The sequence below is a fragment of the Amphibalanus amphitrite genome, unplaced genomic scaffold, assembly GCF_019059575.1.
Source record: "Amphibalanus amphitrite isolate SeventyFive unplaced genomic scaffold, NRLGWU_Aamphi_draft 001425F_arrow, whole genome shotgun sequence".
In the NCBI taxonomy this organism is placed as follows: Eukaryota; Metazoa; Arthropoda; class Thecostraca; order Balanomorpha; family Balanidae; genus Amphibalanus; species Amphibalanus amphitrite.
The window spans coordinates 1-141,717 of NW_024882918.1; the positions used below are offsets into that span (position 1 = coordinate 1).

Genomic DNA, 141,717 nt, shown 5'->3' on the forward strand with positions numbered 1-141,717 from the left:
GAAAAGCGCAAAGTTAAGAAAATTCGAGGAATACGTCAAAACAATGGCACAGTTTTCTCTAAACAACGTTTGCCTGACGACATTCAAGGCCAGAAGTATTTCTCGGTGTTTGGTACCTGTTTGGGCGTGGCCAGTATGATTCTGGCCAGTCTCTGTCGCTCCTCGTCGTCTCCGAGCGTGACCAGCTCCTCCCAGGGCTCTCCGTCCTGTACCGGCTGGCCGAGCAGCGAGCCGGGCTGGCGACGCATCAGCCGGAACGCCACCGTGTCTCCGAGCCGGGCCGGCGGGCGCGGCACCAGCCGCACCGGCGCACTGGTCCGGGTGCACCGTCTCCTCGCAGATGGGACACTTGCGGGCGGCCTGGTCGCTGAGCGCCAGGTAGTGCAGGGGCAGGCACAGCAGTAGGTGTGGCCGCAGCGGTGACGCGCGCCGCCACGGCGGTACAGACAGATCGGACACGTGGTCGGCTCGTCCTCCTGCAGCCAGACCTGCTCGACGATTGTCCAGTCGACCAGCCGGTCAGCGTCACCCAAACAGGCCGCGTAGTCGCCGTCGTCGCGCACCACCAGCTGACACCTGGACCGAGGACGACATAGACCGGTCAAACACTAGGGCAAGGAAGATACCACCGACTGACAACTAGCGTTGGTAAGACACCGACGTGACCAGACGTAAATACGAGCCAGACAATGGCGCAGCTGAGACCGGGCAGGGCCTACTAATGGCCGCCACCTTGAGACGGACAGCGTGGTTAGACTAATTCTCTGATGGTAGTTGGAGGGATATCGGTATATCGGCCACACCAGTTACTAAGAAATATCAACCACGTTGTTGCGTGTCGATGCCAAGTACAAACTAATTTCTTAACCCGCGCACCGACGGGGGGGGCGGATATCCGCCCCCTCCCCTGAGGTTTTTCGCGAATAGCGGGAAACCGCGGCGCGTAGCGCCGCGAAATTTGGTATGACTATAACCTCATCAATTTTACACATGATGTGCAAGTTTGAACCTCCTACCTTTTAAGGTCAGGTCACCAGGTCACTTTGAATGACCCAACCTCAAGTCACTTTTTGCAACTTTGTCACCGTGCCAGAGCTACAGTAGATGTCGGAGGCATTTGAAAGTCGCAGGATATTATTAGGTCATTAGTAGCTACAATTTGTATATCTCGGAATTTTGATATCGGTGACCTAAGGTCAGGTCAATTTCGCGACCTCCCCATTAAAGGGACTGTCCCACCTTAACATTAGAATTGAGTTGAGATAGCCATCTTGATGGGCGTTCTTTGAAAATCAGAGTCGTGAAAACCGTTTCTCCAGCAATTACTTCATCGCAAATAAATTCGTGTTTGATTTTGACATCTGTGCAAATAAGTGCCACAATGTATTGGTATTGGCACTTAAAACCTGTGACGTTTCCGCCTTTTCAGAGGGCTGTTCACGGACCTGTGTGCGGTCGGACCGCACACAGCCTCCAAGCTCCGCCCACTGCGTCCCTACGTCAGCCTTGCGTCACCGCACACAGCGACCGCTGTGGCCGGTCGGGACTGGCCACAGCGGACCGTCCACCGCACGCAGCCGTGACGTCAGGCCGCCTACCCATCCCCTACCCCCACGCCTGCTGGACGTACCGCACACACCGCACGCAGCAGTGTGCGGTGCCCGTGACACCCTCCGAAGTTTCTGTATCTGTCGACTTGTTTTTTATTGAAACCTTGAAAAATAACAACGCCTCTTGGAACAGCGCCCGCGGCGCCACGAGGGGAGAATTAAATTGATATGCCAAAATAATTCTAATAGTCTTCTAATTCTAGCAGTATTTTATTTTTGTATTTAAATATTTAAGAGGCCGTCCTACATGTGACTGAAGAATGCAAGAGCCATGAACTTATCAATGGCAGGTGTCAAGTTCAAGTGTGCAACTCACTGAAATTAATCATAGTATCAAAATCATAAATGATTTGCTCACTGCTGTTTCAACTCCATAATCAAGACATGCTCTGAGGAGTCCACAATCTATTGATGGTGACAAATAAGGAAGAGACAATGAATGTTCACCTTTTTATTTCTGAACATCCAAGACGACTAACCTTGAGCCGTTAAACATTGATAATACCCTGTTTGCTGAAGTGTGGGTGGCCTGAGGTCGACCATGTCTAGTAAAGAACTGTTGTTTGTGTAAACACCATGCAGAGGTATTTTGAAATAAATTTTAGTGATGTAATGCATCATTCTTTGAACTGAGTTGCTGATGGCGGATGAAAGCGGAAGTGCTGCACGTTGAATCAGAAATGCTCTGTTGCGCTTTTAAGCTTATGTTAGATTTTATAGATGGCTTAGTTTTCCTGCAGATTTCATCTTAAAGCTGTCAATAGTGTTTTACCTTTGTTTCCTGGGAGCAGATCCAGCTACTAACATGAGCATGGGACCAGGACTGGGCCTTGTATTGTATTGTATTGTATTACCTTCATGGACAATCCACGCGGGGCGTGGCGATTACAGTCCAGAGTCTGAGTCGGGCACAAAAAAAACATGCGGGGACAAGAAACACAGGCATACAGATTCAATCGCTGGACATTCGCTCTCTCTATATACAAACGGACGATTCAAGACAGCACACCGCACACGGATGTCGCACCTCCTTCCTCTGACACGGGTCATCGTCGGGCGGTCGCCATCGCCGGACAGACTGCAGCCTTGGCCGCACGGGCGAATGGGGCGGGGCGCTGTTCGATGACACCGGGAGGCAGACTGTTTAGTAGCGCCGCGGCCCGGTAGCCGAATCGTCGCTTGCCAGTCTCGAGCCGCGAGCGTGGAAGGTGGAAAAGGTGGTCCTGTCGAGTGGACCTCTCTCGCGCGTCACTGTTATTCATGAAGATGGCAGCTAGTGCTTCGGGCTCGCCGTTGCTTATTATTTTCTGCGCAGTTACCATGGTTTTAACATCGGCCATAGCTTTCGGAGGCATCCATCCGAGTGAATCGCGGTCGTGAATCCTTTGTACCACAGTCGCTGTGTGCTTGTCAAAACCTAGGTAATGTGCTTTGTTAGGCCATGCTGTGCATTTTTTAAACCTTTAGAGTACTTTGTGATCATTGACACATATTGAACCTGACAAACAGCAGCAAAATCACACCCCATCCTTACCTCTGTGCAGTGTCACCCAACAGACAACAGGGCTTCAAAACAGGCAGGTTCCGCATTCAAGTCGCTTCTTGCAACTATGTGACTAATGTTAGGACAATAGACGTGCTGCAAAGGGAAGGTGTGTTCTTTGTAGCTCTTGAAAAATGAAGTCATGCCTAAAATTCAGTTTAGAATATTACAATTACAAATAACTTGGATAAAAGTTGCAAAACATGAACTCTGACTGGTCAGTTGAAATATCTTGAGTCAGTGAACCACGCCTGGGCTGGAGGTGGTCAGTTCCCTGACTTGCGCAACCTCTGGCACCTCGGGCAGGAGCTGTGGGACTTGTACATGGACAAATTGAATAGACGCTAGCCTAGATTATGTCGTGGCTGCAGTCCAAGACGTGTTCACCAGTTGCCGTTGCTGCTGCTGCCTGCTGCTGCCCTGCGTGCCGGCTGGCAGCTCACTGCTGGACTGTTTGCGCGCCAGGCATCCTACTGGACGAGTGGGGTAGGTCGCAGATCTTTGAGAGTGAAATGTTTGGTCTAAATATAGCTTGAAACTCTTACAAATAATTTAATTAAAAGGCAAAATTTCAGAGGACTCCATTGGTGTCTCAGTGGTGACAATCAGAACTTGATCAGAACTGTTATCATGCTGAATGCTGAAACTGAGGATAGGGCTGAGCTGGTAGGCTAGAATTTAATATGCAGGCTTACAAGGTCCCCAGTTAATCCACAAATTTGTCAGACTTGCCTGTAGAAAATTCATGCAGATGAAATGTTTCTGGCAGATAGCCCTGAGGCAAAATGCTATTCAAGCTTGTTCCGCAGCTCGTTGCGTTCCACATGAGCCACTACATCAGAGTCACACAACTCTGCCAAATGTGCTGAAAGGCCACGATTTTTCCAATAAGTAGGTTATTTATTATTTTTCACAGACACAACAAAAATACAAATGCAGGTCACTACAATTCATTCTGCTTCAATTACAATTGCTGGAATGTGTTTTGCAGACTTATTATATTGAATCTTGAACAGACTATATTATTACTTTGCTCATGGGCCCAGGCCAGTACTGCAGAGTATGGCTCGCAGGTCGCCAAGGAGCACTGGCCTAAGTTCAAAATTTACACAAACCCTGCAAACTGAGCCAGAAAATTCACACCAAAGGGGGCTGAGAGAACACTTCGCACCCCGCTACACTAAATCTGCACCACACCAAACCAAATCCACACCGCACCACACTTAAATCCGCACCAGACGAAGGAGTCTGCACTGACAACATCTGGACAAAATTGCCATACTTTGCAGTCTGGCTCATGGCTATATCCATTGTGATTCTTAGGTCTGATTATTGAAGTTGAGCTCACTTCCACATCCATGTGCCCAAGACATTGTGGGCAATCAATATCTTGCTTTTGCTTATTAGGGAGCATTCTATAATCTTTTAAAAATGATAAGTAAGGCCTTGTTGATATTCTTTGCAGTTTGCGACCTTCTTCTTGACAAAGTTCAAGCTTCAATTTTCCAATTTTCATTTCAATCCTTTCCATGAACATTGAACATGTTTGTGTTACTTTGCATGTTACTAAAATCTAACCCCGCGTTCGATGTCTCTCAGACGACGAAGATTCTACGTCGTCCGGCCAATCACGTTCCATAGCCGCAGCCGAGCCCCCACTGACCTTGAACGGCCCCCACTTACCAAAAACTTTGCCCGATAAAAAAACAATCATATGACGTAATCGATCCAAAAGCTTTAAATTGGAATTTTTAAACAATTAGCCAACTATGGGCCGAAGTTTGCCAATTTCGTGTACAGGGGCCCCTAATCTATGTCTTGCAACACAAGAACAGTATATCAAAGCAATTTTTTGAAGGTGGGACAGTCCCTTTAAGTCAATGGGGGAAAAATCATTAATCAACTCCCTGTTTTTACCACTAAAACGGGTCGGAATGGCCCCATATACCATACATGACTTCATAAACGATCAACCTTCACTACCTTGAGGTCTGTTTTGCTGTTGGGCAGCTGTGAGGTCATGTGACGTCATCAAAGGTCACCAAAGGTTTTTGGCCAATAACTCCGTACAGGAACAAGATACAGACGCGTGGATGGTCTCATTGTGTTCAGCTCGTCAAGACGCATCGAATGACATACACGATGACCTCGAGGTCACGTGACCTGAGGTCAACCTTGACCTTGACCTTTCGAGGTCAACATATATATCATCGATGCGGATTGACGAGAGGATCACGATACGATGATGCCCTTAGTTGTTCCTATCTTGACTAATTCGAAAGTTATTCGAGAAAAACTCTCTCCATATCTAGCGCCGCCATTTTGACTTTTTCGACCCCTGTGACGTCATCTTTGACCTGACCTGAAAATGACCTTAGTAAAAATTGTAGATCTTGGCCGTGCGTATCCGATGCCGTTTACCGCTTGTCGCTATCTTGCTTCGTTCTCGAGATCTCAGGGGGGGGGGCGGTCATCCGCCCCCCCCCGTCGGTGCGAAGTTGGCGCAGACCCCCGTCGGTGCGCGGGTTAATGCGATGAGCCCTTTCAACATGAAGGAATGTGTGTGCGCTTTTAGAAGAAACTGCTGACGACCTCACTGTTCAGTTCATTGTTCGAAAGCGGCAATTGACACTATCACGTTATCGATCGATAGTCGGTGCTGCGCGAGCGTTTTTTTTTACGTAAGACTAGTACAAGGTCAAGTCTAGCCGAGAAATGTTTGTGGTGATATTATTTACTGCGATGTGAATCGTGGATGTTCGATCAGAGAAGAGCCGCGCTGTCCTATCTTTCAGTAGCCTTGGAAAGTCTTATGACCGAATCATCATTCTATTCGGATTTTCATTCTTTCATAACCAGGAACATTCTACTATAATAACCATTCTGAAAAAAAAACACTGAAAAACGATAATAAATCAGCATATCTACTAAACACCTTCCAACAACAGCGACAACACCACACTACGCCTCCAGTCTCTCCTCTCCCGAGCTCTTCCTCTCCCGTCTCACCTGGCCTGCAGGTACTGTTCCTTGACGTGTTTGGGTCGGAACACGCGGCTGGCGGCCCATTGCGGGCGCGGCTCGTGGTGCTGGTAGCCCCCGTAGCGCTGCTGGTGCCACTGGGAGCCGGAGTACCGCTCCGCGTGCGCGTCGCGCGCAGACTCACAACGGAAGTTGACCAAGTAGCTGACGTCCTGGAAGCCTTTCTTGCTGCCTCGGTTGATCGCAGAATTGGACTCCCGGGCGTCAGCTACCTGAACACACAGACGAAACCAAGCGTTAGACGTAACATCGGTAGCTAACTAGGTAGCAGGGAGTGGGAGGGGAGAGACTTGGACGACTAAGCCAAAATCAACCATTTACTGATTTTTATAGATATTTTGTCTGAATGAATGGTTGACTTCAGGACCTGGTGCCATGCTACGCGGTACTTAATGCGAATGACACCACGGACCCACGTCCCACACCCGACCTTGCCCGAGATTGGTTCACCGGAATAATTTATTTGAAAGTGAAACGTATCGCAGGTAGATGACGACACGGTCCTCCCGGGCCTAGCGTGACATTCTCTCGCCAGTTACCAGCTGGCTGAATCGTTAAGGAAGCGCGGACCAACGGCGTGGAGCGCTCCGGCCGCAACTCACTGCGACCGATTTATTAGATGGACGCCTTATCCACTAGACCATATAGGGGGTAAACAGGAGCACTATATCGCATTACTGGAATAATAATAAGAGCGTGCCGCACCTGTTCTCGATGACCGTATTCAGCGCCCGCAGCGGGCTGGGCGCGCTCCCGCGGCCGCTTGTCGGCCACCTGTCGGGAGCGCTGCGGCTGCGGCCTCCGTCCGACCGCCGCGCCGCCCGCCGCTCCTCCTCCGAAACCCGCCGGACGCCGACCGCCTCGACAGCCGCCGCCTCGACCATTGCCATTGTATTCTGCCGGCACAGCGGGACAGGTGATCATCATGTGGATGTTCAGGTTTGTCACCCCAGGGGTCATCTGGCCTGGGGTGACAAAATTAGCAAACATGTACCTACTGAATACTGATTGCACTACCAATACAAATAGGTAATCAGCTATGTGGTTTAAGAATCTAAAGTTAATTAGGGAGGACAGAACTCATACCTTGAAACCGTTCTCCTAAATGATCAAGTGTAGTACTAAAATAGGAAATTTGAAGTTGATTTCAGGAATCCCTAAATACTCTCCTCCTCTGAGAACCCTACCAGGTGAGAATACCAGGTTAGAATAAAGCTTTCCAGCAGACAGATAGGCCGGTATAGAAAAATGTTAAAAACAGAAGATGCAAAGTTCTTTTAAGTTAATTCTTCACCACCAAAATGCCAATTATGCCAGAGATAAAGTTCATGTCAGCAATCAGGTCAAAGATCAAAATTACAAGTTTGAGCATTATAAGCCTTTGCAAAAAACTATTTGCCAAAGTTCAGCCCAAACATATTTATAGACCAGCAACACAAAATATGATAGATCTGGAATCTCAAGGTCAAGGTCCGTGCAGGTAAATGTCAAGGTCATCCCAGACCAACCAACATCATCACACACTGCCTGCCTGCTGAATAGGATAGAAGGAATAACAAACTTTGCGATGATCAATTCAACATCAGAAATCAATGGTGAGCTACACATTGGTGATTCAGACCAAAAATATATTAGACTTAGGCAGGGCTAAGGTCATGACTAAGACTAGGTCAAATAGCCTCAAATTATTGGGAAAGTCTAAACATTGGGTGTTCAGAGTCAATTTTCCTGGTGAATTCTATTGAGCTACTTCTTTTTTAGAAAATAAAGGTAGCAAACAACTTACAGAAGACTAACCAAAGAATATTATGCAGTTTTTAGTCATATCTTATCTCAAACTGATAAGGTTGATGCTTGGCATATAATGCCTCAGCTTCTAAGGGCAGTTTTGTGAAAAGTGGTATATACCCAAACTCAAACTCCAAATAATTGCTTGCTCTGCTAAAACCTAAGCTGTAAAGTGACACCTCACATTTCACATTTATCTGGAATCATGCATGCACATTGAGGAATCGGTTTAGCTGTGGAGGGCTCAAACTCCCAAAAATCCTTACCCAGACTCTGCTTAGATTTCGGATCAGGATTACATTTTGTCAGCACAGATGCTTTGCTGACATTCTTTTTCTCCATGTTTGAGTCTTCTATTGGCATCAATGAACAGAAGATAGAATGAAGCGTTGCACACGCATGCAGGCGCGTCGTTTCCTCTCTGAGTTAGCTTCATTTTAGCAAGCCATATTTGCGACGATCGGTATAAAAAAGGATGAGCAATGCTCTTCGAACGATGACTGACTAATATCAGTGCTTGACGGGCGAATACAAGTACAACTCTTGGGGGAGTTATCCACCCAAGAGTAATTTACTTTGGGATGTAGTAACCAAGGCTTGCGTGGCGATGCCACGCCAAAAAAATACAATTTTCCCCGAATGTCTTCACTCAGCACCCAGCCGAAATTAATGGCTGCCGCTTCATATTATACCAAATTGTTGCGCATTAATCATTCTAGAAACACAACTAAACGGGGAAACTTTTTTCCAAAATGATTTATTTTCTCCCTAATAGTTATCAAATTTGTTATTGTAAATAATAACTTTCTAAAAGTGATTGTGAATACTTCATATAAGATGCACAGAGGCACTAAATAAAAGCAAATTTACACAAATCTAGAAGTAGAAAATAATAAAACTAGGAAAACTAGTTTCTTTTCCCAGTACTTTTGTAAACGTTTTACGTAAAACAGAAAATAAATGTATTTCGCATGCTTCCTTTGGTTTATTGACAAATTATTTAATTGAAAAATTTTCAGGTATAATTCCCAGAAAATTGTGGCTTTAAAGTAGATTGTGATCAAAAAGATATTTCGTACCTTGAATGTTTCAAATGCTGCGCGGGATTGTTATTATCTGGCGGCGGCGGCGCTCCGAAGAATTTGAATCCACAAAATGCTACTAGAACTAGACGAAAGTCAGCATATAACTTTTCTTTGGGTGCCAAGTCATTGTGGCATCGCAGGGAATGAGCTGGCAGACACCCTCGCTAAGGAAGGAGCAATGAGAGCAGACCCTAGTGGGGTGCCTCTCTCGATCGGGGACGTCTGCCACAAACTCCGAACAAAATTTAATACTTACCTACAAAACAAATGGAATCAAACCCACTCTCCTCATTTATATGCGATCAAGCAAAATCTTACATCCTGGACAACTTGCAACCAGCCAAATAGGATTCGCGAGGTTACACTGGCAAGGCTACGATGCGGACATACTCGTTTCACCCACTGTCATCTTTTCGAAAGGACGGACCCACCAATGTGCCAAACATGCAACACACGCATTACGGTTGAACACATTCTAATCGGATGCACAGTCCTCCGCAACGAACGAAAACATATCAACAACTACCTTACAAAATATCGCCTCAGAAACGATCTTCCGACTCTTCTCGGAGATGATCCAGCACTAACTGATCTAGTACTTGATTTTGTCTTAAACTCACCTTATTCCGACAAACTGTAAAGTAAGCACCATTACTTGGCCTTAGGCATACCGCATTACAAAGAATATATAGTCGCCGAACGAATGCGAAAAGCGTTTTTTTTTTCATCCTTCTCGCTATCATCGCAAGGAACTGTCCACATACTCTGGGGTTGTCCCTTCACCCACTGCACAACGACGAGCAGCGGCCAAGGATTCTTCAGTCACGGACCCGGCCGCTGAACAGCGGCAGCGGCCGGGTTTGGGCGACCACAGGCCCGGGTACAACAATCGGCCCTCAACAGCGGCAGCGACATATCCTCCACTCTTCAAACCTTTCCTATCATCCAACTTTTATCGTAACATCGTAACCCTACCAATTACCATTCACAAACTTCCTCCTTCCCTCCCCTCACAAACATCAATTTAACGGTAAGTCTCACTGTCATTTATGTATCTTAACGTAAATTCATGGGTTTTTCCCCATATTCATGGCATAGTACATGGATATGGGTTTTCCCATGTTGTCTTGCAGTAAAAGTGGCCACCGGTCTTAGTTAGGACGGCCGGTTTCTTTTGCGCGGCGTAGTTAGGTCGCCGCCCTCCTCGCGAGGCCAGTAACGTAAGTTAGGGCCACTAAAAAAAAAAAAAAAAAAAAAAAAAAAAAAGAAAATCGGATGTAAAGTATAGGTGCATTTGTAATTTCCGCGATAATATCAATCGTGTAATTCAAGCTGACGGTGCGAGGTGAGTTTCACTTTAATGATTACTCGTCTTAGTCGTTACGTGCTGCCTTAACTCAACCTCAACTTCTGTCGGATCCAGTAAGCTTCACTTCAGGCAGTCTGCTCTGCTCCGCTGCGCTCGATTTTTCCATTTCAAGTTCAATTTTAAGAATTAACGTGCTTTTATATGTATATATATATATATATATATATATATATATATATATATATATATATATATATGTTTAGAAGACATTTCGGGTGAAAAGTAGACTGCGGACTGTGAGCAGTCTTTGACATTGACAATGACTACTACATAATAACAGGCTCGACTCAGGTGTCGCTTGAAAATGAACTGGATATTTGGACATTTCAATTTATGCCAAAACAGGGCCCTTTTCAAGTGTGTGCGGGCGCAGCAGCTCCTGATATAAAAAAGCGAGGCTTAGCTGGAGGTCAATCAGGCGACACACAGATGGCAAGAACTGCTGTCTGTTTGTGGCCTGATCAGTAGGCGGAACTATGGTCAAGCGTACCCATTTTCGGGAACGCATTTTCGTTCCCATGTTTGGGAACGATAAACCCAAATATGGGAACGCCATGTAGGCATTATTTAAAACAAGAAAAAGAACCGTTAAATGACGTCCAAAAAATATAAAACGATCGTGAACCGCCTGATATTTGTCTCAATATTGTTGGGAAAGAGTTTGATATTGTAAGGCCCATCGTAGTTTCGAATCGTTCCCCTATTTGTAAAGCAGTCCATCATCCGGGCCGCGAGCCCAAATTTGGGAACGCTCTCGTACACTGGCGCTGCAAGCGTTCCTTATTATGGGAACGGCGTACCCAAAATTGGGAACGATTTCACCGACGCCTTTCAGGGGCTCTTTTCATTAACAAGCATCACGTCCAACGCCGCAAATTATTATTAACGCAACAATCATCAGATGACCTTTCCGGCAAGACCGTCGCATGTTTCGCCCGGTCTTCTGCGCTTTTATTCCCGTCGATCTCGCAGCGGGCACGCCCCCCTCTGCTGGATTACGTAATTCACAACGCTCAGCGATGTTCAACAAGGTCTTCCATACCTATATCCACCGTCCGCGCTGAGGGTGGAGACGTGTCAAGCACCTGTCTGTTTATCACCGATAGTTGACGAGTACAAGGAAGTATCCAAAAATGGGAACGCTGAATATGTTACACCCTCAAAACACCTAGTCCCAATGAAAATCTAGTTTTTTCCTTTCTTGATGAGTGTAAGTGGCAAAAGGCCTGGTAGGATGGGCACGAGGAATTATCGAAATCAGCATAAAAATTATAAATAAACCACACAGAGCGAGCTATATAAGAGAAATTCCCCCAAAACGATCACGCTTAGAAACACGGAAGACAAAAACCACGCTCATGACGCTCCTTATAAAACAACTCTAAACAGCTAGCATCCAAATAAAATATGTCTTTCCGGGATGATAAAATACAGCTGGATAATTTTCAACCGCTTAAACTGAGTTTACAACAGTAGCTCGGTAAATTCACTCACGTTCCACGCGGTCGTCCGCCCCGACACAAAAGTCAACAATATTACCTCGGGACCGTCCGCGTCTTCGCTTGCATTTGTCAGCATCTGGTGTCGATAGTATGAAAGTTCATAACCAGGCGAAAATTATTATACTTTACCTCAAACTAAAAAATGCTTCATTTTCCTTAAAATTGCATGCTAAATGTCGTATAACCCATATTTCCACCATTCTGTCATTTTCAAAAAATCATTAAAAATATCATTCCACGGTCAATTTCCTTGTTCCACGGTCAGATTAAAGATAACTTTACGGAGATTTAGTAGATACTTAAATCAGCGTGCACTTTTTTGAGACTTGATGCACTTTTGAGTTTTAGTGGGAGAACGGCCGAAAAATTGCCTTCCGTTCTCATAAATGGGAACGCCCGTTCCCATATTTGGGAACTCCGTTCCCAAAAATGGGAACGTTCCTATATTTGGGTACTCATGACCATAGTTCCGCCTACTGTGATGGGCTGCCAGCTAAGTTAATTCTTCATTGTTTCTTCTTCATAAATTAAATCTTCATTTGAAGCCCCCGGCCCTGCCTTTTTACTGCGGGAACTGCAGCGGCCATGGACACTTGAACAGGGTCCAGGCTTGTCCTAGAGTATGTTTAGGATTTTTAAGTCACTGGGTCTAGTATTCTCATTATCATCCAGTAACATGTCCAATTGAGAATGCAACATTGGGTGCTACCACAGTGGCAGCATCCAAGTGTGTTAACTGGCTATTGGCCACAGAATAACCACTGCAGTCAATGAGCCAGTAAGCCCTCATAAACCTTACCTTACCTTACCTTACTGTTGGCGGGGCTTTGGGAGGCCAGAGGCCAAAACATGAAACAAATGAACAATAAAACAGGCTAGGTTAAGGAGCAAGGATGACTTTGAACAGGAGGATATTTATCATCTATTACTATTACTTGTATGCAGAAATGGTATTTTCTAATGCTCGATTGTGTCTGCTCTGTGTTCAACTACCACTGGTTCAGTCTTTTGGTCCTTATGCTCTTTGCCCTCTTGTCCAGAGTTAGACAAAGAAGTCTCTGGGCTGTGCATCATTTTCAGTTAGAGTATGGCAAAACATGTACCCACATCTCTGGCTGTGTTGAAGTCTGTAGTGCAGTCAGCATAAATCCAGATCAACATGCCCTCGACATAACGGACAGCTCAAATTTCACAACATAATGTCTCTGCCAAGTGCCAAGGCCTTAACATTACCTATTGTGCTTACTGCTTTGCTGAGCATTCACCAGTAGAAGCAGACGAATGAGTCTTGGTCGGTACGTTCTCGTTGCTGAACCCACCCATCTTTCTAGGGTCCATTATTGAAGGAGGACCGGTACAGCCTGTGACAAGGTCGGGGCAGGGCGAGACCCGCTTGATCACTGGGCCTTGAGTAACATATCCCACAAAGCTCAGTCGTCTGGAGCTCCCGACCTTTGATTGCCGTTGTCGTCGGCCAGGGTGCAAAGTGTATTGGCTATCGCAATTGTACTAGATATCGTAATATATCCTAGATTCCTGTCGTTTTCCAGTGCAGTCTAATATCACCATTATCTATAAACTTAGTGCCGGTTTCATCGGCTAAATCAAACATGCTTATAATCAAATTGCAAAGGAAATAAAAACGTAAGGAAACCCACTCATTCAAAAATATCAGGGATATTATTGTATTTGTTGTGTTCTTTTTGTTGTCATGCAATGATCATCACATGGTGGAAGTGTTAACATTTGTTGATAATGAACTATGTTCAGTTCAACTTTTTTAAGTTCATGAATCGTTAGTTTGTTTGATTCAATCAACCCTGATTCCCAATTCGTTTGATTCAATCATGGCTTGTGAATCGAACAATCCTGATGGTGAATCAAATCTTTTTGATCCAACAAATTTTGTTTGATTCAATCCAATCGATTCAATCACGGTTGAATCAAACACCAGTCTGATACGGATGGATGGATACGTACTCGTATACCGAACCTATCAGTCATCGACCACAGCACCAAGCACGTTTTTGTGTGTGACTTTGTTATCATTGTTCATCAATATCCAAATTTTTGCATTACCTTAGTACCCATTAATTTTTTCATCGTAATCGTTATTTGTTGCACTGAGGAAATCGGTTTTGAATTTTACCTGTCCTTGGGCGTCACTCATTCATTCCATTTTGTCGTCCCGTGGCTCCTGGCTCCCTATTCCCGTGCCCCCTGGCTCCCATGGCTCCTTGATGGTACAATAGCTCCTGGCTCACGCGACTCCCGTCCCCCGAGCTCCGACTCCGACTCCCATGGCTCCTGGATACCATGGCTCGCTCCGGGCTCACATGGGTCTCGTCCCCCGAGCTCCGACTCCGACTCCCATGGCTCCTGACTACCATTGCTCTGGTTCCTTTCTCTCATGACCCCGGATCCCATGGCTCCCGTACCCCCCCCCCCCCCCCGACCCCCTTTCGTCGTTGCTTCCACCCCTACCCCGTCGTCTGGCCCGTGAGACCAGCCACCTGTGTCGGGGAGAGGGAGGTGGTGCGCCGTGACCGCCGCCGCTGCCGCCGCCACCCGTATTGATCCTGACTCGGCGGCTGAGGAGGTGACCGGGTCTGTCTGTCTGCGCCCGGGGCGATGGCCCGGACCTCCCTCCTGACCAGTCGTGGTTCGTTACGCTATGGTGTGTGATAGTGTAGTCGAGGCTAGTGAGAGGAACATGCTATACTAGCCAAGTGTATCAGGCTACTCGTGATAGCGGCAGTGCGTTCGGTGCGTGCGCGAGTGATCAGCTGATCAATGAGCCACGCACTGTTTACATCAACATCGGATCAGCTGGGCGACGGTACCGGGTGCGTGTATGATGCGTGTGCGCCGGTTAGTGGTGAGCGTGTGCGTATTGGGAGCTATGATGTGCACTTTGCACTGTGCAGGAATGAGTGACTGTGTAAAAGCTTTTTTGGTGTAATGGGTAAATTTAAGGAGTTTTTCAGTAAAAGCGCTGCACGTAACCAAATTTTACTTGATGATTCAGCGAAACATATTGCTCCTCCACCTCCTGCCTCGACGACATCGCTTTCTGATGGGTTTTTATGCTAGCATTCCCACATTTCTTTGCCTGGCTTCCCTCCCTCTCTCCCGCCTGGATCTGGTCCAGCCTCCGTCGGAGAGGAGTCGGTGCAGTCCGTGACCGTGACTGACCTTCGTGAGGCCCCGGCTCCGCGGCGCTCGATACACCAGCCAGGGGCAGGCGATGGCAGTCGGTCTGCCGTGGTGGGCCAGACGGGTCGAGCGGACGGGAGATACGCTGGTTAGGGACGGTGCTGACAGCTGACCTTACCTTACTCAGCTAAACCCTAAAATAATCATAAGTCTGACATTGGACCCAATTATGCAATGTGACATTTATTTTCTGGCTTGTGCTGACCCGACCTGGCCTGACCTGATGTCGTGATATGTTTAGCAGAACTGGTTTTATTTTTTACTACTTTCATTTAATCGTTTTTCTTGTTTCCTGTTGCCTCTTAAGTCTTACCTCATCTGACCTGACCTCACCTGACCTGACGGCTGACCCGCTGCCGGCAGATGTGGGATGAGAACCGTCCGCTGTCTTCTGACCGGCGCGCGGCAGAGCTGAAGCCCGCCGAGCGTTTTGAGCTGGCCACCGCGCGGCCGGCGCTCAAGGAGCTCAACAGGCCGGTCCAGCCTCGGCCAGACGCGCCAGAGATGAAGGGCGATCCCCAGCCGGCGCCGGCGGCCAAGGTGGGTGCCTGGGAGAGGGCGGACGGTAGTGAAAGGGGGAGGGAAGGATATTGTGGAGGAGGCCGTGCTTCAGTGAGATAGCGGACGACTTGCCCGGTTTGATGCGATATTTATGTAATGATGAATTGTGAACGGTCGAGTTAAACTGGTTTTGATTGTGCTCGGTGGTGTGACTTGTGATTTCGCACACTGTGCTGAGCTTTGTCCAAGAAAATGGGCACCTTCCAAATATGTAAGTACAATCAATTGTGACAATGTATGTATCACGGTGCATCCTGACATTCAACACTGAAGCCATAGGTGAAATGCATTGAAGGTGTAAGGCTTACATTCCATCGTGCTTCTCAGTGTTAGTCAACTTTTTCGCTGTGATGAGCGCCTCGTTTTGGAAGGCAACGTTTGGACTCTCATTCATCTTGCCGTGTCACGCCATTCTCCTTCCAATGGCTCGTATTAAATCATACCACTTCTCGCCATGCTGTTTGGCATCCCGCGTTCAGGATCTTAATTCCAACCAGTCGTTTTTTTTTTTTTTGACAGACTCGTTAATGTTTGTCCATCCTTTTTCATCGATTATTTCTGAAATTTGTCGCCATGTTAATGTTAAATTGAAACGGCCGGCTCAGATTTGCGACACATGATTCCTGTTAACACCAAAAGTGATAATATGACACACGTTTTCTCACCGTCGACATATGGTTATCAAGGTGGGAAAATGCCAGGTGTTGGTGTTTATGTCCACTTTCCCGACCGCGGCCGGTGGCTAAATGGCGTCATATGTCTCGTCATTGTGACGCTTGTTCCTGTTTCGGGTGGCCTCACTTGCATAATTTTGGGGATGATTAGGGAGTACTTTATTGTTCTTTGCATGATAAGGATAGGTTGCACCAAACTCTTTACAACATCTTGTTATTTTCCTTCCGTGTTGTCAAGGAAGTGATGGCTTTGTCTCTGTTGGCTGCTATTTTACACATAATTTGTATGACAAGTCATCCGTCTCTCAACTATCTTGACGGTATTTGACAGCCGGTCTCCTCTGCAATATCGAGAACACGGCTCTCCGTGTCAGACGCTCGTATCGGTTTAGATGTGCTATTCCCGGTACAGCAGCGCTCTCTGCTGTCCGCCGGTACGGCTAGCGGTGCCCTGCACCGTAATACAGCGAGGCGACGGACGGCCGGGTGGCGTGCATACGGGATTAGGCGCCTCCTCTGACCGGTCACCGGACCATGTGGCGAGTCTTGGAGCTCTGCCCAGCCGCCGCAGATGTGATCTGAGCGGGGTGGATGTAGGCAGCGCAGCCAGAGTGCGCAGGAGCCCTGTCGTCCGCTGAGAGTCGCTTGGTCGGCTGTGGCGACTTCTGCCCCTCCACAGTCTCTTCTCTCTATCCAGCCGGGCTCTGCGGTGAGCCGCTGACCCACCAGGCTCTATGACCTCTGACCACTGGGCATCCGCGGAGCTGCTGACCGGCCGGACCTTCCGCTGGTCTCACGCTCATCCGCTGACCGACTCTTCTGGCTGACCCTGCGCTGAGGCGCTGACCGACCGGGTTCTCCGCTGACCCTGCGCTGAGCCGCTGACCCTGCGCTGAGCCGCTGACCCGGCCGCCCCGCGCCGTTATCCGGTCGGCCGCCGCCGCCGCCGCCCTTTGTGCCGCGAGTTGGCGGCCGCCGGTGCTGCCGCCGCAGTGTGGTGGTGCGCTCAGCTGACAAACGACCGCCCGAACCGCCGCGCGGCGGCCCAGCGGCGGCCGTTGGCCCGCGCCAGCCGAGCGCACCGGCGCGGCAGCTGAGCGCTCCGCGGCGGCCGGCGACAGCTGAATCTGTTGACATCGTGCCGCGTGGAGACTGGTGTGTGGTGGCTGTGCCGGTGCGGGCAGCGAGAGTGTGACGGCTGTGTGCGTGATCAGCTGAGAGAGATTCGCAGTGGACTGTCAACTTTGGACGAAGTGACTGCGTGCGGCAGTCGGTACCCTGTCGCGTGGTGTGAGCAGTACGGCGTGGGTCTGCCGCGGTAAAAAGGCGGCTCCGGCCGGCGGGCGGGGGCGGCCGGCTGCCGCCGCGCGGCCCGGCACCAGTGGCCGGCTGACCGTGGTACGCGAGGGGTGAGCCGCGCGGGCAGAGTAGAGGAGTTGTGCGGTGTGCGTGGAGAGAGGACGAGAGGCGTGGTGTTGCCGAGTGGATAACGCCGTGTGACGCTGGAGCGCGGATAACGCAGATTTGGATTGACCCGAGGTGAGTCCTGCCGTTGGCTCCTGCCCGTAGTTGGGATGAGGGATGAGATTGAGGCCGAACATCATTATCATTTATCAGGCTGGAGCATACGCCATCTCACGCCTTAATTTATGTCCGTATACTAATACGTTTCATGTTGGTTTGATAAACACTATTTTCAATGTTAACGATATTAGTAGGTCAATGTGCAAGGGCATTGCTCTACATGAACACTGGACCTTGGAAGGATGTGGTATTCGCCCCAGTCTGAACTTGCATCTGGCTGTGGCTGTGATTCTCCTCTCTGTCTCTGTGTCTCTGTTGGCCGCTGTCTCTGTCTCTGCCGAACCCCGGCGTTTCTCTGTGAGCCCGTCTGTGTGTTTTGTGAGTCAGCTCCGCGGAGTGCTGACTAGCCACCGGGCTGTGGCAGGCAGCCGGATGTTCCTGGAGGGACGATACGAGCCGCGACCGGCCGCTATCTATTGGTAACAGGCGGGCGGATGGTGACCAGGGTCGTCCGCCCCTACCCTGGCCCGCAGCCCCGCCGTGCCGGTCGGGCGCTACTCTGTGATGAGAAACGGTTAGTGATTGTCTGCACTGGGACGTCGATGCGGGCTGATCTCTGCACTAGGCCGTACTGTTTGTGTTCGGCTCGCACCGACCATGCGCTGGACGGCGCTGGGCTACTGCGCAGCGAGCTGTCCCGATCTGGAGCGGAAGCGCATTGCGTGCCGCCGCCCGCCGAGCTCTCCGCCGCGGCCGGCACCGCTGGCAGAGAGAAATCGGCCGTCTCCGTCGCCTCTCTCCGCAGCGTGAGGGACGGACCGGCGGCCGTCAGACTGCCGATGGGTGGCGGCTGCTGCCCGCTGCACGGCAGATCGACGCCCGAGTGGTCAGAAACCGACCGGCCGGCGGTCGCGGAACCGGCCGCCGCCGCCCACACTGACACGCGTCCCATACTGGGCCGCGGCCGGCCGGCTGCCGCGGAGGGCGGTGTCAGACGAACCAGCCGGTGTATAGTGTCGATGTTTTGTCCGCTGACTACTACCAGTGATTGCTGTCGTCCCAACCCAGCCCGATCTGTGTAGGCATGTGCCATGCCCGGGCCCAGAGACGGCGTTGAACCCGTGGTGGGCTCGCCTTCTCGCCGCCGCCCATTGTTGGTCTGTGGTGAACCATGACGGCGCTTGATTGCTGGCGGTGCGTCGACCTGGCCGGGTCAGAGGTCACAGGTCAGAGGTGCCCCGCGCCGCGCCGCCGTCGGTCGACCGGGTCACCGCGCCGACCGACTGAATCCCATCGGCAGTCAGAGGTCACCAAACCGGTGGCGCTCAAACCGGCCCAGTTCGCGGCGCTGGACGGTGCCGGCTGGGGCTGTCGTGCGGGCTCGGGACGGATACAATTACAGTTATCTACACACAGGATACAGATGTGTAGCCGCAACAGGTGGCATTCGTCATCGCTTGTGCTGCTGCTGTCGTGGCGACACATGGTTTTCGGCGTTTGTAGCGGCAGAGCCGTTAGCCGGGAAGGAATTAAATCGTGATGGTAACCTGTGAGTTGTGTTGATTAGGACATGTTTTGCTCGCTGTTTATACAATTTCATGGCTGAAAATGAAAATTACGTAATCCAGCTTAGTCTGTAGCTACTTCATTTTACCGCCTTGAAGGCTACCAGGAGTTCTAAACGGTGCGCCAAAATTTACCAGAAAGTCAGGAGTGGTAACTGGTTTTTGGTATTACAAGACCGTTTACAATGTTTATCAATGTTCATCTAGCATTACCTCACTTCCGCAATAATTCCGCTCCAAGTGTCGTCGTGAGTCATGAAAAGGAGACGTGACTCATGCATTGCTTTTGTCTTCTGCTGCAAAGCTCCAACGGTTTATGCTGAGCCGTGGTGTACAGAAATCAAAGGCCTTGCAGGGCCAGATGCAAATGAAATGGATGGCATCCGTGCTGGATCTCTCTCTCTCTCTCTCTCTCTCTCTCTCTCTCTCTCTCTCTCTCTCTCTCTCTGCTCTGCTCTGCTCTGCTCCTGCTGCTCCTGCTGCTCCTGCTGCTCCTGCTGCTCCTGCTGCTCCTGCTGCTCCTGCTGCTCCTGCTGCTCCTGCTGCTCCTGCTGCTCCTGCTGCTCCTGCTGCTCCTGCTGCTCCTGCTGCTCCTGCTGCTCCTGCTCCTGCTCCTGCTCCTGCTCCTGCTCCTGCTCTGCTCTGCTCTGCTCTGCTCTGCTCTGCTCTGCTCATCTGTTTTGCTCTGCCCTGCACTGTTCTATAATGCTCTGCAACTCTTCTCTGCTTGCTCTGCTCTTTTTTGCTCTGCTCTGCTCTATTCTGTTTTGCTCTCTCTCTTACCAGCCCGAAAGTCATGAAGTCCTGTATACGCTGCCCGTTCCATCGCCGTGTTGACGGTCACTACTGACCCATACCGCACGCTGCCCTCCCCCGGCCGACCGGACGAGTGTCACAGACCGACAACAGTACGCGGAGGGGTGTGGTCAGCCGTGCAGCCGGGCTGCACACCCGGGTGGGGATGCGACGAGGGACGCTTGGTCAGAGGTGTGATACGAGTGTTCGCTATGAACCCTGCTGGGCGATGTGTCTTGGTGTTCTTATTTGGGAGCGAAACTTGCAGCCGGAAGGAACAAGAACGATTCACTGTGTGGCTGTTATAAATCGCCGCGATTCTTTCCACGGAGATCAGATACCACATTTTATTTCGGTGGGATGTGAGAATTGGTTGAGGAAAGCTGTTTAATATTCAGACTGCGGTCGTGTGTTCTGCTCCGGGGTGACGGCAATGCCACCTGCCGGCCAGGTACCGAGTTCATAGTCGGGAAGTAAGTCCAGCGGTGGCGGACCGACCGCCGACAGAACCGTCGCTCGGTGGTGGCTGGGGAGCGACAACAGTGATAATCGCCTGTTCGTGTCATTGCAGCTCGCTCACAGATTAAAATTTGCAACTACGGCTTCTCACTATCTGGGATGAGGCCATAGTCAGCCATAGCCATAGCCAATAGCCATAGCATAGGATATAGGCCCAGATAGCTTTGTATGGAGTCTTGACTTGACTCGCCCTTCATCCATGGACTGCAATAGCTTTGGACGAAACACTGTTCTCTCTTTACAGGTCGACTTTTTAGGTTCCTGATCCCCTTTTCCCCAGGTTAACATCCCCCCGGAAAGATCAGAGCCTAGTCACCGACCTCTGCCCGGCACGTGCGGCGGCTGAGTCTCGCGTTCTCCGCCGCCGGCTGGGGCAACCGCTGCGCTGCTACCTCCGCCGCCGCTGTGGCCCAGATGTTACAGGCTACAGCCCGCAGCCGATCTCCGGGTCGGCAGAGGCGGCGGGAGGCCACCAGTTCAGCCGATAGGGTCTTAGTGCGGCGCTGCAGTCAGAAGGCAGTGCTGCAGCATTGCTCCAGGCCAGTGATGATTCCACCACTGCAACTTAGACTGCTGCTGTATGTGATAGCAATACGGTGGAGTTTTTGAGACAATTGGTGGCATGAACTGCAATTGTAGGTACCCTATTTCATCTGCCCCGTCGTGTACGAGCCGGCCTATCTTCGGCAATCGCACCCACCGGACGTGACAAACTACCACCCACGCGCTATCACGGTGTGTGGCGGTGCCCCGTGTCGGTCCCCGCGTCACTTCCCAGTCTGTCGTGACACGCCACGCCGTAACCGTCACGATTCTCTGACGCCGGCGACAGAGGTGACCCAGGAAAGTCGAGCACCCGACCGGACCGGCGGTACTGAGCTCCGCCTGCCTGTCCCGGCTGTCTCAGACCCGCTTCAGTGCCGCTCGGACGGCGCTACGACGTGCTGCAGCGCCGAGCTCCGTGCCGTGCTCGTGTTCCGTGCTCGGCGCTGTGTTCCTACTCAGCTCGTGGGCTCCGGTGCGCTCACGTGCGCGCATTGCTTGCCCGGCACGTGCGCGTCGCGCCGCTCCACAGGAGGCCGAGCGTGTTTGTTGGCGGCCCCGCTGCCAAATCTCCGTCATTGGCGGCGGCCGTGCCGAAATATCGCGCACCACGCTCCGCTGCCGGCAGCGGCGGCGACAGCTGGGGCACCTGCCCGGCGCCTGCGCGGCTGACGCCTCTGTCCGACCGCCGAGCGGGCCGGGTTGCAGGCGGGGCGGTCAGAGCGGCGGCCGGCGGTTCCCGGAGCGCACCGAGATCGGATCTGCTCCGAGACGGTCACGGCGCGGCTGGTGACAGCCGGTGACCCTGAGAGGCGTGTGACCGACCGACAGCGACAGCGCTCTCCGCCGGCGGAGCGGCCGAGCGGGCTAGTCGGCGACCGAGCGCCGCCGCCGCCCCAGCCGCGGGGCTTCCGCGGTCGGCGGCCGCCGCGCATACCCGGCCGCCATTAGCGAGTGCGTGCCGCCGGAGCTGAGAGCCCGGAGCAGTCGGCCGACGGGCGCCGCCCGCTCGGAGAGGAGGTGATCGCCAGCCGGCGCGGTGTGGGCGCAGGTGTCGGACGGAGCGTGACAGTGGTGGGCCGGCGCTCAGACAGCTCCGCCGGAGCCGGAGCCGGAGCCGGAGCCGGAGCCGGAGCCGCAGCTCCAGTGCTGCCAGGGGAGCGGAGGTGAACGGAGCCAGTCGCCATGGGAGCTGAGCAGAGCGCGGCCGCCGGCCACCAGCAGGCTGCAGCGTCAGCGGCCGCCGCCACTCAGGTGTCTCAACAGACGGCTGTGAAGGAAACACCGCCGGCGAAGGTAGGAGCGGCTGTGGGACAGATACAGACCGATGTATCTGCGTACCATGGTTCCCGTCCATCGGATGGGACATTCGCTGCTTGGCTTGCATTATGGCTATTGCATCAGTTTTCAATCTAAATTATTGTTTACGTTCCGCCCTTGCCACTTGTTTCAGCAGATTTCGTTTTTTTTTTACACTGTGTTAATAATTCTGTCACATTTTGTATCAGACGGCTCAAAAATGTACGCCCTCCCCCCGACATCGTTTTTATGCTACTGTTAGGTCACCTCGGAGTGAGTCATCTCCGAGGTTAATAGTGGCTTGCATTATTATCTACCTGGAATCAGAAGAACGTTTTCTTTTGCCAATGGTTTCACGTGGCATTCACCAATAAGTCTTACGGCTCCATCTTGGTCAAGGTGACGAGGTCTGTAAACGATGAACGTCGTCGAGCATTAGGCTCAAACGATCACCGAATGGGACCGCTAGGATGCTCCTTTTCACGTTCCCGTTGGGAATGATTGAGGCAAGATGGTACAGCTAAAACTTCCACTTTGGTCTCATCCCTCTACTTTGAACCGTTGTTTGTGAAGGCCATTTTATCTCCTCCTCTGTTCCGTCTTTGCACCATGCACCGCTCAATCTCACCCCGGTGCTACGGCCCGACCCGCGTCTGGCTACCGTGACCTCACGATCCCGCCTGGCACTGGGCCCGCCGACCCCGATCCCCTGCGCTGTTGGCCAGGCACCACCCGCCGTCCGGCTCGCAGGGAGGCCGCCGGTGAGCGAACACAATCACCTCTGCGGCAGGCCACCGGGCACGGAGCTGTACTTTGCAGGGTAGCCGACACAGCTTGAAGGGGTGCAGGGCTCCACGTCAGGGTGAATCACGTGACCTGCAGACTAGCAGGGGACACAAGTGTGCGCCCGAGGGCCGGGAGGAATGGTTGCAAAATGTGTGACCTGACGTGTGGAGTTGACATACGGCCGATATTTTCCCGTGTTATGACGGCAGAACAGCTGTGTGTCGACACGGCGATCAGGGCGGGCTGTGCTCGGTGGCATTGCTCCACTTCGCTGCGAGTGAATGTAATGCACTGCAGGCGTGAACGGTGAAGCAGCCTTGTGTGGAATTTGCTAATACTGCGCAATCCTTCACTTATAATATATGAGTCAGTTTTCCGTAAATAGCATCAAACGGGTGCCAATGACCTCTGCATCTCGGGCGCTCTGACACCCAAATCATCATCATTACCAAATTACAGCGCCACATCTCATTTGACCTTCATCGTCAATCGCCGGCGACACGCCCGTCTGTCGTCCTTTTACCATCTCCCCACACCGGCTGTCATTCTGATCCCGTCTGTGATTGCCGTGTCGCGTGACGGCTGGTGCTCCGGAGAGGGCGGACCGGCCGGGCACGGCACGGGTTTTGTCCAGGGCGGGGCTCGCGTCAGGTCGCTACTGGCCCTGTTACTCCTCCCAGTCTGTCGCTCGTTCCATGAATGGTTTCATGGTCCACCAGGCACTGACCACCAGCCCGTTTTTACGGTTTGCTGGTCTGTGGCTGACCCCAGCAGCGTCACGGTCATAGGCGGGTCTTTCTCTCAGGCCAGGTCTATCTCGTGGGCCCTCCATCCCCTCCCCTGCAGGACGGTGTTTTTGGTGGCCCACTGCCAAAGGTCGCCGCTGGCGTTGTCCTGACTTCTTCCAGGGCTGTGCCAACTGGTGGACGTCAGGGTCGCTCGGGGGCACCGGCCCCCGCGGCTGGCGGCCGGGCCAACAGCTCGGACCGCGGCCAACCACGTGACTGACTGCAGAGAGGGGAGGGGTGGGAGCTGCTCTGCCGTCAGGGTCGGAGGTCGCTTGGCTGGCTGTCAGTGATCAGGGAATGGTCAAACAAAGTGTGGTTTTGCGAAAAATATTGTGGCGTGCGCTGTCTCAAGAATGGTTCAAAGTTCGTAATGTCTGATGCATAGATGCGGATTGTGGTATCTGCTGTTTACTTGGACGCTTCTAAGGCCGAAGACTAAAAGGAAGAACATTTGTTCCTTGTTGCCTAGCTAGTTATTATTAATGTTGCAAGGTCCTTCACAGGAAAATGATAAACATCGGGACTAGTTTTGTCGTTATCGTCATCACGAGACCGCAGTTTCTACCTGGTTTTCGCTGCCCGATCGCTCAGCCCATGCTCTTTTACCGTGACTTTGAAATCATCCTGCAGTGAAAACACGACACTGAAAGTAGATAGATTTCCTTATCGGCTTACTTATCATCACATTTGTTTATGTACGTCTGGTAGTTTCCCTCAGTCATTCATTCCTCTTGAATCGTTTTTATGGAGTATTTTCTGCTGCCTTTCTTTCTAAAGATCATTGACCTTGATAAGTGTCTGTTCCCTATCCAGCCGTCTGAGCCGCCTTTAGAAGAGCTCTGCTGTTCATCAGACGTGATGTGGGCCATCTGTGGCTCTCAGATGATCGCTGATCTTCAGATACACTGATCGTCAGATACACTGCCCTTCATCGCAGATGGATGTCCCAGGTGTGACGAATGGCGAACATTGTCTGAAGTGGTACTTCGGCACCGACAGTTGCTGCTCTCACCGCTGCTCTCACCGAATGGTCTTCTGTTGTAAAAATCCATCGTTTGAAACTTTCCATCACCTGGTTTCTATCACAGACCGTAACTGGCGTCTGAATGATGTCGGCTTTCAGCCGACAGAGATGGCGCTCACTATCTGTCAGAACCATTCGCTGATCTGACTGCGTTTGTCGACGGCCGTCAGAACTTACAGTGCTGCTGGCACAGGTGTCTTCGCGTCAAGCATCGCTTTTTTGCAGCGTTTTGACCTGCAAGTCGGTGGTATGGTGTCTGAGAAACAAGAAGTCCAGAAGCCATACAAGGGCGGTCCGTTGCGTGAAGACGCAGGGGTGGTAGAGGTCCCTGGCCGGCAACCTAGCGTGTGTGGCATTTGAAGGGCTTCTGTGTGGCGAGTTCGGCCGAGTTTCCTTCAAAGGTGGGTGGGTCAGGTCAGTGGCTGACCTGCCTGTCCTGCTGTTCTCCCAACAAGTGGACTGAGGTGTATGGTCCGCCATGCACTGACAACTGACAAGTCACCGAAGTACGACTCGACCTGTCACATGACTGCATGCATGTCTAGAGAAGATCCTCTCCGGCACGCCACACTGCCACAGGTCCTCCCGATCTGCCAAAGTTCCTCCCCGGTCCCCAACAGTGTGACAGGTCCATTCCGATCCGCCACAGTGTGACAGACCGCAGCGGACCGAGCCCGGCCGGCGCTCTCTGGCAGGACGCCCGGTGTCTGCGTGTCGGTCTGCTCGGCCGCCGCCTCGGGCTAGGCCGGTAGTTGGCGGTGTGGTGTCCGAGTGATCAGTGCCGTCCCCTCCTGTGGACTTCCCGCGTGGCCTTCCGGTGCTGTATGGCCACCAGCTGTGGGGCGTTATCGAGACTGTCCACTGTCCGGTGACCGGCCGTGTCCCGTTCGTTCCATATAGAGACTGTACGGTTCCCTTCTGCTGTTCCATTTTCCTGTCTGAGGAATTTATAGCATCCGTGTGACAACACCAAAACGGAACCCTTTCTTTGACCCCCAACCCAGTGCCTTTTCTGCACTACCTCCAGCCTTTTCCTACCTCACCGTGTTTCCCTCTCCTTACGTAAACCCTCTCCCTTGTGTCGATAGGCGTTATCACAAGTGTATTCGCGGCCATTGGGGCGACGTAAGAAAAGAAGAAAACAACTGGCCCCAAGAACTTTAAATTATCAAATAGCATGCACCTTTTCCTTGATATGTAGAGAATTTACCATTAATTGTTAGAGAAAATTGCATTTAAAATCTTCCATTTATGCTTTTTTCATCGTTTGCACAGTATGTTCTTTTACTAAGCTAGAAACACTAATTAGAAATAGTTCCCGCATCATCAAGAACAATAGGGAAGGCTTGAAGTGAATACAATAACCTAAACGGTTTTGTAATCCATGTGAAGACACTTCTAAAATTGCCTGTAGAAATATTAAAGGCAAAAGTTCAACTTTTTCACAAGACGGATGGCTATAAACCTATTCAACGTGTGACAACTCAGCCGGTATATCGTCGCCTACAGCCCAGCTTTCCCTAGTGACCGATAGAGGCGCTGCTATCGATGTCCGCCCGTGCCGCCTAACGGTTGTGTCCTGCGGAAGGCGGCTGTCGCCGGTCCCCGGTTTATTTTGGCCCGACGGCGGCCGGCGGCGGGGGCAGACCGGTCCGCTGGCCGGTGCTTTGTGCCGCACGATGGGTCGACGCCGGCGCCGGCCCGCCCGCCACTCGGTGAGTTGGGTCCGCCTGGGACAGACGGGGCGTGGAGAGTGTGAAGTGGATGTCAGTGGATAGTGCTGGATGTCAGTGGATAGCGGTGGATGTCAGAGTGTGGCAGAGAGTGGATTAGGAGGTCAAAAGATGCCGGAATCGGTGAGTGACCGCAGTGTCGTGGAAGGTGGTATTGGCGACTGCTGTGGCAGTGGACAGCAGCGCTTATATACTGTGTTCATGGACGTATTGACAGCCGATGCGTTTAGATCTAATGAGCTCGTTTATGAGTGAAGCTAAATGGGACCCGTGATCTCATGAATCTCGTCCTCCCATCCTGCCCTCGTCTCGGCGCATGTGTCCGCGGCGTGCTCGGACACGTGCTGTCCGGACTTGTTGTCCGCCGACGTGTGACCGTGTTGTCGCCGCGTGTCGGGCAGCTGCCATCCCATATGGTGTCGCCTCTCCCCTCGCGCCTGGCGCGCTGCCGTCATTCCGCTATCTCCCGAGGGACCACCGGCTGTCGTCAGCGGGCGATGGGCGTCTCTCTGTGCTGTGTCGGTGGCAATGACATCCCGCGCCGCCCCGAGGCATGTTTTGTGTCGTGTCATCGCTCTATGACACGGCTGCATGCCGGGATGCTGTGACGCTATTGTGACGTGATGAGACACCATTGTGGTAAATCTGCGTGTCTGTGACGCGTTGTGACGCTGCCGCTGTAATGAGGCGGCGCGGCTGGGCGGCTCATCGTCACAGGTGCAGCAAGCCCGCCAGCTCTCCCGATCTTTTTATCTTTCCCTGATGTAGCGTCTGACCTGCATCTTGCCTCACTGCCGGGCCGGCCGGTCTCGATGGCGCCTCCCCTCACCTCACCTCACCTCCCCGGCCGGGCTGAGCAGCACTGACCGGCTGGTCGGCCGGTGACCCGCGCTCGCTCCGCCCCGGCCTCAGCGCCCCTCCCTGCCGGCCGCCCTCCTCTCGCCGCCCTCTCCCCGGCCCTCCTCTCCCTGCTCTGTTTTTGCTGTGGCTCTGTGCTGTTGTTCGGCAGTGCTTTCTCCCCTGCCGTGCGGCCCGGCCGGTCAGCCCGCTGCTCTGTCGGGCTCTTCCTGAGAGCAGCAGCTTGCTGGGATAGTTCGATGAACTGCTCCGCCTCTACTCTCCACTCTTCCGCCTCTTGGGTAGCTTTCCTCAGCCGTAGATATATGATAGTATGGAGACCTTATGTAACTTGCATATGGCTGCAGCGGCTCAACTGAACGAAAGCATAACCAAGGAGACTACGCGTTGAGCCACAGTTGGGCTTGATAAACTCCTCCCCTCAGCACAGTCAGGGAACAGAGACGCAGCTGGCAGCTTGCCAGACAGACCACGCGTGGAGCCGCTACGCGTCGGCGACCCTGACCTTCCTACAAACAGTGGCGAGCCGGCATTACTGTCACGTCGGACCCCGGGTGCCGCCCTGAATGCTGTGGTGTTTGTATCGGTATCCGTCGCTTTTATCGAAAGCTATGATGTTTACAGAGTTCTCCTTGATACATGATACCATGACAGGTATCTGATGTTGATATGCTCAGCGATCGTAGCCTTCCGGTGGTGTGGGCAGGACAAGGCCAACCCCCATCGGACAGAGGGGTTTTAGCGGTGGTCGGACTTTGCGGTAGCCACGTCATCACGATAGTGGCGGGGGACTGATACCGGGCGTTGTCCGTCGAACCGCGGCCCACAGCTAGTCTCGGGTCGTGAGTCTACGCCAAGGCTGGCGCGAAGGCCGTGCCGTGACTGTGTCACAGGCTGTGACAGCGAACTGTGATGACAGTGTGACAGTGCTTGTGGTTTGTGGTCGGCTGTGATTTTGTGGTAAGTGGTGGTCTCTCGCTGCGGTTGCTGTCAGCTGGTGACGCGGTTGGCTATGCTCAGCCGCTGCTCATGTTCACCTCTAATTTGACTCGCCTGCGAGTCACACCCATATCAGGCTCGTCATCTATTCCTGCCTATAGTGTCTCGCATCTTCTCACATGAGTCACATGATTCCCGCACTTGTATGGTTTTTGGCGCACTGTTTTCGCCGCCCGTTAGACCGACTGGTTGAATCAGTCCCAGTTGACGTTTTGGCGTTGAAACCCGTTCTGCTCGGGTGTCACTGACGACAGCCGGTCAGGGAGACTGCCCGGAGGTGCAGGGGGGGGGGGGGACTCGGTCCCAAGGGGCGTGGTCTGGTCTCCAGTAGGCGGAGTTCATTGATAGAATTTGATTCACGGAGAGGAGGGTTTCATATTTCAATGCCTTGCAGGTTCTAGAACTTTGTTTTTGCACTGGTCTCACGTTTCTGTTTATAGGTATAATTTTGGGTATGGTAAGATCGGTTTAATTGAAATTGAACCATTTCTTTGATTCATCCTCTCATGAGCCAAGGTTTATGATAGAACGTCTGAAGTCTGAACCGTCGATAGACGATCGTCTTCAGTCGGCTATAGCGAAACTGGCATCGCAGTTACTAACTATTATCATATGCGAACTCGAACTGTTATCAGTTCTTAAAGTGGCCACCCAGTAGACGCATTTAGGAATAGAAGTCCCCATACTAAAGTGGATTTACATGGTGTGATGACGTTAAGGATGACTGATGTGTGAATTGCGGCATAGTTTGCGGTGCCTGGCTTTAGGTTGTGGGACGTTTGTCATATTAGCTTGTGAAATATGTGTCAAGAGCGGGTTTAGTATGTCACTTTCCCGACTCCCGAGTCAATGACTATGGTGCGGCTGTCATAAAGCTCTTCTCGTCACCCTTGCCGACTATCGCTGTCCTACCGTGGCGGTCACCGCTCGCCAGTGCCAGCCCACCGACCGGCCGACAGGAGCTGAGCGATGGCCAATCGGTGCCTGTCACGGACCGACGCCCGCGACCGCTCAGCGGACCGGCAGTCCCTCTCCCGTCCTCTGCTGGGCTGGTAATAGCTCACTCTCGAGTCCCAACTCGACCACGAGCTCCAACCTCCAACCCTAAACTCCAAGCCTCGAAGCCCATGCGTCGAGATCTGACCATCCGGGAGAGATGACATTGACTGGCCGAGTTTGAATGGCGACGCTTCGGTCGCTGACCCTTGCTCTGGCTCCGACTCGTCCCTGCAGAACCGGCGCGGTTCCGCCGGCTCGGCCGCTACCGTTGCCCAGTTGGGCTATCGAGGCGGTGATCGCGCTCTAGTCAGGCCGGTGAGGGTCGGGTACCCCTTGCAGGGAGACTGTGGCTGGGCGCTGAATATGGCTCTACTCTGCACTATCTGTCCAGTTAGGTTGGTGACGGCGGGGTCGGTACCCCCTGTAAATTAGTAATATTGGTGACGTGTTCGACTTCGTGTTTTAGGGTAATTTTGTCGCTTGCTCAGAAAAGTGCCTATGCTATATGTAGAATGTAGATCGATAGAATCTAAGTTATAAGATATTGAAAATTTGCTGGATTCTAAAGCCTATTCCACAAATTCAGAGGACCAAAATTCACCGCAGTCCATCCAAATCATGACCAGCTCACCGTTATCGGCCTCACGGCTCGCCATTCCCCGCAGTTCGTGTTGTATCATCTCTCCTCTCCACCTCATCCTCATGCGATACAGCACGCCGCGCCGCTCGTTACCGCGGGTTTCACCCATGACCTGTGACCGTGTCGACCTCCGCCCCGACCCTACCCTTCCCTGAGTACCCATCCCACTGGGTGGTCCGATCAGTGCACCCGATACCGCTCCTTCCCCGCGCGGCGCCGGGTTGGATGGTATCAGATGACTGTGCGTCTGTTTGTCTGTGGTGTTTGTATGCGAGTGTCCCGGTGTGGGACCGCCTGTGAAGGCACACGCTGCGACAAACGCGTGGGTGGGTTGAACAGAAGGATCAGTGATCTGATCTGCGCGCCGGCAGAGATGCCATTCACACGAGAGGAGAAAGTCGTGTTGTGTTGCGCCAGCTGCTGGGTGTTTTGTGAGCGCGGCGATTATCACAGTTCGCTGTTGATGAATTTACAGTTGTGCTGACCTCGTTCATGCACTTAGGCTGTTGATTCTCTACAGATAGCCCGCCATTAGCTCCAACTTTCATGACGCCACCAAGGTCCTAAAACAAAGGCGCCACCTTACCTCTCAACAATCATAACAAATAGCTGCAATTTTCACATCAGAACGACATCGCATCGTAACGACGTATCATTTGTTCCCATTGCGTCTGCCCTTCTGTCCTCGCTCGCTCGTCCGTTGACCCCGTCTCCATTTTCAGCCGGGTACGCCGTCTCGCTTCGACGCGGTGCGCGCTCTTGATGAGGACGAGAACTGGAGAGAACGCACCGAGGTGATCACCAAGCACGACCACAACCTCAACAAACAGCTGGCCAGGGACATCATCGAGCAGATCGTCGACAGCGCCGCCAGGTGAGAAAACGGAGAACTAAGGCCGGGGAGATAGATACTCGCCATGTGTGGAAGCAAATCTACGCTAACTGTGCGCTGAAATGACTCTGAGTGACGACTGAGATGTATGCTGTTTGTCGTAACGTTGCGGCTCGTGCAACTGCACAGTCGACGAATGTGACTCAGGCTCACTTTGCGTGACGTTTTAACATGACGTGCTTCTGTGTGCGTTACGGCTTCTCGGCAGAGCGGTTGACATTTACCCCGTGGTAGGTTTACCGTGCTGGTTTACTTAGCCGTGCTGTTCTTCCAACCATGCGGCGTCGTTTCTGATGTATGTATGCGTCGGTAATGTAGCCAGTGCGCCAATATGTGGTAGCCAATGTACTGTGCTTTTTTGGTCTGTGCCTTGGATCGCGTGCTTTGGCGTCTGGTCGGATTGTATGTTTATCTGTTCCGCTAGTCCCATTGTCACCTTTACCACACCACCCTTCACCCATCTCGGTAGATCAGACGAGTCGCCGCTGCATCAAGCAGCACTGGGTGTGTTACACCACCCTTATACCCATGTCTCTCGGACAATTCTGACCTCCACCCCGTTTTCAGCACGCCCACCGAGAGCTCGTCTTCCGTGTCGTTCGCCACCGTCTCGTCTAACCCACCGGCTCCGGTGCTGCCCGGCACACTACCGGACGTGGTGCGTGTGGCCGCAGCCTCACCGCGAGACGACACCGACTCCGGCGACTCCTCGGGTGAGTCTGGGACTTTGACTCTGACTCTGACTCTGACTTTGACTCGGTTTTTGGTGAGGGAGAGGGGGAAGGTATGGATGAGGGTGTGGGGATGCAGGTGTTGTGCTGGTGTGGTGAGGTGAAGCAGGAAAACAGTGCAGGAACATTACATGCACGGTCATTACCACTGCCGGCCGGCAGACGAGGACGTTGTCGATCATTTTTGATATGTTGTAGAAGTTGTCTCTGGTCTTAGGACGAGATGCTTCAAGACTGCTGCGCCAATACGCAAAACCCGCGGACCTGTCCACTGCCCAGTGTTTACCCGTGACTCGGGTCTGGGGCAATGGGCATGGTCACTGGTGCAATCCTAAACCCACGGGATGTCCACTCTTATGTCCACGGGAGTTTACTAGGGATGCCATGTATACAACCTTAGCTGACTGAAGGCTTGGGAGCTCATGTCTGGGAATGGGACGGATCGTTTTCACAGTCGTTGGCTAGTGCCACATGACTTGACTCAAGCCCTAAACAGTGACACACATAACATCAGCTGTGACGTGGATCAGTAAACAGCTTCACACTCGGTAGAGTGTAGGCTCAGTCCTCTTGTGTAAACGGTACGGAGATTTACCAGGGTGGCTCCTGAGTTTGGCTTTAGTCATGGTCCGTTTCTGTATGCATATACTGAGTGGTTGCGTCTGACCATGATCTGACTAAAGGGTGGAGTTATTGAGCTGTTTGTCACGAACAGCTAGTGTGAGCTGTGGTAAACGATGGGCCGGGGAATTCACGCTGAGTCAGTGCACAATGCTCAGTCGGGCTGCTTTGTTTAAATGGGCTTTGCATTAACCACGACAGAAAGAAACGGCTAGCACTTCGTTATTGGCCCTTAGTGCTTGTTTTGTCAACTTGTGTCACTTTTCATGCCCTGATACCGACTGGCGAATTCTTACTGCTTACGCTTAGTACCATGACGGAGTTGCTCTTGCTTTTCATCGCGCTCTGTCACTGACTTTGTTACCGTCGTTGACGGCTGAGTGGTGCGTGTGAGCTTTTCATTCATTCTGCTTCAGAGTACGTTTTCTCTGTCTGGCGCACTACACTGTTTCCGCTTTGACTCGTTTTTGTCAATTTTGTGCTATATATGTGGCCAATGATCATTTCCTCGCTTTGATGTAATTCAGCTGATTGCCTTTTTACCACCTGACCGCAACTATAGCCCGCTTACATACCCCAGCAGGTATAAGTGCGGAGCTCAAGTGTCCATTGAAGTCATCAAGTCACGCATCCTCAATTACTGGACAATGGACATCCTCTCCTTCTCCCTCGTCATTTGAGAATTCCATCAGAACGTGTTCAGTGTAGGTAGACATGGTGATGGTGTCTCGGTGACTGAGTGGGCCATCTTTCGGTAGTGCCCGCCATGCCGGCGGGGGTGGCGGCGGCACTGGCGGCGGCCGGGCCCACTGCTATGGCGGCAGTGCCCGCCGGGCGGCCGAGGGCGGGTGAGACGTGTGCTCTGTGTGTTTGTTTGTTGGTCTGTGTGTTTGTTGGTGAGTTTGAAGTGGATAACATACCTATTGGATAGCACGTGACGGCCAGTTTGGAACAGGAGCCGTCACGTTGTTGTGTGGAACTAATCGAGCTGGTTTGGGGTGATGCTCTGTGATACTGACTGGTGTCACACTAGCCTCTTCTGGTTCCCGCGAACTGATGAGACGGTCTCGCGGGAACCTGACCTTCTCTAACCTCTGAAATAATGGCACCTAAGTCCCCACAGACTGATGGGACTGTCTCGGGGGAACCTAACGTGCCACTACGTTGGTGCGTGTCGCGAATCTTGCCGGCACGGTGCATCGGAAAGCCATTTCTGAGCGGTGGTCTCTCGTCTGCACTGTCGACCCTCACTAACGTTTTGTGTGTTGATACTGACTTGTTCTATAATGCTGCTCCCGAGTGTGTGTTGACTGTTGTGCACTGCTAATAACATTCATTAGTCCCACCTGCTTTGTTAAAATAAAAGTCCACACTATCCCCACCCTTACCCTATAACAGAAGTGGACCTCACGGCAATATGCGTCCTGTCTCTATCACGATTCTTCCTTACTGACAGCTCCCTCTGCTATGTCCCAGAGTGCGATTCTTCCTCGCTGACAGCTTCCCCTGTTCTGTCCCAGAGCTAGTGTTCCTCACTGACAGCTCCCCTTGCATGTCCCAGAGTGCGATTCTTCCTCGCTGACAGCTCCCCCTGGCCTACCCGAAGTACGAGTGCTCCTCGCTGACAGCTCCTCTGTCCTGACAGATCCTGTTCTGTCTCATAGTACGAGTGTCTTCTCACTGACAGCTCCCCCTGTTCTTTCCTATTCTGTATCAGAGTACAACTCTGCCCACTGACAATGCTATCTCCCTGTTCTGTCGCAGAGTACGAGTCGGCCTCGGAGCAGGAGGACGCGCCGGCGGCTCCGTCGACGCTGCGCTCGGAGACGTCTCTGCTGGCCGACGAGCTGCTCGGCCTGAGTCTGCAGACCCCACTCAAACCGGGCGCACCGCCGCGTCCCCAGTCTTCCTCCGAGCAGAAGCCGCAGCAGCAGTGGACGTTAGACGACCTGCCGCCGCCGTCCCCGCTGCAGGAGCTGATTGCCGAGACTGACGCGCTGCAGGTGTCCTCTGCGGCGCCCCGGTCGGGTGAGACAGGGGAGCGCGCCGCGCCGGTGGTAGAGACAGAGGAGGCTGCGGCTGAGGGAGCGACGGGAGAGAAGGGAGAGAGTGAAACGGAACCTCCAGCTCTTCCGGAGCCGGCTGTTGTGACAGAAGAGTGCACTCCGAGCACAGAAGAGCACACTCCGAGCACGGAAGAGTGTATTCCGGCTCCGGTAGAGCCCTCTGTGGCCCAGGAGACGCTCCCCGCTCCAGAGGAGCCAGCGCCGGTCGCTGAGGAACCGACCCCCGCTGTTGCACCGACCCCGGCTGTTGAGTCGGTCACCGTTCAGGAGGAACCCGCTCCCACTCCACAGGAGGAGCCTGCTGCTACTGACGCCGAACAGCCGCCGGCACAGCCCGAGTGCGACGCAGAGCCTGCCTCGACTGAGGTCAGAGCTGACTCACCACCGATCAGGGCTGCTTCTCCGCCGATCAGGGCTGCTTCTCCACCAATCAGGGCTGCTTCTCCACCAATCAGAAGTGCTTCTCCACCAATCAGAAGCGCTTCTCCGCCCATTAAAGCTACTACTCCACCAACAAGGAGCGACTCGCCACCCATCAGAAGTGCTTCCCCGCCTATCAGAGCCGCTTCTCCGCCAATAAGGAGCGCCTCTCCACCTATCCGCTCGGGCTCGCCGCCTATCCGCTCGGCCTCTCCGCCCATCCGCTCGGGCTCTCCCCCCATCCGCTCGGGCTCTCCGCCTATCCGCTCGGGCTCGCCGCCTATCCGCGCGGGCTCGCCGCCTATCCGCTCGGGCTCACCGCCTATCCGCTCGGGCTCGCCGCCGATCCGGCCGGCCGGCGCCATGACTCAGACCGGTGATGAGGACGAGCCAATTCCGCCCAAGGTCGGATACAACCTGGACTTCCTCGACGACCCCAACTTCAACCCGTTCACTACCGGCTCGGGCATCAAGCTCAGCCCGCCGCCGTCACCCAAGGCGAGCCTGCCGCCGCTGAAGGCTGCCAAGACCAAGAAGCAGCGCGAGGCGGCGCCGGCTGACCCGGCTCCTGCGGAGACCAATGGTGTGGGCAGCTCAGACGGGGGCTCGGCAGAGCCTGCCAACGCTCCGGAACAGACTGAGGAGCCGGTCAAACCGCCCGCCAAGAAACCCGTGGTGAAGAAGCCGGTGCGGCCGGTGAGGAGACCTCTAAAGAAGAAGGTGGTGGAGCCGCCCCCGGAGCCGACTCCGGCTCCGTCCGAGGAGAACGGCCGAGCGGACAGTCCGCCGCTGGCGCCGCCCTCAAAGGGCTACAACCTCGACTTCCTGGATAATTGCGACGACCCCAACTTCAACCCGTTCGCCACAAAGTCGGCGGTGGCTAACTCTCCCACCGGCTCGCCGACCGCCGCCAGAAAGGTGGCCAACTCCCCGCCGCTGCCTGCCCGATCGGCGGCCAAACAGTCGCCGGTCAAACCGGCCGCCAAGGCCGCTCCGCCGCCCGAACCGGAGCCGGAGCCGGAGGAGCCTGAGCCGCAGCCGGAGCCCGCAGAGGAGCCTCAGCCTGAGGAGGCCGCAGAGGAGCCTGCCGCGGAGCCGGAGGAACCAATGGATGTGAAGACGGAGCGACCAGATCCGTTGGGTGGTGGGGACGCGTCTACTTCAGTCCGCTCTGAGGCCAGCCGAACAGCACTGCTGGACACAGGTCAGTGGCAGACTGCGTGGGACGTGGAGTGGTAGGGCTAGTTGGGAGGGAGGCCAGACGAAACTGGTCCGTCGTGGGGATACTGGACTGGTGGGGCTGTTCACTGTTCAGGGATATAGAGTCTGGCTTGGTCAGTGAAAATGGAAAGGTTGGACTGGTGTGGCCAGTCCGTGAGAGTGAGAGCGCTACTAGTGGGCACTATGATTACGGAGCGAGCGAAGCGAGCGGAGTCTTACGTAGAATAACGGAAATTTCTGAGTATGAGCGGCCGGCCGGCCGGCCGGCCGTGGTCACGCTTTTACGAGGCTTATATCTCAGCAACCACTTGACCGATTTACATGCGGTAATTTTTGCGGGGTAGCTTCATTCCTTCTACCGAGTATTGGACTATTCCCGATGCATGTGGGTGACCCCTTATGCACGTGCCACGTGCAAAACGAAGAGGTGTCACTTTTGTAATTGTTGCAATATCTCGGTAACTACTTGGCCGATTGCGCTGAAAGTTGGCATGTAGGTAGGCACCCACTAGGCACTGCATATCCATGTGCCAGAGTTGGGGTGCTGCTGCACGTGCGCACGTGCAGGGGGCGTTTCCAGATCTCGAGAACGGCTCGACCGATGGCGCTCAAATTTGGTACATGGTTAGGGACCGGTTAGTAGGGTGCCGTGCAAAAGTCAGTTGGGACCCATTTTGCACGTGCGCACGTGCAGGGTGCCGCTTCCAGATCTCGAGAACGGCTGGGCCGATTGTGCTCAAATTTGGCACATCGCTAGAGACCGGTTAGTAGGGTGCCGTGCACAAGTCAGCTGGAGGTACCCCCTCGAAATTTCGCACGTGCAAGGCTCACCCTCTCGCTCGCTCCGTTAGTCGCCCCAAAAGGCGCTATACTGGTAATAGTATCGAACTGATTATATGTGTCCAATATATGTCCTGGTCGGAATTTCATGTAATAACTACGGATATGCGTAGCCCCCTCCCCTCAATTAACTTCGTGTATTCTCCCTCCATTGCTGCACCGATCCATGTTCTCTGTTTTGTATTCTTTCATAACAACGTGCCAATTTCTCTAACGTATCGCTGTCCTCCACCGCAGCGCCTCTGGACTTTGGTGAAGTAACTGGTAGTACCATCAACGACCAAGAGATGGCGTCGGCTACCAACGACCAGTTTGTGGAGGCCACCAACTGTGAGTACGGCCGGTAGGCGCGCGCGCGCTAGGTGCCATTCTTGTCACGTACTGATTTTATGTCGAGGCCAGTTACGAAATCACCAGTGTCCTCTCGGGCTGATTGAGTGGTGTATTTTGGCGGGCGTTTTAACGAACTGCCTCGTAGACATCCCGCTACTAAACCTGGAAGATGTGTGGGTCGGCGGTTTTTCGCCCAGGTGATGGTTGTGGCTCTGTTGAATATATTATGGTGGTAGCCGTTAAGCTGAATTCAAACCCGCATTCCAACGGCTTGTTTCCCAATTTAGCAGCAGGACACCGCCGGCCGGGCTCGCCCTGGACTTCCCGGGTGTGAAACTAAGGCAGCTGTGTGTGATGGGCCATTAGACTTGCGCCACCAGCCAGTAATAGGTCCAGTCTAGCTGGATATTGGAGATGGATGGAGTGGCGGGCAGCTGCCCCGGGAGACGGGCCACCCTGACCCCCATGTCGTGGTCATTTCACCCCTGGTGCCCCCGCGGGGATTGGGGCACCTCTCCGTATCCCCTGCATTCCTGATTTTGAGTTCCGTGCGTGACTGAAGAACAGAGATCCGCGCGCCCCGCCTGGACTCGTCTCACCCAGTCGGGACCCGTTTTTAGCCCTGTCCCCGGCCCTCGCTCGTTGACGTTACTCTGACCTTCGCCCCGCCCGGTCCGGCCCGGACCGACGTCAGCTGTATGGTCGGAATGGACCGCGGCCTGCGGACCCCACAGCCTCTGTGCGTCCCGAACGTCCCGAGCGCGGTCAGATCCTCACTCGATGTCCTCAGAGTGAATATGTAACAACACGCTGCGCCGAGAGCGTTATGATGCCCAACATGACTGCACGATCTCGTATCTTGCAGCACAATGGTGATCTCAAGGCCGCGCGTATGGAATGGCGTCTTGGTAGCTCTGTGCACTATCGCATTTTGCATCATGGCGCTGTGCATTCTAAGTGAAACTCCGACGTATTTTATGCAGTCTGACAGGCAAAATGCAAGACATGTAGACATGCCGGTAGGAGCCGGATCTCGAGTTTCGGATAGCAAGGAGCACCTTGGTAGATTGCAGTTAACATGTCTTGCACTGTTGCATTTACCTGGTCCGCACGCATCAATATTAAGAGCGCTTTGCAAGCGGAGCCTGCGTACGCCGATTTCTTTTGTGATTTTCTAGGCTAGTTACTTGATATTCGTATTGTGTAAGGCTCTGTCCCTCAATACGAGTCTACTGTTGACTTGCGCAATGCACATACTGCTGACTGCACAAATGCACGTGCATCGGCTGCTCGACACCACCTTAAATCGTCTCTTTGACACTACTTTGATCGCTCCGTAACGCCCAACTCTTTTCGGCAGTTTTCCAAGACCCGTCGGCGCTGGACCGTCTGGCAGAGCACAGGGACGGACGGCTGGCTCCCAACATCGCGCGGAACTCGCTCTACGTCAAGTTTGACCCCTTGCTCGGCCGGCCGAGCGTTCTGCCCGAGATCCAGCGTCTCACAGAACGGTGAGTACCCGTGTGGGTCTCAGATACTGTGGGTGGTTTCAGTGACTGAGTGGGAAAGGGGCTTTCTAGATGACTAAGGTGTGAGGTAGCAGGTGAACGGGATGGAAGCTGTGTGCTGGTGCTGTGAAGGAGAGCTGTTTTGAGGACTCTTGCACCAAAATGCTCTGATTGCACCAATATATGGATTCTGCTGCACCGTACAGACACTCCAAGACTCTAGCGTGACAATTTACCTATAAATTCTACCAAGCGCCTGTAGTTTTACGTTATGAGTTTGTGGAAAAAAAGAGAACCACCGTCCAGGCTAGCTAACTCTGCAATCGGTTTTTCGATTCTACCTAGCAAGGTATTTTGGTGCAAGAGGCCTCATGTCGTTTTTGTGCTGGCTTAGCACTGGACGACGTGAGTATTCGTAGTTATACGGTAGCTGAAACAGTGTGTTCTTGGACTGTTTGCACGCCCATTGTCTAGTGTCTATACACAATGTGAGAGTTTTAGACAAGAAACACCTTTCGAGCACCTGTACGTGACTGTCCTAACGTCTGACTAACAAAGCTACTGTGACGAACCGTCCTGCTGAGCTGCTGTATTAGAAAGGACCATGTCACTGACCGGCGGGGCCTGTGGCCAGTTTTCCTCCCCACTGCGGGTTCCAACGGACGGTGACAGCATTGATGACGTTTCATTGGAGTATGGCGTCAGACACGCGACTCCATTCAGAGCTTTATGTAGTGTATATTACGACTACCTGTACGCGGAGGATATTGACAGTTCAGTCTACGTTAAGAATTCTCGTCGTAACCGCTTTTTGAATGTTTGTCCGGTCAGCTGTTACACCCTCCATTGTGCACTCCTTTCTTCCGGTGCTAAGTCGGTATTCTTGTTTTATACACGCGTGAGATCGAGCTGATAATTCAGAGCTGGAGCCTAGTTGAAGTGTGGGTGTTTAGATGAGGAGATAGAAAACTGGGCTGCTTATATCATACACGGCCTCCGGTTGGGCTGCTGACGTCCACTGTCTGTCGAAGGCTGAACTCAAATCAACCTAGTTAATGTTCAGTCATTGGTGGCTGCCTTGGGAATTAATGGTATGCCGAAGCCGTGCAATGCATAGTCATGGCGCTATACATATGTCGATGCTCACGCCCGCCTCTGGGCATGACGTCAGTTGCAAAGATTTCACTGCCCTGGCGACTCGGACCCCTGGCAATGGGCCGGGAGCCGTGGGGAACATTCCGTCATGCGAGGCGTCTCCATTTTAGGGGAGCCGGCTGTGCAGCGGACCCCCATTGGCCGGCGCCTCTGATGGAACACAGGCGGGCCGGGCGCGCATGCGATGCCGGTGCCCTGTCTAAGGCCGGCGCTTTCAGGACGCTGAATGGCAAAACTGGTTTACAGGCAGATCCTCGGGTAAGATAAAGCGCACCGATTAAGCTGCAATGTGCCGTGAAAAAGCCACGTGGGCGTATTGGATATGATACTGGTTCGGCGTGACGCTCGCCCAGCGACGTCTTTGTTGAGGCGCTCGCTGGCCGTGTGCGGGTTTCGATGGGCGTGCGCGGGCTGTCAGCTCACTTCCTATCGGGCGATCGCTCTAAGCCGCCGCTGCAGCCGTCCGCTCGCGGCAGACTCTGCGTGGGATTAACCTTGCTCTCGCTCGCCGGAGCGCGGTGGCTCTGTGGCAGTGGGTCGGTTTTCAGGTTCAGCAAGGTCGGCAGACGGGTCGGAGCGGGTCGGCCGACATCTGGGGCCTACGTCTGGGTGTGTGGGTCGGACCCGCCCTGTGCACTGGGTGTGTCGGTCAGTGGACTAATTACATCGTGTCGGCGCTGTCCGCCCTGTTCAAGCTGTCCGAGCTGTCCGCCCTGTCTGCCCTGTCTGCACTGTCGTGTTCTAGCCCTAATCTGTCCTGGCTAATCATAACCGACCTGTCTTGGACTGTGTCTGCATTTTTCCTCTGTACTGACTATCCTGCCCTGTTCTATTCTGTCTTGTCCTGTTCCTAGCAGTGCCCTGCTGTTTCATCTTAACCCTCCCTGCCGGGGCTGTCGATTCCCGGTAGTCTCCGTCGCCCCCGTTCACTGACACCTTACAGACTGGACCGGACCCGGTGACACGTAGCAGGGTGGGGCCGACCTGACGAGCCGAATGACCACTCAACACCCGGCGACCCAACCGGTGGACAAACTCGGCCGTTGGACTGTAACGGCTCCACCCTCCAAACTCGCCCAATGTGGCCCGTTGATTCAGCCGGGTGAGCCGCCACTTTCGTCACCCGGTCTTTGTCTTTGGGCGTCCCCGGTCGTGAATGGAGCATAGCCGGGCATTGATTAAACGATTTCACTGCGCCGGTCGCGGCGTCTGCTAGAAACGGACGTCGTGGTTCGCGGAGCGGTGCCGGGGGTAGACCGAAACCCGCGCTGTTCTCCGACCCAGCTGTAATTCGCCACACTCTCCAATTTGATGTGGCTGTCTGTACCCGAGTCACGTGCACACTGAGGGCGGCGGCAGAAGGCCGGTATTGGTGACCCTCGGGGCGCTGCTCCGCTCGGCACGGTGACTGCAACTGCGGGTGCCCCGATCGGCTGCTGATCGGGGGCGGGCCGATCGTGCCCCGGGCGGTCGCCGACCTGCCCCGGATGGCAGCCGGCCAGGCGCCGCTCGGGCCGCAGTGGGCGGCGGAATTGACACTGGGTCAGACCAGAGCTCCGGGCGGACATGCCGTCAAGGACAGACTGCGAGTCCGTCACCGACGGGTCCCCACCGGCTGAGAAGGGAGCTCCGGGCTCTCAGAAGGCCGGCAGATTGCAGTCAGAGCTATGGAGATCAGCTCTTCCAGCTGTGGTTGGCTCTGTCGTTCTGCGGGGTTAACGAGCGAAAGGACACGGCTCCAACTGCTGAGAGTGGTAATTAAGCGGCGAAACGAGCTCCGCGTGAGGTCAACCAGCTTACAGTGCAGTCAGAGCCGGCTCAGCCCATGTGATTTGCCTGGCGGTTCTGCCGCAGTTGACGTGGTGCTTGATGATAGTGGGTCCTCTGAGCGCATTACTGCTTCCAGGGACACATGAAATATGTGTCAAAGTCTGGTGAGCCTCGTGGGATCGCCGCTCAGCTGACCCACGTGTTGTGCTGACGTAGTGACTTCGGAACTACTGTGGCGGCAGGCGTCAATGGGCATTGTGAACGGCGGAAGAATGGCCGGTGCAGAGGCAGCGTGTTTGCAGGTGTGGGGCCGACCGGAGCCCTCTGCCTGCCGGCCTCGGCGGCTCTGTGTGCCCAATGCTCCCACCGTGGGCGGTCGGAGCGCCGCACGAGCTACAGATCAGCCCCCGGCCGGTCAGCAGACTGTACTCGGCTGCCGCTGACAGCTCAGCACGACGTCAGGGACGGCTCCCTCCCCTCCCCGTCGATCACACCACCTCACCACCCCTGGGCGGCCAGCAGGGCTTCCCAGACGGGATGCAAAGCAGCGCGCCGCCGCCGGCCTGCCCTCTCCTGGGCCCCGGCGGCGCACGGCGAATAAATCATTGACGGCACGTCAGCGAGCAGCCAGAGCCGCTGCCATTAACATGGAAAGTGCATCGAAAGTGGCCGACCGGTTCTGGGAGCCGCGCGGCGTGCAGGAGCCGGCCGGCGCAGGGGCTCGCGCGGCTGCGGCTGAGCGGTGAGCTCCGAGCCGCCGAGGAGCGTCAGGTGTGTTTGTTGGGATAAAACTCGGGCCGGCCGGCCGCGGTGGGCGACATGTGGCGTCTATCCGTGGTGGGCGGGAGACGCTCGTGTCACGAGGGCCGCTAGATTGGCCCGCCTCCCGCCGGCTGGAAGAGATGGACGGTCGGAAAACGGGGCGGCACGCACACGGACTCTGCGGGGGATGCCGGGCGCGCCCTCAGAGCTAGGAGGCGCACCTGGGAGGAGGGCGGCGCGCCAGCCGGCGGCGGCTGGTCGGAGTGAGCTGCGACTGCCCCTGGGCACACACCTAGCCTTAAATACTGTCCTGCCATCATCCCCGCGTGGCTCAGCATCCTCAGACAGGCGGTAGATCCAATGCTGGTGCCGGCAGTGTATCTATCTCGACACCGAAGGCCGCGACTGACGGGTAGCGGCAGATGCCGACCGGTCGGCCGGGCGATACACCCCAATTAGTGCAAACGGACCGCTCCGGTGCCGTTACCACGCCGGGCTGTTGTTGGGGCGCGGTCTGGAGCGGACGGACGGGACGAGTCGGGTCGGGCCGGCTGTCTGCACAGAGATCGCTGTAAATCGCTGCACGGAGGCCCCGGCCGGCCAGTTTCACCAGGCGGTACGGGTGTATCGGGCGCACGTGATGGAGGGAGCACGTGAGTGCGCTGAGCGCACTGGGGCCGCGCTGTCCGTCATGAGCAGGCCGGGGCGCCGCGCGGGTCCGACTGGCAGAATGTGTGTCGCCGCCGTATATGGTGTCGGCAAACCTTGAAAAGTGCCGGCGCCAGTCTCGGATTAGATGAATGAGAGGCGCGCTCGGCAGCGGGCCTCTGCACTGGCTGACGTATTATGGTGATGGAGCGCCGCCTCTGTATGACGCATGGCTCATGTCTCCCTGGGACTGACTGGCTGCCGTCAGCGGTACACGAGATGGATTCGGCCGGTGTTGTTGCATCACCTGTCCTCGCGACACCGAGTGACTGAGATCCCGAGGCCGGCTGAGGCTGGCTCTGACGCCCACAGAGCCTCAGCCAGTGACAGTTTGTCGAAGGGTTTTTGCTCAGCTGTGAACACGCCAGGTGACATGGGCGCGGGGGAAGAAAGGGGCGCCACCCAGGTGTGTGCATGTGCGACCCGACACGCCCCTTCTCTCCGACCGCGGAACGTCGGAAGTCGACATTGAAGCCGTTTCTCTCATGCGCTGACCTTGCCCTTTTCTTCCTTCCTGTCCGGGTCCGATCAGCCGCGCGCCATTGTCAATCCCATCTCGGAGTATTTGTACCGATCCGACCTCAGAGTGGTTCGTCTGCGGTCGGACGGCGCAGCTCTGTAGACCTGCCAGATTATCGTGGTGGGAAACACCGGGCTGCAGTAATTGAGTGGCGACACTTACAATTCCGTCCAATGGCGTGACGACGAGCGTTTAAACGGCGGCTGGGCGGCGGCGCCCACGCGCGGCGGGTTGAGCGGCGCGCGGTGACGATAAATTCGGTCCGGGCCCCGCGCGGGGTCGGCCCCGGGGTCACGACTCGGCGGCCCCGGTGAAGGATTGGGGTGGCGGCAGGCGGGGCGATGTGGTTGACCTGCTCGCTGACCCCGCAGCCACACAGTCATCTCAGGGCTGCCCGTGTGAGCCGTGGTGAGACTCAGTCAAGGCGGCACTATGACGGCCTGTTGACGGCCGGTAGCGTGTTTTTCCGGCTCGGAGGAGACCCAATCGCAGCTGTGAAGGTGGCAGTGGACCGTTAGCTCCACCACTCCGACACGGATCTTCCATCGGCGTATGGAGGCCCGGTTTGATAAACAGATGGTCAGCTGCACACTGCAGCGGCGAACAATGACGAGCGATAACTCTGATCGCCGGTTCGGAGTACCGACGGCTGCTCGGCGGGGCTGGTGGAACCGGTGTGAAGCGACCCACGCCTGCCGGGACGGCTCACGCGCTTCTGTAGCGCGGAGGTGCTATGTTTGTCCTGCCGCTGCCAGCCAGGTCGGATATGACATACACCTGCGGTCGCTTCCGGCTCTCCGGTCGGCCCAGTCTCGTTAGTGAGAGGTGAGAGGGAGGGAGATGTGTGTGAGAGAGAGAGAGAGAGAGAGAGAGAGAGAGAGAGAGAGAGAGAGAGAGAGAGAGAGAGAGAGAGAGAGAGAGAGAGAGAGAGAGAGAGAGAGAGAGAGAGAGAGAGAGGAGAGAGAGAGAGAGAGAGAGAGAGGGTGGAGGAAGCTAGCTGGGTGAGATGAGAGGCTGTGAGACAGCAGAGATGACAGTCAGGCTGGCGGCTACCGGTGATGTGAGAGACTGAAATGGTTGCTGGTGAGATGAAAAGCGGTAAGACAACTGCTGGTCAGATGAGAGACCGTAAGACATCTGCCGGTGAAACGAGAGGCTGCGAGACGCCCCCGGCACCTGCTGTGTCATCTCACAGGCCTGCCGGGTGCGGGTGGCTAGCGTCCATTATACGGCAGAGCCCAAGGCACGCTTTGGGAAGAGCTGGGCCGAACGGTGACGGGGTGGAGTGAGAAAGGATTGGGCAGGTCCGCTAATCGGATAGATCGGCTGATAGGATGGAATGGAACGGGGTGGATCCGAAGGTGCGATAGATAGGACTGATATCACAATGGTCCGGCCTGAAAGGGCTAGGCAGTTTGGGATAATGTCACGCATTTCGTGTGCCCCGGGCAGGGCGGAGTCGTGGCACTGCCATGGCCCCTTGGTCGGCTCGCAGCGCGGCGTGCCTCATGTGACCCTGCACGTGTCCCCGTCGCGCGGGGTCCCGCCCGTATATGGGGCGCGCGCGCACCGGCGGCGGTCGCGGCGCCGTCAGATCCCGCCGAGATAGGTGTCGGGCCGGTGGCGAGCCGGCACGTCCGGTCGTCCTGCGGGAAGGACGGCGGACGGCTCCACCCGACCTCGCTGCCGGTCGGGTCAGGTCGGCCGCCGCCCGCTCCGACCGCGCCGCGCGCCGGGGAGCCGCCGCGCCGCCCACGGCCGCGCGCCGCGCGCCGCGCCGGCCAGCCGGCGACCCTGGCGGCGCAGACGAGCCGCGGACGCCGTCCCTACCGGCCGGCCGAGTGCCGCGCTCCGCCCAGACGCCGGGCCTGAGCGGCGGCAGGTGAATAGACGCCCGGTGTTTGTCGGTGCAGTGGAGAAACGGTGGCACGTGTGTAAAGTGGTGTGGAAAAGAGCTGTGAGCTGACAGAGCGAGGTGTTATCGAGTGGAGGCAGTGCGAGTCAGGACAGGTGAGGTGTGTGGGAGACAGGACAGGTGCGGCCGGTGACCGGCGCGGACTGTGTAATCGCCGAGCCGGCCGGCGTCGCGATGCTGGCGCGCGGCAACCGAGACACGTTTCTGCAGACGAGAGCGCGCTGGGAGGCGGCCGGAGAGGATGTCGGACGGACGGGCTCCGGCACCCGCACTCTGCCCAGCCGCGGCCGGCGCGCTCGACTCCGGCGCAGCGACTCCAGAGACTCACTGGACGACGGCCGGCCGAGTCATGACTCGCCACCACCGCCGTCGAGTCGCGACTCAGCCTCCAAGAGCAAGCTAAAGTCTGAGAAGAGAAGGAAAAGCTCGGCGGCAGGGGAGGAGCGAACGAGCGTGGTGCCACTGCTACCGTTCAGCGACAGTGTCGAGACGCCCGAGAGAAAGAGCTCGACGGCGGGAGAAGAACGGCAGAGCGTGGTACCCCTTCTGCCTTTCAGCGATGGCATTGAACTGTCAGATGTTGGGACTCCTGGACGAACAGAGTCACCCGGAAGAACCTCCAAATCGAGCCGGCGTAGCAGCGCGATAACCGTCACTCTCGAGACTACAAACAAACTCTCAGACGCTGACCTCTTAGACAGGCGCTCTACTGTCACCCCGGGCCGTCGATCTACTGAGACTCCAGACTGGCGTTCCGCTACCGATAGGCAGAGAGATGAGCCTGAGAATCGCGAGGATGAATCTGGTAAACGGCGACTAGGTCGGACTCCGTCACTCGGTGCCCGAGATCGGCCGTCGCTGTGGTCTACCGACCGGGAGAGCACGGATAAGTCGGCAGCGCCAGGAGCTGACGGTGGTGATGGAGATGACGGATACCGGCCGTCACAGCGCGCTGCCCTCGGTATCGGTGCCGACTGGGGCGGCTCGCTGAACCGGCGCCGTATGCCGCGCACGGAGACCCCCTCAGGCACCGTCGGTAAGGCGTCGGGGTTCCAGCTGCCGGCTGTTATCTCCGGCCGACTGGCGCGCCAGAGCGAGTCGTTCGTCTCCTCGAGTCCAGACCTGTCTCGGGATCTGTTCTCACCGACCGGTGCCCGGTCACCGCGCGTGGGCCGCCGTGACCTGGACGAGATTCTGGAGCGGGCGGCGCGCCGGCGCTCCCGTCAGGCGGCTGGCGGTACTCCGCTGTTGACTGCTCGCTCCCTGTTCGCCGCCGAGCCGCGCGCGGGTCGGTCCGGGCGGGCCGAGTCGGAGGACCGCTGGGAGCGCGGCTCAGAGGACCGCCCGGAGGTGCCGGACTCGCCGGGCGGCCGGCCGTGGCGCCGCGTGCGCCAGGACAGTGATACATCGGACGCCTCCTCGGCTGCCGGCCGCTCCAGCAGCTCCGGGGTAGCCGATGGCGAGCAGAGAGCCGAGCGGCCGCCGGCCAGCCCGCTGGTGGCTGGCTCCGTGCCGACGCCGCGTCGAAGCGGCTTCAGAGGCCGCGCCGGCAGCGAGGGAGGGATCCTAGACGCGCCGGACGAATACTCGACAGCCGGTGGCGGCTGGCGCGGCACCTCCCGCAGCTGGCTGACGCTGGGCTCCCGCTCGGCAGAGGCTGCCGCCGATGATGCTGCCGAGACGTCCTCTGTGAGCAGTAGCAGCACTGACAGGAAGAGCTCCACGCGTCACTGGCTGGCCCAGGGACGACTGGACGCCGATGATGCTTCAGAGACTGCATCTATTGGCAGCGGAGGCGGTGGAGACCGGAGGAGAGGGCCCTCCCGCGGCTCTGGGTGGACAGAGCCCGCCGAGGAGGCCACCAGCGCGACCGGTCCGCCGCCCGCCACACCGCCGCCCAAACAGCGGCATGACAGTCCTGCACACTCACTGACGATAGTCAACGTCCAGAAGGCTTCTACTCCTACGACCGTGCCTTTAGTGAACGGTTTTTCGGTTTCGGATTATAAAGCTGAGAGTAAGGCTGATGACGGTGACGTGTTTTCGTCTGGAGACCGCTCGACTCTGCTTCGGAAGAAGCTGGCGGCTTTGCGGACAGGAGCTCAGTCGGAGAGGGAGCTGGAGAAGTCGGGGGATGAGATGGACAATGAGAACAGAGCTAGTCAGCTGCGACAGAAGGTAGCGGCCCTCACGCCCGAGGTGGAGACGCAGCCGCGTGATACTGATGTGCCAAACGAAGACTCAGGGGAGAACCGTGCCATGTTACTGCGAAAGAAAATCGCCGCCATGAAAAAGCCAAAGCCTGAGGTGGAGCCGGAGAGTACGATTTTGGACGATACTGCAGAGGAGAACCGAGCCACCGCGCTGCGGCAGAAGCTGGCCGGGTTGCGGCCAGGCTCGCTGGCCCTGCCGGTGGCTGCCGATGCTGATTCGAGAGGTGCCGAGGTCGGCCCGCTGCGCTCGCCTATCACCCCGCGCTCGCCGCGGCCTGATAGACCGTCAGAGCTGGAACCCGGGGCTGAAGAGGCCAGCAGGAGCCGGCCGACGGGTCGCTCGAAGCTTGCTGTGCTCACAAAACCTACCACCCCCGCCGACGGCAGTGGTCGGCCCCCGACGGACCGGTCACCGGCCACGCCGCGCGGACCGCGACCCCCGCTCGGCCGTGCGGCGCACATCTTCTCTGTCGGGCCGCGACAGCTCTGTGGGCCGGTCGCGGTCACGCAGCCCGGTCAAAGGCCGCATCGCCACGCTGCGTCTGAAACCGCGCCGCGTCTCGCAGTCGCCCGACCCGATGGCTCGCTGGCGCTCAGTGGATGACGCGCTCGGCTCGCCGGCTGGTCCCGTCCACCCAGGCGGAGATGACCGCAGTTGGGAGCCACAGACGGCCGCCGTGGAGCCACCACCACCACCGAGCCAGGATGAACCACAAGAGAGCGGTCAACCCCCGGCAGATGGGTCACCACAGCTACCGCCGGCCCGACCGCCGCGCCGCCGCAAATCACGACCCGGCGAACCGGGCTCACCGGTCAAAGAACGAGTCGACGAGAACCGCAACCAGATCTGCGCCACCGAGTCGTCGGAGAGTCGCGAGGATGAGTCATCATCGTCGCCGCCGTCGTCACCGTCTCCCGGCCGGCCGTCGACGGAGACGGAGGCGGTGAGCGCCGGCGAGGCGTGGTTGGCGTCTCTGACTCCGGCCGGCCGCGGGAGGAGCTGGTCAGCGTCCAGCTGCGGCTCGCTGGGCTCGTTTGACCTGGAACGGGAGCTGCTCAGGTGAGCGGGGGAGGGAGAGATTGGACCGGGGTCGGTGAACTAACCCACACGGGCCTCGTCAGACGAATATTGCTGACTGTGCTGTTTGAATCCAGCGTGTGCCGGCCGGCTGTGTGTACCTACTCACGCTGGGTGGGCCTTGGTGAATGCCCAAGACGTGCTCGGCAGTACTTCTGTGCTATTCTCCTCAGTCTACCGCGCCGCTTCTCTCTCTGTTACCGTCCGCCGCCGCTGCGGCCGTCCCCTCATTTGCATGTGCGGCCGGTGGCTGGAGTGGGCCGGGGGAGGGGAGGGGAATGACTGGCTGCCGGCGATACGTCGGCGGGTGCACAGAGCACACCTGTGGCGGACGGCCGGCGCCGCCGTCTGATGACACGGGCTGCCGGCCAGCGGCGGTGACTGGGAGAACGGTGGGGACTCGTTACCGACCCGGCTGCGGGCCGCGGCGCACAGGTGCGCGAGAGGAGCCCGCCGCCATCTTGAGACGGTGGCGCGTTGCGTAATAACGGCGACTCGTCTGCCAAACAAGGGACGGTCCCCGCTCCCGGCCTGGCCCACCGGAGCAGTGCGTGGAGGCACGCGTGGGACTGCTCAGACTCTCCGCATTGCGCTGTCTCGGCCGCGGCAGGTCACCGGGCCTCTCGGAGCGAGTCGCTGAATGACGCGATGACGCCCCGGTGACGCGGGGTGGATGACGGCGGCTGCGTCATCCATGACGCTCGGGTTCCAGGTAGCCGGTGCCGCGTCATGACCTCTCTCCCTCTCGGGTGATCACCTGGCTCCGACAGGCACGGACCGGCCAGGGACGCAGCCTCTAGCAGCAGACGCCTCGACCCCCTGTCGCCGCTGGCTCTATTACCGAGACTCCTGTAATGGTGTTTGAGAATTATTACCATAATTCGCACCTCCTTGTGGCGGTCCGGCGGCATACATTACCGGCCGGCTCGTTAGCGGTTGGCTGCCGGGGCGGGGCGGCGCCAGCCATTTGTCGTCCCTTTGTTTGCCAATCTAACGCGTCTGAGACAGGTAGCCGGGAAGGCGCCGGGAAGTTTTTGCGCACGGTTGTGTCGAGTCCGCTCGAGTGTCTGGCCACTCGGGCGGAGGTGGTTAGGGAGGTAACCCGTTCGTTGTCTGTGAAGGAACGCTCGGCGCGCGCCGGGCTTGTGGCTTGTCATACCGGTGAAACAGTCGGCTCTGATTCATGTGTTGCGTGGGCGACTGGGCGTTGCTGTTTTAACTCTCACAACGCCATGCTTGCCATGTTGGCTTAGGAGCTATGCTCCTCTTTTTTTACGCCAGTTAGTTCCGTGTAAACATGCTGTTTAAGCCGCTAGTGTGACTTTTTTTCTCAGTCAGTTCGCTGCGGTGACGCTAGAAGTATAGCGGCGATAAGCTAAGCTCTGATTCAGCGCTAAGCAGCTTCAGGCGCCAACAATCTTTCGGCACGACTTTTGCTATCGGGGCAGGCCGTACTTATCCTGTTCCATCCACCGATGTTCAGCGCGCTGTAATACCGCGTTCGCTCGTGTTATCTGTTACTGCACCTGGCCTCGGAACTCATACTGCGCCCCGCTGCCGGTGCCCAGTGTCGGGTCAGCCGTGTGGCCAGCGGGTCGGCACAGACACTGGAGCTGCCTGATGACTGCTCTTCGCCTCTGATCAGTTGTCCGAGACAGGTGCGGGGGGTCGTGTTCTATACCTGGCCTCCGCTCGGACGGCCGGCTGGTGAAAGAGGAGTGGGTAGAGATGGGGAGAAGGGAACCGACTGTGCTGGATAGATACTGAGATTGGGAGTACAGACTTCGGTACCTACCGTTCACTGGTGACTAGTGGAGCAGTGGCCAGCCTAAGGTGGACACTGGACAGAGACCATTCCGTGGCGACTGGAGAAGGGCAGAGTCCGGCCGGGGCCGCCCGGACCCGATGACCTCTGAGCCACAGAGACGGCACGCGCTGACCGCCCGCTATTCCAGTGATGTATGTACGACGGTACGCGGCCTGATTGTTTTGATGGCCCGCTGCCGGCCGCTCTCCCCTGTCACTCTCTCCCACTCTGCCACTCTATCTTTCGGTCTTCGACCTCATCATAGCCCTCTGACCTCTCGATAAGGCGGCCATTTCCACGTCTGACACTTGGCCCCGCGATGGATTCCTCTGATCAATAGTTAGACTGAATGATAAGTGTCTCGATTGGCACAGAGTGTTATCATTAGGTCTGGTCGACATTGGAATCGCTTCCAAGTCACGTACGCCGCGTGGGCTGCAGGAAATCGTCTCGGCGCCGTGTTTTTCTTCCGCTTTGTTTCGCACCAATACCGCCTACACTCGCTTACTGATGCAGGAAGTGACTGACAGAATCCCATCACAAACATGCGGGTCTCGGAAGCCATTGGTCTTAGTCGGGGAGAGTATTTATTCTGGAGCTTTGTGGTATGAAAGCAGATGACTTTTCCCAATCTGTATTAGCAAGTTGTAGTCTTTTTACTTGCTCTCTCTCTCTCTCTCTCTCTCTCTCTCTCCTCTCTCTCTCTCTCTCTCCTCTCTCTCTCTCTCTCCTCTCTCTCTCTCTCTCTCTCTCTCTCTCTCTCTCTCTCCTCTCTCTCTCTCTCTCCTCTCTCTCTCTCTCCCTCTCTCCCTCTCTCCCTCTCCCTCCCTCTCTCCCTCTCCCTCTCTCCCTCTGAGCCCGCGCTCTCCATGTCGCACCTGTCGGCGGCGCGTGTGGCCGGACCCGCCCCCTCCGCCGGCGGTGGTGGTGTTCACCAGTCCATGTCGCCTCCACCGCTACCGGTACTTCCACCAGCAGAGCTGTCTGTCTGTCTGTGCCAGTGCAGTTCACACGCCGCCGGCCCGGCCGAGGGGACGGTCATGCGCGGGCTCCAGCTGGTTCAGAGCCTCCTGTCCCGCTCCAGGACGGCGGAGAAGCAGAGGGGAAGTGAAGACAGGTGATTGGCGAAATAGTGGAGGATGGGAGGAGGGAGTGATGCGATCAGTGTGTCGTGTGTGCTGTGGAGTGAGCTCGAGTTGACCAAGATGTCTTTGTGCGTGAGTCAGTGCCAGTGTGTGCTGCTGCTCGGCGGCTGGAACCGGCATCCGTCGGGGGTAGCTCGTGTGGTACTGAGGAGCTCCGACCCTCGCTGTGCCGGTGGGGAGGGGCGGGGTGCCGTCACGATCACTCCTTGTATGGGTGGTGGCGTGCCGGCCGGCGGACCTGTGCTGACCGCAGCTGCTGGACGAGGGCGCCCAGGCCGCACACTGTAGACTTCCACGGCTGCTCATGGCTGCCTCCGGAGACCGTCTTTGTAGCGCTGCTCTGAGGATGAGTCCAGCCCGTCCGGACTGACTCCGAAGCCGCCGGGGTCTCTCTGAGTAGGGGCCAACGGCACCCCAGCCGCCGCTCCATATGGAGAGAAACGAAGGCGGCTCAGCTCAGCTTGGTGTGTGGTGTGGGTTGAAGATAGCTGAACAGCGGCAGCTGCGGGGCTCAGCTCTCTGCCAACCACCTTCCGTGACGGTAACGAGCGCCCCGCGCCGTCACAGGCGTCACGTGACGGTCTGTGGGGGCGGGGCCGAGGTGTGGGCGTGGTTTGCACGTCTGTACTGCGCTGTGTTAGTCCGTGAAGCGGCACCGGTCGGGTCTGTTGGCGTGGGAGCGGCTATGACGGCCGCTGCCCACACAGTACGGGAGACGGCCGCTCCCCCGGCGACCGCCGCCGGCCGGTCGGTCCGCCCGTCCAGCCCGGCTGCCTGGCTGGATGGCCAGTCTGGTGGCTACCCGAGACCGCAGCGCAGTGTAGTGTGGACGGCGTGGAACGGTCCACAGTGAACGGTGGAACGGTGGAGAGCGAGGGCTTGGGACGAGGCGAACGTCTTTGCGCCACACCTGTTAGACGAAAAGGCACGGCACATCCCTTCGTTAGAGGTAGGTGTGGCCAGTGGTGTTGGTTCCGTCGCTGGTGCACGTCCAGCTTGCTGTTGCAGTGGTGCAGTGGGCGTTAGTGCACAGTCCAGCGTCCAAGGCGACTTGCTCGGGGAGTGGCGCCGGTCTACGACCACCTGTTTTCATGCCGCGGTGTTGTGCTAGAGGCTCAGTGGCGAGTTAGAGCCGGTGGATCGGCAGACGGCCGGTCACGGTATACCGCGGTCGACGGGCAGACGTCAGCTGCCGCACGGATTGCGGTGACGTGACGTCAGTCTGTGCCGTGACGTGACGTCAGTATATACCATAGCGTGACTTGATGTGTCGACCCGTGACATAACGGCGAGCGTGACACGCGGGCAGTCACCCTGCCACCGGCGCGCGGCTGCAGTGCAGAACTTTATGTCTGGCTGACCGCCCATAGGCTGTTTTGGAAAATCCAGGTGGCCTCCTGCCTTGCCACCTACCTACATAGCGGAGACTGGGAACGAGCATGCTCAGCTCCTCTGCCGGGATGCGTGTTTCCGTCGTTTTATGCGTTGTTCTTCTGACTCGATGATTGATGGATCGTCTCTAAAGTCTTCTTACCGTCACTACTCACACGGTCGCACACGTGGCTCCCCCGCCGCCGCTGAGGAGTGACGTCACACCTGGTCGGACTGTATGACGTCACACCTGGCTGGGAGGTATGACGTCGGTGGATCGACCGACGCCGGCGCCGAGCCTCCAGCCGGTCGGTCGGTGGTGGGTGGTAGTCTCTGGGTCGACAGTGGTCTCCGCTCCCTGCCCCTCCCCTGTCGAACGGTGACCTCGGCGGCTGTATGGCTGCATGGCCGGGTGAGTGTTTCCCGTCGCTCCTCGCTGGTCCGGCTGTGTCTGGTGATTCTTGTGTCTTCGGTCTACCATTGGGAGAAGGAGGGTGTGGTTGTGTGGTTTGATCGAGCTGGGGGGCGTCTGCAAAACCGGTCAGCTGAGTCATTGCCCCGACTGCTTCCCTGCAGTGGACAGTGGCAGTGACTGCTGGATAAAGTGACTGCTGGATAACCAACCGTCAGGTCTGGTCACCGCTATCAGTAGGGGGGCTTGGTACCGAATTCAGGCTGTCCGTCCCAAGGCTGGCTGTCTGCGGGGTGACACCAACACCACGAAACCTTGCCGTCAGCTGTGCTGAGTGAAACTGTCCGGCGCTGAGCTCTCAGCATGTCTGATCAGCCGTTAAACACATACAACTCATATCCAATGTGATTAGCCTTGACGCTCGCTATACACGAATATTGAGTGTTTGCCTCACCACGGACTAAGCTTCCACGCTCGATCTCATTCATATTGCATCGATCTGTCCATACATTACCGACGGGCGTGACACATCACTTTTCCCCAGTGCGGCTTGTTTGGCTGGCTCCCCGATAACCCCGGTTGGATCGACCGGGCCAGGCGCGGACAGCGGCAGGGAACTGGCGTGCTGGACTGTCTGGTCGTAGTGCGGTGGTCTGTATGTTATTGGACGACCGCCGGTTTCTCGATGATATCTTACCAGTGTTGCCTGTTGGAAGGCAATTCGAGTTTTATCGCTCCAGCATCACACAGTCGTTAGGTTTATGGGCACGCTAGGAGGGAGTGGGGAGCTGTTGATTTCGTCCCGCGCCGCTGCCGCTGGCACACCTGCGTGGCTCGTAACCCCGGTTTGGGGAGGGGAGGGGACTGTCCCCGTTGGTGTTGGTCCCCTGTTGTCCCCCTCCCCTGTCGCACACGCGCTATAGGGTATCTCGAGGGCAGTAGCCAGCCCGCCCTCGCTGCCGGCAGAGTGCGGGGCGGGCGCTGTGCTGGGACCTGCTATACTGCGCTGTGCTGGGACGTGTTATACCGCGTTGTGCTGTGCTTGGTGGTCGATGCCAGGCGATGGGATGACGCTGTCCTCTCTGTGTGCTGATGATGAGTTCGTCTTCGTCCGGTGGTGGTGAGTGCAGCGACGACCCCTGTCTCAAAAACATACTCCGGCGGCGGCGACTGTTTCGTTGCGGTTGCGCTGAGTTACCCGATCCCGTCGATGGGATTCGCATTGCTTGCTGCAGCCGCGTTAGAGCTGCCTGTGTTCTGTGAGCTGTGATCAATGGATCATTGTATACCCGGCAGTGACCGCTGAGGCTTCAGGCTGCCACTGTCGTCCGAATGGCTCTGCCGGTCGATAGCCTAGCGGGCTGGCGGCAGTGGCAGTGGCAGCCGGCGGCGATAGGTTCTAAATCATCCGGCCAGAGCAGATGACGGCGGGACCTCGTGGTGTCCGGGTCACACCAGTCGGCCGGCGGTATTAGAGGGAATAGTCTGGTATGGTCGTTATAGGAAATACGACCAATATAAGGGGAAGTAGCAGCTGACATACGGCCAAGGTGGTTAGAGGTGACGGAACGGCGACACGGTTTTGATAGGAACGCGGAACGTGGAATGTGGACCGTGAAGGGGCCATCTGCTCTGGAACGTCTGCTGAGTTTGCCGTTTTGGGCCTATGACCTCGAACTTATGCAGTGCTGACTCCGCTGTCACCCGTTCCTCGAGCCATCCCTGCTGTCGGGCTGCCGTCACCGCCGCCTCCGTCCTCCGAACGCGAGAAATGGTGCCGATTAGATCTGTCTACCTCTCCATACCTGGCGACGCGGACATGGGCCGACGCGGAACCGGGCGCCGTCCACGACCTTGTGCGCCGCCGCCTCCTCCGACGCTGGAGTCTGGACTCGGGACAGACGGTGTGGGCCGGGCAATGATGGGATGTATAACGCCCAGACGGCCGGATTTGATGCCGTCTCGCCGCGCCCACGCAGCCAATCACGCCGAATTAGTGGTATGGCTGCTCATCAGTCAGTCGGCAGGGCGGAGTGGATGAGATGGGTGCGGCGGTGTTTGGGCAGTGTAGAGAGTGAGAGTGTGATGGACTGGCTGGGGAGGGGATTCTGTTTGTGTCTAGATTGGTCAGTGTGTAGGATTTGGAGGAGGTATCTTGCATCCCGGTCGCTCCTTCGAGACCTTGACGCTGTGGAGAACTCGCTCTTGCCGTGCGCGCCGCAGTCGGACCGGGCCCTGTCTGGAGCCGGGGCCGCTCCTTTCCGTCAGACCATACTCGGAGCTGGGAGCGGGCCGGTAGCGGGGATGGTCTCCATGGTACAGGGCGTCCGTGCCCGCTGTCCGCTATGGTGCTGTAAGGCTCCGCGCTCTAAGACTCCGCCGCCCTGGAACAGTAGTCGAGCTCAGAAATTGCCGTTTTCTGATGATGGCAGACCTGCAGCGCGGAGTCCACTGCACGCTCCGCTGACTGTTCTTCTCTATTAACCTCACGTATCGCCGACTGACCTTACATTGCTCAGCTGGGACACTGTAGGATAGACTGAGCGACTGACTGACAGATGTGACTGAGTGAGCTGACATCTGTAGTACGTGACTGTGACTTATGCTCCAGTCAACACTGAGGTCCTGGGGTGGTGCGGCTGCTGATCACACGCCGTTCATCCGGTTGGGTGGCCTGGCTCGAATCATGACCTGGTAGATTGAGATCCGGTGGGATAAAGTTTGATGGCTCTGCCGCAATGAGAGCGTGGCGGCTATATTCCATAAAGACTGGTACTCGTCGGTGGTCCATTCAGCGATGCTGAGAATCATTGGAGTCTTTTGGGATATAATCTAATCATGGTGTGTAAAATGGTATGAGCGTGACGATTCTCTTCCCTTCCTCCCGCATATGTAACATTTTCCCTAGTTTGTGTGTTGCTGACTGCTGAGTGTCTGACTCTCACTCGTCTATTTCTGACACCTTTGAAATTCGTCCCCCGTGTTTTGGTGTTGCTGTATCTGACTCTCCGGTATCAGCTGCAGTCCACCGTCTGTGATATCCTTCTCCTGTGTGTATTATGTCGTTGTGGCTGACTCCTGTCCCTATATTTGACCCTATTGTTCCTCTGTCTCCCTCTCTCAGTGCGGAGGAGTCGGCTTCGGGCGTGCCGCGGCAGCTCACCTCGGTCAAATCGGACCTGATCGCCTTCTCACCGAAGAAGGAGGACGAGCAGGTGCCGACACCGCCGCCGGTGGCCGCCCCGGCCGCCCCCGCCCCCGCCCCCGCCGCCGCCTCGGCCGTGCCGGCGGACCTCAGCGCTTCCCAGCCGCCCACCCCCACGGACGGCAGCGTGGCCGAGCTGCTGAAGAAACAGGAGCTCTACTTCCAGGATCAGGTGAGCCGGCGAGTCAGGGAAGGCGGCACAGTGGCGCATACAGCCGGCCTCGCAGGGTGTCGATGTAAATACGACCAAGGACCGGCCGATTTAAATAATGAAGTTCCGGGTGTTTTATGATTTAGTGATAGTATCTATTCCATATAGCTCTCAACCTTTTAGGGAGGTGTCGTTCTTTGTTGGTCTTTTACCACCCCAGCTCGGGTGACCTCTGCACTGTCGTCGTGCGGGCCCTTTGACCCCCGTACCGCCCGGGGCCTGACCCCAGGGTTTGACCCGAGTGACACGGTGTCTGGGACCTTTTCAGCTGCTGAAACGTGACCGGGAGATGACGGCGATGAAGAACGCCAATGCCAAGCTGATCCAGCAGGCCTCCAGCAACAAAACGGAAAAGGTGAGAGAGGTGGGAGAAGGTGGAAGAGGGGATGGAGACGGTGGCAGAGGGGTTAGGAGGTGGTAGAAGGAGTGGGATAGGGCGAGAGAAACATGTGTGAGACGGTGAGAGAAGGGACGAGAGAAGGCGAGTATTAGGAGGCGAAAGCAGATGGCGGGTTGGGCGGATGCCCTCATGCAATTTGCACGGCTCTGAATCTCGGAAGGCGTTCAACTAACCAGATTAACCTAAAGCTGGCAACCTGAACCAACCTCATCAGCAATGATGTGGGCTAGATGTCTGTTCCGTGATGATAGTTTCCGCGACTCTCGCGTCAAACACGGAAGGCAAACGGGAAAGGAGCAACAAAGAGCGATAAAATTAGGTGTGAAAATGAATACGAGAATAGCGTTAACTGAAGACGCCACTGTATCCTACCCAAGCTTCGCCCTCTCAGTGCCTAACAGGTGTCGGGCGCAGTTCATCACAGAGGCGCGACCACTGTTGTGTTGTGCTCCCTGCCGGTGATGCACTGCCGGTGCTGCCTCCCCGCCCGCCGCTGTGTTTTGTAGTCCTTCCCGCCGCCTCTGTTACCGGGCTGCGGGGTCACAAGAAATGGCGCGAACCGGCGCTGATGGCGCGCGCCGCCGCGTGGCGGTGGCGGGACGTCAGCTGGCGCTTTGTGCCGACTGACGGCCTGGTGGCTGGGGGAGGGTTAATGGGCCCAGTGGGTGGGGGTGAGGGGTCCGGACAGGACTGGTGGGTCATGGTCGGGTCACCCGTCTGGGAGGTGCGAGATGGGTAACCAGTTTCCTACACCGGACAGAAGTGCGGTCAGTGGGTTGGGGCTGTGGCTGGGTAAACGCTCCCACGAGGATAAGATATTTTCATGAGATTTTTAGCTCTCTATTTGTGTTGCACTGAACCATCATGTTCTTCCGGTTCTAGCGGGTTATTGCATTATGTTAGCTTATCTCTAGGATTAGAAGTCTGGCCTGGTTTGGACTGTTGCTGTCCCTCTGTCGTTTCCTTGTATGCCTTTTGAAGCATATTTTAGTACGATGATAAGGACCTCTCCTTCTTGTGAATTCACAGATACTCTTGGCACTCTATTTCATACAGAACCTCCTTTACGGCGCCCGATTGCGCCCGCTTATTGCGCGGCGTTCGGACGAACCAGTAAACCCCACGCCAGTCGCTAGATGTCACCACCTACCCCTCCTTCCCCAGGTTCTGGAGCGGGTCGCCCACCTGGTGGCGTCACTGACCAACGAGAACGGCCGTCTGCGACACGAGCTGAACACTGACCGCGCGCGGCTGGTGGCGGAGCGGGATGAGGCGCGACAGGAGGTGGCAAACGCAGAGGCCATGTTCGCCGATCTGCACAGGTGAGCGAGGAGAGAGGGAGGGAGGGAGGGAGAGAGAGAGCGAGAGCGAGAGAGAGAGAGAGAGAGGAGGGAGAGAGAGAGGAGAGAGAGAGATAGAGAGAGAGAGAGAGAGAGAGAGAGAGAGAGGAGAGATAGAGAGAGAGAGAGAGAGAGAGAGAGAGAGAGAGAGAGAGAGAGAGAGAGAGGCGGCCAACGCCGAGGCCATGTGAGAGAGTGAGTGAAAAGGGAGAGTTATGTAGGGAGGTGGCCAACGCTGAGGCTATGTTCGCCGATCTGCACAGGTGAGCGAGGAGAGAGGGAGGGAGAGAGAGAGAGAGAGAGAGAGAGAGAGAGAGAGAGAGAGAGAGAGAGAGAGAGAGAGAGAGAGAGAGAGAGAGAGAGAGAGAGAGAGAGAGCGAGAGAGAGAGAGGGGGGAGGGAGGCGGCCAACGCTGAGGCTATGTTCGCCGACCTGCACAGGTGAGAGGAGGGGAGAAAGAGAGGAGACAGGGAGAGAGAGTGGTCGCTGGAATATCCAGATGTGAGGAGGATAGGGAGGAGGGAGGAGGGTAGCTGGGACCTGCACCTGTGGATGAGGGAAGTAGGGGTAGAGGAAGACGTGATGTCGAAGGTGGTCGCTGAGGTCTGCACTGTGCAGGATAGGTGAGCTTGAGAGCTAGGGTTGGGTGCTGTTGATTATTGAAGTTGGTTCCTCACAATACAAGAAAGATAAAGTATGGGTAGGGATAAAGTTTGAGCAATATTGCACGGCAATTGGCAGTGTTCAAATTTTGACTCGCCCTCTAGGTATCGTTGACATCACCATTTATGACCTGTCTAAGCCATCCACTAACGCCCTAACGCCCCTCCTCCCTCCCGTCCACAGGAAGTACGAAAAGAGCAAGGCCGTGCTGCAGGAGCACCGGCGGTGCGCCGATCAGAACCAGGCGGCCTTCCGGGACGCCAAGGAGAGAGCCGAGCGGGAGAAGCAGCGCTTCGACATGCTGCGGCAACACTCTGAGGATGCCCATGCCAGGTAGGGAGCGGGTGGAAAGGGCAGGTCGGGGTAGACCGCGTCCCGAAATACGAGCTTGACTTCCAGTAAGCCTCAAGACTGAATTGAGGAGCGCTGATTCAGTATCATTTTGAATTATAGTAGAATATTTAAGTTTTGTGTCTCAAATGGATACTGTTGTAGTTTGATGACTATTACAGTGCTTTTATGACTGAATAGTCAGTGAATACTGATGACTGCAGAGTATCGCGTTGCTCAATCTGTCCCCGTCAGAGTCTAACCGTGCTCAATCTGGCCCGCAGGCTCGAGGCGGATTACGAGGCGGCAGAGAAGGCACACCAGACCGAACTGCTGACGCTCAAAGCCAAACTGCAGCTGGCGGAGAATCGCGAGGCAAAGCTGGAGCGCGAGAATCGCGAAATTACCGCCATCTGCGACGAGCTCATACAGAAGATGGGCGCCGGCGCCGCGCGCTGACCGCCCCTGCTGCAAGACTCGGTGGCGTCACCTGGGCAAACAGAACCTCCAACGTCGGCCGCTAGATGGCACGGCCGGCGTGAAGTGCCTCGTCGAGACTGGGATGACCGACGCGGCCGTAGTGTGAAATGACGTGACAGATATAAATGAGAAGCCGACTCTTTGGTTACAAAATCTGGACCTGATTTTGGCTAAGAAAGCTGAAATAATGTGGCATGTGACTAATCCTCGAGCTAAGTCTGCAACTAACGGCCGTATCGGGCGGTGGGTGAGTGGCTGAACAGTGACAGACGGACGGAGCGCGCCGGCGCTCTGCAGTGTGAGTGGGTCGGTCTGGCGGCGCCGTGCCGGCAGCGCGGCGGTCCTGTGATACAGCGGCCGCGCCCGGGGCTGCCGGGGACATTCCCGACTCTCCGCCGCCGACGGACGGGACGGGACAGACCAGTGCGTGCTGCGGCCGGGACGGCAGCGTCCCGAGACACGGTCATGTGTCGACTCTGCGACCTCCTTTGTTGGAGCTGTCGATACGAGTCGCCAGCTGTGACCGTCATGGATCGCCTCAGTGTAGTAATTCGCTCATGGTGTAACACTAATCGCTTGAAATGTTCATATACTATTCGTCTTCTGGAGTCGTTGCACAAACTTTGTGCGAAGGATGACTTATTTTTCCTGTTATTGAATACATGAAATTTTGTCCATATTGTGTGTTAAATGCTGTGACAAGGACGAAACATATCCTTCCGACGTCAACGGTTAATTGTTCTCCCCGCTCAGCGGCTGACGCTGGGCTGTTGTTTTTTTTTCGGGCTGGCATTCTCATTCGCGCCGGTAAAGTGGGCAATGGGCACAGCTTCGCATCCGTGGCGGTCTCAGCCAACTTCGCCCTAGTGAGGGGGGGCATATGTTACCGCCCACTTCTAACTCAAAAACTAAGAGGGCTAGAAAGACGCGGTAAAAAACAGTCGATAGCTCTCAATGCGTACGTTTGAAAGTATTTCGGTCATTTTTCACCTTAGAGCAATATTGGGGTCACCAGAGGTCATCAAAGGTCAAAATTTGCCAATTGTCATCATATTTTTCAGAAAACATGCCGCTATCTCAGGAACTATGGTAGCTAGAATACCGCATGGAAATTGGAAACGCAATCGATAGCTTTTGAACTCCTCTTTTGAAAAGGTCATTATCAATATTGACCTCAGGTCAACGGTTTTTTTTTTCATTTTTTTTTAATTTTTTTGTCCCATACCTATTGAATTGTCCACCATGTGAAACATAGTGGAACAGGTATGCAGGAGTGCCCTTCCATGCCCATGTGACCTGGCTACGTTAAGTACCATGGAACTTCATTCAAGGAGGGGAATTCAAGCACATTAGGTCACATCACTCCCCGCTCTTTTTTCAAGCTATGGACAGCCCGCCACCACAGGTATTAGTAAAAAGGTTACCCCTGGGGACCCAGCAGACAGATAGCATGGCTAGTGACGTCCGCTGAGTACCCAGGGCTGACAATGGTTAGGTAGGATAAGGACAAAAAAGACGAATGAAAAAAGTTTAGCCTCCAGAGGGCAAAAACTCCAAAAATAGCTGTTTTTACGAAAAGTGTTTTTCGACAATAACTTTCGACTACAAAAAGCCACGACATTTCCATTGCCAGAATCGTGTTCTCCTTGCCGAGACGCGTCGAATGAACAATAATTTGACCTTGAAAGGTCAACTTGAAAATTTGACCTCAGGTCAAGGTCATGACCTTACCGGAAAAGGTCATGTTGCATATCAGTCGATGCGTCTCAACAAGACAAACACAATGAGACCATCCCCAGCGTTCTATCTCTTTCCAATCGCGAGTTATTGGCAAAAAACTGTTTGTAGCCTCAAGTGACCTCGGATGACCTGTCTAGAGGCTATCAGCAAAAAGGACACCTTGGTCATCACGAGTGGACTAAATCATTGTGATTCTGAAATATTTGGACTGTTCCGATGCGTACACACGGATCTAGAGGCATTTTATTTTTTTTCTCCATTGACTTGTAATGGAAAGGTCACGCCACTGACCTGACCTTAGGTCACGGATATAAAAAATCCGAGATATACAAATTGTAGGCGCCCATAACAGCATTCAATCCACCAAGTTTAAAACCTTTCTGACAAACACTGCAGGCTGGACATGATTGCAAACTTTTTTTAGGCTTGGTCAGTTAACTTGACCTGGTGACCTGACCTGACATGACCTGGGGTCAAAAATTTCACACATTGTCCAAAATTGATGTACCAAAAGCTACCCCAAGCGGCGCGGCGCTACGCGCCGCGGTTTTTTATTCACACGCAAAAAACGCGACAGGGTGGTAACATATGCCCCCCCCCCCCCACTGGGGCGAAGGTTAACCCGCGCCCTGCTGGGGGTCCTGGATTTCCACGCCCTGCTGGGGGGGGGGGTGTTTGAACACCCCCCCTTGTAACTCGGCTCCTGGGCCACGTAGCGATACGCGGAAGGCGGCGTTCGAAAGAGCGTAAAAAATAATGACGAAATCACTTCGGTCAATTTTTTGGTCAGGTCAAAGGTCAGGTCACCAGAGGTCATTGAAGGCAAAATTTCGCCGATTTCCAGGTCGAATGTCGAAAATTTCCAAGAAGCCAACGCGTAACTCGGGAACCAATAGAGCTACAGCGCCGCGGAAAAGCGCATTCGATAGCCCTATAACGCCCTTTCTGAGTAATTCTCTCAGATTTGACCTAACGTCAACGGTTTTGCCTGCAGGGGGCAAAAACTGCAAAAATAGCCGATTTTTTCGAAAACAGTTTTTCTGCAATAACTTTTGACCCAAGCCTTGTACGAGCTTACTTTTACCGGCATCGTGTTCCTCTCGTCAAGACGCATCGAATGAACTATGACTTGACCTTGAAAGGTCAACTTGAAAATTTGACCTCAGGTCAAGGTCATGACCTGACCGGAAAGGGTCATGTTGCATATCAGTCGATCCGTATCGTCGAGCTGAACACATCTAAGGCGTTTTCATCGCTCTAGCATGCCTCTATCAAAAGTTATTTGCGAAAAACTGTTAGATACCATTCGTGACCTAAGATGACCTCAGGGCATAAACAAGGGTCACGGACACCATTTTCAAGTTCAGTGTGTCTAAACCACTTGTAATTCGGTGTTTGGGAGTGTTTATAATGTCTTTCATCCAAAAGAGGCGCATTTCAATTTTCTCCCATTGACTTATAGGTAATGGGGAGGTCGCAAAATTGACCTGACCTTAGGTCATCGATATCAAAATTCTGAGATATACATTTTGTACATGCTATTGCTCTTAGCAATCGCTGAAAGTTTCAAAGCGATCGGTCACTCGGTGTAGCTATGACAGACATTGAAAGTTTTTATGAGGTGAGGTCACCTCAAGTGACCTGGTGACCTGACCTTGAATGACCTTGGTCTGAAATTTTCACGACATGTGTAGAATTGATGTATGATAAGGTGTACCAAAAACGGCGGCGCTCCGCGCCGCCGTTTTTGAGATATTCGCGAAAAACCACAAGGGGGGGTGTTCAAACACCCCCCCCCCAGCAGGGCGCGGGTTAAGACATTCGACCGTTTGGGACTAATGGGCTGGATTAAAGCACATAAAAGGGTCCCATTTTCATCGTATTTAGAACTGTTTCAATCGAGTATCACGGCAAAACGGGTCTCACTCAAGACAACGTTCGCCACCCTTCATGGGTATTGGAATCGTTTTTAACCGCGCACTTTGTACTTTCCATACCTATGGAATAACGCCTGATGTAACGCTAATAATCTGATATTTCCTTATAAGTACGTGCTCAGAGCTGAGAATGTCACACAGCCCAGCCCCCGACACTGCGTAAACAAAGACCGGAGAGGACCGTCCGATGACTCTACTGGGGAATAGCCATAGCCATAGATGGTCGTGCGCGTACTTGACCTTGTGTCTCGTCTGAGAGAGGCCACTTCAGAGGAACGTTGATGAGGATGAGTCAGTAATGGATATCTGGCCGGCTGTCGCCGATCATTGCGCATTTTTGGATCCGTCGCCATGACAGGAAGCATCTAGGTACATTCCACATCTCATCCAATGCTTAATGTAGAAGTCTAAGGAATATTTTATCGTACTTTCTCATTCTTTCTATTGTGTTTAATAGTTCAGTGATATGTTTTTAAGATTGCGGATTAAAACGATTGCGGGTCATAACACATTTAACCCGCGCGGGGCTGGGGGGGGGTAAATTTTACCCCCCCCTCGCGAATATTTGCAATATCTCAAAAACGGCGGCGCGCAGCGCCGCCAAACTTTCAGTACCTTTTCTTACATCAATTTGACACGTTCCCTGAAAATTTGAGCGAAATCCGTCGGAAAATTTTTGAGAAATTGACGTTTTAGTGACGTCATGTTCGCCATTTTCGCCTAAAAAACGGCAAAAGTTCAAACGCCGCTAACATCTTCATTTTTAAAGGAATCGAGACGTAACAAAAAAGGATATACGTAATTCTACTTTGTCTATCAAATGGCTATCTCGGTTTTTTTTGAAAATTTTGGATTTTGGCCCAATTTTTTTTCTTCAAAAAACTTACTTTTTTGGGAAAATAATTATAAAATCCAAAATTTTGAGTGTATCGAAAAAAACGGAATATATGTAAGAGTAGTGGTCTATGTGCACCTACATACCAAGTTTTAGAAGAATCGGTTCAAAAATGTGGGAGTTATTCAAAATTGTATGACGTCACGACACACAAAATTTTTAAAAATGACTTTTTTGGAAGTTCTAGACCTTGTACGGAAACAAAAATAGCACCATTCGATTCGCCGTGAAAAACTGCATCAGAAAGACACCTTTTTAGGCCTTAACAACCAACTTCAAAATTTGACCTCACTTGACCTGACCTTGACCTGACCTCGGCCTGAAACTCATCCAGAGGTGGTCCATATCACTTATTGAGTGTGCCTATTGAATTCTATGAGTAAAATGACCCATAAAACATGTGTCGCACATGCCCTTTTCTATATTTTGTTTTTGGTGACCTGACCTGACCTGACCTGACCTTGACCTTGACCTTTGAATGATATTTTATGCAACGAATATTGTCTTGGTAGCCTAAGAACACGTTTTGGGCGATCAGTCTCAGTCCATGACTCCATTCTTCGGCAACTACGGTGCAAGGCCGATACTGTAGGAACTTGCAATTTGTACCCTTGACCTGACCTTGACCTTGACCTCAAACTTAAGATTAAGTACATGTTTTTAGTTGTTCGTGATGAGATCTTTCGATTGCCGTTTGAATTTTCCAAATCGGACCATTAGTTCGGGAGATAACAGGGGGGTAAAATTTACCCCCCCCCCCCCCCCCCCAGCCCCGCGCGTTCGGCTGGAGACCCCAGCCCCGCGCGGGTTAAACCACATGTTTTCTTCTGACTTTAGAACATATTCATTCATACGCAAGTGCCTTATCTCATCGTCTACGTTGTATTTCCCTTTCATGCGTCACACGTTTCTGGTCATCTCACCAGCTGTTACAAATCACACGCTATACTCCTCAGATGGCCCCCGTCACATTCTTCACATCACATTTTACGCACGTCTTCTGCTCATGTCACGAGTCGGTTCTGACTCGAAGCGCTGCGGAATCCTCCGTACCTCCGCGTCGTTAACGTTATAGCGCTAAACGGTGCCTACGGGGATGTCTGATTTATGGTCAAACTAGCCAATGCAGCAATACTTTGAAAACCCGGCCGCGGGTAGGAGAAAGTGACGCCAGAGAGAGACCGAGGGTCCTCCGAGTTTATGGGATCGCCTCGCACCCTCGGATAATTGTTCCAGTACGTGCTGGCATGAATATTGAATAATCCTTCCAGGAATAGAGGATTCGACGGACCGGATGGACGGAGCATACTGCCCTAAAAAAAGGCTGTGGGATAAATAAAAAGACTGACAATATGGCACTCAGAAAGAGCAGCGACACTTGCCTTTCCGCCTCCTTCCCTCCACCTCCCTCTCCTTTCCCTCTCCATCTTTCTCTCTCTCTCTCTCTCTCTCTCTCTCTCTCTCTCTCTCTCTCTCTCTCTCTCTCTCTCTCTCTCTCTCTCTCTCTCTCTCTCTCTCTCTCTCTCTCTCTCTCTCTCTCTCTCTCTCTCTCTCTCTCTCTCATCACTCTACCTTTTTCGTAACAGACTGATTTGGTCTGCTCACACAGCTGTTACTCTCTCCGCTTCCTACACCCAACACCGTCCATTTAGGGGCTCTATAGTAGACGGCTGCGAAACGAACTAGCTCTAATTGGGTCGCAGACTGAGACAGATCTCTCAGAAAGTGGTCTGGTCCAATGAAGACGCCGAGATGGACACTAAAATTTAGTTATGCTATATAAGTAGGTACCTTTTCAGGGAGAAAGCCTTTGGAAAATGGGGTCTGGTCCGCGTACGTTCGGAACAAATCGTCGTCTTTCGACAGTCATGAGGCCTCGGGCTTTGACGTGAGCGCTTGTCTTTTTTGCTTCAACAATTGTAACGGTGCCAGCTGTGACTCGGTTGCAAACAGGATGCTGTATTTTCATTGTTCATTCGCATTGCAAATGCTGTTCGCACTTAATTTCAAAATATGATTAATCAATGATTAATTACTTAGGCTGATTGCATCCATGAGGAATTATATTATTCACTGATCGATAAATACCTTATAGCCTTTCATGAACAAGGAAGTTTGCAGGTGTTATTTAATCACGACGGCAACGTTAACCCTAGAACGCCTAGGGGGGGGGGGGGGTTGTATCAATCCCCCCCCTGAGGTTTTTTCGAAGTGCACGCTAAACGGCTTGTCGTAGCGGGCTGAAATTTTCAATACCCTCTGGGGCAGCCTTTGCGCATCTTTTGCCGAAAAAAAATTGATCGGGTCATGTCAGGTCACGGAGTTATGACGTCATAAGAGGTACAGCCTCCGGCCGGATTTTCACAAACTGAGTGCCAACGCCCGAGGTTTCCTGCCGGTGGTACGGACATCGGTTGATGGATCGTGATGAAACTTCCCATGCATGTTGGGGCAAGTATTGGCTATCATATGGTATAAGAAATTTGACCGGGTCAGGTCAGGTCACGGAGCTATGACGTCACAAGAGGAACAGCGTCCGGTACTATTTTTGAAAAGCGCCCGAACCACTATTTTGCTAATTCTTGTCACCTCAATGGGAATATGCAGCAATATTAGCTTCTATAGGGAGCAAATGGACCTCCCAAATCCAAAAATAAAATCAGATTTCAAAAATTTAAATTTTGATTTTTCGAATTTCTGCCGCCGACTGTGACCTTGCCGACTTCCGGCGCTCCCAACGCGCCATTTTTAGAGCTAGGGAAACGAAATACATACCAAACGATAGAAAATTGATCAAGGAACACGATAGTGAAGGTTTCAAGTCGATATCTCCAACCGTTTTGCCGCAATCGCCGCCGAAAGTTGAAAAAAGTCTATTTTTCCGAAAATTTGACCTTTGACCGGTCAAAAGTAGGTCAAATGTTGACCTAGGACCAAAAAATATACCACCAATCGCGAGATCTCGTTGAGAGCAATCCGTTGGTTTTTTCCGCTAAGCTCTACGACCTTCCGTTTCGAAACGCCAGGGGGGGGTCGTAACAACCCCCCCCCCCTGGTCGTTCGTGTTATGAGAAATGGCCTGGTCGTGCGAGGGTTAACGTGAATGGCGAACATGACCACACGTCACGAAATTAGCAGTTTCCTTGGGTCAAACCTGAAGTACGACTTGTAGGGGAGAGTGGGGAAAGATGCCCAGGGTTTTACTATGTCATATATTATTCGAAAATGACGATCGGAAAGCAAAAACTTGGAGTTTCAACGGAAGCCGACATCATTTTCTCCAAAAATATCACACGTTCGTGCCTGAAATATGATAACTTTTTTTGCTATTAAGCATTTTCCTGAAGAAGTCAAAGGGGGCATCTTACCCCACAGGGTGGGAAAGACGCCCCCTGGCGTTGGGGAAGATGCCCCCTGCACTATAAGTGACATAAATGGGCACGTGAATCGCCTGAACGAATCAGTAGTCCCTTCGAGCCTGCAGTAGACACCAAACGTCATCGTAAGGGCCCTCAAAAGTGGTCGTAAGGTGCTTCAGAGGTCATCGTTAGGGTCATCATAGTCCAGCGCGGCCAAACAAGCCTCTGTGGTGGCGTTCGTAGACCACTGTAGGGCCCTTATAGTTCTTCATGATGCTTGAGGGCCCTCGAGCCCATCGTGGGGACCTCAGATGCCAGCGCGGCCCGTGGAGCCAACGTGGGAGCCCTCAAAGGATATCGTGAGGGGCCCTGGAGCCAATAATGGGGCCCACCGAGGCCGTCGTGAGGGCTCTCAGAGTCAGATGCCGCCCAAAATGTCGCTGTGTGGGCCGAGAGACCGGCATGGGGAGCACCCGACCGTACTGAACTCTCAATAGTCCCAGACCGGCTTTTGTCTCTCATCACAAGCATGTAATAAATGATTTGACGGGCTGCTTGAAGGACAGCCTACGGATTTAGGGGGGCGTCTTTCCCCATCAGGACAGGGGGCATCTTATCCCAAGGTACCGAAGTAACATTAAATCAGTACAATATGTTAGCCATAAAACTACACCCTGAAACAAACTGTTTGGGACACAGTACACGCATGTTAATGTATCACGACTATATCAAGGGACGCAAAAATTATCTACCTTCTTTGGTATTTACAATGTTTTAACACCAAAATATTTTTCGAAAGCAGCAAATAAAAAACATGCATTCACCAGCCAGCCGTTGCCCAACTGAGCTTCGCAAATTTTTGTGCAGTTAACAAGGCAGGCTTCCGCTTTACGCTAAGAACATTAATTTCCGGGTTCAATTCTTTGTTTCGCCGCTAGAGGGGGTGGGGCGTCTTTCCCACCCTGGGCATCTTACCCCACTCTCCCCTACCGTGGAAATTCCATGTTTCATCGTAGAGCCACAGTTGACTGAGTTTCGCTCTCGTTTGCGCCTCGCTTCTATTCGTCATCGAAGGGCAGCGCTCGGCGCTCGCTATCCTGCTTCACACAGCTCCGTGAGTGACGTCACCACGGGCGGTGGGCCAATCAGCGCGGGCCGGTCGTGGTGACGTCACTGTGGCTCGCCTCACGGAGCAGTGGTGTGCGGGGCACGGAACTGACGACACGTTAGTGCGGTCTTGGCGCTCGGTTCGTTTGCAGCAAGGAGCAACTGTCTCGACCCTCCGTCGTCAGAACCATGGAGCACATGAGGAGGTAGGTCGCAGCGGGGGTTTGTGGGTCAGTGACGGTCAGATGACTACCATCGACTAACTAATCACTAATCAGACATGTCAATGTATGTCGGTTGTAAGTTGTCAATGACATTATGCAATATAGAAGTCACGCTGAAAAAATACTTCAACCACTAAATCACTTTTTATTAAAGCAAGTTAAAAATTTCATTTGATAGCCTACTGATAAAATATAATGTTTAAATTCCTTTGATGTTGGTTGGCCATAACCCTTACCTAATTAAACAATTAATTACGTTAACTGAAAACAAACCATATGTATAGTGCGGTAAATAGAAACCTGTTCACTTTGATTCAAACGGCCAAACGGCATTATATTATGCACTTCAATTTTATGCATTAAAAATGCCTACCTACTTTTAATAATAACAATGATAATGATAATAATGGTACCTAATACGATCGGTACGTTTTCCTGGTGATTACCCTGAAACATGGCATGAGTGCATGTTACGAGTTTATACACTATGCTACCGTATCATAATGTTAAGATTCAAGTCGATTTTTCTTTTGTTTCATGTTCGAGGCCAGAGTATTGGGAATATCTAATGTCTATGTCTTAAAAAAGTTCAGTGTCATAATAGTTCGGAGCACGAGCACAAACAACACTCTAATCGACATATGCTGAAATACATATTCGAACTACTGATAAGCCAAGGCCGTTCATATGTGGATGACAAGCTAGCAGACCGGTTTGAAGTGTAAAGTTTGGCCACAAGGTCAATCGACACGAGGAAAGTTACCTTTAACGTGCGCATTTCCTTGCTTTAACAATTCCACAAAAGCCTTGAACGAGGGAATTAGTTTATCGATTAGTCACCACTCGCCAAACAAGTTTCTTACCGTTGTTATTTTGACCAAGGCGCAGTTATGTTTTCGCTTTGATTTATTACGTTAATTACCTACCGTAAGTATCTGTAAATCCTTTTCCCATCACTCAGCCGGTGTCCCCAGCCGGTCTATAAGCTGCTTTCTTCAGGTGATATGGCCCGTTCCCCGCTTTAATTTCTCCCATCGCCATGAACCCGTACTTCTGTCTGTCGCACAATGACAGCGTATTTTCTCGGAGAAATTTCCTTTTACGTGTGTGACACAAATCTGCACACGAAGTGCACTAGCGGCTTTGTGCGAGCTCAGCGTTTTCCCTGCACTAAGGACCATGGATCAGACATGTCACTTTCCTTCCTTGTTACTCGAGCAAGCTGAAACGCTTTAGGCGAGCGTTGCTGGCTTGTTAGATGCCAGGTGTCAATGTGTTCTGTTTTAGTCCTTCACGGTAGTGGCTATCAGAAGGTGTGAACTAATGCTGCAGAGTACGACCTGTTGAACAGGTATTTATTGACTGTTTACATGCGACGCCTTGTATGCATTCCTTATAAGTCAGCAGAGAATCGAGAGGCTTGTTTTATTGAGCCGTCATGTTCGTGGCATGTGAGACCCGCACCCTTCTCGAGAACTGCCGTCCGCTGGGGGATTAAAAGCACCGGTCGAGCCGAGGTGACCATCGTACCGCTTATAGCAATGTACCGGTCCTTAGAGAGAAACAGGCAGACGTCTCTTCTAGTTCCTCGTATCAAAACCCCTATATGACATTTTGCAGCGCTTTTACTATCGGCAGAAATTGTAGTCGTAACTACGTAGTGAAGTGGATTGAACACGTGACGGCTTGTCACATTTGTGCTCCAATCTCTATCGCATCATTAAAGCAGGGGCACTGGCATGTTCACCGTTGCAGCGGCCAGTATTCTGCCGTAACATCGTAAACGGATAGTGCACAGACATTGGACAGGAATTTGATTTAACAGACCATAAACGTAACGCAGACGGTTTCCTGCGAGATACTGGGCGGGCAGACGGCAGATCAAGATATTGCACTGATGAACTAATCTCAATGGCTGAGGGGTGGACCTCGCAAGACGTCGTCAGTGATAAAGAACAGCTGGGGCTCCCCATGCTGACAAGACGCATCGAGAGCATATTAGGTGGTTGTATAAACATCGTTAAAGTCTCACTACGATGATTGCACTTCCTCTGGTCATTTTAATGCATGCCTCAATATACAATATAGGTATAGACGCTAAAACACTTAAAAACATTTTTCATTATGCAAAAGAATATAGGAGTGCTTCAACCGAAGAGTTGTCCAAAAGGAAACAGGTTTTATATTTGAATTAATGAAATAAATGTATTGTATCATATGTGTAAATGCAATGATCCTTATCGTTTCTTCTCCACGGATGATAACTTGACCTATTCACAAGAGATTAGATGCCAGCTCAAGTGTATCTTCCCTTAGCCCACGATTGCTGCAATATTTCAGGACAGAATTTTTGTCGTCTTGTGATGTAGTCATCACTCATACAAATATTGTTTGCTCCGCAGCGCAACAGGTAGGCGTATACGCATCTCTCAGCTTGATGAGCTATTTGTCAGAGACACTCCGCTCCAGAGCAAACACCGAGATCAAAATTCAGAGCATCCTTTATGCGTCTTGTCTCGGCCATCATTATCCACTTGGTATAGCGAGTCGCCAGTGACAACGGAACTTTAGTTGCTCAGAGAACTCGTGCACCGGAAGGCTGATGGAATAAACCGGGGCGAGTCTACGACAGTGTTCGTTGGTGGGGCCGTTTTTGGCGACTGATGAATTGTTGGCTGTCTCGTCGGGCACACAGCCGACGCTCTATTGTAAATACGTTCCTGAACACCTCTGCGGCTCGGCAAATATTTAGCCAGTAGCTGTCACTTGACCCTGCTACGGCGATGGGTGGTCCGTCCACTCTGCCCAAGGGCGCCTGCTGCCGAGCGCTCGCCCGCAGCTGCAGTGTGTGTGCCCACGTCTTATATTGACATAAGGCCGTTTTAGGGTGGAAATGTCAACAGTTCTTAGCTTTCAAACATTCCCTCACATGTCATATGTAAGAAGTTAATTATATTTTTCATAAGAGAGAATGAATTTCTTGTTAGTGGTTAGAGTCACCACACTGAAAACAATTTCACCCAAAACTGGCGAGTAAACCGGTGCCTCGCGGGTACCCCTATCCGCAACCATTTTTAACCACCCTCCCAGGAGTCAATTTAGGACCTAACACTTTCGCAATTCACTCTGGAGAGTAGTAACCCTCCACGACTATTCGCGCACCAGTGGCTCGCGACCCCTCCATCGAAAGGTATTCATCGACGCCTACCTGGCAGCAGCGCCCCACAAACCCCTAGGAGATGGGGTTACCCTCCACGCCTACCCTTCGCCGACCAAGTCACGAGGGCCAAAAAAACTCCCACGTTTGACCATATTTGCGGGAAAATATCTATATTATAGCAATCTCACACCTAGAAAACATCGGTGAGAAAGTTTCACATCGGTGGGAAAGGTCAAATCGAATTCCCATAGAAATTTCGACATGACTCAGTCACCGGCAGTCATGCAGACCAGGCGCGGATACAAGGGGGGGGGGGCCATGGGGGCCATGGCCCCCCCCCTTGGCCGATTTTTTTCAAAAATAAAATAAAAAGTTAAAAAGTTAAAAAGCTGAAAAGGGGGCCTCCTGAAAATAAAGTGGCCGAAATCCGATGAGTTCTTTTTTAACCTACCCACTTAGTTATTTCTTAGAAGACTAGCTGAGAAGACTTCTTTGTTAGAAGATTGGTAAAGCTTTTCATAACTTGGAGGTCTCTTATACTCACAGAGATGACCACTTTTACAGGGCCTCCTAACCTGCACAGAGGGCCTCCAAGCCTGCACAGATGTTGAGATGTTGCCTGAACAGCTAGATAAGCTCAATAGACGCAGTTTTTTTTTTGGGGGGGGCCAACAAGTGGGAAGATGGGGCCTCCAACAGGTGGGATTATGGGGGGGGGCCTCCAGGTTTCTAATGGCCCCTCCCTTGGAGATTTTCTGGATCCGCCCCTGATGCAGACCGCCCGAAATCAAGAAGATGTGTCGCCGCTGCTTTCGTGACCTATATAGGAATCAAAATGGTCTCACTTGGTAGTTTCGGAAGAAAAGCGTTGCCAATCTTCCCGTGATGAATATTGCAGAGGTTTTAAAGATGCACCCTAACAATTGTACGTTCGCCCCTGCACTTGAAAACCGCCAAACAATGTGTCAACATATCATTGGTTCAAAAAAAAGTTAAAAAATTGTTGTAGTTCAAAACTGTATGAGACAACGCCATCTAGTTGTAACAGTAGATCCAACTCCTTCAGGGCAGGTTATGTAAAGGTTCGCCATCCACGGATACGCGTTTACGATACCTCGAGTAGTTCCAACTCTTTCAGTGAGGGCTGTGCCAATGACTCGACACCCGCGGGGACAATATCCGGTGCTGGGTAGCTACCTTACTGCAGACTGTGGGTACAGTGCATATTTACGAGTAATAAGGCAGGCAAGTCTGCTTACTCTCTAGCTAGAATCTGGACATGGCGAGTTAATACACATATACCACCCGCAGAGCAACGCTTAATTCGCCAGCTTCGGGTGAAATTGTTTTCAGTGCATAACACATCCGCAGTCCGCACCAATGACTTCAGTAAAAATGTGCCACGGGGAATGCCACGCTTGAATTGCCCGGAATAGGATCCATCACCTTGCATTCGGCCCCTATATGTCATATGACAGTTGACACAGAAACCCTTTTGTGCCCTGCACAGCGCACAGTCCACGTTTCACAATTCTTTGATTCTCCTAGGATACAGGTTGGAAGGCACAACCGAAAAGCTGTTTTCACCGTTTCACTGGCATACCAACGTTTGCACAATAGCACAATACTCTATGTTAGCTCACAATAGAGCTATACTTACATGACAATAGTTTCAACAGTGCATTATGATACGGACCTAAATAGTTACACAGCGCTGTGGCATTTCACTGCACTATACGTAACGACGATTGTTGATCGGTGCAGACTGAGGACTACGATATGGCTGTATCAAAATCCACTTGTCCTAACACAGCAGCTTCCGTTTCGTCCGGCAGTGTTGCACCCAGCCTAGCCGTCTGTCCGCGGGACCGGCTGTTCCTATATTATCTGCCGTGACCGGGTGCTCGCGGTGCCCGGCCGGTCATCGAAGGGTGCCGCCTCCCGCTGCAGGAAAGCTACGCTCCCCACCATGGAAAGTGGGCGGGTGAGGAGATCTGCCGGACCAACCCGTTCCGCATACCGGAAGCCAACGCCCGGCTGCGTCTGTGCTGAAACCGATGGCACACATACTGCAGCTAACAAGCGTTTCGAAGCTGCAGGGCGGATTCGTGTCGAGATATTGCTCGCTTTCACAAGCGTGCATCTTTATGGTCGTTCTTCCCGTCGTTATGATTATCTGTATCGCTATGGATGACAGATCTTTGCGATCTTTACACCAAATGCCACTCTCCGTCTGCTGCGCCGAAGATAGTCGCGACAGTGTTCTATTCCTGTTGCGCAGATGTTTTACGAGCATATCGGGGGTGCACGACGCCTACACAAGAGATCATCAGTGATAGTCCGGAAGATATGGTATAATAAGTGCGCTTTGAGTTTGGTCCGGAGGCGTGTCTGATGCGTGTGTAGGACGCGTGCTACGCTGGTTTCTGTTCCCTGCTTCTCCACAGAGCTGCGCAAGAGGCCGGAGCTGTCAGTTTGTGCGAACGGACGCCTGCTGTGTGTCCGCGTGTGGGGCCTGCGTGTCCCGGGACGTGTGTGTTTTGACGGCCGGACACACTGAATTAGGCATTGTTTTATCCCACTCCAGCAGACCGCCGCGCCTGCTTCTCTCTCAGTGCCAAGGTCAGTTAGGTGTCGCATACTTCGTCACTCTCAGCTCTAGTCTCTCGGTGTTCTATCCACCGTCTCCGCCATACCTCTGTGTCACTGCGTTACACATGACCAGTCGTCACGGCTGTGCGCACCCACCCCTCCCCCTCCCGTCTCCGACAGCCGTCAGCTCCCTGTCCCACTGTCCTGTCGGAGGATGGGCGGACGCACGCCGTGACGGTGAGACGCCTGCCGTGGCCTCCGCAGCCGCACAGGATCCCTCTTGACCTCTCGCAGCCGCCGCTGCCGCCCACCCGAGCTGTCAGCGCAGCGCGTTCCGCCCGTTTGGGGTGCTCACTCGAGAGGGCTCATCCCCGCTGTCTGAAACGGTGTACTCTGCCTGCGGCGTCCAACCTACTTCGGGGAGACGTCTTATTGCACTGACAAGAGGGCTTAGATACTTGCTGAAAGAAGGGATATTTCCGTTTGTCTATGTCTGACTGACTGACAGGTCAGCCTCCTGACCGCCTGGCCACCTGCCGACATGATACACGATCCCGGTGACAGCGGGCCCGTCCACCCGTCCGGGATGTCTGTTCTGTCACCGCCGAGAGTTCATTCTCACCCTTTGTGTGTTCCTGTCGGATTCTGCTGTTCGGAATGCGATATTTACCAGCCGGTAGCTGTTTGTTCTTTCACAGCTGCCGCAGGTGCCGCGGGCTGTGGATCGTCCATATCTGTCGCCTTTTAATGGCGTGCCTGCGCTGGCAGCGGGTGGGCGGCGGGCATGGTCCGGCCACAGATCTTGGACCCCTTGGCGTGAGCGTTGCAGCGGCGAAAACAATGCGTCGGCGGCAGCACGGCCCTCCGCCCCGGTTTCCGAAATCGTCCACCGCCGTACTGAGAACAGAGCTGCGTGGTGGACCGACCTCTTTACAGACTGTCCATCCGGCCAGCCGGCCGACAATTAAACCTGCCCTCCGGTGTACCGTCAGCTGGACGGATCATGGCGCAGGTAATGTACGGCACGCTTACAGCCGGCAGCTGCGCCAGATCTGCCGGCGCGTCACAGCTGGGGCGATTGTGGCGCACTCGGCGGCCTTTCCTCGCCGCCTACGGCTGCCGATGAACGGATAAGGCGGTCGTCGCAGCCTCCGCCCGCCGGCCGGCTGGTGGAACTGGGCTATTTGGAGTCAGCAGGAGGAGGCTTTCCGTGCATGTGTAGACCACTGCGTCAGGCGAGGTGCGGTGTCCGGAATACATGGAGGTCGGAGGAGCTCACCTGTGTCGCTGTTGCTCACCTAGAAGAAGCTGAACGTAGCCGTCCAGTGACCCTTCCGACCTTTCTTTTGTGCAGCAGTCGCCCCCGCTTCCTCTCGCCTACCCGCTTTGTTAGATTTGTCTTGTCTTCTACTTGTCACATACTCTTGTTGGACGCACTAAAGCGTCCGAAAAGATTACTGAAAACGTTTGCCCACGCACGAAATTTTCCACCTTAGCGGAATAAGAAGAGGCTGTGTTCACCTCAGCGCAATAAATAGCACGGATGACCACGGCTCACGCAAGCTGGCCACATCTTTTTTTTGTATTCACGCAATAAATAATGAGGCTAGCCATTGTAAATTTATAACCTGCGTAAAACGTTTAGCCGACTCATTTAACAAAGATGTCGATTTTCAGATAGTCATGGCTGGTTGCATTGCAACCAACGTACGTACATAACGTATAACTTCAATGCACTTATCTAGCAACAAATCCTGCGCCTCTTATATGTACTATTCAGTAACCACAATACACATGTGATCTGTGTAGGATCAGTTACTCAACAACTCTATAAACGGTCTCGCTCTGCGGTTTGTTACGGAATTACGCACTCGTATTACACTTCCTCACCACAGATAACGCCTCTATATCACCCACATCGGGGCTAACCCGTCCTGTCATATCTAACGTCACCATCTATACGCACTCGGCCGGTCCGGCGAACATCCCCGTCTCTAAGCAGGTGGAAGCACATCGCTAGCGGTGGTGACAGCGCGGGCGGCGTGGAGCGCCGGTTCCTTACAAGGTCGTCAGATCGGCACATCTGCCCGCCTCCGTCCGCATTGAGCTCGCCACGGCTCGCGTTTACCGGGCACGCCCTGCAGGGTAGTCACGATACAGTGCTCCTGTGATCGGTGAGGGAACGGGTTCAGTAAGGGGCGGTGCCGGTCGACCACCCACACAGCACGTGCAAAGGGGAGCGGTACGGGGAGATTGCTACTGCAGTGGCAGCCCGGGGTGGTCAGTGGCGGGGTGTTGTGGGGTGATTATTCCGGCTGGGCTCATCAAAGGCTGCAACTCGTGGGGGTTTCCAAATTATAAAGAAGTGAAAATGTTGGGTCAGGCAATTCAAGGAATTGTGTTTTTCCCGTCTCCTTCAGCAATGCCATCTCTCCAATGATATGCTCAGTTTCCAATCACGCTTTGTTTACTCCAAGATTCTTTTTAACTCCTCGTCTCGTATTTACCACACAGTTCATAATACTATCTCAAACAGCGTCACACTTCTACCAGGACGGTGCCCATTATCTCTCATCGCACCGCTGGGCTCAGAAGAATCTCTCGAGAGTCGAGCAGCGCACATCACGCACACGTGTCCCCAATCCGCACCGCGCGCCGACCTCGAAAGTGGCGCACATGCCAGCGTCTGATGGACCGAAGCGGTGCCGTCGTCCGAGTTGGCGCCGCGGCTCGGCGACGTTTCTGACGTGCCAGAGGACAGTAGGACATCGGTGACAGCGGTGACAGCCAACAGCCAATAGATGACAGCTGTGGCCGTGAAGACGGCGAGCCGATCTGTCGACCGAGACAAGAATGTCCCGAGGAGCCGTCGAGCGAACTGCGAGGGCCGGCCGAGCGGTCAGGCGTGCTCTGACAGATAAGGGTCACGGCGGAGGTGGGACTCGGGTATGGGTGACGTCCTAGGTGGAGATCCCAGCCAGGAGATGACGTCCTGCTCTGTGACGCCGCGCTGTGCCACAGACACCAGCGGTCGATCACAGGCAAACACTCCACTGTAAGCCTCAGATCAGACCGATCGTGACTGTCAGACCATGGGAGAGATGTCCGACGCCTGACAAATGCATAGCGCTCTAATCCTACCCTCACGCGCGAAACGTTGCAAGGAAAACATCGGTAGTAAAACATACAGCCTATCATTGTTCTGTAGGATTCTCGGAAGCGTTTCCATGCCGCTGGGAGACTGTGTGTTCGAAACTCGCCGGTACAAATATTTATGTGCAGGCGCTCCATGGTACATCACTTTGTGGCCGGATCATTGACCACATGCCGTTGATAAAAGAACGCCTGCAGCGCGCAGAAGGACCTCGCAGCGTTCACAGTGAACGGGTTTGCACGCGGTGCACTGTACGGTGCACAGCGATGTCACTCACATTGACCTCACCTGTCGCACCTGCGCCATGAGAAACGGTTGCAAAGTCGGTCACAGGGTGGATAAATATTCCCAGTCCAGTTTGTGAGGGAAAGAATAAAGATAGGACACCGTGTTTGACCCATTTGAGCTCTAATCCAGTTCGGTAACAGGCGACTAAAGCCTTTTTCGCAGTGTAGTCTGCTTGGCATCTGCCTATTCCTATTCCATATTTTCTATCGTCTGAATATTGAATGAAGTTAAAGTTATTTAGTATAGTTTTAGTGACTGGGAACTGTCATCGGTCACTGACCGCACTTCTCCTCGGTCGACCACGGGCCTCCGGTCTGTCCGTTCGTCCGTTTAACCACCATACTCGTAACGTAACCCTCCACCGGCCACCGAGTGTGGCTCTATTGTCGCCTGACGTCATCCACTTAGCATGCGCCCCTCCATCCCTCCCTCTCCAAAGCAAACTAAGAGACAGACAGCAGACGGACGGGACGGACGGAGGCAGACGAAACGCCACATCGAGATGGCCACTGGAGTGATGCTGAATTTATGTTCGTTCTTCATGCTCTGCACAACATTGCATGCACTAGATCCTATCAATTTTATTGGACTGGCTACCGAGAATTTCCATCGATTTAGGTGGCAGCCTGGCGTCTTACTGATAAATAACCCCAGCTTTTTGACATGCACATGGAGCTTGGCTAGAACACCTGTGCCGATTCGACCAACCACCAATCCAAGCTGCAGTTTTAATCGCCACGCAGGGCTAGTATCAGGCCTATGACGTAACTGTTCAATGACGCTGCGTGTCGCAGCTCTGACCTCGGGCGACCCCAGGCGGCGGCGTTCCACAGGGAACCGTAGCGGCGCCGGTACTTTTCGATCGGCGCACGTGCGTGTCGTCAGATCCGGCCTCGGTGGCCGCTGCGGCGACTGACCGTGTCAATGGCGCGAGGTCACGCGAGGCCGCTCTGGACAGTCGTGCCGGCCTGCAGCCGCACGTTCCTACAGGCTACAGCTGACCGCCGAGCGGGGTGACGCAGCCCGGCGGAGGTCACCGTGAGGCGCCCCGGTGGAACTCGACTGCCATCGGGGACGCTGCAGAGGTAGAGGGTGCCTGCAGAAGGTATATCGCGCCTGTATGTCGTGTGAGATATATTGCAGAGCAGGCGGCGAGACCTTGTAATGCGATCTGTTTAGTGGTGATAAGGTGGATCATATTATAAGCCACGACCAGCTTAACTATCTTAGATCTCCTTCATAGATTGGGAGCTAAAACCGATGACCATCTATGGGCCATTAGAAGATAAAAACTTGGGCACTGCCATTCTCGGAGGGTGCATAACCTGAATGGAAGACGATCCTCCTTCCTCATCAGAAATATGCTGAAGGTGCCCTGAAGTTCCCCACCAAGTCCGACACATGCGGGCGTAGATCTGTCAAAGATCACCGCCTCACGTATCGTCTACACCTGCTCAGCGAAGGTCGATGTGGTGGCGGTCAGCACACCGGGAAACGACGACACCGATCCCGAGGACCAATTAGACCGCGGTTCACCTGGTCCAGGTGTCTGGGGCTGGGACGGTCCCTGGTCTCGGTCCGTGGTCCCTGTCCGGACCGCGGCAGTGCGGCTTGTTATGATGACACCACACGGAAACCATGGGGACGTTTACGTGCCTCCGATTTCCCGATATCATCCCTATACAAGGTCGAACGAAAGAAGGATCAGCGTCTCCGCTAGCGCAGAAGAACCCAGGACAAACAAAGCTAATCCCCCTGTGTCGGACGGCACTGCGGGCCGCTGCAGACATCCATTTGGGCCGTCGTGAGTTCGACAGGGGACACGGCTCGGTGCTGCCGACATGATTCGGCCATAAAACCCCGTCCGTCGCGCACAGGATGTGAGTCGCGCCGGCACTTCCCCGGCCCGGTCCCACGGAGCCGGACACGATGACTCAGATCGTGACGCGGCGGCTGGACACGCACTGTCCGACCGTCACGGTGTGACGCCCCTGCAGGCGATGTGACTGCTGGAACTGGAGACTGTCAGACAGCTGCAGAACTGGTGAAGACGGGGATCCTATTCCGGTACTTCATATCGCTAAGTCGCGTGTGCAAGCAACGGGAAAGAACAGCTGTAGCGGCGACTTCTCAGATATGTAGAACAGAACTGGAAACGGTATCACTTGTGAATCACATGCAAGCTCATGAAATTCAATGTTACGTGCACGCACATCGACACTTGCACGGCCGTTCAACGAACGCGTTTTTGGGAATACAGATCAGCGATAGAACTGTGCAGAGTCCGGTGTGAGCTTTTCACCCGCACGCAGCGCGGAGCTATCTGAGATCTTTTCCTGTTCTATTCCTGGTTTTAGACTGGCCTTGCATTCGGGTCGCCAAATGTCAGGTCCTGCGATGGTGACTGTCTTGTCAAATCCTTTGACAGACAGTTCAATCTTCCTGGATATCCCAGTTATATCCCAGCCGACTGGTTTGAAGGGGTAACGGTATCACAAGGACTAACCCCAAATCCTCCGAGTCAGACAATATCCGACATCAACATTATTCTCCGACGGAGGTTCATCTTCCTCCGTACCCGACGCCCCGTACCGCACCAGACGCGGTGCCATTCACCGGCGCATGTCACGTGGCGGCGCATGGCCTGCGGCGGTGGCCCTTTGTTCTCATGGCGGAATGCGAGGAATACGACCACAGCACTGCTCGCACAGCCGCCGCAGAATGACTTCGGTCCGCCGAGCGAGCGACTGGTGACGGTCGGCGCCTTTTGAACTAGACGAGAGGCCATCGGGTGTGTCTTGACGAGCTACCACTCTGTGAAAGATTTGTATGCTTCACGGAGTGACTCTAATTGCATTGCAGGGGGCAGGTGTTGAGGAAATCTGTAACGCACCATTAGTTCTCGGTGTTGATAATGGTGTCTGAAGGTCATGACTCATGGTAGTTATTTTGATGGGAAATTCATGTCCAGTCACAGAGCGTATCCATAGCGGTTGTAGATGGCGAGCTCCCATTTCAATGTCACTCTGCGGTCACAGGAAATCACGTTCGCGGTCCGCCTCCAACCTTCCTCTGGCAGTGCAAACAGCTCCTGTGCCGCCTGTAATCACACTGAGCCGACCTGAACGACTGTGGTGGGGGATCATCGGCTCACGTAGGCCATCTGCTCCGCTCGTGCCGCTACTTCATCCGCTGATCCGCCGAGGCGCCGAGCCAATTAGACGGGTCCAGTCTAGTGAACACACCGCATCGCAGCCGAGCGTGCGTGATTACATGCTGCGTACAACCAGCGCTGTGCCAGCTATAGCTAGCGAGAGCTGTAACCGCGCGAAGAACATCGTGGATCTGCTGAAGTGCTAGGAATACACCGGGCTCAGCTCGGCGGTGATGGACTGACACTGAACAGTTGTCGTTGTTGTTACATGGGCAAGACATGCGCATCCTCTTGGACTCCGAAGTCTTTACCCGTCGATAGCGTCACACGTGACGGCACCGGGCACATTTACTTTTGGTGACGAATGAATCGCAAGTGGCGCTGGACGGGGCCGGTGTGCGCCGACAACGCCGCCTGCGCCACTACCTGCCGTCTGCGGCGGAAACTGGCGCGGGGCTCCGGCCGGATACTGCGGATAGTTAGTCACGGTTCGGGTACCACTGCTGCCGGCTCAGCCGAGAATGGCCCAGCAACAGCAGCCGCCCCGCGCGGCCTCTGGGAGAATTTCCCAGTGGGAAGACGGGGCTGAGCTGATTACGGGAAACAAGGCGCTATAACTAGGCGGCTCAACTCAGTGAGTCATGGGACAGCTTCGCGCTTTGTGCGACATGGAAAGTTTGCTCTTGAAGTACAGAAATTAACGCTATGAGTGATGAATATGCGTCCTTCCCTAGACCGCATTGATGCAGTAAAATAAGACAATGCGTCGTTTTAACTATGTCTGTACCGTAAAGCATTTCAGCTAAACGGCGAAATGAAGCTAGGGAAATCAGGTTCTCGCCACACCGAAAGTTGTTGTGCAAGTCAGAGTAATTTCATACAGAGAAACGACAAAGCATATCCGCTGGCTTTAGTGACTAATTTCTCCTCGGCATGCGCTCAAACGACGCCGTTTAGCCACTTTGGCCCTAACAATAGCTTCATTTGGCTGCATTAAGCGAGGACCGTTTTTGTCGCGTGACCCTCGCTCGTGACAGGCTGCCATCGGGTGACGTACTGACATAGGATGCTGTGTTTGCTGTCGAACGGCAGCGAATGTATGGCTCTTGTCATGCTAATCGGTGAATGGAAATGATGCAGCTCAAACTTCGCTTCGGAGCGCCTTTTTTCGATGGAATGCAGCTGTTACAATGTAACAAAGGCCGTGAGGAAAAAGTACCATATATGAGGGAGCAATAGCACGAATAGTCCCTCTCCTGAAATGCGAAATACAGAGACGAACATTTAACACAATTTGATCGAAGAGATCCTCATTAGGTGACCTCTTGTCCTCAGCTATAAAATTAAACATAACGACAACATCTCTGCCCAAGTCGTCGGTGGGATATATGCGATGAGTGATTACTAGAGAGGATTACGTGCTTGCCGGTATGCCGTGAAGCACGTGGGTAAATAATCATGACAGACCGCTCCCCGTCCTAAGACAGACACGATGCTGATAGACACTAAAACATGCCATTATCGTGTCATGGTGAAGGCATAAACAGTTATGGCATGAGTCGCATCTGCCGTCCATCAACCTTGCCAAGAATGTTCCTGGACTCCATTTATCTAGGCCAGCGATGACGAACATGGTACCTAAATGATGACGATGAAAGCAGACATTGCAGCGCATAGTTTTGCCTTATATTTATCTCCTGTGCAAGTCTTCAACTGTCAATTCTCCTGAGTCAAATGCATTTAATATTTCACTAACTAGTAAATACCGATACGATATTATTGTAACGCATTACGATCTTCTCGTGCGAAGTATTTTTTCATGGCTTCGTTATTGACCTTGATCTCGAGTGACAGCTATCCTCCTTTTCTCTGATTTGATGCAATGGAATGTTGATAATCTCTCGGCGGCAAAATATTCCCGAATGATGTCTGATTCGCCGCGAAGCTATGTCACGCTCAGAGGCTAAAGGAAACAAGTATGAGATTAGGAAGTATTTTCCAGCCTCACGAAAGTCGGGATATATCGACCCAGGTCACGACTTCAATGAAATCGCTCTCTTTGCCCTCTAAGTGAGAGGCTTAGCTTAAAGCGCAAGCACAGCCTTCGCCAAGAATCGTGCAGGGTGCACAGTGGTTCCTGCCACGACTTTGCACCATCGTGTTCATGTGCCTGCTCTAGCTTGAGCCTATAGCTGACCTCGTTTTATCGATTCGATCCCAAGTCCTCTGGCTTCACAAATCGCAGGAGCTCAATATGCATTGCATTCCGTACGAACCATTTCTACTACTTGGTCTTCTTCTTCTACCAAGCGAGTCTTACGCATCTTTCCCTTCCTTCTCAATTCTAGCCTCGTACTCTTTTAGTCCTTATAACCGTCACATGATTTCGACCTGATTGATTGATTTCGCCTTCATAACAAAATCCTGCCATACCCGAGCCACTCTCTGACGTCTCCTCTGTGTCTGCCCTCAGGTCGGTGCCGGGCGGCTGGGAGCGGTACAGCAACAGCCCCTCTCCGCCCCGCTTCTCTCCCGGCCAGCTGTCTCCGGTATCCCCGCAGCTGTCGCCGTCGCGCGAGCTGCCGCCGCTCTCCGAGAGCCAGCAGGCTGCCCTGGAGGAGAGTTTCCGTGCCAACCGTAACCCGCACGACAGTGACCTGATGCTGCTGGCTGTCGAACAGGGCGTGGACGAGGCACAGATCCGGGTAAGGACGGAGAGGGGGCGGGGCGGCAATGGATGGGGAGGGACGGTGGCTGGTCGACGATGAAACGATTCTACCCGATGGTCCGCGTAAAAGTGATGAGCGCAGAGCGATGTCTCACAATTGCTTGGTGAAAGTGTGGGGGCGCACAAAGTAAGGGTGCACGAAGTTGGCGCCAAGGTCATATAACTGTCCGGATGGAAGGCCAAGACCATGAGGATTAGCAACATTAAATGTGGATTTGTGGGAGCATGTGTCATCGAACATTGCCTTGTGAGTTGGTTTGAAAATGTCATAGGGATGCTGTCAATTATCTAATATTGCACACATTTTTTATCTGATATTTAGGTCCCGTGTCATGTAAGCTGCATGACCAGTTCCGCTGTTCTATAGCCACACCTTAACTCGTATACCTATCAATTTCATGAGCGGCGCTGTAGTCATTCTCACTGGCACTCCTGAAGTCGCGATGGACTGTTTAGCTGCACATTTTGTATGCTGCTTTATATCTTATCAGTAGATAGTGATCCTCATCGTTATCAAATCCGTGATTTCAATCGCTATCAATTTCGTCCCTGAACTCTGACACCCAGCAGCCAATATACCTGTGCCCGTCGTCTCATCGGCCACCCGCTATGAACCCTCACCCGACACAATAGCGATATGATCAACACCCTCGATAACATCGATGGCCTCTTGAATCGTTTCCCGACGCCTCCCCTCACCAGTTACCCGATCAATTAGGACCAATTGGTCCACGGTCCGGTCACGAGTCGGTGGAACGGTCCGGGTCCGGTCTGTGTTCGTGAAATTCCGAACGGTCGGCGCCACCCTGACGGGAAATCCAGCCTGCAGAGCCGCGGCGAGGCGATATCTGCAGCAGGCTAGGGGTGGCTAGTGGGGCAAGACTCTCGGCTATCTCCTGAACTGGAGCGGTGGCCAGATGTCCCCTGAGATTAACCCTGGAACATTTGGTATAGGGTTCGTGGCAATGGGAGGCGCATGTGGAGTTTCATCAGCTTTTGTCCTTGACTTTGTTACGTTCCGAGCTGACTGATCGCGTTCCTGTCGCAACCTATAAATAACTACGGAAGGCGCCTTGTGCAATCAATGCAGCTCATTTGCACAGCACGGAGTAACTATCGAGAGTGTGCACCACGGCCGCCAATGGAGACAGCATAGTTCACCCCGACACCTAACGTTCACGTACCGGACTGTTTTAGCACTCTATTCGCTACTGGCGGGCGACTTAGAGCCGTCTTCAGCCGTCCATCTACACAGCCGATCACTATTGCCGCGTAATGCCTCTCTTCGGATCTATACTGTCGATCTCTACTGCCTACCGAGCCCATAATGAGCGCCACAGTGATCAGTGCCCGCGCCGCCCGCACCGAGCAGGTTATCTGCGGTAGTGCGAACTGCACAGTCGCACCATCCCCACCAGCCGGCCCCAAACGATCTGCTTCTGGTGATCGGGAGGCCTGGTACCGTCGCGTTCACTGGACGCGGTGGGTGGCGCTTCTACGAATGACATCATGACAGCCGTGCATAGGAGGCACTGCGAGTAAGACGTTACCGCTCACTAAAAATGTGCAAAGGTGCCTTCGCACATGAAATTAAGTCTCTGACTTTGGTCATTGGCTGTGATTCTTACGCTGGCGACCACTGCTTACGCATTATCATATATGGAGTGCTCTTAGCTGCCTAATGGAGACCCGATAAGGAATGCTCTTGATTTCGCTTCCTTTTTACAGTAGTTTTTAATCAAACTATGATAAGTAGGAGAAATTGTGTCCTTTTTATAGGCAGATGGACCCACGAAGGTCGCTGGCATTTAGAGGAGCCCACGGCCTAAACGATGAATACGTCTGATAAATGGTTCAACTCATTTCCATATCAGCTTTCAGAGAGAGGCTTTAAATCGTTCCGACATTCGAGTTCCGCAGCCCAGCCCCAATGACCATGTCAGACCGACATCCGACCATGTTAGAATCCACGTCGGCTGTCATGTCGGCCCGACAACCGCCAACTAGTCTACTCATCTCATCCATAAACGTGGCCGGCTTTGTAGCCCGGTGCCGAAACACCCATCACGCCGCGGACACGCCCCTAGTGACCCGTCGAAGCCGCACGATACGCCTGTATGACACCCGCCGGCCTGTCGCCCTCGCTGACCCCCGAGCGCCCCCTCCTCGCCCCCTCTCGTCGCCCCCTCCCCGCCCGGCGGCGCCCGGCAGACGCCGGCTTGTAACGGTCTGATCACACCCGGCAGATTAGCTGACGACCAAATACGGCGAGCTGCTCTCGGTTGGACCGCAGTTGTAAACCATGTTCCGCGCCGCGTGCAATGCCCGGCATCGCGGCGCCTGCCGGGTGGTGACGTCATCAGGGGGTCTCAGAGCGGCCGCGAAGCGCGATCGATCGTTTTCGAGGTGCACGCTCTTGATGTGATTAGACCACATTTTACTTTTTACGGAGCGAGCGAAGCGAGCGGAGTCTCATACTGAATTAAGGGAAAATCCTGAGTATGAGCGGCCGGCCGTGGGGACGCTCTTCAAAAGCTAATATCTTAGGAACGGGACATCCGATTGACAAGCGGTCTTCTTTACTGAATGTCACTTGGACGTAAAAGTTCTGTGGTGTGATGGCCACCACGCGTTCTTGCCAACCACCGCACGTGGCGCGTGGTAAAGTTGGACATTTTTTAAGAACCCCCAAAATTGCAACCTCAATAACGGCACAACGGTTGGGCCGATTGAATTGAAACTCGGTACACAGTTAGGTCTCCATCAGATAATTCATAGGCATGTGTTAAGGTTGGGGTGCTACAGCACGTGCGCACGTGCAGGGGGCGCTCCCAGATCTCGAGAACGGCTGGGCCGATTGCGCTCAAATTTGGTACACGGTTGGGGACCAGTTAGTAGGGTGCCGTGCAAATGTCAGTTTGGACCCCGCTTGCACGTGCGCACGTGCAGTGTGCCGCTTCCAGATCTCGAGAACGGCTAGGCCGATTGCGCTGAAATTTGGCACATCGCTAAAGACCGGTTAGTAGGGTGCAGTGCACAAGTTAGTTGGAGGTACCCCCTCGCAATTTCGCACGTGCAAGGCCCATCCTCTCGCTCGCTCCGTTGGTCGCCCAAAAGGCGTTTTACTGGTTAAAATTAACAGAATAGTAGATGGGCGAAACGCGCAACGACATTTGTGACGGGAAGTGTCGTGTTGTAAGGCGTTGGTTGGTTCCTTTCGCCCGGATTCGGTAACGCCTCAAGATCGGTGGCGTCACAGAATGTATGACGTCACCGAGCAGCTGATCGGGTCATTATGCGTGACGAATGAGAGGGAGGCGCGACGAGTAATTCCATCGGAACGTCGTCACCGCCCGGCCCCCGGTTACCAAAGCACAACGGGAGCGTAATCGCAATCTTGGAGACGGTACGGGACGGCATGTGGCCTACTTTGACACTGGTTCCGGCTCAGGGATTGTAGTTTGTCGCAATGAGGAATCACAATGAAATGAGAAGAGACAGGCAGCCGGGAGCAGGAGTTGCGTAGTGACGGATCCAGGCAGAGATGGTGGGGTAATAACCAATAACCATGCCCGGGACTTGAATTTAGCATAATATCTTGAGCTGGGCCCTTGCTACCGAATGCTGTTACAGTGCCTGCGCACTGCGAAGCTGGTTCAGCGTTTTTCGCCGCGGCTATAAGAATAAAACCGTTTCCCGGGACCAGGCCAACAGCTTGGTGACTTCATTGCCACAAGGCAGGTAACCCGTCGTTCCCCGTTGTGGTAGCATGGGCTATTACGTCTTTCTCACGCCCATCCTGCGTCCACTGACCCCAAAGTACCCACCTGAGGAACTCCAGTGCCATTTAAACGGTCTCCCACCCCCATCACGGTCCCATTGAGACGGTCCCCATTCCATCACCCTTCTGAGCCGGGGCACGAAGCCCGCAGGAAGCGCCATTGTCCGCCGGCGACAATCCCGCCGCAACGACGGCAGTAATGACGCGCCAGCTGCGTCCTTTTCGTAACGCTGCGCCATACGCGGCTCCCACGCCAGTGCGCGGCGTCACAAAGAGAAACGGCGCCGGTGACGGTGACGACGGCAGCGTCACATGTGTCACCTGTCGCCCTCCCCCCTCCCACGCCCCTGGATTGGGAAGTGGGAGCCCGGAATACCCAAATGACGAAGCCTGGACAGTGGACAGTAGCGTCGGAACACCTCCAATTAAGGGGGGGGGGCACTGCCGACTTTTGGTCCCATTCTTTCCATGCAACGCCCATAGGGCTAATGTTAAAATGCCAAAATCAAAGGGGGGCACGGTGCCCCCGTGCCCTCCCCGTTCCGCCGCCTATGAGCCTGGACGATAGGGTATCGCTCTGGAGTTCCCGATTAGAGCCTGCGTCCGACACCGATACGCGACTATCGCGCCGGTTGAGTCCGGCGCCGATTTTGGCGGACCACCGACAACCACTTTCGCGAGCTGTTGTGACTGATGATGGTCGATCGATTTGTGTCGCTCGGGTGGCTCTGGTGGGAGCCGCCGGCGCCCTCAGGCGGCAGAATGACATCGTCAGCCGCTCGGTCAGTCAGCAGCCCGAGCCCGGCTGACGGCCGCCCGTCGTGGCTGTTCATTACCGAGCGCACTCTGTGTATTACACGCCAAAGAGCGCCCGTGAGTGATGACATGTGCGGCCCATTGAACACGCCTCACTGACTTTGCGCGACTGTAAACGCAGCTTTACGGGTGCATCGGTCCCACGCTGTGATCGCACGGACACACGGTTACATGCTACCGTGGGTCGGTGCACGGGCCAGCGGCACGACCGCTTGTTTCGGCACCCGCACACAGTGAGGGTCAGTGACCCCGCACAACACGACTCGCGAAACAATGGCGACTGCGCGGTCCATTCTCATTTGAGCGCCGCCAGGCGTGATACCTTCAACCCCTCATGACCCGGGATGTGTCTAATTTTTCAACTTGCACGCACCGAAGAGCCATGGCATCATGACTCTTCGTGTCTCACGATATGGATAGTCCACTTCCAGCATGGTGGTTTTCGTTTTACGTTTTTTATTCAGTGAATGTGTTCCAGCCACTGTTATACTCTATATTCCAGTGTTTAGCGCGGGGCGTGGCGTTTCATGAATCATGTAACATGTTTATGACCTGTTTCGTATCTTTTGCAGCGCTGGTTCAGCCATCGTCTGGCCTGTTGGAGACAGGAGCAAGGTCTGGAGCCCAACGGCCGACGGGTCGACATGATGTGAGCGCCGCCTGGTGGTGACCTCAACAACTACACCCCGGTGACTGGAACGGGGACATGTGTCGCCTATGACGGTGGCCCGTCGCGATCAACAGGCGCGGCAAAAGAGAGACATTGGCACTAACTGACCGCGACTGACCGCGCCGTCTGTGTTTGTTTGTCATTCACGCGAATAGTCTACGATCTGAAGAATCCTCTCAAGATGGAGGAACGATGGCATGCCTCGCACCGGAGGCGCTAGTCTAGCAGCTCGTGGCGCGAGCTGGACCTTATCCGTGGGAAGAATCCTCCACAAGGCGCAGCTGAGTTTGTTGGCTGACCTCTAAAGACGTTGGGTTGGACGTCTGGGTCCGATGGCAGATCCCAAGGGCCCGGTCTTGGGGCGATACAGGGGGAAGGGGCGGTACGAGGGGCAGTGTGAAGGGTGGCCTGTAAGACAGGCCAGGGTCACGACGGCTCGGCGAGCCACGAAAAAAACACGCGGCGTTGCGTCACGATGTAGACAGCGCCGTGATTACCGACCACGCGCCGTGATTACCGCAGGAGAGCCGTGGTTTTCATGTCGTGCGCCGTTAGGGTAAACGTTGCGCTGTATGGAATTTCAGCACTGTTTTATTGTGTGTCGCGTTTCGTTGGATCTGACTTCTGTTCGAACGAAAGTGGGTGAGAAGGGTAGAACAATAGAACATTAGGTCACGCTGCATACAAATTATATTGGCAAGTGAGAAAACATGTCGCCTTTTGCACGCGTGACTGAAGAGTGATTTGTTGAATCATGTGTTTTAGTTGTGTTGAGTGAGTGCTCATGTTCACATCGTCATAGTATTTTATGTGTATTAAATAGACACCACAACACTACAGCACTAATGTCAAATTCCACACTGTGTATACTCGTCGTCATAAATTAGTTCCATTTAAGATATAAACATTTATAGATAAGCTTGTAAAAATAGCCGTAAGAATAGCTGACAAGATCTTTCGCCACTGACTCCCACCATCGAACCTAAAACGAACAAAGTAATGCCGACGCGTATAGACGGATGTCGTGCTTTTACATATAAAGGCACAGATCGAATCGTTAAGTAATGGCTTTAACTGCACGTTTGTGTGCGTGTCTGCGGCGGTGTGTGTATGTTTGTGACGGGTCGCGAATACATGAGTGTCATCAGTATGAGGCGAGCCTGTGTCTGGCAGTGCATTGACACGGTTCCGGCCGAGCGACAGGGTTGACAGAGCCGACTGAATCATCGGCTGGTGGTTATTGAACGTGATTGACATCCCGGACAGGGGCCGGGTCGAGCGCTGACCCTGACAAGGTCAAAGGGCACCGGAACGCGCCCCTGGCTCACTGCCAGCAGTGCGGGGAGGGTCAGAAGACCATGCATCCATTGAGAGTGCATTAGCATGATTACTTTTCCCATTGAATGTCAAACACTGAACTCATGGCGTTAAACGCCCACGGCCCATCCTTATAGGCAAGGCCGTATATAGGCAATGCTTATAGGCAATGCGGCACAGCATAACTTCAGGCGTCAACTACTAACGCCACCTTTTGGCAAAAAGAACAGTCTCGGTCGGTCTGTTACACAACGTGGTTTGACAGTTCAGCGTTTCTAATTCTTCGTCGCAAAAGATTTAGACTTATTAATTTATATCGGTTATAAATTCATATAAAGCAGGATATGTGCCTACGCAAATAGCTAGCATTCTGGGATATCGTCCGGATTAACGTCTAGCGAAATAAGCACAGATAGATTGAAACATCCAGTGCAGAGGTTGAGCAGTTAATTGCCTGTAACAGCTACGAACAAAGTGATTACTGATTTATATGATCTGTAACTCCCATACAAGGTCCAGCTCTACATCACACATTTGCCTGTCCTGAGACTGACGGCGTCCACCGAGCTCGTGACGTGTCGTCCACAAGTGTTCTGGTAAATTACTCGGCACCTGCCCTCGCCCAGCTGATGATTCATCACAGGCGCTTTCGGGAGTTGTTCACATGTGCCAGGTGCAAAGGAAAGGTCGCCGTGCATCAGCTGAAGGTCGCTCAGAGTTTCGCTGAAGAGAGGCACATCCGTGTAGCACGGCAAATACAACGTGCACCGATACGTGTCTTTTGAGTGTGACTTACTGGGTACGAGGCACAGATCATGAGAAACTAAATGTCAGTTCATAGCTGTGGTAAATTATCGACATGTCTTCGCATGACCAGAATTAGTGTTCGTTCACGGTTGAGGCCTTTTTGTAACTGCTTGTGAGCTGTGATTGGGGTTTTACGTCTCCAGCAAGGAGTGCCGTGATCGTTTCCCAGGGGACCTCGTGCCTCTCCTGACCACTCCGGAACGCTTTCTGCACGGACAACACCACCTTCTGCAGCTCTGAGACCGTGTATTGTGTATCTGGTACTGTCAGTGGGCTGGTGGACTGGGACAGGGTGAGCCCGGGCCGAATTCCACTCTCACGAGTCACGGTTTTCGTCTCAGAGGTGGGGGGAGCTGCACAGTGCACACGGGTTCTGTATCTGTCCCGGATCCGTCTGGGAGTCCAGGACGGATGACACGGGGGATTCGACAGGATTGTAAGGGAAAGTGACCGGTGGTGGCAGGGTTAGGTCAGCAGACAGTCGTGCTAGCAAGATTGAAAAGAAATGGATATGGCTAGATGTGGTGGTTGTTTGGCTGGTACCTGAGGCTGAGACAACGTGCGAACGACGAGATATGAAGGCTATGCATTACGCAGTGCAGCTACAGTGAATGGTAAATATTGTGGTACGGATGGACTCACACTTCACCGCTCACAAGGTGATGGGATGGACGATCAAAATCCACCCATGTCGTCACAGAAGTGCCCGACAACGGCTTTAAGATATATATCGGAGGGGGCAACCGCTATTTTGCAAAAAGAAAAGAGGCTGAAATGCGGTCTTCCATGTCGTCAGTATGAGGACGTATGGCAAGTATTGCCTTCTACGCTGATTTCGTTTTACCACATCTTCATAAGATAATGTTTTTGTTTTTTTTTTACTGACAGCCCTCCTGTCTTCACCTATGCATTTCTCTAGAGTCCCAGTGCCCCTCTCTCCGATGAAGAGGTTATCCGCGGACCCCCGCAGCTCACGACAGCTACTGAGCGGGTGGCGGTCCCGGCAGAGACGGGGTCAGCGCGGCAGTTAGTCGGCTCCGGACACGCGGCCACTAATTTCAGGAGCGGGCGATAATGAGACGCAGCAGCTGATGAGAGGTCATCCTGCGCAATTATTGTCTCAGACGGCTGCAGAAAACGGCGTCCACTCCGAATCGCTTCCGGAGAGTAGCAGAGGTTCTCAGCGGAATCGAGGACGCACAATGACACCGGAAGAATGCCGCAGCGAACGTATTTTGTAATAATTAAGGCAGATTAGAGAGCGCAGCCTTAACACGAGAGCAAAATCGTGCATAAACATATGCGGAAGACCAACTTATTTAGCTAGTGCCTAGTACTTAACATTTATGGTACTTTATTTTAGCATTAACTAATACTACCAGTATAACGCCTTTTGGGGCGACTAACGGAGCGAGCGAGAGGGTGAGCCTTGCGCGTGCGAAATTTCGAGGGGGTACCTCCAGCTGACTTGTGCACGGCACCCTACTAACCGGTCTCTAGCGATGCGCCAAATTTGAGCACAATCGGCCCAGCCGTTCTCGAGATCTCGAAGCGGCACCCTGCACGTGCGCACGTGCAAAATGGGTCCCAACTGACTTTTGCACGGCACCCTACTAACCGGTCCCTAACCATGTACCAAATTTGAGCGCCATCGGTCCAGCCGTTCTCGAGATCTGGAATCGACCCCTGCACGTGCGCACGTGCAGCAGCACCCCAACTCTGGCACATGGATATGCATTGCCTAGTGGGTGCCTACCTACATGCCAAGTTTCAGCGCAATCGGCCAAGTAGTTACCGAGATATTGCAACAATTACAAAAGTGACACCTCTTCGTTTTGCACGTGGCACGTGCATAAGGGGTCACCCACATGCATCGGGAATAGTCCAATACTTGGTAGAAGGAATGAAGCTACCCTACAAAAATTACCGCGTGTAAATCGGTCAAGTGGTTGCTGAGATATAAGCCTCGCAAAAGCATGACCACGGCCGGCCGGCCGGCCGCTCATACTCAGAAATTTCCGTTAATCTAAGGAAAGACTACGCTCGCTTCGCTCGCTCCGTAATCAATGGTTTTAAAGACACATTCAGCTATTTAATTAAACATTGAAGCGAAGTCGAAGGCAACACTTTAGGCTATTACATTTTTTCACTACGTTATTTCACCGTATTAACTAAAATATATTGTCTTCAAGGCGGTATGACATTTTTAATCGCATTGACAAACTAAAGCGTATAGACATTAAATTAATTATATGAAAGTTTCACGATTAATATGATAAATTACACGAATCAATTAGAGTGCGTTTAAATTTGGGTTGCTCGCATTGTAACGTTATAAGCTATTTTTTTATTATTTTCGAGCTTAATGTAAATTCGTGCAATTAGGTATATCAAACCCAAAAGGTAGCTACCATAAGGGGCATCTTTTCAGCCACTTATCCCCCAGTGCTAACAATAGCACCACTTCCACCACCTCTCACTCGTCAATCGTTAAAAGCTTGACAAAACACCAACTCTAGCCAGGGCTCCCAAGTTTCCAGCGCCAGTTGTATGAATTGCTTTGCATTGACGTATGAACCATGCCCAATGAGCTTATCGCACTTCGGAACGGGATGGTCACTAGAACGTTCATAAAAGTGTCTTGCAACCAAACAAAAGAGCACATGGCCATCCCCATGGCCCGAATGAAAAATACAAAACATTAGTCTCATCAGCAAGACATATGACACTGTCAAGTCATTTGAGAGAGTTAATTCGAACCAATCAGAAATACAAGAAGGCGACTTTTCCTTCTTGGGTAATTAATAGGTGAGAAAAATCGAAGACAAATTGTTCCAGACGTTAAAATTAATCTCTCCGACGGGCACATGAGCCCCGCATGGCGTATTGGCTCATCGTATAAATACAGCCCTGATGAAACACGGCTGACACACTCCTCTCCATTAATCACACAGGTTCCCAAGCCACGCTCAGCTTCCTATTAACGCACCGTGTGAAGCTGTTTAACGAAAGCTGTCCGACCGGTCACTATCAGGTGAACTACGGAGCCGTGATTTACGATTCGGGAGACCCCCTGGGAAGAAAGGACCGATCGGGAGAGACATTTCGCTCTCCAAACATCGACGGGCGCTGCCTCGGGGCACATATGGGCCAATCTGGCGCTTCACCGTCCGCCGATTTCGCCGATCCCGAGCTCTGTTCTTGTGCGATCACCGCGCGCACGAGAGTTTACGTCTGCGTGTGTGCGTGTACGGCGGTGAGCTGGCTATCAGAGTCAGAGTCGAGTCGATATCTCCTCCGACATCGCTCGTTGAGGTTGAGTGATGACTCCGGGCGACGCACATCGACTCGGACGGAGAGAGAGAGAGAGAGAGAGAGAGAGAGAGAGAGAGAGAGAGAGAGAGAGAGAGAGAGAGAGAGCGAGAGCGAGAGAGAGAGAGAGAGAAAGAGAGAGAGAGAGAGCGAGAGCGAGAGCGAGAGAGAGAGAGAGAGAGCGAGAGAGAGAGAGAGAGAGAAAGAGAGAGAGAGAGAGAGAGAGAGAGAGAGAGAGAGAGAGAGAGAAAGAGAGAGAGAGAGAGAGAGAGAGAGAGAGAGAGAGAGAGAGAGAGAGAGAGAGAGAGAGAGAGAGAGAGAGAGAGAGAGAGAGAGAGAGAGAGAGAGAGAGAGAGAGAGAGAGAGAGAGAGAGAGAGAGAGAGAGAGAGAGAGAGAGAATCGCCCATCGCTAGCGTCATCCAAACAGCGTGTTTAATCGAACTCTCTCTTCCTCAGTGGGCAGGGCTCGACGCCGCCTGCTATTATGTATCTGCGATGGATGGAGGATGCCTCGCTTCTGTTAACGTTCCGGGCCAATTTGTTCCCAGCGGCAACAGTGAAAGGTGTATCCTCATATATCACGGGCCAGTTTGACGCCTTAGAAATGATGACTCATGAGAATCGGACGGCTTTTCCTATAGCGAACCATTCAACCCAACTCCAAGCTTTTGAAACCACCTGCCGCTATTACAACCTACAGGCGAGAAGTCCCAGCCAAAATAACACCACTCCACCGGGCGGTGTTATTTTGGGTTGAGGTCACTCAGGTCATCCTGTGGAGCTGTCAGACAGAAGCGAGATCATCAGAGGCAGCCGGGCGGCCCAGCAGGAGGTATGACCATCCGGGAAAATGGCCGTGTTTGTCAGATTCCCGGGCCCTGCTGTGGACCAATTACATGGCACAGAGAAAAGATACTAAAATACGTCCGACAAAACATGCAGTGTGCGCAAGTTGTTAGGTCGTTAGAGAGAAATCCCACTTTTTGCCTCGGCTGCAGTAACATGACAGTGCAAGTTATGCATCTACCCCAACGTCGATTTCACCGGGCACGCTGTCTTACTTTGCTGAGATCTGGCGATAGCGTAAGAGTGATGACAGGGAAGCATGCCATCCTGTGGAAGCATCCTGTGGGGTAGGCGCTAACCTGGATCAGAACTAATTAGCTAAGTGGTCAAGATTTATTCCAGGAGAAAGGTCTAGCATTTAGCAATGGTATCGTGCTGAAATCCCATTAATATGAGCGAGTTTGTGGCGTAGCTGCTTTCGGTGCATTTCGTCATCCGACTAGGACGATAAAAAGTCGGAACAACGGCAGACCCATTCACGTCCTTGCTTTGTTTTCTTATGATGCGTAATAAAAGAGACGAACGATAATGGCCCAATCCATTAGCGATATGACAATGAAGGGATGAAGGACGATCGTTGGTACTACGGTTGGTACGGTTCCGGTAAAGTAGAAATGTCGTAGCCATAGCACCTCCCGAATAAGACAATTATCGTGGATACTTAGCGCGCAATTATACCCGCTATGTATTCCAAGAGTGACACTATGCTGCTGCGACTTAAATCGCAAATAAAGGAAGCTCATATTTTTAGTACCTACCCACGCCGAACTCCGAAGCTTAGCCCCACACTGCCGACAGCCTCCTCAATCCACTTCTCCAGCTCCCGACACCGTCCACCTCACCCCCTCCCGTCTGACCGTGGGAACCGGGCACAGCGCGAGGTCAGGGGCCACCGCTACCGTCGTACCGTCCACCGGAAATCCATCTGAGCGAGGTCGGCGGACCTTCGGGAGCCCACCGACTCTCCGAGAGCGCGGCACCGGCCTCCGACCCACGCCAGCCACGCACCGCACGCTGGACGGAGGATCGTGACCAATGTCTGCGCCGCGTGCAGATGGAATTGCTACGGCTCCACAGTGCAGCCCTGACCTGACCCGCGAACCAGTGACCTTCCGTGACCGGCTACCCGGCGTCGACGCCCCGGTCTCGGGAGCCGAGCGGATTATTTATATAGTCACCGTGGAGCGGATGACCCTCGAATGGGCGGTAGTCGGGAGGGGGAGCGGCCACAGCAGCGACCGGGGCCGGTTCATGGGGTGATTAGACGGGCTACCACGGTCTCCGTCTGGCGGGTATGCGGTAATTGGCCCATAGAGGAGTGAATGTTATGAGTTCCGGGCGGGACTAGGTCACAGGGTTAGTCAGGAATCAGGATTGAATAGACCCTACCTGGAAGGTCATCAGAAATTATTAGCGGTTTTAAGAGACGAAGAAGCTTCCAACGACGCTGTACTTGTTATGAATCGGTCTCCCTGGCCAATAAATGCTGACACAATACACATGTTGCCGATACATGCTGCCGTGATGCTGTACATTCCGCATGCTAGTATTTCCCTGCCGTCTCTTCGAGGAGCGCCTGGCGCGTATCACATGCATCCGAAATTTGCAACTGACGTGATGATTGAGATGCCGATTCATACCAATGGGCCCCGGGATGTCCCCACACGAACAAGTACGCTATAAAATAGGATCACCATCTTGCGTTAACCACGAAACCTGCCTTGACGTAAATGGCTAATTCATATAAATTGTAAACTGCCGTTCATACAGACTATATCACAGGCAACGTTTGCAGACATTAACGTACATGTATTAGCCAGTAGCCACAATTAATCAAGGACACAAAGTTACGAGTCTTCACAATGGATTTCCATCAAATTAACTGGTAGCAGCGATTCAGCGTCAAACAGTCATTTTTCAGAACGCAACTGACGACACATCACACGAAACTGACGTCAGAAACATCAGCGGTCCGCCCCATCTAGCAGCTGAGAACACCACTCGTCGGACTCCGGGCATCACACAACAGCAGAGCCCCACGGAGCGAGCAGCCTGCCACCTGGTGGTAGGCCTTCACACTTGTAATTCCACCAACCGTCAAAACATTGTCATTGTCGCCTCGCCAACAGATCTGATGGACGCGTTCCTAAAAAGTAACCATGAACTCCGGTATATTATCAAGGAGCTGAGAGAAAAACATAAAATCAACAGCAAATGATTCTCAGCTCAGCTTCTCCAGTCTCCAGATCACACAAGTTCGAGGCGCACAACTCTTCCCACCATATTGTGTGCTGATCGAGATACATACATGCAACACCAGGCATTTAGTATCCACTAGGACGCCGACAACAGCAATCAATGCATTTCCGAGTCCCTTCGTCCACCACTGACCACATTGCCACCAGTATTAATCTCCTAGTGGCGCTCCGGGAAGAAAGAGTTCAGTCTATCTGCTGTCCGGGCGCTCAATATGTCCTCGAGCAGCGACCGTCCAGTATATAAAGCTCTGTTCACGCAGTCCTTTTCCCGACTCCGATCCGTCGCAGAGGACAGCTGTTTCCACAGTCGTCAGGATTTTTTAGTGTCCTGTTCAGTGTTGACACCCTAGTCCATCGCAAACTCCCCCGATCGGGGACGCCACCGAATCAGACCCAGCCGCCATGAACCGTCCCAAATCCCTTCACCCTCCACTCCAAGACACTCACTCCGCCGCCTGTCCCCGCCTCTCAACTCCAACACAAATCCAAGTCAATAGGCGGTTCTGCGGTCTCCTTCAGCCCAGCCAGGCAGATTACGACACCGCACGCACTTCCAAGTCACCTTTGGGCGGCGGTACAGGCGGTCGGACTGCCACAGGCGGTGCAAGGGGTGCCGACAGGGGGCAGCAGAGGCGGCACCAGGGTTGCCAGCAGGAGAGGCGCCGGCCCGTCACCGCTGGGGCGCTGGCTCATTGAGGACGCTTACCTCGATCACCCGCAGGCCACGCTCTATGGGGTCGGTGATCAGCAGGCCCCGCGGTAGCCAGTAGCGCTCGTTCTGCTCCACGATGTAGCGTGAACATTTTTTGACGCACTGCCGGAGAATGACGCAGAAAGGGAAAGCGGTCAGAGTTCGGTAGGGCAAGAGAGAGAAGAGGGAAGGAGCTATTAGGACATGAGGAAGACAAATGGAGGGTAGTAATAGGCTTTTGAAGAGGGGAGACCGCGGGATGCATATATTAATTAATCACAGTATTCGCGTAGGCCATATTGTGACGGCAATCATTACGGAGCGAGCGAAGCGAGCGGAGTCTCATACTGAATTAAGGGAAAATCCTGAGTAAATCCTGAGTTATGAGCGGCCGGCCGGCCGGCCGGCCGGCCGGCCGTGGGGACGCTTTTCAAAAGCTAATATCTTAGGAACGGGACATCCGATTGACAAGCGGTCTTCTTTACTGAATGTCACTTGGACGTAAAAGTTCTGTGGTGTGATGGCCACCATGCGTTCTTGCCAACCACCGCACGTGGCGCGTGGTAAAGTTGGACATTTTTTAAGAACCCCCAAAATTGCAACCTCAATAACGGCACAACGGTTGGGCCGATTGAATTGAAACTCGGTACACAGGTAGGTCTCCATCAGATAATTCATCTGCATGTGTTAAGGTTGGGGTGCTACAGCACGTGCGCACGTGCAGGGGGCGCTCCCAGATCTCGAGAACGGCTGGGCCGATTGCGCTCAAATTTGGTACACGGTTGGGGACCAGTTAGTAGGGTGCCGTGCAAAAATCAGTTTGGACCCCGCTTGCACGTGCGCACGTGCAGTGTGCCGCTTCCAGATCTCGAGAACGGCTAGGCCGATTGCGCTGAAATTTGGCACATCGCTAAAGACCGGTTAGTAGGGCGCAGTGCACAAGTTAGTTGGAGGTACCCCCTCGCAATTTCGCACGTGCAAGGCCCATCCTCTCGCTCGCTCCGTTGGTCGCCCAAAAGGCGTTTTACTGGTATTATTAACCCGCGCCCCGTTGGGCTCTGCCGAGCAACGCGCCCCGTTGGGGGGGGGGGCCATTTTGGCCCCCCTAAGATCTCGAGAACCACGCAACGTAGCGACAAGCGGCAAACGGTGTTGGATAGCCCTATCAGGGAACTACCTTGTGACCCAATTTTATTGACCTAGGTCAAACCGATGACGTCACAGGTCAGGTCAAAGGTCCAATTTTTACCGTTTACATGCATTTCAAGAAATGCGTTGTAAAATCGAGTAAAATGCATTTCATTGAAAATCATCGATGGGGAAATGTTCTTCAAACACATATTTTGCTAGTTGAGGTCACTGATACCAGGTCAGGTCACTGAGGTCAGGTCACTGGGGGGTCACAATATGAAAGTGTCGTGTGATACATGTTTTATGGTCCATTTTACATGACAAATGCGATTATGTGGGTCAGGCAGCCTTTGGGGCCAGCTTAGGTCACGTTTTGGTCAAGGTCAGGTCAAGGTCAGGTCAAGGTCAGGTCAAATAAGGTCAAATTTCAAAGTTGATATTTTTGCATAAAATGGGTATCGAATCGATGCAGCTCGTCACGGGGAGTTCAATGGTGGTCTTTGTTTTGCCGTACGAGGTCTAGAATCGCTAAAAATTGAGTTCAAAAATTTGACGTCATCATTTTTGAACAGTTTTTTCGCTATAACTTGGCCAAAAAACGAGATATCGATCTGAAATTTGGTATGTATATAGAAGAGCGCAGGGACTATCACATATATTCCGGTTTTTTCGAAATTCGGAAAAATGTTGGATTTTTTTTTAGTTTTTCTAAAAAAATCAATTTTTTGAAATTTTTTGGGTCAAAAACCCAAAATTTTGAAAATCCGAGATAGCAGTTTTGTAGCGCCGCTTTTTGTCTATTAGACCATATAAAGAACTTTGAAATTGCTTGATAGCTGTAGATTTGGTGAGCGCTTCAAGATTGCATGTTTTTTGCTCATTTTTGCTCGAACATGACCTCAGTTTGACCTCAATAACTCCTGACCTAAGGTGACCTAAGACTTGAAATTTGGTGTGAAGGTGTCAAATTGATGCCCGGAAAGGTACTGAAAATTTGGCGGCGCTGCGCGCCGCCGTTTTCTTGCTATTCAGGAAAAACCACAGGGGGGGCCAAAATGCCCCCCCCCAACGGGGCGAGGGTTAACTTACTGTTTCCAAATGGCAAATTTTACTACTTTTTCAGCAAACTACGCAAAGATTGAGCAAAATCCTGCTAGAAAATGCAAGAGATCGAGGTTTAACAATGTCGTTTGTGCTTCTTGTGATGAGCTTTCTATCGTTTGAGCGGTAACAGAGCATGCAAACTCACCGGTTCACCCCACACTATCTACGAGAAAGGGCCAAAATTCAGCTCAATGAGGCAATTACTACAAAGCATGTAATACCTACACCAGAGTCAATCCCTGACTGCTCGGCAGTAATACGCTCAATCCATAATACAAATTCACAGCTTCCTGATATTAATCAGATGAAACCTAATTGACACCATACTTTGCATCATACAAACTCCCGCACGTCCTCCCCTGCTCCACTCAATCAACAGTGTTTCAGAGGCCGGCAAAATCAAGACACGAACTCCAAGTAATTCCTGAGCTCCAAACGCACACCCACACCGTACACCCCACGCCACGGACCTTATCGTAGTGCGGGTCCATGCAGGTGTAGATACAGTAGGCGGTCAGGCAGGCCAGGCAGCCCTCGCAGTAGGTGGCGCAGTTCAGCTCCTCAGCCTCCATGAATATCTCGTTAATGGTCGCCAGTGTGTTGTCAAACATGGCCGGCTCGATCTGAGGGTAACGGGGGAAGGCAGATGGTAAGAAAGTGTCCAGACGTAGTAAGACGGCGAAATTTCAGGGATAATTTAAAAAGGTGCCAAAACACGGAATCAAAGATGGATATAATGCCTAGCCACCCCATCAATTAATAAGAGCATTGGTATTAAAAAAAAGAATCTAAATCTCGTCGCATGGCCCAATATACAACGCTCAACATAAATCAGAAACAAAACTCAGACAGATGCCACAGTGCTCAGATGGCGCTCAGAATGGCGTCTCCTGCCGGATCCGTTCTTCGTACCCTTCCCTCCAGTTCTGGGGGCATGGTGCTCTGGAAGCGGACGGCCGTGCCCTCAGAGTAGTCGCGCTGGATGAACACCTTCAGACAGTTGCTGAGGTGTTCCGTCTGCTCCGCGCCGCCGGCCGGCTGCGCACACACAGATAGAGCATACAGTTATCGAGTGTAGCAGGGTATAATGGCTGTCACAGGTGCAGCAAGAGCTCATGGCGACAAGGGAGTAACTAAAAATCTGAATACAACGAATCCAGGCATGACGGAAAACATTGATAAGTTAATATGATCACATTTCAAAAGGTAACTAACAAAAAAAGCAAATGACAGTACATCCATCAATATGACAGAGTCCATGCTTACCTTGGAGCTTTTTGATGCCATTTTAGTGCAACAGAAAACAGCAGCTTTAGATTCTCGGATGTGCTGTGAAAATAAACTTTGATTTAGATTCAAAACATACACATGAAGATAGGATCATTTATAAGATCGCTTATTTGAGGTAGTCTTGGATCATTATCAGTACCTACCATAAGTTCCATATTTCCATCGAACTATAACTGTCAAGTATGAGGCATCATGAGTCATGAATGATATGACCTCAGTCCTCAGGAGACCCTTATAAAAAATATGAGTTGAACAGGTTGTGAGAACTCCTGAGCTTATTTCTATAAGTTTCATATTTCTACAAAAGATTCCCTCTTACTGAGGGAAAAAGTTGTGCCATGTTCTGAGTGCAATTGCAGAGGTTGACTGTGATGCCATAAGCCAGTGATCTGAGCTAATCTGAAATGTGACAATGTGGTTGTATCCCCACAAGATCTGACTTGGACAAAAGCTCAGGTGTGCCAATTTCCAGTGCTATGGACAATTTGTCCAAAACAATTGACTACACCCAGGTGGGCAGCAACAGCCCCTTTGGTGGAAATGGGAGCTGGTGAGGGTTAAATGTGGAGCATTGCATGTCCTGGCTGATGGAATTATGACTTCCAAGGGATTGAGAACATAGCCTCAGAAATATCTTTTGTTATGCACAAACAATTACCTCCCAATGCACTGAGACAAGGCCAGACAGCAAAGCATGTCAATTACAATGCACCTATATGAAATCTTGTAGCCTGTAGGTGTAAGTGACAGGGCACTCAACTCAACTTAAGTGACTCAAGACAGTGGGAGGCATGGTGAGGATTTGCTGTGGTGTGCATATTGTGTGGACTGTGAAGCTTTTAGCGTCGTGCCGTGAAGCAAGGCCGGAGGCGGAAGATCCAGGGCCACAAAAATCGGCGGAGCGGTGCGTTCTAGGCTGACGGGAGCCAGCGAGGGCCGGGCAGCGGAGCAGCGCGCTCCGGCACATCAGCCTCTTCTCGGCACACGGCGCAGAGCGCCGCGAGGCACCACTTGTCTGGGCACTGCTGGCACGCCCCGGAGGCCGGAGTGCAGACAGCCGATTCGGTACACGCACTGGAGAGTGGAGCGAGCGGCCCCAGAGGCCCGCCCTCATCTGGTGCACCGAAACGGCGTCCTCTCGGTCCTCTCCAGGGATATGGGGCGGCATGCTCCTGAGGAGTGGCTTGAATAGTGATTCTGACCAGTTGTCGCGCCATTGATGCGAGGCTGCATAATGAACCACCCTGGTCAGCGGTTTCAGGGCGGGGGGCCACTTGTTTGTCAGGTCATCGGCGCTCTCATTCCCCTTGATATCGCAGTGGGCAGGAACCGTTGTGGTATTACTTGCTGATGCTCGGCGATGTTCAACAAGGTCTTCCATACCTATCTCCACGACGAGGGTTGAGGCCTCACCTGGGCGGCCACTCCTCCACTGAGTACTCAGGGCGGCTTGACAATTCAAGCACGCGAAAACCGGAGCGTGAGCGGGGACATGTCATCTCGAAACCTCTCTAGCAGAGCTGCCTGCAGGGCGAATCTGCTCCAAGATTGACCAGTGTGTCGACTAAATTTGAGGACAGTCTCTCGGCAAACTATTCTGAGATCACCCTGTGCCTAAAAATTCAGCCACCACCACTATCAACTATGCGCTGAATTCGGTGTAGGCGAAGAAATGCCAGACGTGCGGCGAACGCTGAAATTTTTTGCACAATCCCGCCACTACACCACACATATTTGGCATAACGTTTTTCCTTTCTGGCGGCATCACATCCGAGATCAGGATCCATGGAGTCTGGTCTCTGGAGATAAATTCCAGATTGATTTTCTCAGATCCATGCGCATGTCATTCTTCCGTATTATTGGTTTATATAAGCATTTTATTTTCGAGTGTGAGCCTATTCTTGGTTGAATCCAAGGCAGTATACACCGTTGAATCCGTCAAAATTTGATGATTAGGATTAAATTATTAGGATCAAATGATCTGAACGTGAATGACGAAGTCAGTCACCACCTCACCTTTGTCTGTCAGGGCAGGCCCATGTCGTCCCCTATCTCCCTGTGTGTCCAAGTGCACAGATGACGTCACACGAAGGGGCGGAGTCGGGGGCGGAGCCTGGCGCAACGGCCGCCATATTTGAATTTGTTTTATTAGAATATATTCTATATTTTGGGTTTCAGTCAATTGTTATCGATAGTTTTATGAACGGTTAGCTGTAATTAAAGTGATTTATCAAGAAAAAACATATATTCTGCTTGCAATTTCAAATAAAGTACGACCCGCGCCTAGATTCGAACGCACGACCTTTGGATTACGGCGCAAGCATCCTAACCACTACACTACCGCGGTGGCGTGGCGGCCGGCGGAAGGGAGGCTGCGGAGGCATGGGGGCTTTTTTACGCATTTTTGGAAAAACAAATGGGTTTAGTGAGAAACGCTTCTTAGATAATTCGAAGAAAAATGTCTCGGCTTTCCGATTATGCCCTTAGTTTTGTGCTAGCTTTAGCAGAGTTTGTTCTAGAGCGCTTCAAAAATCGCCCATTTGCATAGGACTTAAACGGGACTTCAAGACTTGCCCCCAGATGACGTCACGAGCTGACGTCACGATCAGGTAGAATCGCCGGACCAGGGGGTGTCGAAGTCTAGTAGGAAAATCTGGCAAATTCCCTGCGTGACGTCACGTCGGGGATGACCGACGGCACCTTGCACTGAAAGATACGGCACAACGGCTATTTTTGAAAAATGATTAAAAATACTTTTGTGCTGTTATGACGCATAAAACGCTTATCAGCATGTTCCTCATCATGTGATAAAGGCATATCCGTGGTCGAAAATAGCTGAGCCCCTCCCAATTTCCAACCACCGACCTCATAAGCAAAGGATGTAAGCGTAATCCTTAAGGGCGACTTTCCTATACATATCCGTACATATGCGTCCTTATGGAAATCGGTAGTGTGGCGATTGGCGACGCGCGCGACATCTGTGTGGCGACCAAGTGGCGACTGTGGCGACACCTGGTGGCTGCTTTTCTGCTGTATGTAGGCATTGGGGTTTTGCAGGGACCGCGGATTCAAATTCTCGTAGGGTGTGCAAGATGTGGCGACTGGGCCCCCCACCTCACGCCGGGCCCCTTCCAAAAAGTCAGCGCCGCCACTGCTCCGGAATAAGCCGGTTCTAAGGAAGCGGGGCGGGAAAACCTTCAAAATTGACGGTCGTAAGATGACTGAGCGAGCATCTTACGGTCAGGAGATGCATGAGCAGAGTAAATGCACATGCATGCATGCAACGTGATCCAAATCGATCTCCGATTTTACCAAGCAGGCCCCTAAAGGCTTACAGTGACCTTCAAGGGCCCCTACGGGCCTCAGAGAGACCTTTTGCACAGTTGATGTTGGCACACTTCTTTTTATCATGGATTACATGAATTAGTTTAAAAATAAAACACGGCCGGCGGGATGTTTGGGCCCATCGATTTGGCCCCTATGACCTATGGGGGTCTGGCCTCCGGCCCCCTTAGCTTCCCCATTGCTCTACGGTCCACACGCTGGCTTTGGGGCCCCATAAAGGCCGCACGCCAGCTCCTGAGACCCAACGCCGGCAATTCTAAGGGTCACCGGCGCACCGCACACGGTCTTTGAAGGTCCCATAACGGCCTCTGGAATACCTCATGTACATAGAACTAGATGCCGGCAGCGCTCTTGCGTTGCCTTGGGCCAGAATTGGAGGAACGGTGCTGAGGGCACACACCGGGCAAAACCACCGAAACCCAGACTGAGCTTGGACTGAACCAGGAACCTGAAACCAACCGAAACATCCCAAAAATGCTTGAAAGCACGCGAGATTGGTGTGGATATCTACCTACAGTAAGATATGAATTAACTGCACGTGCATAGTTCATGCCCCAGGCACCCCAGTGCAGTCATTTTCATGACATCATGTAGCGTGTGTCTAGTTCTATCAGTGTACCGACTTTTGTGTCGCTAGATCGACGTTTCCCGGGATCAGAGGATCCCTCGTCAAAACCGTTATCCGCCCCCCGCACGCGCAGCTTGCACCCCTCGGATATTATCTCGCCGGAATGTCGTGATCAAATGTATTCTTCTTATGACCTGCAAGTTTTGAACCAGTTAGAGCTGCCGTTTACCCTGCAGGCGTGGCAACGTACGAAGAGGTGCAATCGGCTTGCACGTGCATAGCTCATGCACCACAGAGTTTAGCTCAACCAAATGTGCATTATTTTGGAGGCCTTGCCTGGGACTACCATTGAACCGATTTTGAGGTTGATAGCTTAAAATTTCTTTGAGCCAGAGGACCTCACGTCAAAACGGTTTTCCGCCCCCAGCACGTGCAGCCTGCACCCCTAGCAGACGGTGACCCCACTGGAAACTGGTTCAAGGTGTTAACGATGTGTCCCGCCAGTATGGCTTTGCCCGTGACCTCTGGTTGACCTGTAGCCTTGACAAAAAATTTCGTGTCACCGAAACTTTGAAGCGGAATAGCATGTGCCACGAAGCACCGAGCGAACCGAGGCCAGCACCAAAAGTTTACCTCGCCGGAGACGAATCAAACGGTCCCACTTTCGTCCCGATCGGTCCACCCATTTTGACTCCAGGTCCAAAAAAGCTTGGACAAACTCACATACTCACTCACTGACAAACAGGTTCAGGATCTCAGGTATCTCAGGAATCGGCCTGGGCCTTCAAGAGCCAGTTAGGGCCCTCGGAAAGTGGCATTATACCCTGAGATAGCTGTGTAAGGCCCTCGGGTAACGGCTTGGAGCCCTCGGGCATCGGCCTGCGCCCCGGGCATTGGCCAGAGGTCCTTGGATATCGGTCTAGGGCCCCTCAAGAGCCGGTGAGGGCCTTCAGAAACTGGGGTGGGGCCCTGAGATAACTGTGGGGGCTTTCAGGTGCTGATGCGGGACCCTTAGGCATCGGCCCCAAGAGGAGGTTAAGGAGGGCAGGGGGCAGGGGCCCTCAAGAGCCGGTTAGGGCCCTCAGAAACTGGCGTGGATCCCTGAGCTAGCCATGTAGGTACTCAGACACCGGCGTGGGACCTTTAGACATCGACTTGGGGCCCTCGGGCATCGGCCTGGGCCCTCAAGAGCCGGTGGGAGCACTAAAAATGGCGTGGGTGGGGTTCTGAGATAACCCCTGAGATAACACTAGAGCCTGTTCACGCCTTCAGGCACCGGTGCGGGACCATCAGGCTCGCGCTGGGGCCCTCGAGAATCGGCTTGGGACACTCAAGCGCCAGGGCCGCATGGGCCCCCACAACGAACTGTGGGTGTGCAAAAATAGGTGTTTGCACACCCTCAGGATTTTCAGGGTGTGCAATTGCACACCCTGCCCCCCGGAATCCGCGGTCCCTGGGGTTTTGCCAGATTTGGTTCCTACTGCTGCACCACTATGTTGACCCAATACTAGAAAAGTTATTTTGCTAGTAAAAGGCAAGCAAATTGAAAGTTGATTTATAAAATTGCTTATAAATGATTACGAGATAATAATAAAGAAATTTTGATTGAATAATTATTTAAATAATCAACCGTGAAACTATATTCTGGTAGGTTTAGTAGAAATAAGTCCGTGCAACCTTGTATTTAGGGCCTTGCGCCGGACGACCCTACCTGGTATATAGGGCCTTGTGTCAGGGTTTATTGCGTGGCAAAATACCTCCAGCAAAACAGAAGGTACCGGATATTCACGAAGTGATTCCCAAATACGTTCACAACTAAATGCAATAATAAATACCGTAATAATTCGCCTACTATCAGCAATTTTTTTTTCTTTTAGTGGCCTTATATATCCTCGGCCTGGCGAGGAGGAGGCTATCCGGCTCGTGAAGCGAGACCGGTGGCCACTTTTTAAGGCAGAATAGGGAAACCCACGCAAATGTAATTTTTCAAATAAGTGGAATTATTAGTAATATAGGCCAAAACACCTTATTATATTACATGTGCGTGGGGAAAACCCTATTATTTACGTTACGAGGTTTTTGGGTCCTTACCTCCACTAACCTTGTCTGGATTGTGATGTAGTTGATGTCGGTTGATCTCGTCGGTTGATGTAGTTTCAGGCCTGGTCGGCTGTTCCGGCCCAGTCTCTGCCCCCGCCCGCGCCGCCTTGCGCCTATCACCGCGGGGCGGCGCCCCCTGACCACCGGCCCGTCCAGCGCGGGCCACAGGCGGTCCGCGCGACGGGCCGGCGGCCCGGCCTGCCCAGCAGATGCTAGGCGGCCGGGCACGGGTTGGCCCGGATGGGGTAGGGCGGGGGCGGCTCGTTGAGAGTGGTTTCATCAGGCCCGTTGGCTCGGGTCCGGCCGCTCTTCCAGACCCAGAGCCATCGGGATATTGTGATGTGAGTATATGGTAGTTGGGATTGAGCTGCTTCGGTACCGCCCGAATATAACCGTTGAGGTCCAGGTCCAGCGTCTCTCTCAGATCCTGGACCGCCACAAAGCAATGAATCTGTTGGGAGCCCAGCTGGCCTCTACTTCAGATCCGAGCGTCCCGGGCAGATTGTTCGTTGCTACAATAGGAGGTGTCCTACTAGTCTCTTCATAGCTTGTCTACATAGGGGGAGTTCATTATAAATTCAAGGACTAGGTCAGTTAGATCCGGGTAATCATTCCCTAGCAATGTACTTAGGTTGTTCCTCAAACCATGATGTCGTAAATAGTTATTTATGTGAAGCCGATTTTGGACAAGCCCTATGCACCCTATAAGGATATGCTCGACCGTAAGCCGCACGTCGCATGTGGGACAGATGGGCGGGGCTGTACGGTCAAACAAGTGGCTATGTGTTGCACGTGTATGTCCGCACCTTAGTCGAGCTAGCAATACTTCACGGACTTCACGTTTCCTGCTGCTTTGGGAGGCTGAGGGCCACGGGCATAGCTTGGGCTTTATGTTGAATATGTGGTTCGAATGATTGTGTTCCCACTTTTCCTGTAGGTATTCGGCAAATTTCATCTTCACTGTGTGAAGAGCGTCTCCTAGTGATATTTTCAGGTCTTCATGGACAGGGAGCAGCGCAGCTTGTTTGGCTAGTAAGTCAGCGGAAACGTTTCCCTCGATTCCCGAGTTTGGAATGCACACAAAATATACGGCGCTTTCGCCTCATTTGTACCACACCTTTGCTACCAGATAGCTACCATATTCTAGGTACACTAAAGGATTTTTTCCGGCGGAAGAAAAGTGTGAAGGGATGTAATCCAAAATGATTGAGCACTGAGCAGCCGCGCATCAAAGACCGTTTGAGTGAATTGCAGTGGCTCCCTTTGTGCCCAGCCCAATGTCTTCTTTATACCGTGGTGCCTCCAAGGATGGATAGCCACGTGTTGATAGTCGATGTTGTGTGGTACTAGGGAGATTCTGCACGATCTCCCAAAACCGATGTGTCTTGGCTAACTAGAGGTCGTAATTAGATACACATCTGCGTCACATTAAGAAGGATACACAGCAATTCATCAAGTTATCGTGCCGAACGCCGAAGTAGTTCCCTTCATAGCCTCCACAAACCGAGCAAACACTGACAAACAGTACACGTTTGGTTTTATTCCCAATCAACGAACACAACGCAACAGACGGCGCCGGGCGAAGCAATAGAGCATCGCGCGCGCATCGCAGCGCACAGCGGCTCCCGGAGCCAGTAAATGCCGCCGAGGGGTCGGGGGACGCCATAGGACACGGCGCGGCGGGACGCGGGTACAGCACGGTCGCGAGCGGGGGATGCGGGGGGGGGGGGGGCGTTCACAGGTCCTCGTCGTCCTCGGGCAGCGCCGTCTCGGTGGCCACCTTGAGCTCGCTCTCGATCTGTTTCTGCCAGTTGGGGTCCATCTGCACCTCTGGCGGCTCGAGCGCCGGCATCGCCACAAACTCGAGGTTCGGGTCGCCGATCAGCTTCCGCGCCAGCCACAGGAACGGCTTCTCGAAGTTGTAGTTGGACTTGGCCGAGATGTCGTAGTACTAAAACAAAAGACGGTGAAACAGTTAACATCATCGGAAACACAAGCTCGCTCTAAAACGCTGCGAAACCTATGGTAAATCGCGCATTATCATTATTGCATTCGACGCACTGAGGCAGACCGACAGTTAAGGCTGAAACAGACTTCGCAAGTCCGCAGTCTGGAAATCGCATGCGAGCCTACTTAAAAACGTAGAATCATGCTCGCATCAGTTGTATCCGGGAAGTGGGTGCGAAGAGCCGTTACATTGTTCCCGATATGCAATCTTCTTGAATTACTTTCTCATCCGTCCTCCCACATGCGACTCAATGTGAAATTACAGCCAACAAAGAGTACCAATAGATAAACAATAATAATAAGAAAACCGTCAACAACGTGAGTGTTCCGGAAAATCGCAAAATGTGGATGATCCGATGGCTGACACTGACCTGGAGGTTCTTTTTCCGGTGGAACACGATCGACTTGGCCTTGACCTTCCTGTCCTTGATGTCAACTTTGTTGCCGCAGAGCACGATGGGGATGTTTTCACACACGCGCACCAGGTCACGATGCCAGTTGGGCACGTTCTTGTACGTGGCTCTTGATGTGACGTCAAACATCAGGATGGCGCACTGGCCCTGTAACACAAGGACAGATTTCTTAGATATATTATGAATATGATCAGGGTGTGCTGATTGCTTAAGCTGACTATCTATGGGGAGTTAACCCCTTTAAATTACATCCAGTGTTGATGCTTAAAGTAAAGAAGAGAGGTTCTTAAATGGTTTGACTCAATTCTTGTCATTTAGAGTAACACCAACAGATTGCCCTGTGCCCTGCGGTTATTGGGAGCTGACAAATCTGTGGCTAGTTTAAGGCCAGTGGAAGGTACTTGAGCTTCTGACTGTTTTAAACATTTACTTTACATCAGTCTGTAGTTCAAAGCACATAATGAAAAGGGTGCGTGAGAGCCCGCACTCCCAGACCACATTCTTGCATAAAAGCTCACTAGGACATTTATAGCATAATTTAGATTTATACATTCAAAGCCAGAAGCTTGTCAGTTGTCTGATCCATCATAAGTGCTGCACTTGTCTAGCAAGCATCTCCCAAGCATGAAGTTATTTTGACTTTAAAAACACAACTTTCCTTACATCCAATTCTGTCTTCAGAATCAGAAGGATAACTAAAATCAAAACAAAATATGTCACATCTTAGCTTTTGAGAAAGGATTTCAACAATGTGAAGAAAGGTCTCTGCAAATGCCTGTCACATGCTTTGTAGTCATAAGCTTCTGTGCCTGTGGGGATACAAATAGTTACAGCAACTGGTCCTGCTGGTCATTGGGGGAGTAGCCCTTACAAAGAAGTGGCAATTTGTAACCAATAAATGGTCATGACCCTCACCTGAACTGCCAGGCACCCTGGCTACCTTCAACTTACCTGAATGTAGTAGCCATCACGAAGTCCACCAAACTTTTCCTGTCCCGCGGTGTCCCAAACATTGAACCTGATGGCTCCTCTGTTTGTGTGGAATACAAGAGGGTGGACTTCCACACCCAAGGTGGCAACATACTTCTTCTCAAATTCACCAGTTAGATGACGTTTCACAAAAGTTGTTTTACCGGTGCCACCATCTCCCAACAACACACACTTGAATGTGGGCATATCAGCTGTCTGCGCCATGATTGAGCCAGATAAACTGCGGGGGAGAAAGGTCAATGTAAATGAACGAGAATCGGCAACTCGCGGTAGGAGAAAAGAAAAGTACCTTCACAATCATCACATGCTTTTAATATGAACAACAATATTGACACCGATAAACAATTTTGGCGCCGGCCCGGCCGAGGAACACGTGGGGCCGAAATGGCGTCTTTCAGCTTTCCCGCCCTTCGCACGCGTCGCAAAGTTCGGCACCGATTTCTTGACGTCCTATGAACAATCCACAAATGAAAATTGATCAGACCGTTCTAGTGAGCATAAAGAAGCTACTAACCAAAAAATACCTTTGAAATCTGTGAAAAACTCAGAAAATTAGCACTTCAAATACAACAAACACGCACTGCGCTTAGGGCTCACAATGGCGTTCGTCAACAGAGAAAGAGATGGTCCTGCCGGTGTGAATCATCGTTCATTTATTAGATGTTGAAACTCATTATTTTGCGTATAAATGCAATGTAAAAATTAAATAAGATTTTTTTTTTTGAAAATGTTTCCTGAAATTGTTATTTGAAGCCAAGCAAATCAAAAGAAATCGTAGCACTATTATACTTTTACCAGTGGTCGCCAGATGGCAGGTCTATGTGGCAGGTGTTCTTAGACCAACTACTTTTGGACCAGGGTGAGGTACGCCTGTAACCGCTCACCAAAGCCCAAAAGTCGCCCACTGATGACTGATCTGAGGGACAGAGAGGAGAAGGGGGCGGCTGGTGTTGAGCCTGGGAGGATGAAACGACCTTTACAGCTCGCTGAAAGGCTCTGGCAGGGTCCAGGGAAGGGCTGACCCTCGCAGGAGAGCCACGCGAAAAAAAAACAATTGTGCTTAGGTACCGTGACACCGTCACAAGACGCAGTGCCTGGTTTATGCCGAGTTACCAATTTTAACCCTCGTCGGACCTATTGGTTTTCTACATACGCGCCGGCCCAGCCAGCAATTTTGCTCCGGGCCCAAGCAGGCTCAAGTGCGGATTGCCCGAGATTTTTAGTCGGGCTAAAGTCGGCTAGGGCTTGGGCTAAAGTCGGCGTATGACACAGAAACGCCGACTAAAGCCCATGCTCTGCCGGAGGTATGCCCGCTCTGCGAGCTCCGGACAGCCGTAGTTTAGCCCTAGTTGAGCGACGATTGGCGTTAGCCCGATTTAAGCCCGAGCAGTGAATCCATTTATATAATGGAAATTACTCTGGGCCCGAGCGGGCTGAACTCCGGCAAGCCCACTCTGTGTGCCCTGTCTATCCCGACTTAAGCCATAGAAGTGAATGGGGTTTATACATTGCAAACTGCTGTGGCTTTGCTCGGGTTCGGCTCGAGTGACGGCTCCTGTTTTCTCAAGTCTCGACTTGACTTCATCTTGCTTTTGCTTCACACTGGATCAAGTAGCAAGGAGCAGCCAATGCACTTTCAGCAGGTTGTGTGGTTTTAATGCATATTTAAAATTGCTACGGTCACTCATATACTCTGTTAACCGGTCATCGAGCATTGCGAAAGGAAAGTAGTGGTTGACTTTGATTGAATGTTTATTTCAAACGACTACAGACACGTCAAATGAAACACAAATACATGAAACAGTGGACTGCAAACTGCAGCAATAATATGGCATGAGTCATGAAAAAGCGCCATCAAAACTATAAATCAATCACAAGACCCGCTAGCCTTCCTCCCCGTTCGGCGTTCATAATACTTGGTTGAGCACTTAAAGGGACTATCCCACCTTCTAAAATGTTGTTAAAACCAGTTAAATTGTGCCCGACTTTATAGATTGGATGACCAGGAACACGGTTCTGGCATTTATTTTTCATTAAACATCTTAGGCTTCCCATATTCCAAACACAAACTTTCAAATATGTGACGTCACAGCCCAAAATTACCTCCTTCCCCAGGTCACATTACTGTCATAAAGCTGATTCTTTTCACTCTGTAGGCACCACAACAAAGTTCAGACCAAGTTTTAAGCGATTTTTCAACGAACAACCCCATTTAAATCAGAATGACTAAACGAGGTGACGTCACACTAACGGTCGCTCCATGTTGAAGATAGGGCCTTGTACAAGGCCCATTTTCAAATGAAGGGAACGAATTTCTTCAACACCAAGAGGCCGCGGGGGTTGCAACCTAGATAGATAGTGGTTTCTGAACCTCGCCGCAAACTTGGCTATCTCAACTCAAACCCCATGTTAAAGGTGGGATAGTCCCTTTAACCGAAAGCATAAAGTAAGGACAGCAAGTAATCGCTCATAAGACATAAAGCAATTAGCAAACAATCGTTTATAAAGAACTTCACTCTGGTGAATGGGAGCTTTGGAGGCGTCTGGCTCCTCCACACACACACACACATCTGTAGTAGGTGGTCGGCCAGCTTTCGGCGCAGTTTCCGTATATGTAGGTATACCTACTTAATTATAAGCAGGCAGTTTCCGCTAAACCACTTGGCGAGGGCGGCAGCGGCGTCCACCCGGTCCTGGTTTGTATAACTATTCCATTTTTTGGAACAATTTGCTCTAATGGTACGTACCTGAAAAAGAGATCAATTGGTTTAATTTACATTGCATGTTTGCTTGAAAAATAACTTATTGTTGCATTAATACTGTAACAGCACTTCTCATTGATCCGTAAAAAATGTTCATTCGAATTTTTCAACGCGGACAGAGAATGAGCGTGCTCGGTGATAAGTAGATAAATATTTGTGTTTTGTATTTCATTTTCCTGGTTCAGAAGTGCTGGTATTTCACAAAGATATACATAAAGGCACGGAATGCGGCTTTTCTGAGCGAGGGTATAAGTCGCCAGGCTGAACAGCTATTCAGCTTCATGTTTGATGGCGTGAAACTCAGTCAAAATAATGACGTTTACATACGATCAAGCGCACCATTCAATACACTTACCTACCGTAAAACTCCATGCCAGTCCACTTGATAAGAGCAATGAGCACTATCCCTTCTTCGCGCTGTCACACGCGCCCAAACATCAACCACCAAATGCCCCAACACCGGTGTGTCGTTTCGTCGCACAGCGCGCAGACTGTCACAAACGCTGCACATGATTGGCGCAGAACTGCGCATGCGCGAACAGCCGAACAAGTATGGCTAAACTCCGGCTTTACTCCAGTTAGCCGAAGGACACAGCCAGCTTGATCAGCCCGCGCTCCGCCCAAGTTAAGCCTGTTTTGGATGCGTGGGCAGATGTCGGGCTGAGCTACTGCTATCCGCACGTGGGCATAGCTGCGGCATGCCCAAGCTCAGCCCTAGTAAAAAATACATTGCTTTTGATCAAAGTGGGCAAACCCAAGCTAAGCCCAAGCTGCCCGACGTTTGCCACAGTTCAGCCCAAGTGAATTGCTGGCTGGGGGCCGAGGGGGAGGGGCGGGTACGACCCCCCCCCCCCCCGGCCCCCCCCCCCTCGCCGTTTCGCCCCTGGTGGTCGGTGGAGCTAGCGCGTAGCGGAAAAACGAACGTGTGCCCCGTTACGAGACGCAGAGACTGGTACCCGATTTTAAGGTCCTTGGTCAACCGGTGACCTCTGAGGTCATGTCAAGTGCCCCAAGGTACGGTTCAGTTTTTGGTGAATAAATTCGCAAAAAACGGTCGCAGAGCCGAGCATCGTGATCGCCTCGCTCAGGCGCGTTGAATGATATACTTTTAGTTTGGGTCAGGTCAACTTAGGGTGCTGACCTCAGGTCACGGTCAGGTCAGCGCCCCCAGGTCACGAAGTTGGTCGAAAGAGGTCATGTCGCATATCATTCGATTTGGCAGGTCTTCCTGAGTCCATTGGTGGCTTTCCCGACTCGCTAGCTCAATTTGATCGGGAGTTATTGACGAGAAACTAATATGACCTTGATGACGTCACAAATGACTTCACGCAAGGTCAACATTGCAAAAGTGACGCATCTAACCTTGCAAGGAGTGCATCAAATCACGATTCTGAGTGCTTGAGATAGTTGGAGATCGTTCCCGGCGCCAGAATAGCGGTTTTCATTTTTCTCCATTGATTTATAATGGTGAGGTCACGAAAATGACCTGACCTCATATGACCTGTAGGAGAAATCCGAGATATACAAGTTGTGAGACTCGTAATGGATACTAGATCCTGCAAGTTTCATTTCCCTGTGAAAGCTCCTCTGGCAGTGAGGGCGTTGCGAAGTTGCGACATCTGAAGACCGTGCAGAGGTTCACTTATGACGTCATAGGTCAGTGACCTGACCTGACCCGAACATGCGGTTTGTGTCAAAAGATCCGGCTTGAATCAAAGGTCAGGTATGCCAAATGTCAGCTCTCTATCGCCGGAGTGTTCGGAGCTATCGCGAAAAACCCTATGGAGGGGGCGGCATCCGCCCCCCCCCCCCCTCGGCCGGCGAGGGTTAAGGTCTCAGGTGACTTCAGGTCCTAGGGCACATACCCCAGGGTACAGGCTCGGTTTTTGGTGAATAACTTCAACAACAATAATAGCAGAGTTGCGATTTTGGGACCGGTGTGCAACCCTGAACCTCGTCTACATCCTATGTATAATGGTGAGGTCACGAGGCCTTACATGACCTCATAGGTGACTTTTGAGGGAAAAAAAACGCGAAAATTTACTTGAGAGTCTCGAATATTTACTATAGGTCCTGAAATTTTTTATCTCCCTACGAAAGATTCCCTGAATCGTGCAGGCATTCCGAGGACCGTGGAGGTTAACCTAAATGACATCAATTATCATACGGCAGCGACCTGACCTAACCTGAAAATTCAGCCTGTGTCACAAATCTCGCTTCAATCTTAGGAGCCTTGATCTAGGGCAAGCTATGCCAGTTTTCAGCACCGGCGTATCACCAACGCTTCCCGAGCAATCGCTAACAAACCGACAGGGAACGGATGGCCCCGCGGCTGCAGGAAGAGTTAAATCAAACTGAGTCAAAAGTCATAATGTCGGACAGATGGTTTGTTGATTTAGGTAATTGAGCGTTGTGTTCGGATTCTGAATAAAATGCGAGTAATGCGCTGATGTCGACCAGAATTGAAATGCTCGTGAAGACAATCCTTTGTCGTTCTTGCATTGTATAAAAAAACAAAGTTTTATGTTATTTTTATACAAAGTTTTTTTTTGGTCAATTTGGAAAGACAACGTGTAATACGTCAGTCGTCACATCACTGAGTCAGGTCTGTTCGATGGTACCTTCCTTCCCTGATTGTTTCAATTTGGTCAGGAAGAATGATCGCTAGCTTTTCACGCCAGTCGGATGCCACTCTGACTGAAGCATGTGGTGGCTAGTGGGAACGATGTGGTGAGCGCATATGGCCGTTGCGTTTGTTCTCTATGCGTTGTTCGATAGCGGACCCGGCCTGCATTATTCAGTCAACTCTCTCGTCTAATCCGTGTATCAGACCACTCGGACGACATTTGCAAGCGTTGGAAACAAACAGTGACCGAACACGCATTTCTCCAGAGGGCCGGCGAATTTATCGACGGGTCAATGTCAACCATCGACTGCCCTCTGACGACCCTTGAGGCAAACTACATTCGAAGTTGGCCCCGTCTCAGATCACCCATTGCGACTCTGTGGGGTCTATTGGACTTCACGTAACGTCCCATGAGGCCGATTTGTTCCAGTGTTCGCCATTGGGCCAGCCCAATGGGCCATGGGCTGGGCTGGACATACGGGCTGGGCTGGGCCCTTAAATACGAAGGATCGATGGGCTGTGGATGGGCTGGGCCAAACTGTGAAGTGGAGTCAGGGGTTCGTGACTGAGACAAAAACCATAACTACAATGATAGCTTAATGCTTATTTACTGTGCAAGACTCAAAAACGAGTTAAAGAGACCCTCCCACTTTCAAAAAAGTTAATGAAGTGACATGAAAGTAATGTCGCTCGGATCAGACTAGAGCGAAAACTCTAGAAAACTTTACCAAATTTCATCGAAAAATATTCACCGATTTTCAAGATATCAGACTTTTACTTTTGTTTACTTTTTGGGATCTCCGCTGTTCCTAGCGAATTTATTTGAAAGTGTGGCACACACACACTCTCTCTCTCTCTCTCTCTCTCTCTCTCTCTCTCTCTCTCTCTCTCTCTCTCTCTCTCTCTCTCTCTCTCTCTCTCTCTCTCTCTCTCTCTCTCTCTCTCTCTCTCTCTCTCTCTCTCTCTCTCTCTCTCTCTCTCTCTCTCTCTCTCTCTCTCTCTCTCTCTCTCTCTCTCTCTCTCTCTCTCTCTCTCTCTCTCTCTCTCTCTCTCTCTCTCTCTCTCTCTTAAAAATTGTCCGTTAAAGCCATCTATTGAGATTGCCTATCAATAAAACCTCACATTACTTTAGTGGTGACCTGTACTTTCTCCAGGAAGACCACTAGGAATTGAATAAAGTGATTACGGAGCGAGCGAAGCGAGCGGAGTCTCATACTGAATTAAGGGAAAATCCTGAGTATGAGCGGCCGGCCGGCCGGCCGGCCGTGGGGACGCTCTTCAAAAGCTAATATCTTAGGAACGGGACATCCGATTGACAAGCGGTCTTCTTTACTGAATGTCACTTGGACGTAAAAGTTCTGCATCGTGTGATGGCCACCATGCGTTCTTGCCAACCACCGCACGTGGCGCGTGCTAAAGTTGGACATTTTTTAAGAACCCTCAAAATTGCAACCTCAATAACGGCACAACGGTTGGGCCGATTGAATTGAAACTCGGTACACAGTTAGGTCTCCATCAGATAATTCATCTGCATGTGTTAAGGTTGGGGTGCTACAGCACGTGCGCACGTGCAGGGGGCGCTCCCAGATCTCGAGAACGGCTGGGCCGATTGCACTCAAATTTGGTACACGGCTGGGGACCAGTTAGTAGGGTGCCGTGCAAAAGTCAGTTTGGACCCCGCTTGCACGTGTGCACGTGCAGTGTGCCGCTTCCAGATCTCGAGAACGGCTAGGCCGATTGCGCTGAAATTTGGCACATCGCTAAAGACCGGTTAGTAGGGTGCAGTGCACAAGTTAGTTGGAGGTACCCCCTCGCAATTTCGCACGTGCAAGGCCCATCCTCTCGCTCGCTCCGTTGGTCGCCCAAAAGGCGTTTTACTGGTATCTTGAGTTAAAATTTAATCGATTGACGATTACACTTGGAAGCTAAATGATTTTATTTTGCCGCGCCAATGTTATATAACTTACATTGTTGCCCAGCATCGTGTAGGACCTACATTGTTTATACGCTAACGTTTGTCACTCGCATGGACCGGTTCGCCACATTGCAGCGTATTCCTGTAGGTACGTGCTCTTTGTAGAAATACCTTAACCCTCGCCGGCCGAGGGGGGGGGGCGGGTGCCGCCCCCCCCCCCATAGGGTTTTTTCGCGATAGCTCCGAACACGCTGGCGATAGAGAGCTGAAACTTGGCATACCTGACCTTTGATCCAAGCCGCATCTTTTGACACCAACCGCATTTTTGGGTCAGGTCAGGTCACTGACCTATGACGTCATAAGTGAACCTCTGCACGGTCTTCAGATGTCGCAACTTCGCAACGCCCTCACTGCCAGAGGAGATGTCACAGGGAAATGAAACTTGCAGGATCTAGTATCCATTATGAGTCCCACAACTTGTATATCTCGGATTTTTCCTAAAGGTCATATGAGGTCAGGCCATTTTCGTGACCTCACCATTATAAGTCAATGGGAAAAAATGAAAACTGCTATTCTGGCGCCGGGAACGATCTCCAACTATCTCAAGCACACAGAATCGTGATTTTATGCACTCCTTGCAAGGTTAGATGCGTCACTTTTGCAATGTTGACCTTGCGTGACGTCATTTATGACGTCATCAAGGTCATATTAGTTTTTCGTCAATAACTCTTGATCAAATTGAGCTAGCGAGTCGGGAAAGTCACCAATGGACTCAGGAAGACCTGCCGAATCGAATGATATGCGACATGACCCCTTTCGACCAACTTCGTGACCTGGGGGTGCTGACCTGACCTTGACCTGAGGTCAACACCCCAAGTTGACCTGACCCGGACAAAAAGTATATCATTCGACGCGCCTGAGCGAGACGAACACGATGCTGCCAAAATCGGCGCTCTGCGGCCGTTTTTTGCGAAGTTATTCACCAAAAACTGAACCGTACCTTGGGGCACTTGACCTGACCTCAGAGGTCACCGGTTGACCTAGGACCTTAAAATCGGGTACCAATCTCTGCGTCTCGTAACGGCGCACACGCTCGTTTTTTCCGCGACGCGCTAGCTCCACCAGGGGCGAAACGGCGAGGGGGGGGGGGTCGTACCCGCCCCCCCCCCCTCGGCCGGCGCGTATGTAGAAAACCAATAGGTCCGGCGAGGGTTAACCCTATTCCTGGCGGGGGGGGGGGGCCTCAGGAGCCCCCCCCTCAGGTTTTTTGGTTATTTCTCCCAAACGCGTTGAGCTAGGAAGCTCAAATTTTCTGACTTTTCCTAAAAGGCTTCTACGCAACATGTCTGAAAATTTTGAGTTGATCTGACCTCAGGTCAGGTCACCAGAGGCGGTTTGGTGACCCTACCTCAGAAAAGTTTGCAATCACGCCAGAGCTAGAGTTTTTGACCGATCAATTTCTTCTCTTCAGGGTTTAGTTAGGGTACCAGTATGTGCAATTTGTATATCTCGGAATTTTGATATCGGTGACCTAAGGTCAGGTCAATTTCGCGACCTCCCCATTATAAGTCAATGGGGGGAAAATCAACTCCCTGTTTTTACCACTAAAACGGGTCGGAATGGCCCCATATACCATACATGACTTCATATACGATCAACCTTCACTACCTTGAGGTCTGTTTTGCTGTTGGGCAGCTGTGAGGTCATGTGACGTCATCAAAGGTCACCAAAGGTTTTTGGCCAATAACTCCGTACAGGAACAAGATACAGACGCGTGGATGGTCTCATTGTGTTCAGCTCGTCAAGACGCATCGAATGATATACATGATGACCTCGGGGTCACGTGACCTGAGGTCAACCTTTGACCTTGACCTTTCAAGGTCAACATATATATCATTCGATGCGGATTGACGAGAGGATCACGATGATGCCCTTAGTTTGTTCCTATCTTGACTAATTCGAAAGTTATTCGAGAAAAACTCTCTCCATATCTAGCGCCGCCATTTTGACTTTTTCGACCCCTGTGACGTCATCTTTGACCTGACCTGAAAATGACCTTAGTAAAAATTGTAGATCTTGGCCGTGCGTATCCGATGCCGTTTACCGCTTGTCGCTATCTTGCTTTGTTCTCGAGATCTCAGGGGGGGGGGGCCGAATCGGCCCCCCCCCGCCAGTTTCTTGTCCCGGCGGAGCCCGCCAGGAAATGATCAATATGTAGAATAAAAGAAGGTCACTCTGCGTTCATGATTATGTGATAAAGCAGCAAGTCTAAATGCATGGGCCATCAGTGTGATATCTTATAAGACAATATGTCGATGTCGCCCCCTCTATCACGCCCCCTCCCTCTCGGAGCCCTGACGGCAGCTGGGGTGTGGGTCTGGGTGTGAGCAGGCACTCGGATGGCACCGGCCCGCCCATCAGCAGCGTAGCATGCTGATGGAATCCGCGACGGAGACGGCGAGAGCAGTCACTCATTGTCATTCGCCGGAGCGCGGGATGTTAGCCGCGGCTTATGGCCGTGCCTCCGCGCCGGGAACTGTGATATAGAGACAGTCCACCAACGGGGAGCCGGCCCATTTGCACCTACTGACTGTATTCAACAGATGTGTGGCGCCGGCCGGGCTTCGAAAATTGTATTTGTGCTTGGCCTGACATGAATAATAGGTGAATATGTCATTTTGGCGTAGGTGAGGATGAAGGCTAGAGACAGTGAAAATGAACTGGAAAGAAAAAATTCACAGAAAATATCTGGAATCAAGGGTAAAATATTTTCTAATAACTAGGCTAGCGATTAAATGATATTGTTGGGTAACAATTGTTACCCATTACCGTAATATTAATATTACGGAAAATGTTCCACAGCTCATTCAAAGCTCTTTCGCTAAAGAATAATCAGCTCTTACCAAAGGTCGAACAGTGTAGCCTAGTAATGATGCGCAAAAGCCGTGAAAACTTACGTTTTTGCGAAAAATTTAATAACTTTGGGTCAACAGTTATTGCATTATAATGGTTTTACCGGTATCGTATAGCTCGCATCGAAGCAAGGCAAAGGAGCGCCTATTTGACCTACAAAAGTCAACCTGAAAATTAAGCTTGAGGTAAAGGTCATAACCTGGACGGAAAGATCATGATGCATATCAGTCGATTCGTGTCGTAGACGTGAACATATTTGAGGTGTTTTCATCGCTCTAGCATATCTATCAGTGACTATATCAACGATGTAAAATTCCGAGAAACCTAGATGTTTTGCACATTGTTTCATCTTGATCAATTGCTGAATGTTTCAAATTCCAAAGCAATCGTCCTATCAGTTAAACTGTGGTGAGCATGTTAATGTTCAAGCCATTTGGCGCAGCCTGGTTAACTGACCTGGAGTGACCTGAATCTGAACTTTTCGCAAAGTGTGCCAACTGCGGAGAGCTGAGCTGAGGTGGGGCACAAAACACCCACTCCCCCACCCGAGCACACCATATTGTCCATATGAATGGCGCTGGGTGGGAGTAGGAGAGAGGCAAGAGGAGCCACTGGGCCTTAGCCAATATGAGTCATATCTCTCGTCATCGCTGCTGTACACAGGGGAAGGTCCGTCCCCTGCCGGACCTGCCCACCACCCACCGCACCCACCGGCGACGGGAGCACACACCGATCTCCGCCCACCGCAGTGCAGTGGCGCGACCGCCGCCGTGTGCTCACACAGATAGTTGCCGGTGGACAAACGAGCGCCTGACGCACGCCACTAATTAGTGTCGACAGTCACACGGCCGCCGGCGGATCTGCCGTCCCCCCCCCCCCCCCCGGCTGGCTGTCCGCCGTCCCCCCGGGCGGACGGGACCATCACCGGGACAGCCGCCGGCGCTGGACAGGACGGAGAGAGACGTCCGGCCGGTGACCCTACTGGCCCAGCCCGATCGAGTGACGCAGAAGAAATGCAGAGACGTCAAGCAGAACTGGAAAAGAACGGGGTGGCCGCTAACGAGGGGTGACGTTATGCGCAGCGGCCATGTTGTACACCTGGCAAACTAAAACAGCTTTATTATGATTATATTTAGGCATCGGTCGGTTCAACTTCTTAAAGTATGTAGTATAAAGTCAAAGCCATCCGTTGAGATGGGTAAAACCGCACATTACTTTAGCGGTGGGCTGTACAGTGTAGTCGACTACAGAATGATGTTCCACTCCTCAGAAGCTATCAGTTGACCGGAGCGCTTAGTTGTGCCGTTAATCACGCAATTAAGCGTGTCGATTGTGAGCATTGGGACAAAGCTATAACTTGTGAACTCAGCCCGTGTGATGCGGCACAGCCTACCACTCCAGGCAAATAATTGCCTGTGAAAAGTGGAACATCATTCTGTAGTTCGCTATACAGATGAGGTAACCGCAGGTTGTTTGAAAATTAGACAAACACTATTCGTTAGAATTGTGTTTTTCTATTGAAAAGCAACCGGAGCAGTTTGGGGTTGGGGTATAACTGTGGTGGTAACATATCTAACTAGGTTTGCGAAAAATCGGTTTGCTGAGTGTTATTAAGATAGTTGGATGGTTTTGAACTCAGATATGGCCGCAATAGCTATCCTTACCTTTGGCCTGTAGACTTATCCACCATTTATCGGACACTTCTGGAAGTTTTCATAAAACGTACGTGCATTTAATTTATGTCAACAAAACTTCGTAAAAGATTGCCTGTTGATGCAGCCTAGATGTGCGTTGCGCATCAGCTGCTAAGGTGAAATAAAGGTGCAATAAAAGTAAATTATTTCGCTAAGATGCTGTCTTTCCTTATGCATAAAGTGCAACCATGGTGCAACATAAGCATTTTGAACAATTTTTATTGCGAAACATTAAAAGAATCTAGTGAGCGACATCAGGATCTAGACAATCAGAATCTATCAGGTAGCTACTACAATCTAGACTTGATCTAGACCAGCGACATTAGAGTTAAAGGTTGCAACACAAAGACAATGACAGCTAGATAGACGGAGCGTCGGAGCGTTAAGTTGCATCAGCAATACCATTTTGTTTAACAATTAACAACAATCAGCAATAACAATTTTAGCATTTTGGTCTTGCAATCGCTGCTGAAAAGCGCGTGTTCGGAATGCAATAATGGAATGCACACCCTTACAAACAACTCGCGATTCCGCCAAAACAATAGTCAGTGGAGAAATAGGTTGAGGCCGATTAAAAATTTCCCATTCGAAGCCTTGCTCCGTAACAAAACAGTTCGGGCCTTTTCTTAGCCTCCTCTGAAATGTATTGCTAGTAAGATACATGATTTTTTGCGGTAACGATTTTCTTTCAGCCATTATTGACTCGGGGTTCCGTTTGCTGGCAGTTGAGTGTTATTTCGGTGTCGATCTCGATGGGACGGTATGCGGTCTGTGTTCTGGCCACAGTCATCTCCATGACTGTGACGGATGCGATAGATGGGTGGACGGACGAGAAAGGAGTCGGCTGCATACTGAACCACTAGCTGGAGAGAGAATGGAAAGACGTGCCGGCCGAGCACACCATCCACCGGACTAAAACAGGGAGTGCGCATTTGACGGGGTCTTAAGTAGCTGTACTCTCCCGATTTCCAGAGACAGGCCCAGAGATGATGAAACGCAGGCTGATTCCATCCAATTACACATGACGTGTCTACTAGATAATAAAAAAGTTTAGAGGCTGATGTCTCGGGTTTCATGTAGCTTGAATCATCGAAAAATGGCATGCCTATGTATGTACTTGCACATGTGTTACCGACTGCCCTCAGTGAAGCGCATTGAACACACGATGTTTCACGGCACGCCGCACGCACCCCCTGACTCCTTCCATCAACCGTCGCGGCACCTTCGCGTCGACTGAGACGAATAATTTCCAGAACCGCGACTTCAGATGCCGATCGGGCGCCGCGGCTTAGTCCCCTTAATACATTTCTTTATTAATTAGGCCCTACAAGTCTTCAATCGTCCGCAGGCTGCTGCGACAGCACCGAAGAGCCGAGGCAAACATTGCTGTTAACTGCGTTCTTGCGCTTTGCCCTTTGGTGACAGTACCTGTGTGCGACTCCAGTACTTGAGTGCACCTATCCTAAAAAGGCAGCATATGCACTCGGATGACAAATATTGTATTGAAGCGTTACGTCTGTGCGTATATGGAAAACAGTCACTTATTATGCACAGCACCGACGAATAACGCGCATTGAGGAATCATTTGTGATATTTCGAAACATCATCACAACGTGGGACGACCATCGTGTTCAATGTCAGAGTTATGCAAAATTTGGTAAAGTTTTTAAGGCCTTATCCTTATAGCTTTCACAGGTTTAGGTAAAAATGTTTACCTATTTATTATTTATTTCAAGCACAGTTCTTCATCAGAGCACAATGTAAAAATGCCAACTATGCATATGGTTGATTCTCTATGGTCCAGCCTGTTATGTCCACCGACAAAAAGTGCTGAACATCGCCGATAGGTATTCTGAATGACGCTTGTGTAAGCTGATGCCGAAATTGTTATGACAATTGGCCATCATATACCTATCTGATACAAAAAGATGTAAAATATACTAGCATGCCAGCATCAGTAGATCCGTTTTGGTTTGGTTATGCAAAGCGTTGAGTGAGGCGTTAAAACTGAATGTTGTCACATGCGTCAATGTAGCGCAGCATTGTAGCAAATACCCTCATAGTCATGACGTCTGTTTTGCACGGAAGGCTTGCCATTTTGAGTTGTTTTCATTGCCATTTGACTTATTGACTTCTGTGCGATAAGCGTTATTAAGGTAATTTATTTGCAATGCAGGTAGGCATATTGACGAGTAATGTAATTATATTCCAAGCGTCTGATGCTGTTCCACCTCACGGATCTGTCATGCGGTACAGTCTACCCATTCAGGCGTCAGACATTACGCCGACTCGCTCACGAGTCACGGTACAGCGAGAATGAAAGCGGGAGACTAGTTCAAGCTGGAATTCTTTGCTGTGAAGATCTTGACGCACGTCATTTTGCCACGTAGTTGTTTAGATTGAGAGGACGCTAGACACGTGACATGGCTACCTTATGGCAGATTCACGGCAGACCCCGCTTTCCTGAATAGCCTGACGGACTGAAAACGATGGCTATGAGACGATAAAAAGAAGAGGCAGGCAGCGTTTAGGGTGATGTGGAGTTTATTTTTCTTTCAAGATGTTCACCTGATAGGACAATGAAGGCTTCAAACAGTAGCTGAATGTTTTTCCAAAGCTTGTTTTTTCTTTAAACCAGAAACAGGGCTGAGAAGACGATTTTGTCTACACATGATAACCGAAGGTTTGTTGTCAATAGTTAAAACACTATTCTTTAGAATTGTGTTTTTCTATTGAAAAACAAATCTGAGTTCCCTGACAATTTGGCAAAAGCTGCCTGAGATCAGTACAACTTGATGCTCTTGAAAACGGCTGGTCCAAATATTCTGATTTTTTCAGGATTTCTAGTGGGCCAGGTGATCTACGTTCTGGTATGGGTCTCCCCTCCGCAGACCATCTGGTGCACGTGCCACGTGACTTTAAAAATTCCCGTGTTAAGCCAATGGGGAAAATGAAAAAATGCGTTCCACGGCAGATTGCTCGAAAACGATCCAAACGACCCCCCATTTTCTTACATGCAGATCAACCACCATTCGGTGCACTACCCATGGGTATGTCGCAAAGTGGCCGGAAAAGTCCAGAACCACGTGCCACGTGCCGTTGAAAATGACCCTGCACACCGGAAATTGGGACTTTTGGTCATTTCGGCGCACCCATGATGCATACTATGGCGTGGGTGACCAAACAATGGGTGTCATCCGGTCGGCAACTGTTTAAGGTGTCGTCCAGTGGGCCAAAGTGGTAGTTTCAAACTTTTGGGATCCACCACTCTGGGGATTCTTTTTGACAATATACTTACGTTTCTTGGCGCAATGTTCATTCCACCCAGCCGGTCGTCAATGCGTTAGATGACCCAAATGACGATTGACCTGAAGGAAGTTGGGGGCGAGGAACACGCACGTGCCATCCGTTTTTTACTCGGGCGCTTTCATCTAGGAGATTTTTGCAGATACGTCAATGCGTTAGATGACCCAAATGACGATTGACCTAAAGGAAGTTGGGGGCGAGGAACACGCACGTGCCATCCGTTTTTTAATCGGGCGCTTTCATCTAGGAGATTTTTGCAGATATCTTTTTGATTTGTGAAAATGACCAGCCTAGCGGTATGCCAGCCGCTGATAAATTATTATCTTGCTGCGGCCGGGCGCTTATTTGCGGTGTTTGCGTTTGGCGGCTGGCGGGCGACTTTTAGTCGTTTTCGGTTAGCAGTTAGCGTCGGTGCGGTGCGGGCGGTTTTATTTTTTTCGGCGTTTCGGCGTTTTTTTCTGTGTGGTTTGCGGCGGTCGGGTGATTTTTTGCCGTTTGCGTTGGCTTTTCGGGCGTGCGTTTTACACGTTTTGCGGTGTTTACGTTTTGCGGCGGGCGGGCGTTTTGTGTTTTTTTGCGGTGTTTGTCTTTGGCGGCGGGCGGGCGGGCGGGCGGGCGATGCGGGCGGTTTTCTTCTTTTTTTTGCGTCGTTTGCGGTGTTAAATTTGTTTGCGGTTGGCGGGCGGTTTTATTGTTTTGCGGCGTTTTTGCGTTTTTTATTTGCGGTTTGCGGCGGGCGGGCGTTTGTTTATTTTTTGCGACGTTTGCGTTGGCGTTTCGGGCGTGCGTTTTGCGCGTTTTGCGGTGTTTGCGTTTTCCGGCGGGCGGGCGTTTTTCACAATTCAAAGTCCAAACCTTCGGGCCACAGCGCTCCTCGAAAAGCGCTGCCCTCGAGTATATTTAGATGCAATGCAGTGTTTTGTCAAGACCATATTAATTTATCTTATCAACTGCACTCAACAAAGTCTTTGAGGAGGGAGACTTATGACGCAATTTAAAAGGCGGCACAATTATAAACCTATTTTCACCATGTTAAATGTAATCCTTCGTAATATTATTATTTGTGATCTACCAAATGCCTACACACAACACACATGCCTAATAAAATAGCAGGATGGATAACAAAACAAACGTTCAGACATTCCAACTAACGTTCAATCGGTAGTTACCGTATTGTTATAAACGTCTTTTAAGTAAAATTTATTCCATTTTGCTCTCTTTCATTCAAGACTCATTACACTTTTTATGTCTTTTAACTGTGACATGACTCGTTACAGAACTCGTGTATGTTGACGATTATTTCCAATAACTGATTCTAATTGATTCGAGCTGTTATTCGTCCGATCACCTATCAATGTCCAGAGGCTCGGTGGGCGCCCTTTCACGGGCATTTGGTGACGTGTCTGGGGGTCACAGGATGCTGGAGGTGGCCTAATTGGTACCGATGCCCGCTGCGGACACACACAGACACACAGACACACACCTACACAGGCAGCCCGGTGCGGAGCTCCCGTCTGATTGGCTCTCTGGCGGCCCACGCCGGTCTCCTATTGGTCCGCTGGCCGCGAGCGGTGCATTCGGCCCGATTTGAGGCTAGGCCCTCCGGAGCGAGCTGGTACTCGGAGCTCGGACCCCAGCGGTGGTGCACGTCCCCCCAGCACCTCTCGGCTGCACAGGTATGTACGGACGTCGGACGTGACGTGGGATACGTGGCCGGAGTACGTGACGTGACTGAGCAGCGGCTGAACTGGGCTGTTAACGTCCCGGTTGGTGTTTTCTGAACCAACATCAACGTGGCAACGCTGAAAGTGAGATGCAATAGTCTACTGGACATTTGTTGACCTCCCATGTGACGCTAAAAGGTTTGGGAAATGATCGTTTTAGGCAACGCAAGATGTGTAGGCATCGTGCATGCTTTGGTGGCACATAAGAGCCATCTAGATGAGCTTTTTTGTCAAAAGAGGAGGTACTGCATGTGATTAGATGATAGAGAAGGTCAAAAATTTAACTTTAAAATGCATATAGTCTTCGCCATGTTGACCGAATTTGATTTTATAAAAAAAGAAGCCTTTAACCAATGAAAGTGTTGCTAGATTTCGTTTTCATGTGCTCAGGCGATGCATGTCAAGACCTTTATGCATATCTAATTATGATGCAAAGAAATTGAGGCAAGACTTTACGCTTATTCAAAGTTCAAATCCAGTTACGACCCATTGATGCTGTTAGGCAATGTGATTTATTTCTATGGCGAAAGATAGACAATATTGCGAATTCAAGAATGTGTCAATAGCATACCTATTTGATTAAATTTTGTTCATAAAATCGCTCACTTCAGCTTTTACCCTCAACGGTACCTGGGTAAAAATCCTCTGACATCCTTGATGACACGGAAACGTCCTCGTCTTTTAATTAGCTGGGATTTCTCAGGTAAATGGTCGTGCTCCACTCCACGAGAAACAGCTAACGGTAGGCCCACTATCCAATTCACAACTCTCAGGCCAAGCTGTAACCTATGGACAGACTAATTACCTGTGGCAGGGCTTTGTAGAGCTGCTCACTGCACAGGAAGGAGGATTTGGGATTGCTATTAAGTGCATCGTACTGCATAAATACTGTCAAAACAAGCAAACGCAGTCGATATCGCCCAGACATCGATCTCTGGTGTAAAAAAGTTATCTCAACCTGGTGACATCCGTTAACCTCGGATAACTTTGGATTATTTTGACGAATGGCAAATCAAACATGCCTATGCATTCGTTGACACTGATTTGGACGCTGGCTCCCTTAGCTTGTTTTACCGTTTACGCGACTTTGGCCTAAATAATTCTTACCTGACTTCTAGGAGCCATTAATAAACACTGATTATCCCGTCTGGAATGTAGCACCTTACGCTAAAAAGAAATTAAAATCAAAATCACTTTAAAAATCAGGGCTGCGGAGTCGATGGATTTACGGCGACTCCGACTCCGACTCCGACTCCGGCTTTCAAAAACCAACTCCGACTCCGACTCCGACTCCGGGCAGAAATGTCGACTCCGATCGACTCCAACTCCCGACTCCGACTCCGCACACCTGGCAGGGCTGCGGAGTCGACAGATTTTCGGTGACTCCGACTCCGACTCCGGCTGGGGTTTCCAATATCGACTCCGACTCCGACTCCGACTCCGGTCACAACTGTCGACTCCGACCGACTCCGACTCCGACTCCGACTCCGACTCCGCAGCCCTGTTAAAAATCCACCGATTTTGGCCAACAGTTATGCGACATGTGGCGCAATAATTCGGTTAACTGATCGATTGATTAGGAGAGAAAGATTTGCCAAGATAGGTTCCAATAGTAGATGAAAGACTCCGTTAAATCTAATCAAATTTACCACAGGCATAAACGAAATCCTTTCTTTAATCCATGCGTGCCATACAGCGCAAATGCTCAACCCAATCAACAGATTGTGGTGATTCTGCGTAATCACGCATAATGTTATGTACAGTTGACTACAAAATGATGTTCCACTCCTCAGAAGTTATCAATTGACTGGAACGCAAAAAATTGCCGTTTATCACGCAATAAAGCGCGTCTATGGTGAGCTTTGGGTCACAAACTGTGAACCCACTGGCAGCCCGTGTGATGCGGCACAGCCTACCACTCCAGGCAACTCATTGCCTGTGACTTAAGTGGAATGTGACAAGTGTACATGCCTACAATTCTTATAAAAAAAAGCAAACAAAACAAAACACAATAAGTAGAATAAAACTTACAATTTACCTTCCATTTCGGTTATATTTAGTTTTGAATTCATTTTTCCACTCTCATAGCTACTTTTCCAGTTGTTTGTTTTTCATTAGATTCAGTCGCAACTTGAAGTTTGTTACGGTTGTCGAAGGTAAACGTCTCGGAAGGCTCTGTGATCGCGTGGGCCAATACATGGACGCTCCTGATCGTCTAACCAAGGTTGTCCTTGGTGAAAAGGACAAATGCTTATCCTTTCCCAATGTAACCGATCGAATTTCCCGTCGACATCTCACATCTGACTATAAAATAGTTTGATGCTCTACTCTTAGCTCTCTCGTTCGACCCAAATTATTTTGTGGTAGTTCTGTCCTTTAAAAAAACGTTTGAGTGCCTTCCTTTAGTTTCCATCACCGAGGCTTCTTTTTATACCGTTAAATCTCGTAGTAGACGGTGAAGTTCGGCCACCTTTTGATTCGACTCGGTGCTCTTTGCAATAGCCAATGCCGCAGGTTATGCTCTGTAATCTTTGGAGGCAGTGACTGCAATGCTGGGAAACAGCGAACGTCGGTGTTACCTGGGCCCTGTTTCACAGCACGCTACTGGTGTTTACTAGCGCTATTGGCGCTTTCGGTTTCCAGGGAAATATCAGCAAACTCTGACGCCCAAAAATAAATTTTGTTTGTGCTTCCATTGAAACCGAAAGCTCTAACAGCGCTTGTAGCCGGTAGCACCTGTCGTGAAACAGGGCCCTAGTCACTATATCTGCTGGAAGAGATGCACTTATCAAAGAAAGCCAGAAACTTGGTAATTAAGAGGATGATTGCCTCAAACTGGACAAAAAGTAAAACACACGAATGATCTTTGAATGTTTTGGTATTTAAATTTATTTTATGTAGTTTGCGTGCATTATTATCCTCAACTCAACCATACATTTACTCTCAACTCATACACTATAACCATAACATGCATTTCATGGTATAATTTATTGCAAATCTAATAACTTATGTAAAAGAGCAGAATTCACAGTGAGGGAGTCCTGGTCCAGCGGAACTCATTAGACATGTAACACTGTCTCGATCTCCTTTGGGGCACCGACGAGTAAGGTCGAGCGTTGACACTTCCTGAGGGAATGCTAGAATATCTCATTGCCGATCACATTGCGGAGAGATCGGCCAACTGGCCACCAACTTTACATATTCTAAAACCCGGTGGAGACGGGAAAAGTTGGCTGAACGTCGCCAATTTCGCCTACAGAATGGTCTCTCTCGTATTAACTTCAGCCCGGTAGGATACCGGTCAGGAGCGCCTCGCAGCTCTTTGCCCCCCCCCCCCCTTCCTCCACCCGCCCCCACCCCCACCCTCATACCGACTCGCCCCCCTGTTGCGTCTTTTCCCTCACCATCCTGTGGCAGTGGTAGGCTGCACCGCCCTGGCGCTTGGTGGATCCAGGCCGGATGACGAGCAAAGACGTGACCTTTGACCTTTGTCATTGTAAGTGTCGGTCGCCGCCCGGTGTCGTCACCCGTTTCGGGGAGTTGACGGCCTTTAACGCCGGCGACACTCAGTATGCGTAGGGCGCTCGTGTGCGTGCGGTGTATTGAGGTGGGGTGACCAAGGCGGGGCTCATTCATGACCCCCTAACGCGGAGGCTTGATCGGTGTTGTGAATGCAATGGAACGATATTTCGACATGCGATGAATCCGTGTTCTCTTTGAATTTATTCGACATCCGACATGAAGCGATGCTGGCTTTCAAGAGCCTATGACATGGAACTATTGCCTAACGCTTTAAGATCTTCTATTTCTTTATTATGGCTAGTAGAGTGTGCCTTTGTTTACATTTGGACAGCATGCAGAACCCCCTAACAGATGGTGGTATAGCTGGAAATACGCATATACCTACATAACTCGTACGGAAAATGCAGTTTGTGCTAAAAGGGTAATTTCCATAAAACGCATATACTGGCTGAGTATTTGGAGCCCAATGCCGACTTCCGGCGCCAATTACACCAGTGCATTATTTGACGATCAGCGTTGACGTAATGGAGATCCATTGCGCCAGATGCCACTGCTCTGTGCATGCATGAGGCCGTCTTTGGGCCAGAGTGAGCCTTTAATTTAGATCTAAATGTGGAGTAAATGCGAGCTAACTTAGCATTTGCCCAGAGCAAAAAAAAAGAATATTTTTTCGATCTCCAAGAAAAAGAATGTTTATTGGTCAGGTGCTGAAAAACTTTAGCTGTAAAAAAGACAGCCTGTGACTAAATTTTTATTTTCGAAAGAAATCCCACCGCTGATCGACACACTGCATTACATAAGTGAATGAACGAACTCACATTCGCGGCTTTCCTATAGCTATATGGTCAAAGCAATCATGAGAGCACCCGATAAGAGCAATCAATCCATCTTGTTTCCGATTGCTTTCGCCTTTGATGCAGAGATACTCGGAACGCTCATTTGTGTGCCTGCCCCTTATTGGTTGATCACAAAGAGAATAAATGTGGAGGGACAATCATCTCTGATTATCAAGCGAATGATAAAGGTCGTTGAGACAGAATATCAAGTCTATTGAAAAAGTAGCAGTCGAAAAGTTGAAGAAAAAGATGCAAGGTGAAGTTGAATTTACCTCTACCTTATGGCCTCTATAACTTGTCACTATGTCACACTGCCTGCATTTATCGGAAAGTCCTAGTTATGTAATTGATGACTGACGGCGGTGCGATTTTCGATCCTCACGTCGACTATTTGGGCTGTTGACTAAAGTAAAATCATCTGTCCCGTATCCAGTATTATGTCTTGTGGTCCGTCCTTTGTACTGTCGGTTGGTAGTGCAGAGTCAATTTTTAACACCAGAAAATAGCCAGCTGCCGGTATTTTATTTCCAGAAGTCGCCCACAGTGTCAACTAATCAAGCGAAAAAAAAAAACGCCAGCCAATGTCGAAACATATAAGTTAAGCTAGCTGATATTAACATTACCCATTTAACATCAGTGGACGTTTTTCGCCAGGATGGCGAAATTCGGGGAAAACTTAAGGCAAAAAAAAAATCCGGTAGCCGGCGATTTATCTGTTAGTGGTAAAACTGGCCTCATGTCTCCAAACGTCCGCTGACCGCGCTCCCTGCCCCGCCCCGTTCGCCCGCAGGCGGTATGTCGGCCGGCAGTCTTTGTGGCCGGGATGTGGGCTGGCGGACGGCGCTGGCCGTGCTGCTACTGTTAGTCCTGCTGCTGGTCGGGCCCAGCGCCGCCTACCCGTCCCGCTACACGAGCAGCCAGCGGGCGCAGCTGGACGCCGCCAAACGGGCCAACTCACGAGGTGAGTCACATCGACAAACGGGCCAACTCACGAGGTCAGTGGGAGCACCAAACGGTCCAACTCACGAGGTCAGTCACATCGACAAACTGGCCAACTCACGAGGTCAATAGGTCTTACCACCAAACGGACCAACTCACGAGGTCAGTGACACCACCAAACGGGATTTCTCACGAGGTCAGTAACAACATTAAACAGGTCAACTCACGAGGTCAGTGACACCGCCAAACGGGCCAACTCACGAGGTGAGTCACATCGACAGAAGGGTCAACTCACGAGGTCAGTGATAGCACCAAACGGGCCAACTCACTAGGTCAGTGACAGCACCAAACGGGCCAACTTACGAGGTGAGTCACATCGATAAACGGGTCAACTCACGAGGTGAGTAGGACTTACCGCTAAACGGGAAAACTCATTGAATCAGTAGGCCTTGCCACTAAACGGATCAACTCACGAGGTCAGTGACACCACCAAACGGGACAACTCACGAGGTCAGCGACAGCACCAACCGGGCCAAATCACGAGGTCAGTGACCATTCAGTGAACGCGCCAACTTACAAGGTCGTATGGCTATTTTTACACCATTAAAATTGAAAACAGATCAGTAGTGTTCTAAACCCTTTCCACAGCAGGAATGAAACGCAAACAGAAACAACCTTAACCGTTCTTTATTGAAGGGAGCTACCTTCATCTCATCAATTTTCATCAACCATTGTCAATTTGTGGGCATCAAAATTTAACTTGTAGTTGTGCTTGATATATAATAAATCAAGAGCACACCATGGGTGAATAGTTATTCCAATGAAAACTCGGCAACAGCATTATCCTGGTCTGAATCAGGCCAGAATAACAACAGAGCAAAAACGGCTGAATGAAACCGCTGGTGCGTGGATACTATTTCTGCAAAAACATTTCAGAAATGAACTAAGCCCGCATCCCTTCAACATGGTGTTAGTTCGATCGCGAACAATGTCGATGGTCTCTTTCTACAATGGTCGTGATAGAGTAAGTAATAACTAATATCATATATTCTTAAACGTGTCCGCAATTTGCAGGTGCTATCCGGGTACAACCGAAAGCAGATCGTTTCTACCTGGGACCGCGCTTCGGAAAACGGTCTGAAGTTCCTGCAGACTATGGAGGTAAGAGAGATGCTGGTGCATAAAACTAAGGAAAACTAAGCTTTACAGTGAATCATCAGTAAAACACCACCGTCTGGTGAAATTGCAATCGCTGCAGACATGGGAGCGAGGCGGTGACGGCGGCGGACAGTGACGTGGATCCGCCCCCCCCCCCCGCCCCGCCCCCGCTCGTGGCCTCCGGCGCCGCCTATTGAGTCGTGTCACTCGCCGGAACCCGGCTGTAGTGCAAACCGTCCGCGTCGCTCCCAGCGTGACCACCGGAGGTCTCTGTTTACCTCAGATTTTATTGCACCAAACGGCGTCACCTCTGTCACAAATCTGGTCAAATCGGGTCACTCAAAAACATCGCACAGAAGCGAAACGTTCTAGATTTGACGTTGATAGCGCATTTAACGAGATAAAAATGTTGTATGTTTTGTTTTAAAATATTGCTTATAACAAAAAGGCGTCATCGCCACATGGCCGCTTACTCCAAAATAAGTCAATTTGGAAGTTAATTTACGTAAGAGTCATTAAATTTGAAGCTTAAAAATCATTCATCGGTTTCCATATTTCGTCCAAATCAATATGCTGTTGTGCGCAGAGCACGCTAATCGGTGCCCGAGTCGCTGACTTTTGCGACCCCGCGCTGACCTACACGGTATGCAGTATATTTACAGACCCCGGGAATTCCATGACCTATGTAACACCAAACTGACCTCTGTGACCCCGTGTTGACCTCGGTGACCCGTACTGACCTCTCCCGGCGCGTCATTGCCGTCAGAAGTGGCCGAGTCGGGCCCGGTGGATCTAACTGAGGCCGAACTGACTGATGCGGACCAGTTCAACTTCCGCTGCTCTCTGGTAGAAGCAGACCGAGTCTACAGATGTCGTCTGTAAGTTAATATGAAAAACCTCATTAAAACATCATAGGATGTAGGTAAATTGCCTATGTAAATTTACAAAAGATATTTAAAATCTAGATTATAACGAGTGAGCTGTAATGATTGCATTACAGTTCGTTACGGCTATTGTTTGTTTTTAGGGCACGCCGACCATAGAAATGATTTTGCGTCCATAACGTAACGACCTCTTTTTGTACGCTGTCTACCTACACGGTATTTATTTACCTTTACGTTATCAACATCGGAAACCTCAATATGTGGTTTTCACAGGCACGCTGTGTGACGTGCGTGTCCGATAAAAACCCTAATAACTCAATCCTTTTCAGAGGTTTGGAGTCTCCGCGACTGCCAGCTGAGTGACGCTGAAATCAGTCCGTCTCCGCCGGAGACACAGCAGCCTTACCAGGGCAACAATCAGCCTCCAACAGCCATTGAGGGGTCAGAGGCCGCGATCAGAGGTCAGAGGCCGCGGTCAGAGGTCAAACAGAGGTCAGAGGTCGGCATGGCAGCCATCTTGGTACACTACGAAACATACCGACAGAGATGTCACAGTGCGGCGTGCCCTTGTCAAAAACCGCGGTGTCGGACCTCCGCTCGGCGGGCGACAAGATACACACAACCCCGAGGCTGGCGTGCGACCAGAATACCTCCAAACGCTGGTCTCCCGTCTGCCCGCGGGTCACTCGTTACTGTGAAAGGATATGTCGGCGAAATGCGCTCCCTTCGTAACGATTCTGGACGTTTTCTGGGCGGCTCAGATACGTTCCTCTCGACTCTGTAGTTACGATGATGTTACAGCTGTGGCTAAATAATATACGTTTGATGATGAACATTGGAGTTGTTTTCATTAGTGAACGCAATGACTCCATCTCGGTGTGCAGGCATCTTCAAATGATGTTGAGTCATCTGCTCATCCATTTGACATTGACCTGATCTCGAGAATAATCTCAAATCCGTTCATCGATTTGGACTAAAGTTCTGATGAAAACATCTGCCACATTAAACACACGGTCAAACAGATTTAGGTATATCGCAGTGGCAGTGAATGGTGACGACATTGATGAAATCTCGTGTGAAGCTGTAGGACGGTAGGTATATAAGTTATAGCTCACCGATCGATTGGCCAACTGATCATGATTCATCGCTGGACAACAGAGCTCATGACCAGCAGAGACGACCAGGTAGTTTATTTATAAACTAGGAAATGATGGTGTCAGCTGTCCAACTCGGAAGTTATAATGAGATATCGGAGAAGTGTTGAGGTTAGGAAATCGAGTGTACTTCCGAGGCGTAATGATCATGGGAGTCGGAAGGTATGATGAAACGGTGAACAATGAGCATGCTCTATCTATATTTCTGTTTTTGAGAGTTATAGCCAGCTATCAACACGTTGAGGGCATTGCCTATTGGTCACTTGACGTGGTAATGTTTGCTCGGAATGGCGTAGGTACTCCCAACTTTTGGATTTACCTAATTTACAAACTTGCTTAGACAGACGTAACACAAACACTCAAAACTAACGAAAGAAACTAAAGATAGGTATTTTCATCCATCCCGGGTGGCCCAGAAAAAAACGTTCCCAACTTTAAATCAATATTTCTCAGAAAGTGATAAAGATACAACATTGAGACTTCGAATAGTCAATGCGGCATACATTTTCAGTAAATGCTATGATTTTTATGTTATTCGGTCAATTACTTTTTAAATGGTTCGTGTTTCTAGCATGCCATGTAAAAAATACTTTTTTGCTCAGATTTTTACTAAAAAATATGAGTGAACGGACCACTTCCATCTCGGCACCACGACCTGCAGCCATGACTGCTACTGGCAACTAGTCTCGTTGATGGTTCAGGCCTCAGGGTGACACATTCCCTCTAGCTTTTTTCCTTATTCGTTCGATAACTAGTTGATCTTCTTGAAGGGAGGGCGATCAGCAGTAACCCATGCACCGTGCCACTCCTGCTCGAAACAGGACTTGTTAAAACAAATGGCATCCATAAACACTATTTTGGCTCAGTGACAGTATTTGAATATTTGGCACATAAGTGGGACAAAATCTTTTAAAATAACAACACACGTTCTGGTTTCATTCACGTGTTCTATTTTTTCATTCTTTTTTTCTAACATGGTACGTCTAAGCCAATCATTACTGCCGTTCAACATCGGCAAAAAAGCAAAAACGTGTTACTTAATTCAACATAAGATTGCTGGCTTGAAAATGATGTTACAGTGTTATAATTTGGCATACCAATGCGCAAAGAAGTGACGCTACCTTGATGAAAATTTTGGCTCGTTATTTGCACTCGAATTTGAGATATAGGCCTCCAAAGTTCGGAACGTTTTTTTTGGGCCACCCGGTATATCCATCGAAAAGACTAGCCCATCCCCATTCTTCATTGTCCATCTCTAATCCAACGAGCAATCCCAACAAACAAGGAAAACCATCCAAACAAATAATCGAGCAAGCAGACTAACTGAAGCAAGCCGAATCTATCAACCGCGGTCCGTCTTTGTTTCAAAGAGCAATGATGTTCAGGCCAAATATCTGACTTCACGATCTCCTTTTTTCCAAAAAGCACCTGTTTTCCATTCACTGATGGACGGACAGAAATGTACGACCCGGGCTACTCTCGAATTGTCAGGATGTCACGATATCAATCTGCTTCTCTAGTGACGGGTTGGGATTCAATAAGAGCGCCGAATTTCCCGATTGATAGTGGAGCTCCACGACTGTTTTCAGACCATTTCTTTCTCGTACCTCTCAGCTAAGTTGCGACGGGTGGCTGCTTTGAAAACAGACAGCAACTCCCAAGCGTCTAACTTTCTAATCTGGGAAGTTAGCACACAAGGTACAAAATACGGCAATTGAAGTGAACTGTTGAAAATGATTCGTAACGATTGTGAATACTTATGTCCAGAAGTATGTAGGCAAGGAAACAATTGAGCAAAACTATAGACAGAAATAAAGATAACATGAATCCCAAATTCACATCTATGACATTGACCTATGACAGCGGCAATGTGAATTCGATAGGTGCAGAGAAGCTCGTCTACCTAATTATGACGAATTACTGCCTATTTTCTGTTTAATCACATTATTTGCTTTGGTAGGTAAAATATCTATAAATGTAGCCATTGCTGAATCAATATGTAATGACATCATTGCAAATATGTCACGCCACGACAGCAAGGGTTGAGACTTCTACCTATTTCGCGTCTTTAGACGCGTCTAGCTGGACGGCTACTGCGTCTTTCTGGCGACAGCTACCCTTAGACACGTCTAGCTTGGAAGTCTCCGTCCAACACTTGGACGCCACACTGAAAACAAAATGACACAAAAAACGACTAAAAACGCACAGGCAGAGCGTGTTAACTAGGCTTTCTTGTGTACCCTGCATCATGCATTTTTTGACCCGTCGCAGACGTGTCAATTTACAAATGTGTTAACCCAGTCGTGTTGTGTCCTAAAACACAATATCATTGTGTCTTCAACACATAAGGCTTGTGTGAATACATTTGCAGAATACAAGGTAAATGTGTTACTATATTTAACACAAATCGCAAGTGAAAGAAGGAAACACGTGGTGATTATGTAGTTTGTTACCGGGGCGCAGTTGAAGGGACTTTGGCTTTAGCCGGACAGGCTGACTGCCAAAGCCGGGCCCCGAGTGGAATCGGGCGCTCGGGTGCGGTCAGAGCTGAGTACCCGGCCGGCCGACCCATAGGTCAGAGCGCGGTCAGGGCTGAGCACGCGGGCGGCCGACCCATACACGATCTGACGTTGCGCCCGGTCGGTCGCTCCAGGGCCGAGGGGTGAACACGTCACTTGGACGGCTCAATTAGTGCACCAAATGACGATGCCCCAATTTGGAGGACTACTGTACAATACAGTTATCCAGAAAGCCGGGATAAACTTCCAGCCACCAATTTTTCAAATATATGCTATATAGACCGAGGAGTTTCTCCCTCCAAACAGACGTTAATTAGCTATTCTTCAGCTTGCACTTGATGCAATCAGCGCATATTGCTCTAGACAATTTATCATGTATCGACTCCCTCGGCTGTATTGTGCATTTTGACCTTTCTCAAAACACTTTGGCAAATTTTTACAAAAACGCAGCATAAAAGTCGGTGCTCGAAAAACGCCCTCTGTTATCCCCATCTGAAGTTAAGGTTCAGAGGTCGCTCACTGGTGGATGGCACGGTATATTTGTGTAAGGGTACACGTCTACCATATCCGACAACACATGATTTCGATACACTGATGCATTACATTCGTCCAGCGTGCTTGGCACGAGAAAGTGTGTCATTATTCTGTTTTCTGTGTTATCAAACGTGTCGAAGGTCCCGCCAAGCGTGAAAATACACAGTAGGGTGGCACTAAAACGGGGCTAAAATTTCGTTTTGAGAATCTTCAACGGGACGGGCAGCCAATCTGTTCTACCACCCGAGAAAACGTTGGGTGTGAAATATTTTTGGAAAGTATGTTTATTTAGAGGTAGCTCAACCAGGTCAAAGTTCACATTTTTGTGAAAAACACAACTTTGCCAAAATTTTAATTTCCACGTGTATTTCTGACGTTCACAATGACATTGGACGTTGTCAAGACTTTATCCAAACGTTTCAGCACCTAAAGCTCAGATATATAGGTACATATGAGTACATAATTCTTTTGAAGGTATGCATAACTTACTGCATAACTCCATGAAAAGAGAAAGCGGTATCATCCGTAATCAGCCAACACTTGTACACATCATTCGTCGGCTAGTCTTGCCTACTTTGAAAGTTACGACCGCCGTGCGTATGTCAGAATGCTTGCGTCTTTGCTCCTCGACGACCTACAAGAGGAGCTGCTGTTAGTCTTTATCCTTCGTGGGGGTCAGCTCGATTTCCTGGCCATCAACAAAATGCCTCGTTCCGCGAAGTCGTAGAGGCGTGAAGAGACCTCATGTAGCGCGTGGCGGCGTTGTAGAATGGCTTGAACTCCCAAAGAATCGGATCCTTCAAGAGGAAGTCGGTGTCCATACCGAGGATGCTGAAGAAGCTTGTGAAGCCAGTTGTGATATGACGA

At 52.0% G+C, this 141,717-nt stretch overlaps 6 protein-coding genes across 21 annotated transcripts; 3 read left to right on the forward strand and 3 right to left on the reverse strand.

The window, feature by feature from the left end:
• Nucleotides 1–116: 116 nt before the first annotated feature.
• LOC122372967 (RING finger protein 10-like) lies at nucleotides 117–8,658 on the reverse strand (the record flags this gene model as incomplete). Its single annotated transcript, XM_043350653.1, has 4 exons — nucleotides 8,250–8,658; nucleotides 6,901–7,091; nucleotides 6,163–6,407; nucleotides 117–576 (listed from the first exon to the last, which is right to left on the reverse strand). Coding segments are annotated over exons 1-4 (993 nt in total), but the record flags the coding sequence as incomplete, so codon positions are not given.
• A 430-nt stretch (nucleotides 8,659–9,088) lies between these two features.
• Nucleotides 9,089–61,256, forward strand: LOC122372968 (nascent polypeptide-associated complex subunit alpha, muscle-specific form-like). Of its 6 annotated transcripts, XM_043350658.1 has the most exons (14): nucleotides 9,089–9,127; nucleotides 10,335–10,413; nucleotides 15,519–15,695; nucleotides 31,185–31,336; nucleotides 31,922–32,067; nucleotides 34,471–36,396; nucleotides 37,491–37,583; nucleotides 38,947–39,097; nucleotides 57,075–57,327; nucleotides 57,635–57,721; nucleotides 58,931–59,050; nucleotides 59,332–59,369; nucleotides 59,953–60,102; nucleotides 60,384–61,256. In XM_043350658.1, the coding sequence occupies exons 3-14, from the start codon at nucleotides 15,519–15,521 to the stop codon at nucleotides 60,556–60,558; spliced, it is 3,468 nt and encodes a 1,155-aa protein (XP_043206593.1). In that variant the 5' UTR covers nucleotides 9,089–9,127; nucleotides 10,335–10,413; the 3' UTR covers nucleotides 60,559–61,256. The 6 variants fall into 6 exon arrangements, with proteins under 6 accessions (XP_043206593.1, XP_043206590.1, XP_043206592.1 ...); XM_043350655.1 differs by lacking the exon at nucleotides 59,332–59,369 and having other exon boundaries at nucleotides 9,092–9,127; nucleotides 58,931–59,088; XM_043350657.1 differs by lacking the exons at nucleotides 9,089–9,127; nucleotides 59,332–59,369 and having other exon boundaries at nucleotides 10,409–10,490; nucleotides 58,931–59,088.
• An 8,446-nt stretch (nucleotides 61,257–69,702) lies between these two features.
• LOC122372969 (homeodomain-only protein-like) lies at nucleotides 69,703–91,332 on the forward strand. Its single transcript, XM_043350661.1, has 3 exons — nucleotides 69,703–69,823; nucleotides 84,663–84,894; nucleotides 90,087–91,332. Exons 1-3 carry the CDS (start codon nucleotides 69,807–69,809, stop codon nucleotides 90,165–90,167), a joined length of 330 nt encoding a protein of 109 aa, XP_043206596.1. The 5' UTR covers nucleotides 69,703–69,806; the 3' UTR covers nucleotides 90,168–91,332.
• Nucleotides 91,333–98,255: 6,923 nt separating this feature from the next.
• On the reverse strand, nucleotides 98,256–109,305 carry LOC122372970 (golgin subfamily A member 7-like). 7 transcript variants are annotated; one of them, XM_043350663.1, is made up of 5 exons: nucleotides 108,956–109,305; nucleotides 102,918–102,980; nucleotides 102,564–102,689; nucleotides 102,122–102,274; nucleotides 98,256–99,539 (listed from the first exon to the last, which is right to left on the reverse strand). In XM_043350663.1, the coding sequence occupies exons 1-5, from the start codon at nucleotides 109,232–109,234 to the stop codon at nucleotides 99,396–99,398; spliced, it is 765 nt and encodes a 254-aa protein (XP_043206598.1). In that variant the 5' UTR covers nucleotides 109,235–109,305; the 3' UTR covers nucleotides 98,256–99,395. The 7 variants fall into 7 exon arrangements, with proteins under 7 accessions (XP_043206598.1, XP_043206603.1, XP_043206604.1 ...); XM_043350668.1 differs by lacking the exon at nucleotides 108,956–109,305 and adding an exon at nucleotides 108,707–108,723; XM_043350669.1 differs by lacking the exon at nucleotides 108,956–109,305 and adding an exon at nucleotides 108,703–108,718.
• Nucleotides 109,306–110,474: 1,169 nt separating this feature from the next.
• On the reverse strand, nucleotides 110,475–112,985 carry LOC122372972 (GTP-binding nuclear protein Ran-like). 5 transcript variants are annotated; one of them, XM_043350673.1, is made up of 4 exons: nucleotides 112,889–112,985; nucleotides 112,326–112,584; nucleotides 111,333–111,521; nucleotides 110,475–110,905 (listed from the first exon to the last, which is right to left on the reverse strand). In XM_043350673.1, exons 2-4 carry the CDS (start codon nucleotides 112,566–112,568, stop codon nucleotides 110,690–110,692), a joined length of 648 nt encoding a protein of 215 aa, XP_043206608.1. In that variant the 5' UTR covers nucleotides 112,569–112,584; nucleotides 112,889–112,985; the 3' UTR covers nucleotides 110,475–110,689. The 5 variants fall into 5 exon arrangements, with proteins under 5 accessions (XP_043206608.1, XP_043206610.1, XP_043206606.1 ...); XM_043350675.1 differs by having other exon boundaries at nucleotides 112,962–112,984; XM_043350671.1 differs by having other exon boundaries at nucleotides 112,946–112,984.
• A 16,202-nt stretch (nucleotides 112,986–129,187) lies between these two features.
• LOC122372973 (RYamide neuropeptides-like) lies at nucleotides 129,188–137,474 on the forward strand. The gene is made up of 5 exons (XM_043350676.1): nucleotides 129,188–129,256; nucleotides 134,453–134,623; nucleotides 135,676–135,762; nucleotides 136,526–136,637; nucleotides 136,973–137,474. The coding sequence occupies exons 2-5, from the start codon at nucleotides 134,458–134,460 to the stop codon at nucleotides 137,004–137,006; spliced, it is 399 nt and encodes a 132-aa protein (XP_043206611.1). The 5' UTR covers nucleotides 129,188–129,256; nucleotides 134,453–134,457; the 3' UTR covers nucleotides 137,007–137,474.
• Nucleotides 137,475–141,717: the final 4,243 nt, after the last annotated feature.

Excerpts from the sequence above, each read along its gene's own strand:
- LOC122372969 (XM_043350661.1), top strand. Across the intron at positions 84,895-90,086 it reads TGGACGAGGCACAGATCCGG|CGCTGGTTCAGCCATCGTCT; the intron begins GTAAGGACGGAG and ends TATCTTTTGCAG.
- LOC122372973 (XM_043350676.1), top strand. The coding sequence starts at position 134,458 with ATGTCGGCCGGCAGTCTTTGTGGCCGGGATGTGGGCTGGCGGACGGCG. Across the intron at positions 135,763-136,525 it reads AGTTCCTGCAGACTATGGAG|AAGTGGCCGAGTCGGGCCCG; the intron begins GTAAGAGAGATG and ends CATTGCCGTCAG. Across the intron at positions 136,638-136,972 it reads CGAGTCTACAGATGTCGTCT|AGGTTTGGAGTCTCCGCGAC; the intron begins GTAAGTTAATAT and ends AATCCTTTTCAG.
- LOC122372968 (XM_043350654.1), top strand. The coding sequence starts at position 15,187 with ATGGCAGTCGGTCTGCCGTGGTGGGCCAGACGGGTCGAGCGGACGGGA. Across the intron at positions 32,068-34,470 it reads CGACTCCGGCGACTCCTCGG|AGTACGAGTCGGCCTCGGAG; the intron begins GTGAGTCTGGGA and ends GTTCTGTCGCAG. Across the intron at positions 57,722-58,930 it reads CCAGCAACAAAACGGAAAAG|GTTCTGGAGCGGGTCGCCCA; the intron begins GTGAGAGAGGTG and ends CTCCTTCCCCAG.
- LOC122372972 (XM_043350673.1), bottom strand. The coding sequence starts at position 112,568 with ATGGCGCAGACAGCTGATATGCCCACATTCAAGTGTGTGTTGTTGGGA. Across the intron at positions 111,522-112,325 it reads GTGATGGCTACTACATTCAG|GGCCAGTGCGCCATCCTGAT; the intron begins GTAAGTTGAAGG and ends CTTGTGTTACAG. Across the intron at positions 110,906-111,332 it reads ACCGGAAAAAGAACCTCCAG|TACTACGACATCTCGGCCAA; the intron begins GTCAGTGTCAGC and ends CTTTTGTTTTAG.
- LOC122372970 (XM_043350663.1), bottom strand. The coding sequence starts at position 109,234 with ATGAAACCACTCTCAACGAGCCGCCCCCGCCCTACCCCATCCGGGCCA. Across the intron at positions 102,690-102,917 it reads TGGCATCAAAAAGCTCCAAG|CCGGCCGGCGGCGCGGAGCA; the intron begins GTAAGCATGGAC and ends GTGTGTGCGCAG. Across the intron at positions 102,275-102,563 it reads CCCCAGAACTGGAGGGAAGG|ATCGAGCCGGCCATGTTTGA; the intron begins GTACGAAGAACG and ends CGTTACCCTCAG.